The sequence below is a fragment of the Alosa sapidissima genome, chromosome 10, assembly GCF_018492685.1.
Source record: "Alosa sapidissima isolate fAloSap1 chromosome 10, fAloSap1.pri, whole genome shotgun sequence".
NCBI classification, from domain to species: Eukaryota; Metazoa; Chordata; class Actinopteri; order Clupeiformes; family Clupeidae; genus Alosa; species Alosa sapidissima.
The window spans coordinates 960275-1082170 of NC_055966.1; the positions used below are offsets into that span (position 1 = coordinate 960275).

General features: G+C 39.5%; 1 protein-coding gene and 2 long non-coding RNA genes across 7 annotated transcripts; 2 read left to right on the forward strand and 1 right to left on the reverse strand.

Annotated features, from left to right (window-relative positions):
* Positions 1 to 8817: 8817 nt before the first annotated feature.
* On the reverse strand, positions 8818 to 112134 carry mag (myelin associated glycoprotein). Of its 5 annotated transcripts, none has more exons than XM_042107508.1 (11): positions 112017 to 112134; positions 66031 to 66097; positions 61748 to 62116; positions 54141 to 54437; positions 51795 to 52052; positions 51117 to 51377; positions 46562 to 46870; positions 46233 to 46332; positions 31843 to 31945; positions 16164 to 16220; positions 8818 to 12066 (listed from the first exon to the last, which is right to left on the reverse strand). In XM_042107508.1, exons 2-11 carry the CDS (start codon positions 66074 to 66076, stop codon positions 11908 to 11910), a joined length of 1959 nt encoding a protein of 652 aa, XP_041963442.1. In that variant the 5' UTR covers positions 66077 to 66097; positions 112017 to 112134; the 3' UTR covers positions 8818 to 11907. The 5 variants fall into 5 exon arrangements, with proteins under 5 accessions (XP_041963442.1, XP_041963441.1, XP_041963443.1 ...); XM_042107507.1 differs by lacking the exon at positions 112017 to 112134 and adding an exon at positions 89305 to 89529; XM_042107509.1 differs by lacking the exons at positions 16164 to 16220; positions 112017 to 112134 and adding an exon at positions 89305 to 89529.
* Positions 26259 to 30990, forward strand: LOC121721009. Its single transcript, XR_006034724.1, has 2 exons — positions 26259 to 26421; positions 30861 to 30990. It is a non-coding gene; the product is annotated as an uncharacterized LOC121721009 (long non-coding RNA).
* LOC121721001 lies at positions 98151 to 113285 on the forward strand. The gene is made up of 5 exons (XR_006034716.1): positions 98151 to 98288; positions 101718 to 101727; positions 102016 to 102021; positions 108776 to 108781; positions 113272 to 113285. It is a non-coding gene; the product is annotated as an uncharacterized LOC121721001 (long non-coding RNA).
* The last annotated feature ends 8611 nt before the right edge of the window (positions 113286 to 121896 follow it).

A 121896-nucleotide genomic window follows, 5' to 3' on the forward strand; every position in this document is an offset into this window, starting at 1 on the left:
CACTGATGTGTGATACCAATAAAATGTATGACACAATACAAAGGTCACATCATGTTATTTTATTTCAAAAAATAGAAAAATAAATACATGTTTTCTATGTCATAAAACACATTACAGTATCTTATATAGCAAACCTCTTCCCTGATATTGTATTTCAGGTAAACTGTTATTACTTCACTTAAGTTGTAACAACAATATTCCTCCCTGACAAAACGGTCAATGACGCTGACTCAACATTTGTGCCATTTCTGTGTGATATGATGACCCCAATTCACACTAATTGCCAACATGCCTGCAGCTTCCTGCCACTGCTATGATTTTATGTGAGGGGATAATTACACATATTAAATTATTAATTGTCATTATCAAAGCATCTGCCTAACTTGTTTTGCTGTATTGTACAGTTCCTCTGATCTTTGGCAATCATTACTTATTAAAACACTGAATAAGATTGGCGGCAAGAGATAAACCAGTTATGCTTGAACTTTTCCCTGCTCTATGTAAGAATAACAAAAACTATTTAATGGCTGGTTGGAATCCAATTACCAAATAAGCCAATTACTTAAACTAGTATGTTGACTTAACTGTTTATTTATCTGAGTAGCAAATTTTCTTGGACCACATCTTTAATTGCTGTTTTTTCTCAAGGGTTCAGCCTAAACATGACCAATATATTCAAATATATATTCTGAAAATGCATTAATTTTAAAAACAAGACCAATTAATGAATTCAATTAAATATGTTCTGTAATAATCCAATTGAATCTAATATTATTATATAGTATGTTATAACTTGTTAAACTAAGCTTTTAATGATAATACACTTTAAACAACAGAGAGGTTCACTAAAGTATAACACAGAATGATACAAATGTACATTTTTAATTGAATGGATGGCATACAATGCAATTTAGAGAAGTCAAAATGATATATGTAAATGCCATAATTTGAGTCCAGCAAGAAACTTAATATAACAGGGTTAATATCAAGTTGCTGCAGGAGTATCTAAGCAATCTCAGTTAAACATACTGTAAGAAGGGTAAGGAAAATAAGGTAATAAGATATTTAAAACCATATGAGTCTTGGAATAAACTCTGTGGACTGTAGCACTCAGTTAGACAAATAGTTAAGTTAGACATACTAATCGGTTTTCTATAGTATTTTCAATGACAGCCATTTACCTCATATGTTCATGTCACATACAGCACATATCACATTACTTTGGAGAAACTGCCGAGGTTGTAGGCTTTTCACTCATTTTACTAATATGTTTTTAAACCCCAATGTACAGTAGGAACTACACAAAACTGGTGTGCTCTAATGCAGCCCCCTTTTTGTGTTTGCCAAGATTCATTTTATACTTGGGATACTTGTGAAGTTGTATTTTCAGAAATGTTGAAATTGTGGATAATTTGATAAAAAAATAAAAATTAACATGATCAGTAAATAAAGCATTCCAAAATACACATTTGTATGTTAGATCAAACCATTCTGAAATTGCAAATGAAAATGCTGAGACTATAAATATATTTGTATGATCACTGACCATTTACTATGACAAATACAATGTAATACACTGAAATGAAATTGATTGTTTGCCATTTCTGTTGACCAGTGGGCCAATTGCTATCCTCAGATATTTTTGCACATATACTGTAGACAAGAAAAAGCTACCACTTTTGTTATTCAAACTGTGATATTATCATGTTCAGTGACAGTGCCACACAGATTTTTGTACCTTACATACGTATGAAATCTGGCTACACACATAGAAACAATTAGACATAGAAATTCCTTTAAATTTTGTTTACATGCTAATCTTCAATCCCATATAATAAACAAGCTTTGAGGGTATTAAAAAAAATCTGGACTTTTCAGAAAATGGAAAATAAGTGATCTATGGCCTCTCAATGGATGGAATGAAAGAAGAATTTTGGCTCTAAACCACATGGTTTAGTTATAGCCTACAATGTAAATATGATTATTATAGCACCCCATAATGGTAGATAGATGGAATTACACATACAAAAATCATATACCAAGTTTAAACCAATTCAAGGGGTTTCCAACAACTTTCTGCTTGAACCTTTTTCCTACAATAATCATCTATAAATCTTATTTCATTTTCACGCTATTCTGCATTTAAAAAATACCATTCTGCCATGAAAAACATCCTTGTCAACAAGTCACTTTTGAGTCCCAGCATGTAAACCTATATATATATATATATATATATATATATATATATATATATATATATATATATATATATATATAAGGATAAGGCTAAGGAGAGGACTGTAAAGAGAACTGGCAAGGGACATGCTATCTACCCAACTAGCAAATTAGATTTTGATTTCAAAATGTTTTCACCTCTCACAGTTTTTACTGCTTTGTACTTGTGCTTTGTACCACCCATTGGCCTCATCTGCAAACTACACCACTCATTTTCTGAGACCATGAAATGTCTGATGAAATAATCATTTGTGCCAGGATGTGCACACCTCCTTTCTAACACACACACATGCAAACACACACACGCACACACAGACCCACACACACACACACACACACACACACACACACACACACACACTATCATATATGCTACCACACCCCCACCCCAGCACCTCACCTTGGGGACATATTGTCCCCTGTCACCAAAACCTCAGGGACAGAAGGCAGCATGGCGGGATGTCACAGCAGGAGTGCGCAGGGCTGATGAAACCCGGCAAAGCTAATGAAGGCAAGGCCTGTGGCTTCCATGGATAAGCCATATGCTTCTCCAAATGCAAATTACCACCAATTCAAACAAGTTTTTCATCTTGATATATGCAAATGTGTTTATAAATACTATCTTGTAAATATAGCATTACACTTGTAAAAGGAGGGCCTAAACTATTTTTACACACTATTTCTCTATCCATTTACTATACAGCAGAAATGTGAAAATACCCATCTAAACAACTTAAAGTATTTACATATGCCTTGTGGCATTAGACAATTTCTGTTTCATCATTTGCATTCCAGCTAGGGGGCTAAAGGCATTGTCAAAATCAATAGACTGCATATTCCAATGCTACTCCAGTTGTTGTTAGAACTATGTTTTTTTCTTTAGGAGAAGCATATATTCAGAGAGTTAGATTCCAATCAGACACACAAATGTATGTTTTTAAAAACAGTTCTTATGATGGTGAATGAAAAATAGTAATAATAATAATAATAATTATAGATGATGATCTGTGAGTTTCTTCAGTGAAATAATCTCAAAGTTGTGACATTTAGTATGTAACTGCTAGGGATGGAGAGCAAACAGCAACATAAAAGGCAACATACTTGTAAGGCCTTACTCTGAATGGCAAAATATATTGTGTACTTGAAATAATACACATAAATATAAATCTGAAGCTGGCTCTTAAATGCAACTGAACAAAATAATCAAATGCCAGTTTTCTGGAGTGTGAATTCATTATGAAATATATTTTTGTATCGCAGTCTGCATTCATGACAATAATTTAAGACTGGGGTGAAAACAGTTTATTTTACAGTGAAGCAGGAGCGTCACAATATCTTATACTACCTGATGGAACAACAGAGCAGGACAGAGCAACTTACGGAATACAGACATTATGTAAAAATCCATTTTTAAGCCTACATTAAGCCTAAAAGTTATAATAACAATATTATAACATAACTCTATAACAATCTGTAACAATACCAAATATCAGTTTGGAGTTTTATATTAATAAAACCATAAATATAAAAAAAATAATTAGGAAAGACAATACGCAAGACAACTTGCAAGATTTTTTATTTAAGTCATACATTCAACTGTTGTTCTTGGTTTGATTCATTATAGTAGAGCCGTACTGCATGTGGGAGACTGTCTTTGAAAATATTGATACCCTAAATAACACAAATGACAATTTTCATGTTCAATCTATTAAATCTCACATTTGGTCATGGAGACCATTTAGTTATTTAAGTGTACAGTGTACATGTAGATGTTTTTATAATTGTATATGTCACAAAAATGTATCCCCAACCTTACCCTAAAACAAAAGCCATGCATCTTGCAAAACATAGTCTTTTCTTTCTTACACATAGGACAGGCAGACATTATATGAACACACACACACATGCTCACACTTAGTCCTGATAGGTGGAGAACAGCAGTTATTGTAACCTAACATCTCACAGTCATCTCATTAGCCCTTGTGCTCCAGTGCTAATTTAGAGGGTTATGAACGGGATGTTAATTAATCACGCTGCTCTCAGAGTGTGGCAGCACATTGTGCATCTGTGAGCATGCATATCAACCAGGCTGCTACCAGCACCTCGCAGACAAACTGCATCTAAGCCATGTTTAGTGAAAAAAATACTAAAATGTCCTACCTTGTTCTAGGTTTAAATGTATCAGTATGTGTTTATATGTCTCTGCGTGTGTTGAATATACAACATTGTTCATACAACTTTGTATGTACATGTATACATATATGGATGTGTTACTACTGAGACATTATATTTTATAACCCAATGCTTTTCTACTCCATTATGTAGTTGTAAAGTCTGTGCTTTTAGTAGATTTTTATTTGTAGATGATTTGATACACATGAAATGTACGTCATGTGAGCATCTACCCATTTATGTAAGACTACGAGGCTAAATGAGAGATGCAAGTGCACCCCCAGCTGGCAGAAAAAGTGAGTAGACTTGGAACTAAAGCCATTCTAATGAAATATGACTGCACTGAATGTGTCTATGTCCAAATGAAGTTGTATTCATCAATAATGAGAAATAATTGCGATAACATTGTGTTTACAGATGACACAACCCTAATGCTGTCTCATTCAAATTTTAATTCTCTTATGAAGGAAGCTAGCTGCCTGTGTTACATGGTTTAGATTAAACAAAATATTGTTTAATATTAAAACAGATGATATTTATACTTTTATAATCTTAACTGGCCAAAACTTCCCAAAAGATATATCTAAAATCATAATTCTGTCTATTGAGATACCACTACTGGGAATTATTATTAATGAAAAAATTGGGTTGGAGAGAACAAACTGACTGTGTTTGTAGAAAAGTTAATAAATTGATTGGTATAATAATCTTGTCACCATAAATTACCTCCTTACTCTTTACTACAGTTTAATAATGTATCCTTATCTTTCATATTGTAATACAGGGAAGTACTTTCCCTACTACCTCTCTGGTCCTCCAGAAACGTTTTGTCAGAGTCACGACCCAATCAGAGTCAGATGCCCCATCTATTCCTTTGTTTAGAAAACTGCAGGTTCTTACTATTCATGGCATTAAGATTTTTCAAGCAAAAGGAATATTCCTGAGCAGTTTAAGAGCTATTTTATAGCTCAGCCATAGAATCATTCTAATTATGGAAAAACATTTCCCATCTAGAAAAACACTGTTCCCCTAAAAATCTATAAAAGACCATTTAACTAATGCTTTGTAACCAGTATTTTTAAAGCATTGTTGTCTATTTTATTTATATTCATGCATGTTCAGTTTTGTGTGAATATTGTGATTTAGTCACTGATGATTTGCTATTACTCCCATGGAGTCTAGTTATGCTATTTTAAATATGTTCATTTCAAAAATGTCATTTTATTTTATTAATGGTGGAGGCTCCAAATAAGCTTGTTGGGTTTTCCACCTCTTCCTGCACTGTATTGCTTATTTTGATCTTTTTAATCTAATGTATTCTACATTTGTGCAGAATAATAAAAACCTGAAAACCTTGACACAACTCACAATTTCTGACATCTGGGCTTCCAGTGTCTGAAGGGAAGAAACATATCTCAAAATGGAACAACAGTATACAGAGTATCTAGGGTCAGAACCTAATTCTAATCTAGTAATCTTAAATTTAACATTTAGCAAATTTATAACGTATGTTATGATAGTATTTGATCAGATAGAGCCCTCAGCTAGCAAAATAGCCAAAATTCTTAATGGGGGAAAGGTGGAGAATAAAGCATAGGGGCAAAATAAAACACAAATATATTGTATTGTATAGGCTACAGACCAGAAAAGCAAATCTGTGTTTTCTTTTTCAACATATTTTCCTGTTGAATGCAAACAAGTTGAATGCACACAGTTTAGGCGACTTTAAAAGAATACCCTGCAACAAATGCAAGGTGTGATTATTCAACAGCAGAAGCTGTTGTCACCAAAGCCCTAATGCTGATGATTATAATTTTAAAGACATTTAAGTCTAAGTGAAAGATATAAAGTAGGCTTGTCCAAATCTTCAGCTGCATCATGCAGCAAACATCTGTTCTCTGGGTTGCATTCCATCACAATGTAATATTATAATTCTAAAACTGACAGTTCCGGGCCTTGATCATGTTAGGCTGAATGGCATTCGATGCTGTTGTAAAATCCAACACAGACATACACATTGACTGCATTTTGTTCTATAGTACTGCACTACCACAACTTCATACAAAAGTTAAAGTAGCTGTGTCTTGACGTTGCTTGGCGACCATTCAGAATAAAAAAGAATTTCTTGGAAATTGATCTTAATGACAATTTACGGCCTGCAAACGTTTTTCTGTGCCACATATTGTCAGAAACAAACTATGACATATGTGGAGAACTGGCAGAGTGCTAATGGCTTGTCTTAATTGCCACTACGTTTATAGTAAAAGGAAGTAATGCTGCAGTTTAAAAAAGCGTAACCAGCTGACTGCAGCCATTTGAATGATAAGGTATTGGCCATTGTCTGTGTGTGTATGGCCCATTTGGTGTGAAGTGTCTCTTGCAGTATTGGATTGTGTATGTGAAAAGTATTTATTTATTTATTCGACTTTATACACTGTAACTCATCTGTGAGACTTATTCACTAACTTATTTATTGTAGAATTTCATCCACTGTTACCTACGTAGAACATTTGCTTGCCCTGATTGCCGACCAGTGTATTTATTGTGTCTGTCTAGTGTTTAATAAATGTATATTTTTTGATTACATCAGTTCCATTTCTGTTCCTTTATTGGACATAACCTGCCTAGATAGTTTGAGGGAGAGCTCTGTATGGCGTCCTAGCTAAGCTACACACACACACATACATATCCTATGATATTATGTTGTAGCCTATTATTATCCTACGTAGGCTACTAGGCTACTATTATTAGGGCCTACCATCAAGGACACGAATGAATTTATTGAGAAAAGGAAAATTTGCCAGGAACATGTTTATTCAAAGAAAGAGCTTTATTAGCACAGATACACAAATACAAGGTGAAATCTGCCCTCACAACAAATGGGAAGCTCACGAGAAGCCCAAAATCCTGCAGCACCGTGAAGTGGCTGTTCGCCGCCTTGGAGCAGTATGGTGCTGATGGTGTCCATTCTCCTGGCACGACAAGCAACCACTCGTCTGGCACTAGATGATCCAACGCTCACCATTCCTCCAAGCAAAGGGAAGTGCTCGTTTCAAGGTCCCTTCTTATAGAAGGAATCAGCGCCGACGATCGCGGGCGCGTTGTTTATGAACCACATTCTTACATCCAAGTAACGTGAAGTAGCCTAACCAAACTGTAGGCTAGCCTTTCGGCTCCCACACACAGTTGCATGCGATGCAGTGCTGGAGATGCATCCCGTCTACTTTACATGGGCTTACGTCATCCATTGCCGAACTGAATTGTGGGTCTGTTGCGTTGCGTTGCTCCCGTCGCTCGCGTCGAGAAGTTCGACTTCTGCTGCACCTACGAACAACAGACGGCACTAGCCAATCAAATTACGGTTATACTTCAAGTCACTTGTATAGCTACCGTTGGAAACACCCACTGGCATGTGTTGATGGAGCGCAATTGTGTGTGGGAGCCGTTTCTGTTTGAATTTGCCGCCGGTGCTGGGCAAGCCGCACACTGACTGTTGTTTATCCTATTAGCTGTTCTACTGACGGAAGCGCTACGGGCGGGTCTTCTACTGCTCACTAGAGGAATTGTCTCCCCTGCTGGCATGGGGGCGTAACGGTTGGACTTATTGAAGTGACGTCAATTGAACTGCATATATTTTTGTTGAATGAAAATAGTGATAAAGACAATCATTTATATATTTGCCTCTGAAATTCTCATTGTTTTGGTGTGAAGGGAAAATCCGAATCTAAACTTGAGTCTATTGACTGTTTTAAGTAATTTCTGCCTGTTGAGCGCATTGCTGGGAGTTGTGTGGTTAACACATCCACTGTTTAAGCAAGACCAAAGAAAAGGCCACAGTCATGGCACCATGCACAGTGCACTTCCCCTACTACCCTGATTTGTATTTGTATAGCTCCCCTAGAATTAGGAGGAGGGGGGTCATGGGGGGACGACTGCCAAACAAGGCCCACGCCAATTTCTGACAATTCACGGCAGTTTTCGGTGTTGCCTCAAATTGCCGTATACAGTCGTAAACCTGAACTTCCACGTCAATCTACAGTGCCGCTCACTTCAAGCAGTGTGAATGCCTAGATTTTCTGCTGCTGTCCTTTCGTTCACACCTTATTTTCAGTTTGCCAAACCCTATTTTTTTCCAAAGAGTTTTTTTTTTTATTGGGAACCGGGAAGAGTTAAAAGGCTAACACTAAAAAATACAAGCTTGACTTCCCCACTCTATAGGTTCTTGTTCAATGAGCTATTTGTTACTTTAGGCCTATCCTAAAATATCTTTATACTTGACTAAACTTGGTACCCCTGCATTGTATAGCCACTAAGCCATTGTCGATATTAGCTGGTTGAAGAATATCTTTAACTAAATGATGCAAAGCGTAGTTACTGGGGTAAATAAAATGATGCAAGCTCACAACAGCATTCATATTATATTGTCAATATTTAATAGCAACAGCTTTTACATTACAGAGTTGAGTTTGAAATGATCAAGTCACTGTACAAAAAGTTTACACTGATCATTGATAAAATCAATGTAATGTCAAACGTGTGCTGTATATCATACATGCAAAATAACAAAATGTATCCCCAAGTTTTACCAGTTTTCACAACAGGAGTGGTCACAATGGATTTCTGACATCCTTGAAATGAAGCCTGATTATTTGTTGATAATTTGATTATTTGGTATGTCATGCTCTGGATCTTCACTTAACTTCATATCCTTCCCTGCTGAACCTTGTCAGCTCTCATAAAAGTTAAACTTTTTAGTAATTTAATCCATTATTTTACTGTGTTGCCATGGTTTACATAAATATGCAATACATTAATACACAAACATTCAGAACTAATTACAGTAAGATCAATAGCCGTCAATAAATCATTAATAATTCACAGGTGTGTTTTCAAAGACTACCACCATTGCATCTTTCTGTTTTTCATTATCAGTGATCTCTCTATCACATTGTCTTAATAGGTCTGCGTCATATGAAGGACTCCAGCACTGTCAGTATCTTAACTCATCATGTTCCTTTGAAGTAGCAGAATCCTCCTTTACTGAGGGGGCATATATACCCTGTGTACACACAAAAAAATTTCTAAGCACTCTTCAATGCAAACAGTAAAAGATACCTGACAGGGAAAAATGCAAATGGCTGTGCATAGTATGAGATGGGATATGATAATAATGATGACAGAGGAACAAACCGTGATGAAAGAGGTTAAACGGTCTGTCTATCAGTCATTGCTGTCAGTAATCCTCACGCACATATTGTGTTGGCCTGTTGCTGCAGTAACTGAGCAGACATCATTCCGGGAAGGAATCACCCAGTCAAAGATATATTAAATACTAGAGAGTGCAATATTCAAATTTGTTTACTGCAATGTTAGGTCATGTTGAACACAGGCACTAAGGGAGGATGACCAGTTTTATAAATGAAAGAAAAACTTCTATTAAACCAATACCCAAATTATTTGACACTAAGGACTGCATGTGAATTAGACATGTTGTAGTGCAATGGCCTGGGGTTCATTTCTAGAAAAGCTACCTTATCCTTTGCTAAACCACCATGGTATGACACAACTCTCACTCAAATAATGACCTACTTAGAAATCTGTCTAGAAAGATCTGTTTGGTCGAAAATAGCAAGTTCCATCGTGCAAAACACAGACCAGTGTTAATGACGTCATACTACAAGTTGAGGGTTAAAAATGAGTCCTACACATTTACTAGAGCATCTATAGGGCTACATCATACATAACAATTATTGAGATTGCACAACCAACTAATAATGAATGTAAGAAATTGTTTGTCATGTCTCAATATTTTCTTAATTACAGCCAGATTTTGTTGGGCACAGTTGTGTCTAACCACCATCGTAATCTCCTTTGTTACACACCCTTGCACTCAAGATGAATAAATATAATTTTAAAATGTTATGATAAGTGAAATGTTCAGTTGGAGGTTGTTCAGGTACCTTAGTATGTAGAAGTTCAGTCTTGTCAAACTGCAATTAAAACGCAGACAACTGCAAATATCTACGAATGATGCTTCAACAACCCCTTTAAAGCTGCCAAGCACAACAAATTTCCGACCAAATTTGTGATTGTTGGTTGGAACTATCCTTTCTTGAAACACTTCATCCATGAACGACAGTTATAACTACCAAGCAAGTTAGCCAACGGCCCTTCCTAGAAACAAACCCCTGGATTATTCATTCTCTGCTAAAGTAGTATGTCGCAAATTGCAAAATGGAGACATGCATTATCTTTAAGAACAGAATATATAACTTTGAACACAAATTTGAACTACATGGCAGTGACCCCACAGCTAGAGCAATTCAAGTCCATCCATAGGCGTGACAAGGTTTATTGGGAAAATGCTACATACTAATTTAACCAATTTAATATGTGTCACAACTCATTTAAAGATAACTGTGAGAGTGGACATTAACAACACAATTGCCTCAGGTTCATATGAAGAGAACATGGTGATAATCTAACAAAAAACCCTCTGTACAAAATTGTGAGAATATGTGAATATATGATTCAGTGAGAAGTTGCACGCGACGATTGAATACATTCGTCCCTGGATGTGATATTGGTACAGAGACAGATGAACTACTGTTTTATGTCAGTGTAGTCATACAGTATATCAATCAAATCAATCTTGACAAATGAAAGGAGACTTAAAACAATGAATTTCATGAAATTTGGAATAATAGCTAAATAATATGCAATCACTGATGGCAAAGTTTTCGCATTATATTATTTCAGGGTTCCCAAAACAGAGGCAACTCTTCCCTGTCACTTTGGCAGTCACTGCATAGAGTGAGATAGAGCATGGCAAGGGTAAAAAGGACTCTAATTTGAAATTGCACTGTGCATACATGTGCTAATTTATTGACACATGGCTGGGTACAATCAAGAATAAATGGGTTGAGTAATTAGTAGAGCTTTTTAACATCTACATGACACAGGTTGACATTGGTCTGGTCCTCCTTGATTTTTAGAAGTTTCATGAAAATTGTGCAGGGTATATAAGAAACTCAATTACCGCACCCATGTTTGCGTGAAGTATTGTGCACATGGTATTAAATTAGCTAAATGGTTTTGCCTGTAATTGAATTAGCTTTAGTTCAAGCACGACAAACTAAGCGTACTGCCTACCTTGTTGCACATCACACAAATTAGAGCCCTGAAGGTGGAAAGTTTACTTTTTGGTAGCATATTTTTCTTTTTACATGATGGTTACTGAAAGACTGAGTAGGAACATATGGTCTGGGAATAATGTTGTGGAGAGGCTTTACTGTTGACAGAAACCACTTTTTGCCGTTGTTTGCAGTTGTTGTTTGACATACTGATTTGCACCAAACCTTAGCAAATATTACTTGATAAAATATGATCAATGCCATGGTGGTAGCTTGGAGGTGAAGTGGTGTTGAGTAGTGTGAGGGGAGAAGATGGTATCCAGATACTGTGTCCAATGCAGCAAATGTGTCAGAGAAGCACTGCGCTTCACTTGGATTTGATTTCAGTGTAGTCACTGGTGTCATCCCCTGTTCCTGCTTTCCCTTCCCTAGGCCTCCCTCTCATGAACTCCAAGGCAGCGTAGTTCAGCTCTGGCCTGTGTAAGCCTGCCACAGAGCCCACAGACTGATAATCCCCCTCTTCTCCCTGCAAGAGGGATGAAGCAAGTGACAAGTCAGCATACAACTTACGACATACAGTAAATGAGAGGCAGCATTATATTTTCATTTTCATTGCAAACTAAAAGCTGAACCACAAACACCAAAGTACTCAAAGTTTTCTCTTGAGCTTTTGAAACAACTTTTTCATGGCATCACGTATGTCTTACTTTTTGTAAGAGCCTTGCATTTTACCGTAACAAACAAAAATACATATTTGTGTGTGATTACATGTTAGGAGAAGCAATCATCAGGGTCAATCACTGCAAAAAGTGATATCTTACTAAGTGTTATATTCATGGTTCGAATTACGGGGGGTATTGGGGGGGGTCCGTATCCCCTAGATGAGACTTGGACCCTCCCAAAAGGGATGAAAATAATAGTTTGGGGGGTACTGACATTTTTTTATAAAATGTAATGTTATCCAATAATGCATGTAATTAAATGCAGTATTCCCATCACATACCAACAATTCAGGATATATTCTAATGAAATACGATCTATACCATTTCTCTAATATTTCACTGCCTTTGTAACATAGTGATAGCCAACCTTAGAAAAGCATTGAGTAGCAAGATCGCTATGGTTTAACCGGAGGTCTCCCTTCCACTCAGCGGCCACGACCATTGCTGCTGCTTAGCTTAAAAATCAGGCCTACAATCACACGCCATATGAGTTCCATAGATATACTGACACGGGGAGAGGTTTAATGAGGCGATTTATCATTTTGTGCAATTTCATTCTTAATGTCTTAACAAGAGGGAACTGCACTATTATTCAAGGAATTTCGCTTGTAAGTGGTTCTCAACCTTTTTTTAAGCAAATGCCCATAATTGCAACTTTACCTGCAGTTTGTTTGAAACGCTACGTGAACATATAATAATCAATTGGGCCTGCAATGTCTTTCCTCGTTGCCATTATTAGAGATCAGCCTTTCTTAAAAACGTATTGCTGCACAAACGTTTTGTAAAAAACACGGGGGGCACAATGCACTAGGCTGCATTATATGAAATGCCTAGGCTAAACAACGTGAAGATATTTTTTTTCCAACCGTGAACAAGTCATTTTTTATTTGCTTGATGTTTGGTAGGCTTAGGCTGTCCAAGAAAAACAAATTAAATGAACCAAAGGCAGGCCTTGTATTAGGCTAGGTGAACTTGGCTATTAAACCGGAGACTTGCTGTGGCCCATCTGTAAACAATTCTGGTTCTTAAATTTAAGTAGTATGTATGCCATTTCCGTGCTATTGGTCTATGCATTTCCAGGTTTGCATTGCACTGCTATACCAAAAAATATTTTTTGGCTGTGGCGCGCAATTTTACGCACAGGGCGCACCTTGAAACAGTGTTTACCCAAATTCAACCCTTCCCATAACGTGTATGGTATATTGTGCTTGCTAGTATGATTACAGTAGTTTCTTTTAACTTGTCGGCCAGCCAGCCACGGTCATATGACCTATATTTCGAAGGAAAGTTGACTGTGAAGCACAAGTATGAAATCATGTGTGTAAGCCTATATAAAATAGAGAGTGACGTCACCAGTCGAAATAGCTCTACCCCCGAGGCTCACGGGATAATTCGAACACTGCCCAAATTCAACGCTTCCCGTAACGTGCAAGGTATATTGTGCTTGCTAGTATGATGCAGTAGTTTCTTTTAACTTGTCGACCAGCCAGCCACGGTCATATGACCTATATTTCGAAGGAAATTTGACTATGAACCACGAGTGTGAAATCATGTGTAAGCCTATAATAAAATCGAGAGTGACGTCACCAGTCGAAATAGCTGTACCCCCCGAAGCTCACGGTATAATTCGATCACTGTTTATATTAAAGGTGCGATTTGTAGGATTGTTACCGAACGTTCTGCAGGCCAAAATCAAAACACTGGTGAACGTTCTCAAGACTACCAGACGCGAGCCTCTTCTGGGTTGCCAGATGTAATTAAGACTTAGCTAACGTTAGTTGACCTGCAGCTGCTTTAACGTTTCTCCAACCATGACCCAGCTACACATTACGGAAACAGTGAAAACAAAAAATACCTCTCTAACCAACGTAACATATTTATCTGAAGTTAGCGATGCAGATGAAGTTTAGCCTAGGCTACCTGTTGTGGAGAAATATGGCCAGCTCTGCGTCAGACTTGATATTCTTCGTTTGACGAAGACGTCACCATCTCAGGAAGCTCCTCCGATGTCCACTTAATTTGTTTCTTGTTTAAATTTTGGAAATTTGCCTGCCTCTCGTAGGCGTTCATGACTACAACTGACAGCTGTTGACAGTTGGCCTTTGCTAATTTGGCAACCCAAATAGGAGGACGCGCTAGCCCATTATTAATACGTTATTCTAGAATGAATCGTTCAAAACATAAACGAAAATTCCAAGACATTCCGCCCCGTAACTCATTTTTTTCATGGGTTTTACGGGTTAGAGTAATGTTGTCAAATAAGCCATTACTTCAATTCATCGTGTTTCCTTACTCTCTGACAACATATGGTGATCATTTTTGGAATGGTTACAGTTTATTTTCCATTATTTCCTACATACTGGACCTTTAAGATAAAACATCTAGTTGGTATTGTTTTTAGTATAAGGATATACTTACTTTAAGCTTTCTTGTAAGATTATTTGACTTAATTTAAGAAGATTTTGACTTATTTTAAGACAAAAAAAACAAGCAAATTTATCTGCCAATGGATTAAGATGCCAATTTGTCTTAAATCTTATCTTAAATTAAGGTACATTTTCTTATTCCACTGGCAGATAAATTTGCTTGTTTTTTGTGTCTTAATTTAAGAAGATTTCCACTTATTTTAAGTCAAATAATCTTACAAGAAAGCTCAAAGTAAGTATCTTTATACTAAAAACAATACTAACTAGATGTTTTATCTTAATATACTGTAAGGTTATAACACTTGGTAAGATATCACTTTTTGCAGTGTAAATTTGTGAAGTGCCTCATGTGGCCAAATTTTTAATAATTTGCTTGTTCACAAGGTTCACATGTACAACCCCAAATCAGAAAATGTTGAGACGTTATGTAAAATGCAAATAAAAACAGAATGTGATAATATACAAGTCTTGTAAACCCATATTTAGCAGCAAAAAGGACATAGTCAACATATCAAAATTAAAACTATTATTCACTACTAAGTCCTGCCTGGCTGTTTGGCAGCAATTTTGTTGAGCCAGCAATCTAAGATTTGTAAGCCAATGGTATTAATATATAATGATTAGATTTTATACTTATAAATTAGATTTTTAGGGCACCACATTTTATATTTGTTTAGCTTAAGTGGTTATTGTGATATTACATTGTTGAATTTTCACTAAATGTAATGTCCAAAGAAAGCGGTAGTGATTGTGTGTATCAAGTTTTGTTAAGTTTTGGCTTTTACATCACAATATACTTGCCAAAGTGTTATGGGTCACACCATCATGTATGTTTGAAGCTTAAAACTGGTTTGACAAATCAAAAATCCCTAAACAAATGTACTGTTTATTGTCTTTAGATGTTGATATATAAACATTTTGTGAAGATTGGATTAATTGGTGCATGGGAATGGGTCACCTATAGGTAATGTCTGAGGTTTCACTGAATCATTAGTTAGGGGCAAAATACTAAAATACAGAAGATACAAAGCAAAACATAAAGATACTTCAGTGTTTCCCATACATTGACTTAATTGTGGCGGCCCACCACAATATCAGCATTGACCACTACACAATGATTTTCTAGGTTGTTCTAAATTGTGCTTAAATCTGGTTAGCATCATAACCACACTGCGCTAATTTGTTAAAAACTGTTGCATTCAAGTTAATTCTGCAAACCTACCACCACAAATAGAATTAAATTCTGTGGGACACACTGTACTTATCATAGTGCCCCTTCAGGCAAGTGAATGTACAAGATAATTGTAAGAGTGGGGCCCCTAATTGGGAAATACGTTCAGAATTTCACATTATGGTTTGATTTCCCTGTAACATTTTGTCAAAGCTGTTATGCTTGGACCCCTAATTAAAGATGACACCTAAATTAAATGCCAGTGAATGAGTTATGCAGAAATGCTTTGATGTGTGGACCTTACCGTGGTATTCTCTTCTAGGATGGAGTTAAACTTTGAGCCCAGCAGCTCAGTCTTAAGCTGTTTAGTTAAAGGAAAGTAAACAGAGAGAGGCATAGAAGCCATGATGTTTTAGAAAACAGTGGATAAAAGATACTCCAACTAATGGTAAAAATGGGATTCCAGTAAAACCACAACTAACAGCAGGTCTACAACTGAGAGGTAATCAGCTGCTTAAGTATCACAAAGAAGCATTTTAATAAGTGGCTCATTAGCAAAGTAATAAGCAAGCAAGCACATATGACCACAACTGTGTAAACAAATATAAGGGTGTCCATTTTCATATAAAGGATAAATGGGAAATCAGTGGCACAACATTTTGTGACCATCAAGTGATTAAAAAGTTTTATCACAACTAGGCTGAGATTAGATGCAGTTCTGCAGTCACAAATACTACTACTACTACTACTGTTACTACTGATATCAACAACATCAACACCAAAAGCCATTAAATGATCATGCAATGTAGGAATTATGGGAAAGTGTTATGCAATTAACCTTTATAACTATTGCCCACACACATGTATTAGTCTCCTGCTTCTTTATTTAACCATGAAATTCCACTAAATTACTTTATTTAAATGAACAGCAACAGAAAAAGCCCTATCACCTTTAGTTTTTAGGGTTGCATTTGGGACTGATAGAAGATGTTGTGAGGAAGACCTCAGTGGCCTAGTGGACTTAAAAGGTCACAGATATGCTGTAGTGCCATTCAATTTAGGGCTTTGAAAACAAAAAGTAAAACTTTAAAATGAATTCTGTATTTGACAGGTAACCAATGGAATTGGGCCAGCACAGGACTTATGTGCATATGTTTCTTTGTTCCAGTAAGAAGCCTAGCTGCTGCATTTGGGACTAATTGGAGTGTAGCAAGAGTAGATTGGTTCAGACCTAAATACAGAGAGTTACAATAGTCCAGCCTAGATGTAACAAAAGCGTGGATTACAGTTTCTAAGTCAGTATATGAGAGCCAGGGCTTTAATTTAGCTATTTGTCTTAGTTGAAAAAAGCTTCCCTTAACCACACTACTGACTTGCTTATTGAAATTCAAAGAGGAATCTAGGAAAACACCTAGATTTCTGACCTCATTGTGGCAATTTACAGCCAGTCCAATCTCTGTCCACAGAGATTGCGTTTTTTTTTACAGTGTATTCAGGACACAGACAGCTAGCGGTTGGTTAGGTGCTGTTTGCAGTAAGTGACATAAAATGTTTTAGCCTAATATCTTTAATATCCAGCTACTCCAACACTGAAGTTATCATTTTAGGGGATTTTAATACTGTTTGGTCATCTTCTGCTTCAAGTTACATGAAAGAGGTCTCTGCTAGCCTTTATCTCACTCAACTAATCACTGAACCTACTAGACCCAATCTTTTAAACCCCTCTAAGTCAACCATCATTGATTTAATTTTTTCAAACAAACCAAATAAAATTACTGTCAGTGGAGTCTTTGACCACTGTCCTACTGCTTGTGTTAGGGACACTCATCTAAAGAAAGAACCCCCCCCCCCCCCCCCCGACTCCTGTAGCTTTCAAGACCCATTAGAAATTTGTTCCGCCTTTAACAAACACTTCGCTGTAGCCGGCCACATCTTTGAAGAGAATGTAAGCAAGTCTTACAATCTAAACCATAATCCTGACAACGCCACCCCTTTTAGTACAGGCCATACAGGCACTCCACCCCCTCCCCCCTTCTTTTTTCTCCTTAACACCCTTTATCTCTGTTGAAGTACTTAGGGCACTCAATGCTTTGAACCCTAGGAGCTTCACTGGTGAGGATAATTTAGATCCTTTTCTATTAAAGCTATCTGCTCCCCTCATCACTGAGCAGCTAACTCATATCTTTAACCTTTCTATTTCTACTAGTACATTTCCCTCAGTTTGGAAAATGGCCCATATAACACCTCTACATAAAAGTGGGGTCAAGGATGATCTAAATAATTACCGTCCAATCTCCAAATTACCCTGCTTATCAAAAATTATAGAGTCACTAGTTAACAACCAATTGAAATCATTCCTTTCAAAATACAGTTTATTAGACCCACATCAATCCGGTTTCAGAGCACAACATAGTACAATCACAGCTGCGACCCTGATCATCAATGAAATTATATCTGCTCTGGATAGTAGGAGGCACTGTGCTGCACTTTTTGTTGATCTTTCCAAAGCTTTTGATACTGTGGATCACAATTTACTCTTACAAAAATGAAATGCCATTGTGTTTGACTCTAATACCTGCAACTGGTTTCACAGTTACCTTAACAAGAGATTCCAATGTGTAAAGTCAGGAGTATATATATATATATATATATATATATATATATTTTTTTTTTAAATTGACGACATAGGCTAGTTAAGGCGGCAGGCGTGTGTTGCTAAGGCGGCCGCCTTAACTGCAAAGTTAAGGAAACCCTGAACTTTGACGCAACACAGACTAAAACACATGTTCCTTTCTCTGCCTTTACCTCATAGGTCTAATAAAAGATAGCCTACACTTACACAAAGATAATGACAAACTATTCTGGCAACATCTCGTTTCATAACTTAATTGCATTTTTGACTTTAATCACATTATTATGACCATTAAATGTAGGCTATGCTCTTTTGCAAGCTAAAATAGGATTCATCAAGTAAATACAATAACGAATGGAAACGTAAGTTGGATAATTATTTTCTAAGTTGTAATTTCCGTGTATGTCCTGCTGGTGACCTCTGTGAGAAGTACCTGTTAAGACGCTCTTAGCCAGTTACGAGAAATCTGGATCACTCGTACATCTACGAGTGTTTTCACGACGCTCTTAAGCTACAATGGTTTTGGGAAACAGTCGGCAAAGTGATCTCCCCCACTCGTCCGCTTGCACTTGACCTGCAGCGCTGTGTAGTTTACCAATGTAATAGGCCTGCAAAATGGAGCTTTCTGACGTGAGGAAAAAAATGATATCGGGTGAGGTAAGTTTGGCCAAATGTGAAGGGAAATCCAAAGTATGGAGCTACTTCATTAGTTGTCGACAGTGACAAAATGCGTGTCGGCTTTGTGGAGTGTTCTAAGTGCAGCTTGCTCCTAGCATACGACAGCAAAAAAACGGGGACCTCATCACTGAATAGGCATATGAAGAAGGCCTGTCTGCATGGTAAGAAAGATGAGAGTCAGCCTTTAATGTCCTTGTTCACTATTACCAAAAACATACCGCTGAGAACGAAGCAAGCTGTTACAGAAAAATGTGTAGAGTTTTGCTGCAGAGACATTAGGGCATTTCATGTCGTCAGCGGAGTGGGCTTTCAAGGCCTAGCTCAAGAACTTGTTGGTGCAGCTTTTATTGAGAATCTCAAAGATGCTTTAAAGAGTGGAGATGTTGGGATGAGCACGGACATGTGGACTGACGATTACAGAAAGCTCAGCTACATAGCCATTACGTGCCATTACAGGGACGCTGACTTCACATTAATTGACAAAACTCTCACCACAGCGGTCTTTCCGGTGGAGGAAGCTAAAACTGGAAAAAATATCAGACGCGAGATGTTGCGCCTGCTAGTGAGCAAAATTCGGCCTTGACCCCAGCTCCCTGAACCGTATAGTATGGGTGACAGATGAAGGCAGCAACATAATCAAAGCCCTGGAGTCTTACAGGAGGCCGTACTTCGGCATGGGCAGCCGTGGCCTACTGGTTAGCGTTTCGGACATGTAACCGGAGGGTTGCCGGTTCGAACCCCGACCAGTAGGAACGGCTGAAGTGCCCTTGAGCAAGGCACCTAACCCCTCACTGCACCCGAGCGCCGCTGTTGTAGCAGGCAGCTCACTGCGCCGGGATTAGTGTGTGCTTCAGCTCACTATGTGTTCACTGTGTGCTGAGTGTGTTTCACTAATTCACGCATTGGGATAAATGCAGAGGCTTTCCCTCACGGGATCAAAAGAGTATATACTGGTCTGCATCTAGACGTATTGGCCGAAAACGCTCCCGATATCGGAGACGTCATCTCTGCAGCTAAGGGGCTGGTGAGATATGTTAAACAATCAGGACTGGCTGCACAGCTATCGAAGACAGTTCTACAGATGGTGGAGACCATATTCAGCACAGTTTACCTGACACTCAAGTCAGTGCAGGACCTATCAGAGCTGCAAGAGAAGCTGGAGACCCGCGGTGAGAGAGAGCACATCATTGAGCCTGACATTTTGAGCTTCATGGTCACCTTTTTGGAGCCCTTTTACAACGCCCAGAGAGAACTGGAAGGGGACAAATATACCACCCTGAATTTGGTTTGTCTCTGGGTTGAGAGACTGAAGAGACACTGCCAGCCCTCTCCCACTAACTCTAGGCAGCAAGGACATACTGTTGGTCTTTTCCTATGGCCAAAATTCAACCAATTGAGAAAAATGTCACCTGAAGAGATTTCTGGTGTGCATGCCCATGTACGAAGCTTGCTGCCGTCTGAGGAAGAGGATGCAGAGACTGACAGCGCAGTGAGCGCTACAGGCTTCACACCACCAGCAGCCAAGCCTAGGAGAGACCCTGATTTTGCCGAGTGGGAAAACCAAGATAATGACAATAGACAAGATGAGGATGAAGTGACCATGTACATCTCACAGAGGCATGTCATGGAAGACAGAGATCTGCTGGGATGGTGGAAGGTTAACAGGTTGGTGTACCCAAAACTTGCAAAGTTGGCAAGATCCGTCCTCTGCATCCCAGCAAGTAGCAGCAGCAGCGAGCGGGTGTTCAGCGCAGCTGGCCGAACTATAGAGCGGAGAAGGACCGCTCTGAAACCAGCTACAGTGTACGCAAACTTTTATGGTTATGGTTTAGTCCACATCAACGGGACAGACCAACCTAGCCAACTTAGACCATGCCTAGGTTGGTTAAGGGTATTTGGATGTTTGTTGTGGTAATATGGTGGCAGCATGGGGCGTAAGCTAACTGGCTAATTTGTTTTGTGTTTGGGATGGGGCCTAAGCTAACTGGCTAATTTGTTTTGTGTTTGTGATGGGCTGTGCCTAGGTTGATGGTTGGTTGGCCAATGTTTTTTATGGTTATGGTTCAGTCCACATCAACGGGACGGACCAACCTAGCCAACCTTGACCATGCCTGGGCTGGTTAAGAGTATTTTGGCTATTGGATATTTCAATGTGGTAATATGGTGGCAGCATGGAGGGGAGTGTCTCCAGGACGCTGGTTTCACTGTTAAGCCTTCATGAGGTGTCGTGGGCCTAACTTAACGAAACATCGGTGAATGAGGGTGCCCACTTGATAACCCCAATGACATGCCACATACTATATAGGCTACTGTTGTTGGATGGGCCATTTGTATTGTGCTTGTGACCATTTGTTGGCGGATTTGTGGGTAGTGTGCTTTTTAAAGTTAAACTTGAGCAGGGGCTTCTGAATGTGTTTTTACCTTGGATTTTGGCACAAGGGATTTTAACATCTAATCCTGTGTATTAATGTAAAAGGCAGATGTCTGTCATCAGACCACTGTGGCATGGCGTCCACCTGTCTTTGAAAGTATCAGCTTACAAAACGTTGCCTCGTTCGTAAATAATTTTATGTTAATTAATAATGTTAACATTAATGCAAAATAAATATGTGCAATAGCATTATTCGTCTATAGAATATACTACCCTATAGGCTAACAGTTTGTTTGTTCAGAATTGTTTAGGCTTGGATCAGTGTTTGCACTGTCCGTGTTTTAATCATTTGGACTTGCATTCTTAATTAATTAACATGTTATCATTCTGAATAGATTTCTGTCTTTCAAACAACTTCGAATTATAGTTGATATGTTCAGTTTTAAAGTGTACATGTTTGGGGGGTGGTGGGGGTTGGGCCCGTCCATGCAAAACATTACAAATTGCACGATTACAATGGGAAACATAATTAGAATAAAGATATTACAAAGTATATCTCATGATGAGTAGTTATTCACCATCATTTGCAAATTGGTAATGATGGTTAAAAGTGATTAGGGGAGAGGCGATAGACACGTATGGAGCACAGCTGAAGACGCACTGTCACAAGATATAAGCAACTCCTCTCCTCTGCAGGATAAATGTTGTTTTATTGAGTCATTTTAACAATATTAGGGTAAGTGTTGCTTTTTCGAGACAACAAGATAATTGTGTGTGAGATTAGGTGCAGATCTATTTAAAATCAGCACATATGATAGGCACAACATATGATAGGTCTACAAATGTGCTGAATTCAATCAAAATCATATGTTGACTATTGATGAGATTTGTATCATATGTTTATGATCCTATTCACGACAAAAATAAATATTAATAAAACGATTTAAAAAAACTTGTTAACAATTGGAGGCGTTGGGGGTACTCCGGAAGATCATAATGTCTCAGGGGGGTACATGCCTGTTAAAAGTTTGGGAACCACTGGTTTAGTGGAATGACTATTCCATACGGTCTCGCAAGACTTTAAGACTTTCAAGACTTTCTCGTAGACTTTACTCAAGTACATTTGAGAGGCAAATATTGTACTCTTTACTCCACTACATTTCTATCCATAACCGTGAGTACCCGTTACTACTTCTAAAAAAAAGGGAAAAAGAAAAATCTCGGAAACCCTCAATTTGTTGTTTCCCTCTCAAACGTGATTGGATTGTGCAGGCGCCACTGATTGGGACAGCCTATCAGCAATCACCTTTCCGCCAAAGTCAACTCCATGGTCAGATTTAGATACGAGATGAAACCATGGACGAAACAATGGATGAAGACGCAGCAGGTCCATCGTGGGAATGTGCCAACCTGTTTCTGAACAAGTTAATGATAGTTTTCGCTTCAAGTGTTTCAATTACAAAATAGTATTTTGTATTTGAAATACGTATTTTAAATACATGTATTAGAAATACTGCCCATCCCTGGCAACATGGTAAAAAGATGAAAATGACTTGATTTTACTTTCAATTCCTTTTACATTCTCCAAGGTATTAACATTAACATTTTTCATAACTCCATGTAGGACGTTTCTGTAAATGTAAACTGTGGCAGTAGTAATGAATATTTAGAAAATGTAGGCTACTCTTATACTCTTGATACTCAAGTACTTTTAAAAACAAGTACTTCAGTACTTTTACTTAAGTAGACATCTGACTGTTGTACTTTTACTTGTACTTGAGTAAAATTTAGCAAAGGGTATCTGTACTTTTACTCAAGTAATGAAGCTCTATCCGCCTCTGGCAAATCCAATAGTGACCTCTCTCCAACACCAAACAGGAAGGGGCGACAGCTGTAGCCTATAATTATTTGTTATTCTTATAATATTTGTAATTTCTTATACATATTTAGTCGGCTCTTCCACGTGACAGAACAACTCTATATCGGTTAAGGATGTCACGCACGAAACAATGCTGCAGAAACACGAAAATACGACTTTGAGTTTAATAGGCTATAATTTTCAGTTCCTGTTTATCTATTGCACGATGGGTAATAATTTTAAGGAATCTTGTTGCAGTCTTGTAAATAGTGACCCTGCAAGATCCCTAGTCATTGCAAAATCATAGTCTGTGACTTAAAACTCTACTACTTTCCCATTCCTATTTCCCATTGCCAACCAACTAATGGCCTCCTTACACCAAACAACTTTGATGAGATTTGGGAAAGATTCTTGAAAGATTGTAGTCTTTTGAGTAAAGCATGAATGGGGGGCATTAGTTAAAAGACTCCAATCTTTCAAGAATCTTTCCCAAATCTCATCAAAGTTGTTTGGTGTAAGGAGCCCATATGTTGCTAACAGGTTAGCAACTATGGTTTTGGGAAATGCAACCCTGTCTGAGTGGACATTTAAATATTGCCATTGTCTTAAGGTTAAATTGTGTGTATGGTAAAATTATGATCGGACTGGTAGTCTAATTTAACACTACAAAACAGAAGCAGCAGCTGGCAATGGAAGTCCATAAATCATTTCCAGGTCACAGCAATCAGAAAAAATAAATATCAAAATCTGTTTCTGACCATGAAATCAAAAGTTTGAAAAATAAAGCATTATTTGTTTGTTTGTATCACAAATAATGAAATAACAAGTAATTTTTTTGATTTTTGATTCTCAAATGAGTGAATCATACACGGACCCATAACGGCATATGGTTAACACGTTATCATCAATTGGTTAGCATGATGGCCTAGTCCTGCAAGGGATATTAAGAACATATTTGATGTTTATTTGTTGATTATTTTGCAATACGAAGGAACAATCTCCGTTTCAAACCCCCGTACGCGTGGACATAGTTATTTAACAACATTGGATCAGTAAACTAACTGACTCCCCAAAATTTGATGCAGTAAGCCGGAGTTAATCGAGGTAAGTGGTCACATAAGAGCAACCAGGCAACCAGTCTATGGTCATCGAGAGCAGATGGAGAATTTTTTGACACAGGACCAAGTAAAGATGTCCACAGGACTTACTTGAACCATCTTCTGGCTCAGGTTAAAGGTTAAAAAGATGCTGTGGAATCCGGCAAGCCATCAGGACCCTGTCATTGATGCAATCAAAGACCTGCAGCTTTGCTCTGGAGCAGTCTCTCTAGCTGCATCTTCAGCTGACTGTTAGAAATAGACTTGTGAGTGGGGGATGTCGAGGGGGACTGTAGTGTTTCCAGATGTGAAAGGTGTTGATGGAGCTTTGTTATGCACAGTGTAACGCTGGAAGTATACTTCTGTGGAAGCAGTCTGACACAAATTTCGATGATTTTTAGTCATCGGAATAAAGGATTTTTTTTTTACTTATCACATGATCTTTTTCCTCTTTTTGATGACTTCAGTTATATTACCATTAAGATCACCTGTGATTCCTCTGTGTAAGACCATACCTGTCAACATTTAGCTTTCCAAAAACGGGAGATTTTTTTTCGGGGGGGGGGAGTGTTTATACTGGATCTGTGTTTGCATATTTAATACGTTTCATACACGTGTTTCATTTCGGTCGTTCCTTTTACCTTACCATTACCTTACGCATGCCAGTTATGTATCCACCAGCTGCCTGCCTGCAGCCTACTTCCAGAACTCCAAAGCTGCTTGCTGTCAGATTTGGTTCCGAGGGCACAAGTTCAGTGTATCAACAACACTCAATAACAGTTTATGTGATGTGTTAATTAATTAAATTCCCAACAATTTCACAACAGCTAGTTCTGGAGTAGGCCATTCAACTAGCCCGCTTGCTTACGACGAGATTCAGGCTGCGCAGTCGGCACCCGCTTCCTTGGTTTGGGGTTGCCAGGTTTCAGCCTATGACAAAACGGTTGAAATTGAAACTAAGTGATCGTGTATGTGTACGGTGTATTTCATACACAATCTGGCAACCTGAATGGATCAATGATTTTAAAATGAAGTTTGATGGCCATGCAAATTACGTGAGTTTTCCGGGAGAAATAACAAAACGGGAGAGTGCTGGGAGATGACCTTGAAATACGGGAGAAACCCGGGAAAAACAGGAGTGTTGACAGGTACTGTATGGTGTACAGCATCAAAATGGACTGTACAGCATCAAAATTTTAAATCTGTACAGACTGTGTGCATTGACTGCATGTACATGCAAGCTTTCAAGCCCTGACTTAGGGTCAAGACATGACAGAGTAACATTAGTAATGTGCCGAACTTGCATCGATGGGGTCTAAAACTTGAGATACACGAGTAAGCTTCACAACTCAAGTGCACAAGTGCGATTCAGTCAGCAGAGGGAGCATTCTGCATTCCACAACCAAGGTCAGCTAGCCTAGAAATCTAGACGCGCCCCTGCCAGGGCTAGTCTAGCAACTCTCCATTGGCTTGTGAGCTCCAGAAATCGAAATCGATAGAGTCTTTAGGTGGGCTTAACATAATGATTGATGGAGTTGCAACGGTTTGGCTTGAATTCCCTGCTACTTGAAAACAAATAAGATGGAATAAGAATAAGCTGTTGGCGAACAGTGTGACACGAGTTAAGCTTTTATTAAGTTGGCAAACGTTTGAACTAGCCAACTAGCTCCGCTGGTGGGAAACGCATGGGACTCATAGCGCTGCCGCTGTCCTATTGCGTGCAGAGGGAATTTGAAAGACAACTGATTATCCCGCCCCTCGGACTGAGCACTGCGAACGGTGAGTGCCCAGACCCTACATTTTAATGTGGGTCTGGCTCGTCAGGCTAAAGGTCAGCAGTGTTCACCTTTCACAACGGTGTGTAGATGCTAGCCGACTTTTGGGACGGAAGTGTAACGTAGCTTCACCAGTGACTTGCTCTGTCCGGTAAGTTTACAGTATGTATTAATGTGTAAAATGTTTATAGTATAGGTTGAACTAACAGCATTTGTGCAAAACTGCACATTCGGTTTCATTTCATCAACTTGCTAAGTGACCGACATACTGTATGAGCTAACAGTTAGCAGCTAACTGATATTCGAGCAGACCATGCAGAGCAGAAAATAAATATTCTAGGCATTTAAGCCCTTTGGTATTTTTTTGTTATCGAAGTTATGAGGAAGTGGTGGCATCTGGTGTCTAGGCTGTATAAATTTGCCAATAGCAGTTATCTTCGTGCCTTAATGAAGTTTAGTTGTAACGTTAGCCAAGAGAAAGCCCTTGCTAGCATGCTAAGTTAAAGATTAAACCATGTATGGTTTACATCGATATTCCTACTGTATTGCTAAAACAATTTGGATAATTGTACTTGTAACGTTACTGACTGAGAAAATTAGCCATTTTCGGTAACACTCCATAATAAATAGCAAACTAGTAATTACCTAACCCTTTGTTAATATGTGTTAATTGTTACTAACATATCTATTTGGCACAAGTTAATAGTTGTTTCATCATTTATTAAATATTAGTTGTTTGCATAAAATCTGTATGTTAATGTTTTAGCAAATCTATTAACTAATATTGTATTAATATGTGTTAATAGTTAACTAAATGTCTTTTTGGCACTAATTAACAGTTATTTCTTACATCATTTAAATGTTAAATGTTTATTTGCAAATTATATGTTAATAGAAAAGTTAATGACTTATTATTATTTATCTAATTGTTATTAAACTGTGCTTCTGCCTATCCCAATATGAACCACTCTCCATAGGACCCACAATAGATAGATAGATAGATAGATACTTTATCGATTCCCAAGGGCAAATTCAAGAAAAAAACACGACGCTACCTTGACATGCTGCCACTCTTGTCGGCGCCGGAACCGCTTGCAATAAAGTTGGTTAAGCTTAATTAATATATTAGTAGTATACAGCTATAAGTGTGGGGCCCCTAATAATAAAGTTGGTTGAGCTTAATTAATATATTAGTAATATATAACTATCAGTATGGGGGACCCTTATAATAAAGTTGGTTAAGCTTAATTAATATATTAGTAATATATAACTATCAGTATGGGGGACCCTTATAATAAAGTTGGTTAAGCTTAATTAGTAGGGGAGACCGGGGCTGGTTGGAACACTTTTCACTCTCGGCTATATTTCTCCGTCTTACAATGCGTTGAAATTGTCAAATTGTGATTAACTGAAAGCTTGGGATCTCAGCTACAAAATGTATACATTCAATGTCAACAAATTATCCCTTGTTTTGAGTTATATATGATTAAAGTGGTGTTGTGCACGAGTGCCAACCTGCCCCATGCACGGGGTCACAAAATGGCCATAGGGAATATATGTGCCAACCAACCCCAAAATCAGTGTGCCAACCTGCCCAGCCCACATTAGGTGAAACTTTTTTGCACAAATGCTGTTAGCCTGCTAATATCAGTCACCTCAGGTTTTCAAACTTCATTTTAAGATATAGATGAGTCCCCTAGCAATCAATTATAATGAATATTTTTTATATATCCCTAACTATTACCCTTCTAGGATGTATTTAGTGGGAGGTGCATATTCTAAGTTTTGACACTACAAAATTAAAATGTTGTTCTCACCTAAAGGGTTAAAGGGGTGGTTCAGGATTTTGGACATAGGACCTCATTTCCAAGTAAGCAAGTGTGATATTTATCAGTGGAGACCGTTTTCAACACGTTTCAGAGTTCGCAGGTGCTATGCTAGCGCAAGTCAACGGTATGTGCTAGCCTGCCACTAAAAACAGTCTTACCCACTCCAAAGTACACTCAAGGCATATAAATTATAACGCCAGACTATCGATGTAAATGTCTGTATTGATAGTTTTATTTCTAACATTATTCTATCCTTGCATTTCAACGATCGCATTACATTTTGAGGGACTAGTGTCTTAGCAGCGGCGGAATTATACTTGCTCCAGTTAGTAGTACTGCGCCAAAAAGTAAACAGTAAAGCGCACTCCAATGGGGATACCTAGTAGTAGCCTTGGTAATATCAGTCCGCCGCTGAGATGCAAAATGACTACTACCAACTTCAGGGAACAAAGTATAACTATTGCAACGCGATGCGAGGGTAGTTGTATTTCTTACACTATTCTATCAACACAGACATTTACATCGATTGTCTGGAATTTGCCTCGAGTGTCCTTTGGAGTAGGTAAGACTGTTTTTAGTGGCAGGCTAGCACATACCGTTGACTTGCGCTAGCCTAGCACCTGCGAACTCTGAAATTACAACGACTGGATGAAACGTGTTGAAAACGGTCTCCACTGATAAATATCACACTTGCTTACTTGGAAATGAGGTCCTATGTCCAAAATCCTGAACCACCCCTTTAATGACCTGGAGACCAGTTACATACGTGAGTTTACTCTACTCAATAAGGCCGTCAGTTTAGTGTTGGAATTTTGTTGCAGCTCCCTCTAGTAACCTGGATATTAACAGTGTTTCAACCTGCCCCTGTTCCAACCAGCCCCGGTCTCCCCTAATATATAACTAGTCAGACGGTGTAGGGACTGAGACCAAAACTGGCTTATCACATTTATTCCTTTAGGAAAAGTTAAAACAAAACAACAAGTAGTTGAATGGGCTATATTACAAGCATCATTCCTACACCATCACCGTCAGCCCAACTAGCAAGGGAGACATGCGACATGGAATGTTCAGGTGCACAGAACGAGTTTATTAATATTCTGAGACTCACTAAACACTCACAGACATAGACCATACGGAGGTAATGCATAAACATAATGCTAAACTAAATGTACATTCATTTCCTGCTAGACTGAATTGCACTTTCCATGCACACTAAGCTAAACTACACTGAATGCATGGAAAGTTGCTAGCGGAGTTTACAGGTAGTCACGTTAGACTCAATGTGTATGAACTCGTGGTCATAATGAAAACATTAATAAACGTTCTCTAAGTTGCTAGAATTGCACCCAGATCTTAACAATACATGTAAAGTAACATAATACAGGTGGTATATCGAAGTTTTCAACTTAAACAACATTTTACAGTTACAAAATTAAAACAAAGTGGGGAGTGCTTTATACAGTCAACCTACGCAATGCAATGCATACCGCTTCTGATCGGCTATGGCAACAATACAAGGACAAAACGCAGCAGAGCTGCAGTATAGTGTTTCTCCAAAGGGGGCTCCAAAACACCAATCTCAATAAAGCTGCTTAATTACGGCGAAAATCACATACAAACACTAAACTACATTTCTAACCCTGTTACACCCCCTCCCCTGAATTTCACCAAATTCAAGCAGCAACCAAATAGTACTTCCAAAGGCAAAGAGTACACTATTTTCAAAGACTAGACAGAGAGTCACCAATTACAGGACAGCAAACCACAAAAGTATCCAATAAGGATGAAGTGGAAGAAGAGGAGCGCAAACTCTCACACAACCAACCACTGGCAGTAGGGTGCCTTGTACACCCCACAAGACCATAAAGCCATAAACCATAAATTCCATAAATTCTCCACAAAGCTAATCAGAAAAGCTAGATAAATAATAATATGTCATTAACTTTTATATTAGCATTAGTTTGTAAATAAACATTTAATATTTAAATGATGTAAGAAATAACTGTTAATTAGTGCAAAAAAATATATGTAGTTAACTATTTACATATATTAATACAATATTAGTTAATAGATTTGCTAAAACATTAACATACAGATTTTATGCAAACAACTAATATTTAATTAATGATGAAAAAACTATTAACTTGTGCCAAATAGATATTTTAGTAACAATTAACAAATATTAACAAAGGATTAGGTAATTACTAGTTTGCTATTTATTATGGCACCTTATTATGGAGTGTTACCGCCATTGTCTTTTATCTAAAATCTTTCGTTGTGATTTAGCAAAAGGCTGCAGTGGAATTTGAACGATTTCAATTCTACGAACATGCCATTATTGAGGTGCAAAATGGCTCATATAATTCCAACGTAACTTAAATGGTGCACCTTACTTAAAGGCGATTGTTTTTAGCGTTAACATTTCAAGTCTAGAGCATTTTTGATGTCTGCATAGGCCTATTAATTCTGTAAAATGTCCATCTTATGTATGTCTTTTCTCAGTAGCTTTGGTGCATCGCTCACATCATTAGCCTGACATTTGCATAACCGTTAAGTACAAATGTAATGCACACGTGCAACTTTGCCAAATCGTGATATTTTTAGTTATAATTAAGTCTCTGGAGGAATAAGTTAAATTATCATTTAATGTGACAAACTTATGCCTCATTGCCTCTCAAATTCACTGATAACAGCTGTTTTAGTTAAACATGGCCAATAGATGCATATTGATAACAATTTTGCCCTCTTTCTCTTTTTGCAGTTGGAAAACTGAAAATGCAGAGCAATGGACTGGACATGTAAGTTGTGCTTGTTTGGATGTGAAGTCAGAGGTCAGCTGCTCAAACACTAGAGATTGAAACATGGAGGTTACACCAGAATACGACCGAAAAGCACTGCAGAGGGTGGTGAAAACTCCCCATCTCATCACCGGTTCCCTACTCCTCTCCATCGAGGCCATCCAGGGCAAGTGCTGCTTGCGTAAAACGCCCAACATTATCAAAGACTGTTCTCACCCCAACCACAGACTGTTCACCCCATTCCCCTCCGGGAGACGTTACAGGTCTCTTCTGCCTTCCGGGAGGCGTTTACACATCTATTCTGAAGCCTATACACAGACTCACACTGAAGGACATTACAGCAACTAAAAGGAATCAGTGAATTAAATGAGTGACCATTGTTTTCACATATTTTCAGAATCAAATTGAACGTGAATACTGTACCCTTTCTGCACAATAATTATTGAGATTATTTAATCATAGTCTTACAGGGATGCTGTAAAACCCCAAGGTATGCTACTAATAAAGCCCAAAAGTCCTGAAGGGAACAGAAGGAACCAGTAGGTCGACAATGACATCCATGTAGGCAATAAAATGATTAATAAATAATTTGATGGGGTTTCCATTGTAATTCATTATATTGTTATTTTCTCTATCTATGTTGCTGTTCCTAGCATGTTTTAGTATACCTTTTTCCTGCACATTTTTCATTTGTTATTGATACTTAAGGGATTAGGAATAGTATAATGTACTGTACACATGATGTGGCCCAGTTATTTATCACATGAAGAAAATCAATTAACTGCCAGTGAATAAAAAAATGACTCCAGTTGGCAGTAGAGAGGTGAAAATGGAATGCATGAACACCACATAAGTGAAGAAAAAGTCAATATTTAACACAAATGACTGTTATTACTTGTACTCATTCCATAGGCATCATCATAGTTGTTGCATAATATTTCTCACCACTTTCTTCCTGAGACTGTGTTTGTCCTTCTTGACTGCGCTGTAGAACATTGATGGATTCTCCAGTTTAGAAACCAGGTCCTGCCCAGGGTTGCCATTCTCTCTGGGGGACATGTGCCATATGGTCAGACACTGTTTCTTTGTGACTCTCTCTATGTCTAGGAACCACAATTAGCTTGATCATTTGTCATTTTAAAACAATATATTATATCACCAGTCTTACTACTGGGCCCCTTATTATTAATGGATATTGTTTTTGAATATAGAGAAAGCATAATCGATTTTCTTCAGGAAAACAAAATTACAAGGAGAGTGTTTAATGCACTCAGTGTTAACTGCCAGTTCACTTTAGAAGCCATATAATTTGTTCAGAATGTTTTTATCTTTATGTCTAGTATATGTGGCTTCCAATACTGCTAGATTAATAATACCTGAAATACATTAATACAGTCTATATGTACAGCCTTAATCATTACTGTAAATTTGTAACATCAATTTAATTATAAACGTAACTATTTACATTTCAGTAATAACCTCAAGAATTTTGAGAGATTATTCAAGTATTAATTCTAAACATTGCAGTGTACACATGAAATACACTGTAAAAAGCAGAGCTTTTAGTTATCCATCACAGTCATGTTCTTACCTGAAATCAATTAAATATTATGTCAAAAAGGAACACATTTGATATTGAATTGTCAGTTTAGGAAAAATTGCCAATCAGAAAATTACATTGGAATTTACATGTAGAGATTACTAGCCATGCACTTCTATAGTTTTATGTTCGTGTTGTCCAACTGTTGTTGGGGGCAGTCATGTTCTGAAGTGCTCTATCTTGATTTAACTAGCAGGAATGTTATTTTAACAGAATTCACGCCTTTTTCTCTACATAGGATCACAGTGCTTGCTAATTGGGGCGTGTCTATTTGGGGCTGTGTGGGCAGAGCACACCCAGAGACAAAATAAATCAACACATTTTACAAATGAGCAGATCATATACAGTATACTGTCACTGTGATAGTTAACTATGATGCTTATCAACTTGCTTCATGTAAGTTAGCCTACTACATTTACTTTTTAATAAAGAAGAACTGTAATGTGTGCCAATATGTCCTGAAACTAGTTCAGTTGTATTGCAGTTGTATGTCCCATCTTATTCAGCATCACATTTACAATACCAACAAAAGTCAAACCTTTGCAGTAATGTTCACATAAGTCAGTGTGATGGTTATGACTGAATACTGTCAGTGAGTGCTTTTTAGATTGGCACATAGATAGATAGATAGATAGATAGATAGATAGATAGATAGATAGATAGATAGATAGATAGATACTTTATTGTCACACAACAATGTTGGTGGTATTTTTTTGTTAAGCGCAATCCAGTGATGAAGAAAAGAAAGTAATACAAAATTTTTAAAAACGAATGAATGAATGAATGAATTAATTAATTAAAAACAAAATGGGAGGGGGAAAAGGGGAAAAGCTATCATGGAAATGTGTGGTCTTCTGTAGCATCTTTCAGAAGGGAGAGGCTGGAGGCTGGTGGTTTGGATGAGATGGACTTTTTATTATTTTGGAAGCGAAGTTTAGGGTGCACTTAGAGTACAGAGTGTGGACTGGAGGGAGGTCACAACCAATTGTATCAGTGGCTTTGGTGATAACTCTCTCATTTCAAAGCTATAGACAGCCAGCCTGGAGGCAGTCTATGAGATCTGTCAGTAAGGTTCTTGAATTTCCTAATGTGAAAACGTCATCACAGAGGTAAGTGGATCCAAAAAAGGCACTCACTTTTAGTGCACATGCAGCGAGGACAGGAAACCTCTCTCGCTCACTGTCCCTTAATCTAGCTTTCGGTTCCATGTAATTTTGAGAATCCATTTTCTCCATTTCAACTCCACTTAAGCAAATATGTGATGGAATTGGTCTGCTACCTATTCTATAGCAATGGGGTGAAATTGGTTTGAGACGAATACAGAAATATCTTCCATGGCGTCCAACTCATCAAAACGGCAACTGAACACTTGCAACTTTGCTCAGGTAAGCACATACTGCTCAGGCCTGTAATCTTTTTTTCAGGTTGGGAGTGTGCTTTCTGTTCTATAGATGTGGGGTCAAAACAAAAAGCTTGACCTTGAATGATTCTCTGTGTTTATCATGTCTGTCTGTCTGTCTTTTCCCTGGATCTCATCTTTTCTTCCCTGGATCTCAGTGTTGAGTGAAATCAGTTTTGCCAGTTTTGCCATTTGTCAGAAATCAGGTCAAATAATATGTTGAATAAATGATGTTGAAGAGCTTTTCTGCAAATTTACCAATTTGATCACTAGTCCTCTTTGTTGTGGAATCCTGGAAAGCCATTTGGACAACAAACTGAGCTGTGTCCATTACGCCCAGGAATTCATCCAAATAGTATAGAAAATATTCACAAAGTGACATGTCCTTTAGCACTTGTCGATCCATGTCCTTTGACAGTAATTCAGCTCTCTTCTTGTTACTGTTGAAGGTCCAAGCAGGACATTGCTAAGTGTTGTTCTGATGTCATCTTTGGAATTGAAGTCGTTGAAAACGGTGTCTGTTGTAATAACCATTGCCTCCTTGAATAACTTGTGATCTGTAAAAGGCTCTTTGTGTTTAGCCAAAAGGTGACTTACATGAAATGATGCCTCTGATGTTGCAGCATTATGTTAAGCAGCAGATTGAGTGAAAAGTGACTGATGGGCTTTCAATTCTGATTTCAGGTCAGACACTTTTCTAACATGGATTGTGCTCATTGGTGGATAGCTGTCTTTGAATTTCTGGTGGTTGGTGTTGTGGTGTCGCTCCAGATGTAGTCTCTTAGACAAAGCTGTCTGATGTTTGGTGCATAACATACATATACACTTGTCTTTTACTAAAGTAAAATATTTTTTCCCTATTCTGGGTGAATATTTTAAATTTTCGCCTTCTTTCGCAGAACCTATGCCATGATAGCTAGCTACCTAGCAAGCATAGCCCTTGCATGTGGATATCTGGTGATATCTGCAACAGCTGAGGAGAACTTTTCTTATCTCATTGGCCAATGGCTGTTCTCCCTACAGGATTCATGGTAGGCTATTTTGTAGCCCTGACTGGTAAGGTCTATCCAATTGAGTGCAGAGGCATTTTTCCCCCTGTATCATTTAAAAACGCACCCCTTATTCACACCCCAATCATGCAGTATCACACGCAAATTCTAAATAGAAATTCAGTATGGCTACATCAGGCGACAAGACATTAAGATAAACTCAGTGTAACCGGATGAAGTGTGTTAAGACTGACACCTAGGTAGGCTATCTATACCTACTCCCCTCCAACAGAGGGAGTCCGTTGTAGGCTAACCTCCTCTATTTGGTTTTCCACTCAGGTACTATAGGGCGTGGTTGGGACTAGGAAGTAGATAAGAAGCAGCGTGTAGAGTCATAGACATAATATACATAGACGCCGCATCGACCGCTGCTCCCTACTAGCGCTGACGAGATTTGGAGCCGCCATCTTGGACCGGTCATCCACTCCACTCAGTGTAATCTGTTTGGCCGGTGCAATGAGCTGTCAGCACACTTAATTAATCATATCTCACTGAATACCGAACAGATTTTCACGCGTTTTTTTTTGCTGCAAAGGTCATACATGTAGCTATGATACAGGCCACATTGTTCGAAAATACAAAATACAACCAATAGTACGGTAATGTTAAATCTTACTTGTGAAAAGTAAATCCCCCGAGTATGGTCCGCCGATTTGAGCAGGAACATGCTGCACAGTGCTGTCATCTTGTGTTTTCTGCTGCAACGCAATGAGGAGTATGACCGGTCCAAGATGGCGGCCGCATTTCTTGTTTCCAGCAGCCAATGCGGCGTCTATGTATATTATGTCTATGTGTAGAGTGGCTTAATTGTCAGTCTTAATTGTTTGGTTGGGCCAGTCAGCGTGCGTCAAGTGCGAGCTGGTAAAAGTTCATTTATACTGGAGTCAGAATCCTCGTTTTCGCGTCGAGCACGACTTGTTAAAAGTTGTACGAGAGTTCATTCATACTGGTCGCCGCATAGCCTTTGCTCTCAGCGTCAAGCACAACTTGTTAAAAGTTGCACGAGAGCAGTTCATTCATACTGGTCTGCGCATAGCCGTTGTTCTCAGCGTCAAGCACAACTTGTTAACTTGGACGAGAGTAGGCTAGTTCAGTCATACTGGTCGGCACATCGCCTTTGTTCTCAGCTGAAAGCAGAGACGTCGTGAGCTGGAGCAGCGAGAGTTTTTCCTTCACAACTGGCGAATTGCTGTAATGCTGTTAACCGGAATGGTAAGCATCTGTTTATGGACTGTTGCGTGCAACTTAAGAAGCCCGGTAACCAAGGCCGCACTTTAATAGAGCGGGGACCATTAGTGCAAAGTAGCAGTTCATTAATGTGGGATGTACTGTGCTGTTTGTTTGTGTTTTCCCTGCTTAAACATGTTGCACTATTGCTGTGGGTAAAAAAAAATAGATTCTATATATGTATTATGTGTGATATGTTGTAAGTGGGACATTATACCATGTGAACACTATTTTGTAACCCAGGGAAGGACAATACAAATAGAAAGAAACCTGTGCAGTTGGTTGTATGCTACCTGTGCTTATGGTATGCTTGTGATTTGTTGCAGACATCGAGTGCTCCTAGGTGTAATTGCCGCTTTCCCCTATCGTAATTTTAAGAATTGTACTGTACCTCCAAGACTCATTGTACATTGTGTATATTTGTTTTGTCTTTCTTTTATTCTTTTTTTTAAAGGGATGGTTGTTATTTTGAATGGTTTTACCAAAACAGTATTTTAACATCGCACAACACTTGTCCGCAGTCAGCCTCCAACATAGATGTGGTGTGGCTTCACATGTATAACCCAGTGTTGAGCTTGCATGCTTATACAGAGTTCTCCTATTGTGGTTGCAGTGCTAACTGAGATTGAGGTGTCCGATACATTGTGTTTTGTGTGGTAGTGAGGCCGTGCTGTTGGTCATTTGTGTGCCCTCGGGCTGTATTGGTTGCCAACCGTCAATATTTTAACCAAACCATTAGCAATAATAAATTGAGATTATTTTTGTACACCAGTCTCTTTTTCTCTCTTTGAATCCTTTAAGATACCTGGGGAAGGGAACTAGGCAATGCTATGGGACTAGTTTCATTATGTTACATCAGCAAATCCACAAATATAAAGAATTCACAACATTAAAGTCCATAAGCAAGTTATGTATAATTAAGTGAAATGAGACTTAGAAAAAGCAGAACACTAAAGCCTAAAGTATGGTCCCGCGTCTGCGTCCCGTGCACGCGGCACTGGTGAGCGCGTGACGAGAATTGCGTCATTTTTACAGCATGCGTCGCGTCTTTGAGTCGACCGAAATTTAAGACCGCGCGTCAAAGTGACGCGTAGACTGCGCATGTGTGAAACGGAACTGCTGTAAACACTCCCCTCCAGTAGGTGGACCACATAGAAGAACAACACTTAAACGTAGAAACAAACCTAGACAGAAGAAGACTTGTTTGGTTACCATAACGACGATGGAACAGAGCGCCTGTCCTCAGCTTGCCTGGCTTTGAGTTACGTGAGACACCACGACATGGAGTCAACTTCGACCGATGTAAAGCCACAATCCACAGATACATTCTTTAACATTATATTTAACGGTCACTTTACCATCTATGGTGTAGAACCCAAAGTATTTCAAGACACCACATTTTAGATGAGTTGGGGAAGTAATTATCTGTCTGCTGGCCGTTTTGTGCATTACCTTTGATTGTCGAAACAGGGTGGCTGCATGGGCTCATTGTGGCTACTGGCTATTATATTGGCTTGATTTGGTCATGAGCCCTGGATCATATAGCACTGAATGAGATGGTAAACAATAAAATAAAACTAATCATAGACAGTGACAGCCTTTACTCCGAGCCAATTAAAGGTATCTATCTACAACGCTCAGGCGAAACCCATGTAACACTTGCTGATCGAGATGCATTCTCGCCTGTTCCTTATATAATACGTTATCAATAGTGATTATAATAATAATAAAGGGAATGTAGCCTACCTCTCCCAGGTGCAATCATTATCACCTAGCCTACGCCTGAACAATGCTGAACTCAAATCTCGAAACTCGCCTGTCAACACCGGGAAATGCGCTACACAGCACTAAAAACCGAATAGTTTATTTATAGTTCGACTACGGATATTTCACGTCATGTTCGAATAAAAGTGACAGCCCTACTCCCTGCATAGAGAGCTGACATGACTTCGGATTAAATGCATCTTTTAAAAATGAACGTATGCTGAAATCAAATCGCAAAACCCAGAGCCAATTAAAGGTATCTATCTACAACGCTCAGGCGAAACCCATGTAACACTTGCTGATCGAGATGCATTCTCGCCTGTTCCTTATATAATGCGTTATCAATAGTGATTATAATAATAAAGGGAATGTAGCCTACCTCTCCCAGGTGCAATCATTATTACCTAGCCTACTCCTGAACAATGCTGAACTCAATCTCGAAACTCGCCTGTCAACACCGGATAATGTTATCATAATAATAATTGAAGGAATAACCTAGGCTACCGCTCGCTCTAAATACACCCATTATCACAGTGAGACATACATTATGAACACAAATAGTTACTTCAAAACTTTTATTGACACGTCATATTTACAGGTTTTTGGTTCATACTTTTTGGTATGAGGCAGGTGTGAAGACTCAATACAAATTTAATTGAGGACATCTGTACGCACAACTCTTTCTTACCATGACACTACTGCATGTGTTCAGAAAAATGTCTTTACTTTGTATCGCACCAATATTGCTGCCCTCGCAGCACCGAGTCACTTAGCTACATGAGTAGCCTAATAAGCAAGTAGGCTAAGCTAGTCTCTCAGCTATACCAACAGGTGTGCTGTGTGTGTTCTGGTGGATGATAAATGGAGCGATGCGATGGGCCAGCTTATCAAACTTCCCAGCAGACAGGCGAACGTACTCGTGGTGCTTTTTCCTTCATCAGCTCTTCCTTCGTTTAGTGCTCGCACATCCCAAGTTCTTCTTTTCTTCAGGCGTTTCAGGCTTCTTTGGTGGTTGTGTCCTACTTTCAGGCTCGACGTACCGCCCCCAGTTGGTGGGGCAGAGTATCACAGTTAATCCGTAGTGCGCAGGCGCTAACCTTAACAATTTAACGCGCATTCAGGACAGCAGAAATTGGAGTATGCTTCACGTCCACGGCAAAAATGACGCACGTCTTGGACACGCGCAAATGTGACGCAGGAGCATGCCAGAGCCTTAAGGCAGGGCTCTACAGTGCGCCCATTTCACTCGCACATGCGAGTAAAAATGATGTCGTGCGAGTGCAAAAAAATATTTAGGCACACTGGTGCGAATGACTTCTAACCATGTCAATGTTTGTCTACAAAATACACCGCAACATCGAGAAGCATTACTGGTGCAGACCATAGAATCACGTCGCGAATGCAGCATAAAAACTACACCTCCCATCAACGTTAGAAGTTTCGCTAGTAGTCGCTTCTATCAAATCCAAGAGTGCGCAGAAAAAGCGGAAAGTTAGACTAGCCAGCCAAGATGCAAAGATTGAAGAAATTAGTTCTTCTATCCACCGAATTCATTGGATATAGGAGGAACAGGATGAGATTCTGAGAATGCAGCGAGAGAAGGAAAGGTAACCTAACATGCCTTTTAAGCCCAGTTGACATATTGGCTGCAATATGCAAAATATAGCTGTAGCGAACCGGGACAAAAGTAGCCTCGCGTAATACTCCCATTTTATTCAAAGGTAGAACGCTACTGACAACTCCAGGCTTCCACGCATGCTTGTTTGTTTACACCGAGTGTGTGTAAGTGCAAAACGAAAGTAGGCCTAACGTTTGCCTACTGCCCCCATCAATGCAGATATTTCAAATAAAAACTGAAAGTATAAAACATATATCCTTGATTAGCCTATGTTGCGTTTTGTGGAAGAGAAAATGGACTGTTTTAGTAGTAGTATTATGCAGTCAGATAGGTCACCATGGGCATATTTGGATTAGCTACAGATGGATTCACAAATAAATAAATTAGCCTACATTTGGCAGGATACTTGATATACAGGCTAAATGCAAATATGGCAATGTATTATATTATTTTACATTAACAAAATGTAGGAAAATAGAACAGACTGAAAATAAAGTAGGCACTGATCTTTAAAATCCTGTTTCCTGTAGCCTAAATGTCAGTCATTCTTAATATTCGCAATTGGTGCACTGGCATGTTTAACTGTTAGCTGCAGTATAATGTTAGATTATGTGTAAATTAAGTACAGAACTGACTGTGCGCCCACATTTTTGTCTGTGCTCCTACATTTTTTAACTTGGGCGCACAAGTGCTCCTGGAAAAAAATGTTAGTGTAGAGCCCTGCACTAAGGCAAGGAAAGGCAAGGAACCAGCTGAAATCTGTAAATAGTTAGAAAGTATTTACAGATTGAGAGAGAAGAAACATCCCATGACGGGTAAAAGCAAAGAGCTCTCCCAAGATTTCCGCAACCTTATTGTTGCAAAACATATCAATGGAATTGGATACAGATGTATTTCAAAACTTGAGAATTTTCCAATAAGCACCATTAGGGCCATTATCTGCAAGTGGAAGGAACATCATTCCATCAGCAAACAGCCACGCCCAGGAACACCTTGCAAGATTTCTGACCAGGGAGTCAGAAGGAAGAGTAGCCCAAGAGCCAAAGACCACTCAGAAAAAGTCTCGGAAAGACTTGGAAGCAATTGGTACAGAGAAAATAATAGGCAATGCACTCCACTGCCACAACCTCTATGCATGCTCACCCTGCAAGACTCCATTACTAAAGAAAAGGCATGTCAAAGCGTGTTTAAAGTTTGCTACACAATATCTGGACAAGCCTATGAAATACTCAGAGAATCAGAGAATGTAGTCTGGTCAGACAAGAGCAAAATTTAACATTTTGGCGGTCATACAACACGCCATGTTTGGAGGAGAAATAGCATTGTACATCACACTTAAAATACTTGTATACCAACAGCGAAGTTTGGAGGTGGAAGCATCATGGTGTGGGGCTGTTTTTTAGCCCGCCTCCACAAACTGTGGAGGTATATTAGGTGCAAATCCTGCAGACACAATACAGTAGGTCCAACTTCACAAATCCTTCAGTACTGGTGCACAAACCCCATGGCACAGATTACAAATTAAAAACATCCTATGCTCACAATTTGGCTACAATCACCACAGTACAGTATATTTGGTGCAAAACACATTTGCTCACCTATACTTAAGGATTTGTGAAGTTGCAACTGCTGTGTTGTGTCTGCAGAATAGAAAAAAAATCTGTGACTTCAAATTTTGTGTCTTTTGGCTACAAGTACAAAATCTATTGTTCTTTTTTTTACTTTTTATTTGTTTATTTTAGGGCTGTCAATCGATTAATCTAATTAATTACATACTCTGTGATTAATTAATCTAAATTAATCGCATATATAATTTTTGCTGTGAAAGTATTTTAATTTTTTAAATTCAAATAAACCATTGAATAATCAGCATTAGTGACATTAAAGTTCAAAAACTCTTATTATTATTTTAATAATGGTCATAATAATCTATGATATGACCTAATATGCTGAGGAGATAAATTCAAAAGTGCTTCGTGAAGAAGTTGTTTTTCACAAACAAGGTATTTCAGGCCACAGATATAACCTAGGGGACACAATGAAAATAAATTAACACTTCCCTCAATGTCAACACTATTTCTTTGCATTGATGTGCGACTTTAGAGTTGATGAACTCCGGTGATATGCAAATTCCTTGCAAACATTGCAGAGGACTTTATTTTAATCAACACTGTATTTTTATCAACACCATCAGGCCGTTGTTTAAAAGTAAATGTTCCAATCAATGATCTAGTCAGCACATTTTCTTCTCTCTCCTTCATTTTACAGTCTAATGGTTACTGACTACAAAGGCTCGGGGTCAAAGGTCATACGGAATCGATTAAATCTGCGTTATTTTTTTTAATCAGTTATTTTTTCTCAAATTAATTAATCGAAATTAATCAGTTATTTTGACAGCCCTAGTTTATTTGTTTTGTTGTCTGTCTTGTATGTCTTGGTGTCACGGGTACGCTGGCGACTACGCCGCTCCGTCCGGCATTTTTTGTGTTTGTTATTTTTTAAATGTATTTGTCATGTCTTGATGTCATGGGCACGCTGGAGACTACACCGCTCCATCCGGCATCTTTTGTCTTTTTGTTATGCGTCTTGTTTGTGGAGCGCTTTGGGTTGCACTTTGTGCATGTTAAATGCGCTTTAAAAATAAAACTGACTTGACTTGACTTGACATGTGCTCAGGAGTTTTCCGCCAAATATACTTTAATACATGCCTGCTCTAAATTCTACCTTCGCTGGCCTTATGTTTGATTGCCAGCCGCATTCCCTTTATTCTGCTATCAGTTCTGCATACTTGAACCTATTCCTATTCCTATAAGAGTAGTTTGCTAAATGAAGTAGATAATACACTCACACTCACAATTTAAAACCTATCTAGTCTCAAAGCAATATACTATTACAGTTGCCTTCTGACATCTATCATGAATTTCCAATCCCATGTTTTGCCCCATCTTCCTGTATTGCATTATTGTATCCTGTTATCCTGTATTGTAGCGACCATGGAATAGGCTAGTTTTACAACCAGACAAAATATGCCTTAAAGAACCATGACCTATACATAGTTAACAACCTCCATCTTCACTAACCCATTAACTGGTGGCCCCTACAATGAATTTTATATGGTCAGCATCCACTGTTGATTGTTTAACTTGTTCTTCTTGTTTGATGACAATGCTTGTTTACCATCTGTCTATTCCCCTGTGTTGTCGACTTGCCCCATGCTTTCCATCTGGTACTCAGACCAAACTCTGCTCTTCCATTATGCACCTGCCCAACAATTTTCCTATGCTGCAGTGTGCCTTGAGCATGCTTAACAGCTTCCCGTGGATTCCACTTCCCACTTTCTCCCTGTTTTCACTACAGGGGCAATGTTCCTCAAACTGTGCAGGGTCATCTACAGTCTTTAAACTCCTCTACCAAGCTGGTCATTAGTAACTCCAACATTCCTTTACCATACAATGCTATAGTATTTAGAAACAAGGCACCCAAGGCCATTTCCTAACTTCATTATTAGCAATTCTCACAAATTTCTCTACCCCAGAAACAGCAAAAGCCATCTGATGCCTGACCAAAGCCCAAACGTTAAGCACCACAACCTAAGCTTACCAGCAAGATTATTCTATAGATGGAATGGATAGCTTCAACAATAGGCGGGTTTTCATTTGTGTAAATCTAAACTGTGCATGCAAAAAAGTTTTTACACTCACATGGGAAGGTTTTTCAGACTTATCGGAATAGCACTATTTTGCAAAAATGAAATGGAGTCACATGACACGAAACACATTAAAAAATGTGGTGTGTTGGACGTGTGTGTGTGTGTGTCATGTGGTCTAATGAAGAGACAGCATTATTTTTATAGTTGGTAGTGAGGACATTGGTGCAAGTCTACTCCAAGCGATAACAAAATGCAAGCATTTAATAATGTTAAATGTGGACTATGCCCACCCAGAATTGTCATATGTTGTTGCTGCCAAGTATAAGGGTTTAGCTTTTGATATTTTTCCATTCTGATGCCCTTAACTAGGCTACTATACTATGTTTTTTGGTGGTTGCAACTAAAGATAAACTGTCAAAATGTTTAATATTTTTGGAGATCTTTTGTCACATTTATCTGAAATGACTATTGCAAGATAAAACTGTAATGTAATCGCATTGCATCACTGGAAACACCGGCCATTCACAATTGTGACTTATTGAAATAATGGTTAAGTTTTACACAAAGCTGTAAAGGAAATCCAGCTAATGAATTCTCTAAGCTCCAAGACCCATTCTTTCTCACAAAATGTGAAATTGTACCACCTACCTAAACACTTCACTTGTTTTTTCTCCCCACATTATAACAACAAAACACTTAACTAGCTGGTTGTGATAACTGTACATGTTTAAACCTAGTTGACAGGCGATACAATAAAACCAAAGCTCACGATTTATGTGCTCACACTATATGGTCCGATGGTTAGCTACAACTTGACTACTCACACTATCCACAAGTTTCTGACATGAGGCCTTGCATCAAAAATGGGTGCAACTTCGACTTCTCAGTTCTTAGTAGCTCTCAAAGGAGAAAAAAGTATGGAGAGCCCTGCTGTAATATTTGGAATTTCTCCATTATATTGATTCTTCCACCAGTAATAAAAGAAAATAGACACATAGATACATGTAAATAAATAATGAGATAGGAACCACGGGTTGAGTTTGCACACCGATTTTATTGGTACCAATAGCATAATACTGATATCGATACCGATTCTTGATAATCTTATTGTTACTTCTCTCCATAAAAGTGAAGGAGGACTCTTTTGTCTAAAAGTTAGGACAAAGGGGCTAAAAAGAGGTTTAACCTTAATATACTTGTAACTCTATAATGTGACAATGTTTTCACTTTAGTGCAATTTATGCCAGTGCTTGTTAGAGATTTCATGATAACTGATTGCTTTTAAGGGGGAAATACTTTACATGAAAGAGTAGGCTATAGACATAATGTTACATAATAGCAGACTCAAAGCAGAAACTGTTTGTGTGCGCATGTGCAAGCTATAGGCAACTGTTGTTCACCATTGTGTTCGGAGCACAGAAGCAGTGCTACGTAAGACCATGGAGAATGCATTGTTTTTATCTGATAAACATTGTATGTAAGAGCTGTAGCAATTACGTCACAAAATTATGATTTAACCCCACTGGCGAAGAAACCGGCTATCTGATTGTTAGCCTGCTAGCCATCCAACCCCCAATGTCGGTGGATCCCCCCACCACCAAATATGTGAGTCACAAAATCCAAATGCATCTCATTAGCAAACAATGAAAAAACAAGAAAATTCATTAGGCTACATGTACATCCCAGGACCCTTATGTGTTGGTATTACTTTGTCCCAATGTATTTAGCTGTCAAATGTGTGCATTTCTAAAATGACATCATGTGCCAAAATACCAAATGCTACAACAGAGTTCTTAATAAGCCATTACAGCATTGCAAAGTCTGTAATGACACTAGCAACTCTGGCCTAATTTTATCTAAGGTTAACTAGTTTCTAGCCATGTCTAGCACACCCTAAACACATTCATTACTGAAGATGGATATAACAGTGTGATATGAGTATAATATTTAGTGGACCACAAGCTTTATCACTTGAATTGGTTAAATGCTGTGCCCATGTCAAACGTTACTTGATGTTTGGTTGTGCTACGTTCATGCTTGTGCCTGAAATCATCAATTTATTCTACAGTACTTATATTTGGTCATTGGGCTATACCTGATTTAAGCAGTGGATGTGGAAAATTCCAGACAAAAGCACAACATGCCCATGTCCCGTTTTAGAGGCTGTATGTGACAAATATTCTAATAAAATATAACAAATTGACCATAATCTTATGGACAAAGTATTGATCCCTATCAGCAAAAACACAGGGACACATTGTTTAAGTTTATATGGGCCATACATTTGGCTATACAAGATTTACTTTATTGTCCTACAGCATAGGTCAAGATGAATGGGTTTCCTGCTGTAATATGTGGTGGGGTGTTGATTACACTGAAAGCTAGGTTTGACATCTGTTGCTACCACAGGAGTTTTTTTTATCCCAAAATTAATTTGAAATCAGATTCAGCCAATCAGAGGCATGCGAGCGCTATTGTCACACGGAACAATGTTCTTCTCTCCAGCCTCCCTCCACAAACTATTTGAAAGTGTCTGAGCCATTAACACTCTGAAAAGTTACAGCAATGTTAGAATAAAATAACATTATGTAGATACTGATAACAGCACAGGTTGTCCCAGATCTTAGACATTTACATACTGAGAAAGTCACTAACCAGTAGCAACTTAGCACTGGTCCCTGATATTCATCCCTAATATTCAGTATCACTGACTTGTCATACACATTTTTTGCTAATTGAAAGTCAAATGTATGCATATTTTTTGAAAGTTCATAAAAAGCACTATATGCAAAGACTTGGGTTGGGTGACATACTGATTATTTGTCCCCTTTCGTTATTAATTAAGATGTGGTACCTATGAAAATATCAATTGAAAATTATAATGATTCACATGATTCACGTTGGTTTTAGAACTGTGATTCATTGTTTATATTTGACCGAATGATGGCAAAACATGACCAATTATATTTAAAAAGAGACAGCTATGCCTATGTAACTTGTGTAACTTTTGATCATCTCATAACACTTACTTCTTGTTGTTATGGCCAACATATCTCACTGCAGCAATGATGAAGGCAATGACTGCTACTCCTCCTATAGTTCCCACTATCACAGCCATCATATACTTTTCTGAAATACAAAGTGACTTCATTACAAAATAGTACATGTTAATGACCATCAGCACCATACATGTTTTTTTTAGAGAGAAAATAGTCAACCTACACACTCTTATCCAAGACAGCAAATATTTTGCCAACATTTTTCTCTGTATTCATATCATTCATATGCAGTGAATGCAGGTTATCAGGGAAATGTATATGATTATTTTTTGTGATTCATGTAAGAAAGTGTTACTTACTCTCCTGCTGCAGTTCCAGTTGGACGGTTTCGGTGCCATAAATGTTGGTGATGCTACAATGGACATGAATACCAGTCCCTCCATTGCCCATTTGTTCACCTTTGTCTCGCAGCTTGATCATTCCAGTTGATGTGTAGCCATCTGTGTGTGTGTAGTAGTTGAAGCGATTCTCTGTCTCATTTATGGTGATGTTGAGGTCAGGAAGGTAAAACTCAATAGCTGGCTCAGGGTTTCCTGTTGCCATGCAGACACACTGGACACCCTCACGGACTACTGTACATTTTGATTCATCCAGAAGAATAGGAGCAACTAGAAAGAGGAAGGGCATTGTTAGAGTTTAACTGAACACAAAATAATGATACAATACAAATGAGAGAGGTAAAAATGCTTTTACACTTGAGGCACCTGGCAAAAAAGGTTGGGAACCCCTGAACTATGTAAAGTGCTGCTTGAAAGTATATAAGCCCCTTGAACAATTTGGAGTTTTCTGTTATTTTATCATGATTTTTTAAATTTATCATTACAGTTTTTAAATATGAACTGTCAGATGTATATATTTATCAAATGCATTGACTTATTTAGAAAATGTATGTATAAAGGTAAGTGAACCCCCAGCTGCATTGGTAAAGTCAAGTAGGTAATTAGTGGGCTTGATCAAGCAAGCCCACTATTGTTCTTCTTAAGTTAAGTTTTGTACCGTCTACTGCTCCTAGAGCGTTTGAGCTATCGACACGTTTCCAACGCTAAAAAATCCGTCCCGAACCGGTGTAGCGTGCTTACATTTTTCGTATCACTGCCCCTTGTTGTTTTTGTGTTATTCCGCCCAAATGAATGGGCGGAATGCTCAGGATTTGAATTTCCATTATGACATCACAGCTCTCTAACTGCTAAAGCCTTGATTGTGATCACATGGAGTTCCAAAGGCCGGGACACGCCAACCCGACGGTCGGCAGAAAAGTCGGACTGATCAGTCGGCTCCCGTCTCCCCGAGTTGGCCAAAAAAGTGCCTTGGAACACACCGAAGCGACGCCGTGCGTACATACATTGAATCATTCTCATGATTTCCGGTTGCTGAGAGGACGCTGGCGTGTTTGTCGCCGCTTCTCGCATCCGACCTTTCCATCTCTCCTGGCTGTTCAAACTACTAACGTTATATTGGAATTCTCCTACCGTGGATGCTCCAACGTGGATGGCCTGGTCCCATCTCGGCTGGCTGCTGTACCGCTTGGACAAAGTACAAACATCTCGTCGGAGGGCTACAGCTGCGGCTCATTCACCGGCTTGTCAACTCGCCTGGAGCTATCACATACAGGAACTCAAAGCGTGTGTGTATACCTACGCTGGCTAACACCCTAGCTGCCAACCTCGCTATCCACCCCTCTAACCGCACTGCCGACGGCTTGGTGGAACACTATAACAGTGCCCTCGCCCTCAGCCTTGACTCTGTTGGTCCACTCACCACCAAACTGGTCTCCTACACCCGCCCCGCTCCCTGGTTTACCCCAGAGCTGCGGAGGCTTAAGTCCATGGGGCGCCGGCTTGAGAGGCTTCACAAAAGATCCGGCCTCACTGTCCACCTCGAAGCCTACAGAGACCACATCAAGTGCTACAAAGAGGCTCTCACCCAGGCAAAAACACTCCATTACTCCACACTTATAAACAGCCAACAAAATCCGAAAATGCTTTTCTCCACCATCCACCACCTTCTTGACCCTCCCGACGCTCCGCAACCCTCTGATGCCGCTGACCTCTGCTCCAGGTTCCTGGACTTTTTCCGCCAGAAAGTGGCCATCATCCACCGGCAGCTCCAGGCATCCACACCCTCCCCGCCGGCCACACTACCTCGGCAGGACATGTACCATCCTTCTGCCTGCCCACCACAGCGCCGCCTCTCCACCTTCTCCATGTTGGATGCTGATCAAGTCCTCGACCTCTTGACCAAAGCCGGGACTTCATTCTGCAGTCTGGATCCACTACCCACGACCCTTGTGAAGTCCTGTCTCCCCACAATTTGCCCCCCGGTGGTTGACATCATCAACGCCTCACTTGGCTCTGGTGTGGTACCCTCCAGCTTTAAGTTGGCGGCCGTGACCCCAACACTCAAAAAGACAGGCCTGGACCCAGATGACCCCAACAACTACCGTCCGATCTCCAACCTTTCGTTCCTGAGCAAGATCTTGGAAAGAGCAGTGGCTGCCCAGCTACAACATCCCATGTCCCACCATGAGCTCTTTGAACCTCTCCAATCGGGCTTCAGACCCCATCATAGCACCGAAACCGCCCTCATCAAAATAACAAACGACCTCCTGATTGCTGCAGACAACGGCCTTGTTTCCATCCTCATCCTCCTCGACCTCTCTGCTGCCTTCGATACCATTTCCCACTCCATCCTCCTCTCCTGTCTCTCTGAGCTCATCGGCCTTACCGACACTGCTCTCTCTTGGTTCCAGTCTTACCTCTCCAACCGTAAACAATACATCACTCTGCAAGGCTCCTACTCCACCACTGCAACAGTTAACCATGGCGTCCCCCAGGGATCTGTCCTTGGCCCCCTCCTCTTTACCATCTACTTGCTCCCCCTCGGTCAGATCATCCGCAACCATGGACTCGGTTTCTGACTCAGCTCACCGACTCAGTCACCGAAACTCTCATTCATGCATTTGTCACCTCCCGTCTGGACTACTGCAATGGTGTCCTGTCTGGGCTGCCCAACAAAGCCCTAGACAGATTGCAGTATGTCCAGAACTCAGCTGCCAGGGTGTTAACCCACACCAAGCCCTTAAGAAGCTCCACTGGCTGCCAATCAAACAACGCATCAGCTACAAAATCCTCCTCCTCACCTACAAATCACTTCACTCACTGGCACCCAAGTACATCACTGACCTCCTCCACCCGTACACCCAGTCACGGTCCCTGCGCTCCACCAGCAAGGACTTACTCTCCACTCCCCGCACCAGACTCAAGACCTTTGGTGGCAGGGCTTTCTGTGCAATTGCCCCTACCCTTTGGAACACCCTGCCCCCTCCTATCCGTTCCGCCACTTCTCTGACACAGTTCCAAAAGCACCTCAAAACACACCTCTTCTCTCTTGCCTACCCTCCCTAAACCCCTACCCTGCCCCTGCCCCCCTACTCCCACTCTTGTAAAGCGACCTTGGGTATCTTGAAAGGCGCTATATAAATTGAAGTTATTATTATTATTATTATTCTGTGCGTGTGCGAGACAATACATTCATTTTCCGACTTCTTTGATTAAGCAATAAGAAAATATAATATATATATATATATATATATATATATATATATATATAGTACTATTTATGCACTTAGTTCATTGAGCGCTTCTTATGCGTTATGGTTTATATAATATTGTTTTTATTTCATTAGGCTATGGATTGAATTGACATTGTTGTTTATTATTGCTATTCTCCTTATTATAGTCTGACCAACATTTTAATCTGTTCCCTGTTAAATTAAAATATTATATTGTTTTGTATTTGTATGTCACTTTGGACAGGCGTCTGCCAAATCCCATAACCCTTTTGTTGTGTACTATGTTGCTAGGTTACAGGGACGCTGGAGAGACTGACACCGCTCCGTCTAGCTTGTTTTTGTTTAATTTGAAACAAATTTCATGATTAATTGTAAATATTCATCAGATAAACTGGGAAGAGGTTGGTGTGGCTGTGCCGATAGAAGCTAGCTCAATCCAATCAAAAGGTCAATTTATGTTTAAACAGGTCATGTAAAAGCCAATTCATGTCAAACAAATATTTGTAGATCCACAGTAGACCATGCACATGACCTGTATACACGAAAGATGTGACTGTGCGAACCTGTATACACATGGCTTGGCTTTAACCGTAGCAACCAGCATAACAGCCACATTATTTAACATAGCAACCACCATATGTACCCTAGCAACGCCCAAGCAACCATCTTAATTACCCTAGCAACAACCTAGCAACCACCACTATAATGTGACCCTAGCAACCACCATAGCAACCAACATGATTACCCTAGCAATCAGCATAGAAACCACTTTATTTATGCATTTTGTCTTATTGGATGTTGCATTAATGCAGATAACTTTTGATCCATGTGCCTGATTTTCAAAAATGAGGTACTATTACAATCCTTTTTGGCAAACTGCACCTGATCAAGCCCCCTCGGAGATGCAATTCTAGTTGATTAATGTAAAACATATTTGGGTGCTGACATAATCAATTAAGCATACTAATCAAACAGACTTCATTTGGAAAGGGTTTGAGCAGCCATGATTAAAAAAAGAGAGGAAATCCACCAAACCACTGTAGTGCCAAGGCATACCCAAAGGGATCAACAATGCCAAGAAGAAAGGAGATGGTGGTAGGGAGGGAGTAGTGACAGCCCATCCAGACTGCATCACCCAAGCTACAATACCCTCTCTAAAAGATTCCAGCTCCATTTAACCACTGTCAGACAAATTATTTGCAAAAGGATGGCACACACATATTAATTCCATATTACAGAAATTACATTTAGTTAATGATATATTGGTAAGACTAATTACATACACTCCACTGTGATGTTAAGTGAGCTGGATGAACGCCCATGCTCATTCTCAGCCAAGCAACGATACTGGCCACCTTCTTGAGGTGTCAGCTCCACCAGTTCCAAGACAGAAAGCTCATCAGCTATAATGGTGCCCACCAGCTCCCCATCCTTTAGCCAAGTAAGAGTAGGCACTGGGCTGCCTTGTGTGTTGCAGTGGAGGTATATGGATGAACCCTCCAGCACTGTCAGAGAACTGTTCACCCAAGGATCACGGGGTGGATCTGCAAAAGCATGAGGAACATGAAATTGCATGAGATGAGAGGGAGACAGAGAGAGGTAGATGATAAAAGAAAGAAAACATATTTACAGTAGATGCATGATTGCCTCCATGTCATGCCATGACAGAATGTTTCAGTACATTTGCAATGAAATATAGTAAATGAGAGTCATGAAGACATGCTTTTTTAACTTGTCAATGCTCTATGACCATTTCCTTTATATGGCCATTACAGGCAGGGAAAGAAACAGTCAAATCGACTTTGTTGACTTTGTCAACATAAAAAAGTAGTTTTCTGCAGCATGATGCCTAAGCATTATCAAGGCAAGTCAAGCACCTGAAACATCATTAATTACCCCTAACAACAAGCTTGTTCATACTCAGGGAACCCCCAGGACGTTTAGGCATTGTGTAAACTCACACTTGACAGCCAGGTACATGGAGGTGTTCATAACACCATAGCCATTGTCACCAACACAGGTGTAGATACCCTCCTGGGTAGGATTCACGTCCTCTAGGTAGAGTGAGACATTTGAAGCTGTATCGGACAGAAGCTCTTCATCACCAAAGTGCCAAGAGATGCGGGACACTGGGTTACTGTCTACTTCACAGTGAAGCACCACTGAACTTCCTTCCATGACCTCTTGGGACACATTTACCCACACAGTTTGGGGAGCATCTGTCAATTGACAATGAAAATGATTCACACTCATAGTCTCTATACATTGAACATGACGTATAACATGACATAACAGATTTTACTATTTGAAAGTCTATTACAAAATGAAATACTATCATTACCATTAACGTCATTCCACATCAAGTGACCATTGGTTGGCAGGTCAAGTCAGGGATTAATGCAGCCTTTCAAAACTACAGCAGTTGAGCTGTTTTAATGACTGATTATAAATAAAATGCTTAATTGTTGCTGGATTGCCTTGCCTTTTACAATTGCATTTATAAAGTATTTCAAACCATTTCAGTATGATTTTTTCAGTACAATGGCTCTATGTCTCCTGTAATTGTATAACGCTTAAACAGTTTATTGACTGTCAAACAGACAAATCTTAGATCTTATTGCATTTGTTCTAGTGTACAGCGTAACCTCTGGTTACGCCTCTTTGAAATAGAAACTGATGGGTGTTAGCCTGGCTAATTAACCATTTGCTGTCACACCATAATCATACACATTTATTATTAAAAGTTACACAAATAAAGCTACTAAGTACTTAGTACTTAGTTTTGAGGTTTGTTGGCGATGAAGGGCAGGTGATGCAAAATGCAGCAGCTTTTAGAAAACTAAAAGAACTGTCCACATTACTCCAATACATAAGTCAAGGCACTAGGCTTCTAGTAAGTCACATAATTTACTTTAAAGCACTACTCCTTGTTTAAAAATCACTAAATAAATAAATCAGACATGCCTCATCAGTAAACACCGTCCAGCTCTCTCGAGTCTCAGGCATACCTGTCAACATTTAGCTTTCCAAAAACGGGAGATTTTTTTTCGGGGGGGTCAGTGTTTATACCGGATCTGTGTTTGCATATTTAATACGTTTCATACACGTGTTTCAACACTGCATTTCGGTCGTTGCTTTTACCTTACCATTACCATTACCTTACGCATGCCAGTTATGTATCCACCAGCTGCCTGCCTGCAGCCTACTTCCAAAACTCCAAAGCTCCTTGCTGTCAGATTTGGTTCCGAGGGAACAAGTTCAGTGTATCAACTATAAATAAATTCCCAAAAATTTCACAGCAGCTAGTTCTGGAGTAGGCCATTCATCTAGCCCGCTTGCTTACGACGAGACTCCGGCTGCGCAGTTGGCACCCGCTTCCTTATTTGGGTTTTGGGTTGCCAGCTTTGACAAAAAAAAAAAAAATAGCCTATGACAAAACGGTTGAAATTGAAACTAAGTGATCGTGTATGTGTAGGGTGTATATCATACACAATCTGGCAACCTGAATGCATCAATGATTTTAAAAGTAAGTTTAATGGCCATGCAAATTACGGGAGTTTTCCGGGAGAAATAACAAAACGGGAGGGTGTTGGGAGATGACCTTGAAATACGGGAGAAACCCGGGAAAAACAGGAGTGTTGACAGGTATGGTCTCAGGAGAACATTGAAAACAGGGGCGGAGCTACGTGGTGGCCAAGGGTGGCCACGGCCACCACTGGTCAAAGCCCGGCGACCCTGCTTGCCCCTCCCCCCAGCTCCGTTGAGTGAACAGTAAAAAAAAAAAAGTGATTGCTGCCGTTTTCGATAGGAAACTGACTGTTTTGGCACTTGTATACATTTTCAGAATGTGTCAGCAGCTTGCCCTTCACCTTCCAACACTTTGCAAAGCAGGGACTGAACCTCACTGCACTACACTCACTGATCTACAACCATTGGCCCAGTCAGGTAATGTAGTAGACTACGGCTCTGATCCAATCTTGAGAAGAGCAGTGCGTGCAGGCTGCAGCAGTAGCGGGACAATTCAAAGTGGCCATCGGTTAAAAGCACTTGACAGTAGACCACTACTTAAAGCTGCAGTTAGCAAGTCTGACAGATTGAGGGGCCAAAATGTTGAATGCTTACAACTCTCATGCCCCTCCCCCACTACCACCGAGCACCCTCTCATAGAGTTTGTGCTCATCAGGGCGCACCAGACTGGAACATACTGAATTACCCCTGTGTATGAAATGTGCTATATAAAAAGAAACTTGACTTGACTTGACTTGACTTGATGTTAAATGAAGCGGAAGCCATTTTACACAACTTACACTTTACATCCAATGAAATGAGATGTTCATACACAAAGGTGGTGTTTGGATAGTGAACTCGACAGCCAAGCAGTTGGCCATTGTGCATTGGTCTGGGGGTAAAAGTTAAAGTGCTGGATATCACAGCTGTGTTACTGTCTTCCAAGTAGTCTGCAGTGAAGAGTGGGTCTGGTAGATAATCTGTGTACATCCAGTGTATTTCAGGGCTCATATCAGGACAGTTGTCTGGAGCATAACATGTCAAATCAAGGCTGTCATCACTAACAATTTCCTCAGGTACATCAATGTTTGGTTGGTCTGAGGGAAAAAGGAAATGAGAAATTAGACAACAGAATTGTAAAATGAAAAGTGTAACAATGTGGGTTTATGGAACCCCCACATCACACTATAGTGATTTAATGGAGTAATAATTTATCTTAAATTTAGTATGAACTCTTATAATTGTACTGCTACTACACTGAATATAACTGTACATGTTGTTCATACATTGTTCAAACTACATAGCCATATTTATTTTGCTCTAATATAGGGGCAGCCGTGGCCTACTGGTTAGCACTTCGGACTTGTAACCGGAGGGACTTGTAACCGGAGGGTTGCCGATTCGAACCCGACTGCTCCCCGAGCGCCGCTTTTGATGCAGGCAGCTCACTGCACCGGGATTAGTGTGTGGTTCACCTCACTGTGTGCCGAGTGTGTTTCACTAAATCACAGATTGGGATAAATGCAGAGACCACATTTCCCTCACAGGATCAAAATAGTATATGGTTACTGCTAATACACTGCATATATATATATATATATATTTTTTTTTTTTTTTTTTTTTTTTTTTTATCACATTGCACTTTTCTGCTTTTTTTGCACTGCTTTTTTTGCAGACGCAAACTGCATTTCGTTGTCTTTGTACTTGTACTCTGCACAATATGACAGTTGAATCTAATCTAATCTAAACCATGTAATGATAGATTTTGGCTTTACATTTTTTGTCCGTCCTCAAGCTCGTTCAGAATAGCTAGATGGTTGGGCTGGTATAAGACATCTGAAGTTTGCCTACAAAAGGAACCAAAGCTGCCATCTTTGCCCATATAAGGAGATCCGGGTGTTAACTGAAGCTAACTACATTGCAAGTTAGCTCTGGGGTAGCAAAAATCACCGAATCACCGTAGATCACAATACCCACTCAAAGGCAGAGGACAAAAGTGTGTAGTGCTGAGGGACTGCATTTCAGATTTCTCCGTTCCTCTGAGAGTGAACAGGTGTGATAATTCAAAATCCCCATGTTATTTTCCCATAGGAAAAATCACAAGACACCAGATCTCCTTATATGGGCAAAGATGGTAGCTTCTGAGAACTTCAGAGGTCTATTGGCCTTCAGGTTGATGATTAATTATAACACCTGTCAGGGGGAGGAGCTTGTTGCAATTAGTGGAGGATTCTTAAGAGGACAGGAAGTTCATCAGAGAGGGAGACACACAGGAGATGAGAGAACAGCTGTGTCAGTGCTCTCAGATCTGTATTTTGGCACATTGAATTTTTCCAAATGTTTTCTTGTTTGCTGCTGCATTATATTCTGGACCCTGCTCTGGCTACATTCCCACAAGGACGGGGGAATGGCAAACAGCAGATGGTGTGTGCATTTCTAACACAGAGGGAGATAAACAGTAGGCCTACAACAAATTGTTCAGATCGTTGTTTTGTTCACACTTTGATTCAGTGGTTTCAGAGCAAATGATAACATCAGAAATATATACAGTATGTCTAAATTCATACTCATGACTGTAACCAGGGAGGCAATAAACAAAGGGTTTAGACACCCCCTTGTTTGGCTGGACCATCCATCTGGGTTGAGTTGAACTTTTAAAAGTAAGAGTGCTCATAGACCAGTTGCACATTTTGATTTTGTTATTTGTCATGTAGGGCGGCTAATTAAACATGATGCCTGGAATGTGTCAATAGAATGTGTTACGTTTTTATGTGTCAGATGGTGATGTGTCAGATGGTGGGGGTACGCGAGCCGAGTCAGGATATAGGTGGTGGTACACAGGAAAAAAAGTTTGGGATTGGGGGCCAAGCAGCGAAGCTGCGAGGCACCATTAGTGATTGTACCTTTTCCTATTATTATGCAACTTTCTTCTGCAATGGGAGTCTATGGCAGTCCATAGAACCGATTTTCATGAACCACCAACCAACCAATTGAAATTGCCGCCAAACAGGAAGTGAACTTACTCAGGACCAAATCCTGAGGATGTACAAAAAATATGTTGACCTGTGACCACTAAGGGGGTGCAAGAGTTAGGAAAATGTTAGGAAAACTCATTCTCAGCAAGGCTTTCACATATAAAAATGAAGCTAGGTATGTGTATGGAGGGGGGTGTGTGTGTGGGGGGGGGGGGGGGGGGGGGGTAATGGGGGCTAATGGGGTGTGTGGCGGAAAGGGTTTATCTGTGTGTGTGTGTGGGGTTTGGACTTTTTGATTATATTGCTAAATGTTGGGACTGATGGGCACTGAAATCTGTTTTTTTTTTTTGATGGTTCACTATTACGTTTCATGCAGTTGGAAAAATGCCAGGATTTACACCACTATTTATTGCGAGACAAGGCAGCGTTCATTGAACAGGGGCTGTGCTGTAATGGAAACCTTTTTGCGTAGCCAAGTAGCCTACATTGAGTTATTGTTTAATTATGCATGATTTAGGCCTACGTTTTATTAAATTTGTAGGCTGGAATGCCTTGAGTCGCGGCAACAATTGTAGTAGCCTATGCTTCAGCCTAAGCTCGAAGGGGGCAGCAAGCGAATGAGCTTGAGAGCGAGTCTTTGCTTCTTGCAGCTATATTTCTATATGAGATTGATTTAAAAATGTCGTAGTAATACTGACACCTACAGGTCGAACTGTTGAGTTGCATTTAATTGTAAATTGTGTGTGATCAGCCTAACTAGGGGTGCACAATGTGCATACAGTCTTTTGGTGCTACACTGTACACAGAGTTGGGTGTGCTAAAGAAAGAAATACAGTTAAGTGTTACAGCAACTCTGGTCGGAAGGCGCACACGGTATGTTGGTTTGCAGAGCCAGACAGTAACGGAGTACATTTACTTGAGTACAGTACTTGACTAATTTTGAGGGATCTGTACTTTACTCGAGTATCATTTTTGGGGAGTACTCATGACCAGTGTTGTAATGTAACGGAGTACAAATACTTCGTTACTGTACTTAAGTAGAAATTTAACGTATCTGTACTTTACTTCGCTATTTAAATTTATGTCAACTTTTACTTTTACTCCACTACATTTCCTAGATAAAATGTATACTTTTACTCCGTTATATTTCCACTAAGCATCTTCGTTACTCGTTACTAAAACATAAAATTAGAAGAAATGTGTGCGACTGCAATAAGGGAGGTTTGGCGAATCACTGCTCCTAGATTGCATTACGCACGCTCCGCACGCTCTATTTCAGCGCTTGTTTGTTGCTAAAGGAGGAGGACGCACAACTGAAACCCCCATGGAAGCACGGGCACCTACTGGAGGACCTCCCGTTATCATAGACGACCACCCTGACGATAGTGGTGAACTCGGTAAACAGGGTAGTGGTGAAGAGAACGTCATACACCCGTGGCCGTATTTGCAAGAAATGTTTCTCACTCCGCTACCTTGCCTCAGCGGCCTGTGAAAGCCTATTTAGCATCGCGACTTGTCTTCAGTCCAAGAACAGCAAGACTGAATCAGGCCTGGGGTGGGTAATCGGGAGAATTCCCGGTGGGCCGCTTCACTTTTGGGCCGGTCGAGGAAAAAAATATTGACATTTGTCACGTTAGTCTATCTTTTTTAAGTAGGACACGTTCCGCATTCTGTGCATGACACAAATGCAATGCCTCTGCATGGGTTGTAGCCTACGTGAGGGAGTTCTCCCCTCCCAAAAAGAGTTGGTTGGGTCCATATAGCCCGTCTTTTCCAAAAAGTTTTCTCAGGTACGGATAGCCAAGCCGGCCCTACAGTAGACACAAACGTCAGGAAGGATGGATGGTAGAAAGAGGCCAGGAGAGACTGAGCAGCAGATCAACCAGTCGACCACTGAAAATGATGAGCCCGAAATTAGTGATGAGGAGGCCATGACTACAGGGAGAGGATAATTTAAAGTTATTTAATGTAAGAAAGAGCAATTAGCCTACATGATAAACCTATATGCCTTGTTTGCTCAGAAGAGGGTGTAGTAAAAGAGTAGGCTAAATCACCAAACAACAATATAGCCTACCCATGCAAAAAACATGTAGCCTAAACATTAGTTCAATATGCCTCTTTGTGGAAGCGTGGGATAGGCTACATTTCAAAGGCATTCTTTCTTTCTTTCTGTTTTTGTTAACTTGTGGAATAGTGGAATCTTTTTTGTTAGGTTCTCAGTTGAAGTGAATTATTATATAACCTTTACACATTTGTTGAACCATGGTAATAATAAACACTACAGGATAGTAAGAGCTGAAATGTTGCTTCATTTATCCAATTTCCACCACTATGGAAAACGTGGGCCGGTCTTGGGCCTGAAACTCCCGGGCACTGAATTCTGGCAACTTTGAAAACCAGCTTCTTTTGAAGATGAACACCTTTTCAGTTTTAACTAATGACTGGCATATTAGTAGCTGGACATAGGTGTGTGTGTGAGAGAGTGAGATGGTGACCTGGGGAGTAAGCCCTAGAAATGCTCATACCACATGACCAAAATGTTCTCCCTACCAGCAAGTCATTTTTTTTTTAAAGAAATAAGTTATTTATTTTTCATTTTTACCTGAAGTTCATACAAAAGTGAAATTTCTGTTTCTGTTTTTTTCTTTGATAGAAGATATGGGAACCCTGAATATGCTTTATGCTTTACTATAAGAAAGCCAAAATAGGCCCCAGCTGTGGCGCGGCTGGCTGGGGCACCTGCACTGTGCGCCGGCGACCCAGGTTCGATTCCCGCCCCGTGGTCCTTTCCGGATCCCACCCCGACTCTCTCTCTCCCACTCACTTCCTGTCATTCTCCACTGTCCTGTCAAATCAAAGGCATAAAAAGACCCCCCCCCCAACAAAAAAAAAAAGAAAGACAAAATAAAAGTTTATATTAATAAATACAAGTTAAAAATAAAACCGCTTGCTTTTTACTTTTTACTTTTACTTCAAATACTTAAGTACATTAAATATCAGAAAATTACTTTTGATACTTAAGTACAGTATATATCAGATACTTTAATACTTTTACTTAAGTAATATTCTAAAAGGTAACTTTCACTTCTACCAAAGTCTTTTTCTAGTACGATACTTGTACTTTTACTCAAGTATTGCTTTCTAGGACTTTATACAACACTGCTCATGACTTTACTCAAGTGCATTTGAGAGGCAAATATTGTACTCTTTACTCCACTACATTTCTATCCATAACCGTGAGTACCCGTTACTTCTTCTAAAAAAAAGGAAAAAAGAAAAATCTCGGAAACCCTCAATTTGTTGTTTCCCTCTCAAACGTGATTGGATTGTGCAGGCACCACTGATTGGGACAGCCTATCAGCAATCACCTTTAGCTTTCCGCCAAAGTCAACTCCATGGTCAGATTTAGATAAGAGACGAAACCATGGACGAAACAATGGATGAAGACGCAGCAGGTCCATCCCGGGAATGTGCCAACCTGTGGCCCCACCTCGCCAGATTATTTCAATTTTCTGAACAAGTTAATGATTTAATTTAACTTGTTAATGAAAATAATTTAACTTGTTAATGACAAGTTTTTTGCTTCAAGTGTTTCAATTACAAAATAGTATTTTGTACATGTATTTGAAATATGTATTTTAAATAGATGTATTAGAAATACTGCCCATCCCTGGCAACATGGTAAAAAGATGACTTGATTTTACTTTTACATTCTCCAAGGTATTAACATTAACATTTTTCATAACTCCATGTAGGACGTTTCTGTACATAAATGTAGCACTGTGGCAGTAGTAATGCAATATTTAGAAAATGTAGGCTACTCTTGTACTCTTGATACTCAAGTACTTTTAAAAACAAGTACTTCAGTACCTATGTAGACATCTGACTGTTGTACTTTTACTTGTACTTGAGTAAAATTTAGCAAAGGGTATCTGTACTTTTACTGAAGTAATGAAGCTGTGTACTCTGTCCACCTCTGTTGGTTTGTGATGTGCAATTCATGTTTGTATTGTAATGTATAACAGTACAAATGTTTCTTAAGGTCATTAATGGTAGTTTAACACCTGAGCAAGATGCTATTGAATATCTATAGATGTTAAGGCCCCGTTTACACGAAGGGAAGGCGCAGTGATGATGACGTTCTGATGTCGTGTCAACTGAGAGAAACGGGGTTTTAGGTTCTCAAACGTCACATTACGCGCCAGAAAATCCTTAATGTCATGTGAGCGACTTATGTTTACAATTTGTTTGGCTACTGATCATCGATGCTATTAAGGTGGACCTCATTTTTACGTTTGTGCAACGAGAAATAGCAAACGAGATTTGTTGCTGTTGTTGCTATTTTTCGGGATTCTGATTGGCTAACGTGGGATTGAGCTTCTCCTTACACTGTCACCGACAGGTTTGGCATGCTCTTGACGGCATTTATACACGGGGAAACTTCTCTGAAAACTGACAGGTGTGCACGATGTTATTTTTGAAAACGGAGAGGGTGAAATGTCCGTTTATGAAAATAGCCGGCCATGTATAAACGTAGCCTAAGAACATGCTGATGTACAGTAATTATATACTTAATTTCAGTTTTTCACGGTGTTTGACGGTAATTGAATGTGCTTGAAGTTGTGTCGAATTGACGAACATTGACAAACATCAGTTAAAGCGTACGTTTTAGTCTGACCAGAAGAATAAGTTTGGGAGCAGCTACACCCTTTATTTTGGAATTGACTGTCTTTGTTAGTCAGAACATTCATGTATTTAGGTATGAAAGTATTGACCTAGTCTAGAAAGCATTGGCCTAGCCTAGAAAGCTAGAAGCACCCCTAGCGGCAGCAAATTATATTTGTTGCCAGGGCTAGTCTAGCAAATCTCCGTTGGCTTGTGAGATCCAGAAATTGAAACTCAATCAGGCCAATGAAATCGTGTGGGCTTAACATAATGATTGATGGCAGAGTTGCAACGGTTTGGCTTGAATTCCCTGCTACTTGAAAACAAATAAGATGTCCTTTGTCCGCTGTCCTATTGCATGCAGAGGGAATTTGAAAGACAACTGATTATCCCGCCCCTCGGACTGAGCACTGCGAACGGTGAGTGCCCAGACCCTACATTTTAATGTGGGTCTGGCTCGTCAGGCTAGCATTGACCATCTTGCCCTGGAAACAGATATATTTTGTAAGTGAAGCACATAACCCCTCTTCTACTGCACTTTTTACCCCCCCCCCCACTTTGCACAAATAGGCTGACACCAGACATAATTTCACTGCATTTCTTACTTCCAGTAACTATATGCATGTGACAATAAACTTCCTTGTATCAAATGTAATTAAGTAGAGGCAATACAATTATACATTTAACAAGACACAAGCCTAGTAATTAGGGCATAAGCTTAAACATTCATTCATGAGCATCATCATTAGCCACCACAAATGACTCACCCAGGACCTTTACTTCTGAAAAATCTGGGTATGTATAAATATTGGCTCCACCAAGGTCTGCACGAAAGTAGTATCTTCCAGAGTGCTCAGGACCGATGTTGCTGATCCTCAGTGTACAGTTCTTCTGGTGCAGGTCACCAAGTAGTTTAGTGCGGCCTTTGTAACTCTCGTGCACAATGTCTGTCCGAGATTTGAATACCACAGGAGGGAATAACTGTGGATATGGCTGACCAAAATACCATATTCCATGGACCCCACGATAAGGCCTGACTCCCGAAGGGTACATAAATGAACAGGGGATAACTACACATGAGTTGGTCATGGCTGAGATATCCCGTGGCATCCATACATTCCACTGTGTTTTGACAACTTAGAAAGTTGAGAGGGTAAGAAAAGGAAGAGGAAAATTGAGAGGGAAAAAAGAAAGGGTAACAGACCAGAAGAACTGAATCAGAGATGAGCAGGCATATTCACAAATTAACAATATATCTTAAGCATTTATTGTTTTTATATCACAAATCATCAGTTGTATATAAATATATATTTACCATAACATTAACTTACTTATTCTTACTTTACTACTACTGTAACATTATACAGTTACACTTTACTTGACAGTATCGACATAAGAGTGACATGACACTGTCATGACACATGAACCCTAACCCTAATCCTAATTTTTAACCCGAATTTAACCCGAATTTAAAAACTGAATGTCACTTACATGTAATAACAGAAGCTTTATGTCATAAACGTTTATGACTTGTTTATGACACGTTCATGACAGTGTCATGTCTCTCTTATGTCGATACTGTCAAGTAAAGTGTAACCCATTATTTTTAAAAGATAAGTGGTCATTTATCCACAAATCAAGTAACAATCTTATATGTTTGATAGTAAATCTTATGTAAGGGATAATGTATAGAACACCAGTCAATATTGGGAAAATAAGTCCCGACAGGGCGAACCGGACTTGCTTCACCCTGAAGGGACTTATTTTCCCAATAATGACCGGCGTTCTATACATTATCCCGCTTATTATATGGCCACTTGCCAAAAGGAAAAACTACACTCCACAATATGTCTCTTTTACATTTATTTGTTAACGTTTCATTGTGGCTTTTGCTGAGAAACAAATAGTTCGCAACACACGTTGAACTTCAACCAAATGTTCTTTAGAACACAGCTGATCAACCGTCTGCCTTCACTTTTGAATGAAAATGGGAGGTCCTTAGACGAAAATAATGACCGGTAGAACTTTGGGAAATCCCATTCAAATCAGTGGAGAGTTCTACTTGCATTGTGAAGAGCCGTATAATAAATGATTGTTATACATGTACCATGGTCTAGGTTGAAAAGAGTGTCGTTTAAAAAGTGATATACTACACCTATAAAATTATTATGACGTTGCTTGACAACGCCTGAGTTAGTCTGTTCAAATGTCCGATTAACATTACACAGCGTTGCAATAAACAGCTGAACGATTTTAGCTCTAAAACTCATTTATTAATAATTGATTTCATATTTATTTATTTCGTAAGTGACCATGGTATAAACGGGATAATGCCCTTCGATGCGTCCATTATCAGAAATAAATGGACTTCGCGGAAGCAACCGTCCGACGCAAACTCTGCGTTGTCCATTTATTTCTGATAATGGACACCTCGTCAGGCATTATCCCTTACATAATAAATGTTTTTGTCAAGATTACAATAATGACTGGACATTGAAAGTCCACACCTTCAACACTGTTGAGGATATAAAGATAATAACTTTCTAACTTCCAGCTATATTTTTCATCATGCACTCCACTTCAATTGAACATTGCACCCACAGGCATGTCAATTAAAAAAAATAGGTGTGGTCAGGCACATGATCCAAAAATCTATATCTCACACCTTCTAAAAATCATTAAGCCACTGACCAAGAAAAATCTGGTCTGAAGCGAAATGCGCATATAAAGCACAGCTGAAGATCTCACGAGATGTAAGCAGCCCTTAGCAACGTGTCTGCAGAATAAATATCCTTAGGATTTTTTTATTATTATTATTAACATTATTGGGGTGTTAAGTGTTTTTTTTTGTGTGTGTTTCTTTTTTTTTTTCAGGCTATGTTTTCTATGAGACCACGGTGAAGTTACTATATATATATATATAATTCTTTTTTTTTTTTTGGGGGGGGGGGGGGTAACTTCACCTTCAACTTCAACTTCACTTCACCTCATTTATAAATCGTGCACTGTCATTTTAAGAACATTGTGTGTACACGTTTAGTTCTCAATGATCTTTTGCCAGCTCTATGGCTAGTGCTGTGCCTATGGCTGTGCCCTCTTAAAGTTTATAAATGGTCAGTATTGGGGACTACTGTTGCTTTAATGATTTCCTTTTAAAATTTTCTTATAAAAAGGAGATATCAATTATCAACAATGACAAGCCAGCTGGAACCTGCAACTCTCTATCTTCCTCTTGTACGTGCTCAAAAGCGTTCCCAATTAAATGGAGTAGCATAATGTTCAAGTTAGATCTGATTTAACTGATGCAAAGACTGCCGTATGTAAAAGAGGAATTTTCATGCAATCTGAATGGTTTCTTTCAGAACTCAATGCACCACAGTTGTAGGAATTCCTTCCCCTGACAGTAGATATTGATATTGACATTGCAACTACCGGTATAGGCATCTACTGAGCTATTTAAAGAAAAGTTCCAATAACAGTAAACATATGCATGTGAATGTGAAAGCCGCAGTTGAATTTTTGATCTTGTTATTTCAGGTCACTGGTCACAGGACAATGACAAATATAGACACTGACAAAAATAAATGATGAAAGAATAGACTGTTACATGTTCAAAATGAAATGTATTTGAATTGAGATAACCTAGTTCTAAATGAGGGTTAGTCACCATACCAGTGATATTTTTCCTTTCAGTATCATAAATTTGTTTACAAAATGAGTGATTTACAGTCATCTGTGGTTTTCTTCAATTTGTCCGTTGATTCATGAATTAAGTTATTCCATCTCCCTCCCCCTTGAGGTATTACAAGTTTTTTAAAATCTTACACTATAATGGGTTTATACATAATAACTGTGCTATGGAAGTCATTAAAAACAGACAGAGAGATGGACAGATAGATAGATGGATAAAATAAATGTAAACAGGATCTATCTATTGTCTCTATAATGTGAGGATCGTTTATATGTTTGTCTGTCTGTTCTTTGCATATCTTTTGATCGTTGAACGTGTCCGTTAGGCCAACTTTACACTTAGCAGGAGTGTTACTAATTATACAAGTGAGTTCAGTGTCGAGTTGTTCGGATGAGAAATGCAAAAGGTATTTTTTTGCTTAAATTTTCGGTTAAAATTCGAGATTATTGGCGTGAACATTGCGTCACATCTGCGGACTGGCTCTGTTGTATGTTTATTTAAATTTTTCCGCCCACGATAACAGGTCAAAGCGGCCATACTGCCATGGGCGGATTATGAACTTTCAGGCCCCTGGGCCCAGATGTATTAAGGGCCCCCCACTAATTGTCGTATATGTGGGAGGGGGGGGTTTGGGGGTCCTCCCCCAGAATGTTTTTTATTCGTTTGATGTGATTTCCTGTATTCTGGTGCATTTTGGGGATGGCCAATACTAAATTCAATCAGATTCATAGCCTATATCCTGATTTGTTGATATTGAGGCAATGATTCCATGCAGTGGCTTGGGCTTCAGGGCCCCCTGACCTCTTGGGCCCCTGGGCCTGGGCCTGGTAGGCCCGTGCAGTAATCCATCCCTGCATACTGCCGTCATACACATGGCTCAAACCGCGCTGAAACAGGACTCAGCTAGGAAATAGAAGGGGCACCTATTTTTTTCCCACTTGACGTAAGCGGTTCTGTCTAGAAATACACTGAAAAGATTGGTCGATAAGTCATAAGCTTCTGGTAATTAATTGGCTTTCTGGTTTTCATTTCAGCACATTAATGTTATTCACTGTGGATTTATGACCATAATCAAAGGCAAACTCTATGTACGATAGTAGCAGCTCTGCGGCAGCACCACCTCTTCCTCTTAGTGTGAACACACACAGAACTCCACCTTGGCAACAACTCAACCCAGCCATTCCGCAAATGTGATGGAGGAAATATGTCCTGGCTCTTATAAAAGAAAATGGGTGGGAACCCTGAAAGGCATACATCTCTGCAATACTAGAACCACATTAACATAAAATGAATAGTGTATACACAGTGTTTGCCATACTGTTAAGCAAAACTAGAGGAGATGGAAGTACGACTTCATACCTTTGATTGCTATGAAAATGAGCAAAAGTAGCTCCCAGCACTTCATGGTCCTCTATGCCTCAGATATCTGGAGGTAGAAAGAAATTACATTTACAATATCAACTGAGGCTATAAGGACAGACACCTTGAACACCTAGGTTTAAATACTGATGAATGAAATAGGTTGAGAATGTGTTGTAATGTTTCACTGGCTTATCTCCTCCATTTCTATGTGTAAGGGTGGCAGTAGAATGCAGTGATGATATCAGCTTATATTAACCTAAAGCAGGGGCAGGGATCAGACCTTTCAAAAGCTGAATGCAGGTCAACAAAACCAGCCCAGACATACTGTATTCCACCCAAGGGGCACACTACAATTGGTTGAACATACTCACTAATCCTGGCAGTAGCTTACCTTTACATGTGCACAGGGGCGACACCAGGGGGCGCTATAGCTACCCCTGGATTATCCATAGCACCCCCAACAAAATAATGGTTTATATTTAATTTAAACATATTTAACCGCATCAAGACACATGTCCTTTTCCGTGTAGACAGACGCATGAATATACTGAACATGCAACAGTGCTCTGTTCCCAAAGCATGCTTTCTTTATATATGTTCTGCAGCGTTAGGGCCTCCTCGATGAGGAGACGAGCTGGTCCGCGGATAATTTGTGCCACAATTGAATTAGTGTTATTAAATAAAGAGAAACAAATTACAGGGTAGGGGGTATGAGCACTCAATCAATGTGTTCACTGCACAAGTGAAACTGAACCACTAGAGATAACGTGGATAGAAGCAAAAAACAACGTTATCTAAAACAACAAATGAAGCGGATTCTTGCCATTCCATGAAACCAGCATAGAAACGGGCTAGTCTAATCCAAAAGAATGGAAATAACAGGTCTTTGAATTGACACTAGTTAAGCTGGTATATGCAACACAAATATATTCCCTTTGTAATGCTGCTTTATTTTGAACAGACATGGGTCACACCTACTCAAAATTAGGCTGTTGTAAGTTAAAAGCCTGGCTAACATCAGACCTCATCTCATTGAGAAGGGGTCTGGGAACTAGACATTCATTTTCTCATATTTGAAACGTGTTTTACGAATGCCCAGAGCCGTTGACTGGGCGCTACGAATGTCTATCAAATGCGTCTGTACATAGCTTCGGTGTGTCGTCATCGTCTTGCTGCCCTCCCTCCGTTCTGTGATTGGTTCCTTCATTGAGGTGAAAACGAAGTCCATAGAATCCAGGCTGCTTAGCAGCGTGAATAAAATCGCGCGCATAAGGCAGCATGGGAAAACCCAGGCTAGCATAATATTGCTTTTAATGTCAAAGCAAATAGCCTATGGTGATGACTAGGGGCCCTATCATGACATTCTAAAGCGCATCATCACTCGTCAAAAGTTTATTCAAATTTAGTAGGATGTCCAGTTCACATTGGGAGGGGTTTCGTTATCAAACGTGGAGCGCATGGCGCAACAAGGTGTTCCTAGGTTTTTTAATCAGTCATATGGGTGTGTTTGGGGCGTAACATCATTTAAACCAATGAGAATGACATCTGTCATTCCCTTTAACGGCGCAAAGTGCAATGTCAAATAAATGCATCAGTATTTTGACATTCAACGGCGCATTTGAAGGAGGCTGCTTGCGAGACCGTATGGAATAGTCATTCCACTAAACCATCCTTTACTAAAACCTAGCATAGCCTTCACACATTTGCACTCGTCTATTATTTGAACTCATTGGCAAAGTGAAACTAACTTCACCAAGGTGTCAGTCAACGACAAGACAGTTATATGCAGTTACTTTCACTATTGACTGACAATGGGTTAAGTGTTGCTTTTTTCAGCCTATGTTACCCAAATATTGCTCAAATGACTGAACAAAACAACATTTATCCTGCAAAGGAGTTGATTATATCTCGTGACAGTGCATCTTCAGCTGTGCTACGTGTCTCTCGCCTCTCCCTTAATCACTTTTAACCGTCATTACCAATTTGCAAATGATGGTGAACAACTACTCATCATGAGATGTACAGTATTTCCTAATATCTTTATTCTAATTATGTTTCCCATTGTAATCGTGCAATTTGTAATGTTTTGCATGGATGTGCGCTGTGTTCGTTCATGAATGATAGAAGGATGGTGCGTGCACCTGCCAAATGACTGTTGACAATGCGCTCTTAAAATAACATATAAACAACTCGCCATAGACTTCTGACCAGGTGTACAATAGCGATTTTTAGACAATGCGCCAGGCCCCTCCCTAGGTTGGTAATTGCCACACCCCTGGGCGCATTGTTTAAAAAATAAACGTGCCGAATTAAAAAAAAAAAAAAAAAAATACCGAATTAAACTTTGTGCGGGTGGAAAACGAGTTTTACGCCATGCACCAGTGTGCAATTAATTGATGCAATGAATTACATTTAGACCAAAAAAAAATAAAGTTTGGGTACACAGATTATGTATCTGACAACGTGAAAATGAAATGAACAGCAGTCTGCAGTGTGCAAATTAGCGACATACCCACCCATGTCGAATTTCATGTGAGGTCATGATAAAGACCTAACGTCAAGTTTGAGGCATGTTTAGGTTGCTCGATGAATCGATTATGCTATTTGTAACATTTTCTTGTCTAAGTATAGGCCTAATCCCTCCCTCATAAACACGTCCCTGGTCCATAAGTTACAGTAGTAACTAGAAATGCAATTCCAAGGAATTACCAGTGCATGAAAATGCAAAAGTTGTGTAAATTTTAGTTGTGTATTATGTAAAATATCATGTATAGTTAAAATAGATAATACAGAGATGGTTACTATGGTGATGCTAGGACAGACGTGGTGGTTGCATAGCTTAATAAAAGTTGAGGCACCAACAAGGAGCACCCAAGAGCAACAGGGGCAAGGAAAAACTCCCTTACCAAGGAAGAAACCTTGGGGCAGATCCACGGCTCAAGGGGCTAACCCAACTGCCAGGGGTTTTGGTGTGTGTGTTGGGGGGATGACAAGGGAGATGAGAGAGTGTGCTGTGTATGTGGGGAGAGGGCAGTGTGCAATATGTGTGTTGGAGAAGCTTCCTCATGAGACAATGTGCTGTGTATTGGGGAGGGGGGGGGTGCAGTGTGCTGTAAGTATGTTGGGGATGTGTGTTGGAGAAGCTTCCTGATGAAATAATGTGCTGTGTATGTAGGGGAGAGGGGGGGGAGGCAGTGTACTGCAAGTATGGTGAAGGGACTTACTATTGCAAGCAGAGTACTGTATGTATGATGTATGTGAGAGATGACAGTGAAGATGTGTGTGTGGGCGGGAGGGGAGTGGAGCAGTGACTGTGTGTGTGTGTACAGTGGTAGGTGGGGGCAGTGTGCGGTAAGTATGTAGAGGATGTGTGTTGGAGAAGATCCTGAAGACAATGTGCTGTGTATGTAGGGGGGGGGGGGGGGCAGTGTGCAGCAAGTATGTAGAGGAGGCTTACTGTAGCAAGCAGTGTGCTGTATGTATGTGTGGTGATGACAGTGATTATGTAAGTGTGTGTGTGTTTTTTTGTGTGTGTGTGTTGGGGATGGGGGTGGGGGGGGGCAGAAAGGCTAGGCAATCAAGGACATGGGTAGATAGATGGAGGAGAAATCAAAAATAATAAATAAAAAGTTCTATGGAGATGTGCAAACGTTGGAGAAAGTCAGATGTGTGTGTATGTGTGTGTGTGTGTTTTGACGTGTGATGAAATAAGAAAATAAATAAAAGGTCTGTAGCATAGGGAGAGGGATGTAAAAGTGCTAAAAGTCATGTAGGTGTGTGTGTGTGGGGGGGGGGGGGTGTCATGAGTGCTGAGGAGTAAATGAGTGCAAAGTCAGTATAGTGTGAGTTCAGAGTTCGGATGGCCTGGGGATAAAAACTTCTCCTGAGTCTCTCAGTTCTGGCTTTGTGACTACATAGGCGTCTTCTTGATTTCAGCGGTAGGAATAATCCATTGTTAGGATGAGAAGAGTCCTTCAGGATCTTTTGGGCTCTTAGGAGTACTCTTCTGGAATAGATATCTTGTAGAGCAGGGAGTTGAGTTCTTATAGTACGTTCAGCTGAGCGCACTACTCTCTGCAGAGTACTACAATCTCTAACTGTGAAGTTCCCATTCCAGGTGATGATGCTGCCAGTTAATGTAGAACACTCTCAACCGCTGAAGTGTAGAAGGCCTTCATGATGGATGTAGAAACTTTGAATTTCCTTAGCTGACGAAGGAAGTAGAGTCGTTGTCTGGACTTCTTCAGAACATATTGAGTGTTAACAGTCCATGTTAAGTCTTCAGTAATGTGTACACCAAGGTATTTAAAACTTGTGACTCTCTCTACAGGTTGCCCGCTGATCATTAGTGGGGTGTAACTGTAGTTCTGCTGCTGCCTTCTGTAATCCACTAACATTTCCTTGGTTTTATTGATATTCAGTGTCAAGCTGTTAGATTGACACCACTGTGCCACCTCATCAACCTGATCCAAGTAGAGCTGTTCATTGTTGTTACTAATCAGGCCCAAGATCACTGTGTCATCTGCAAACTTGATGATGGAGGTATGACTACTGTTGGCTTTGCAGTCATGTGTGTAGATGTTGTACAGCAGTGGACTCAAAACACAGCCTTGGGGAGCACCAGTGCTGATGGTTAATGAGTCAGATGTCAGACCCCCCACTCTAACCACTTGTGAACGGTTGGTGAGGAAGTCAAATATCCAGTGACACAGGGTGGTGTTCAGTCCTAAGGCCTTCATCTTTGTGACCAAGGTGAGAGGTACTATCGTGTTGAATGCTGAACTAAAGTCAATGAACAGCATCCTCACATAATTCCCATTCCCCTCCTCCAATGTTAATTGTCTACAATGTTAACTATGTTAACAATTCTATCTAGCTACAGTGGGTAGGAGTGATGACAAGTGACAGTTACAATGGCTGAACAGTTAAAAAGTTCAGTAGTTTAAAGGGTTAAATTGTTTAACATTGAATTATTGTAGTGAGGACTTTTATTTTGAAACAGTTTTGGGAAGAGGAAACAGTTGAACAGGATGTGTAGTCTTAGGAGAGCCAGATTGTATGCTTAAAGCCTGAGACTGGCAGTTGCTGCAGGTGGCCTGAACACCTGGCATAGGATTCTAATTGCTTAATGGGCGTATTGTGATGTCACAATCACAATGTTAAGTCTATGGGGATTTTTAAAAAGTTTTAATTAATAGTTTAAAAAGTATATCGGAACTCCCCCCTATTACCGTCGGTCCCGTATTTCCGTCGTCTTGCGTGTATGTGTACTTAATATCCATTTCTATAGAAACCAAGACGGCGGATTCCTAAAGAAACGCAAGCACCCACATCACAGGTGTATTTAAGTTAGCTATGTACCAAAAATGTCCTTTTACCGTGACTCGAAGAGCTGTAAACAGTGTTGTAAGGCTGTGTGTACACATCCGCTTGGAGCTCCAGTGGAATTTTAATATTATGACGAGAAATGAAACGGCGTAAATAGGCGACCCATCAGGCCAGCACTATAACTCCGAGCGTGGTAAACAAAATCGGATATTTCAGGCAGTAAATGCTCCCGTTAAGAACCAAACCAGATTTTGTTCAAATCTACACACCTATGGCTACTGAAAAATGTAAGGTTCATTTAGCAAATGTTATTTTGAAGTGTTAAAAAACATTGTTGTTTTAGAATTTCCGAACAAAAGTGGTGATAATTGGGCGTGTTACGATAAAAGTTACAAAGTTGAAAAGACATAGCAACCTGGTCCGTTTGAAGACCTACGTTACAACGTTTGAACGAAGTTTCTAAGTTAAACTGTTCAAGAGAAATTGCGTACGGAAAAAGTGGTAAGTGGAATAATAATAAGAAGAAGTTGAAGTTGCCTAGGAAGAACAGTACAGTGCATTTTGATGCACTGTAATAATAACAAGAAGTTGCCTAGGAAGAACAGTACAGTGCATTTTCATGCACTGTAATAACATCAGTCAGTATGTAAACTGCCAGCAATCAACATAGAAAAGTGTTAGCCTACTTCACGTGTTAGGCTTATGTATAATATTATACAGGCAAGCGTTGAGTGTCCTAAAATGTCTTCCCCTTAGCTTATGCAGCATATACAGCATGTTGTGTTGCGCCGTCGCACTTGTCAAAGTTTAGACATCGACTGCAGCCTCATCTTTTTCCATGTGGGGAAACAAAAAAACGCAACCCATGGTTTTTAAAACTTTCCACAATCGTGTGACATACTGGAGCAGTTTTTCACACAGCAGTGTCTTCCAGGCATCTTAACCTCCTCTGCTTACAACACAAACAATGAACGCGTTCTGGCGGGTATCCTCCAAAATGACGGCTGTTGTGATCTTGGGGGAGGGGTGCTGTGTCGTGAAGACATATCCTCATTCTCAATACAGTCGGGGAGGCAAGTCGTATGCATATCATCTGCTTGAATTTAAAAACTCAGTGCTAGTAAAGATGGCATAAGGCATTTAGTGAGCAAAAAAGGCAAAACCAACTCCGTTGTCTGGGAACAGTTTGGCTTCGAGGAATCTGATGACGAGCAGAAACATGCTACAGTATGTGCAAGATTTGCTATATGGTAGTGGCTGTAGCGCACAGGAACACCACAAATTTGTTTAACCGCACTCCACAATCCCCTCAACATCCTCTGTAACCCAGACATCCATAACAGACACTCTATAGCCCAACTCCCTATCTATTGAATTAGGAATAGAAAGGCACAAAAAAATGATTGATTCCATTGCTTATCATTTAGCTAAAGACATGCGCCCCACTAGCATAGTTGACAACTCTGGATTCGAGAAAATGGTCAATACATTGGATAAGCATTACAGTATGCTTTGTCATCTCAACACCATTTCTCGAGAGTTGCTCTGTCAGATTTGTTGAACAAATGCCATGCAGAAGTGGCTAACAAGGTGACCAAAGCAGAATACTTCACAACCAAAACGGATTTATGGTATAGCCCAGTGGTTCTCAAATGGTGGTACGCGTACGTGAAGGCACTCCAGGGGGTAAGTGAGATTTTAAAATATACATATATTTAAAAAGTAGAATCCATGCAAAAATACTTATATATTTCAGGAAAATATAAGTTCATAAAATGAATTTTATATTTCAGTAGGCTATTCAATTTCATTATCCTAAAAACCCAGAGTCACCCCCATACCAGGATGGTTAATAAAATTATATTTCAGTAGGCTATTCAATTTCATTATCCTAGTCCCCCCCATTCAATTTCATTATCCGAGTCCCCCCCATACCAGGATGGTTCGACCCAACCTGTCACATGCCACCCGCCATCACCTGTCAATCATTGTCAAAACTCAAACGATGGAGTCGTGGTTGAAGCGTATGGCACAGTGCTCTGTTTTAAGTCTTTTTTCTCAACTAAAAATGTTTTGCGCTGGTTAGAGGGTACTTGGTATATGGCCGACCCATGGAGTCATATATTAGCCTCACAATCCACTATATTGATGCTGATTTCCGTTTGAATACCAAATGCCTCCAAACGGCGTTTATTCCTGAAGACTATACGGGCCAAAACATCGCCAGTGGACTGAGGGAAGCTTTGGCCGTCCTCAGGATGTGCTCCTAAGTCCATATACCAAGTTTAGTTTAAATCGGTGAAAGTGTTGATAATTATAGCACCCCTAGTGGTCAAAGGTCACCAAAATAATTGTGCAGTCAGGGTTATGACTCCACATACTAAGTTTAGTTTCAATCAGTGAAAGTGTTAATAAATATAGCACCCCTAGTGGTCAAAGCACACCAAATTAATTGTGCATCCTCAGGATGTAATCCCAAGTCCATATACCAAGTTCGGTTGCGATAGGTGAAAGTGTTGCTAATCATAGCGCCCCTAGTGGTTAAACGTCACCAAATTTATTGTGGGTCCTTAGGATGTGTTCACGAATCAACGTACCAAGTTTTGGTTTTCAGTACGTAAAGGCGTTGAGATATGAGCTAATTTCCTGTATCTCTAGCGCCCCTCCAATGATTGCAAATCAGTTAAATCAGCCCATTGTGATGTCATAGTGCCAATACAAAGTCTATGGCAAAAAAAGCTTGATTTACGTTAATATCTCAAAAAGTACAGTTTACAAAAACGAAAAATACATTGCTCAAGTGTCCATTTCAAGACCTACATTACAAAGTTTGAACAAATTTGAAGCTGAATTAGATGCAGAAATTTGGTGCGAAGAATAAGAAGAAGAAGAAGAAGAAGAAAAAGAAGAAGACTTCGGATAACAGAACAGTGCATTTTCATGCATGAGATTTGTGTGTTGTTTCAAGATGGTGCTGTCTGTATACAGTCATTTTTAACTATCTAACTATCTGTATGAATAATTGATGATCAATTATTTGCTATTGAGAAATTAGTCGACTGAATTCGCAACGAATAATCGTTAACTCATTGAATGCCAAGCTGTTTTCGGAAGCTTTGTCCTAGAGTGCCAGCAATCTAGACCATTGTTGATGATTTTTGTACAGCCACAGCATGTTCTGTGTTATAGCTATGAACACATACAATGGCTCGTTTAAAAGGTGAGACTTTAAGCTCTCAGTGGGTGCAAACCGTTGATTCCTACACGCCTCTGTTCCTGAGAAATCCCAAGCTAAACAGCGGCTAGTTTTCATCAAAATCGCTGTTTTTTTTCTAGAAATGGAGATACAGTATAACGTCTTTCATGAAATATGAAGTGTTGCCTGTAAAGTTTCCGAGAAGTGACCTGGCGAGACTGCCACCTAGTGATAGACCCACGAAAATGGCCTGGTTTTGAGCTGACGTGCATGCGTCACTGATTCGACCCAAAGCGGCAACCGAGTTGTAAAAATGTCCAGATAAAATGTACAGATTGTGCGTTTTCATGAGTTTTCGATCGTCATATATTTAATTTCCATTCAACACAGAGTTCCCAAAATCACATCTAAGGTGTGTTAGAGTGTCTAGTTTCGTAATTAAAAAAAAAAAAAGCTAAAAACTTAATATTACGTTTTTGGCACTCAACGCATGGGAAGGAAAAAGCACTCAATGAGTTAAGGTCTCACACATTTTTAGAATAGCACAAATTTTGTGTGCAGAAGTGGAGTTAGGCCTACCTATCTATATACAATCAATGAGAGTTACCTCAAAGATAACCCGTCTCCCCTGGATACAAATTCCACAGATTTGTGACCAACGCAACAAGATCCCCGATGTTTGCTAAATCGGCACGGCGCTATCTATAAGTGTAGGCTATATGTGAAGGCCTGCCCACAAACTCTGTCATCTGACCGAGTATTTTCAGCAGCCAGACTGACAGTAAACCGATTGCCACACACCTCACCCCAGTAGATGTGTTCATTTTTCTGAGTGAGAACATATATAGACATATAGACAACTCACCTGTAACCTTTTTTTATCTACACTTGTCCAGCTCCAGTACTTTTTTTGCGTAGAGCCAACCGCTTGCCAATAAAGAAGCTGCCGTGACTACACTTAAAAAACCTGAATGGAATATGGCATTAGGGCATGTTTTTATATTTTTCCCAACATTTCTTTTTCCTTCAGGTGTCCAGCCTATTTCAAAGTAGCCTAGGTCTATATTCCATTGTGCAGCATTAACCCACGTAAAAGTGGCAATGAATAAATTGCTGCGACTATCAAATAGCCTACAGTTCAAACAGTTGAATGTCAAATGGCACGGCATGTTTTCATTAATTATATTCATTTTTTTTTGTTTTCCTATACTGCCCTACAAAGGCAAAAGGCAGTAACTGCATTTTTGGTTGAAAATGAGTTATTGTCATTTTTGGGATATTAAAGACTTCCTTTATCATGTGGATAAATATCTATAATCAATTTGACTGTTTTTTTTTTTTAAAAAATAGAGGGGTTGTGTTCACCGTAACTCTCAAAACCATACAAGCAACCATGGCAGACAGCTGCAACTGCAGTTACTGTTCTTTGGCTTTGTTCTTCGACGCACAAGTCCAGTTACCATACTCTGCCTTTGGTAGCAAATATTTATTGATTATGTGTCAGTTACTGCCTTTTGCCTTTGCACGACTCCTTATTTTTAGTACATAATACAAAGGTAGAGTACAGTATCTGACAAATAAGGGTCAAATGTCAACTTTTAGCACAAGTTTTTTTTATATACACACATTTCTTCATAAGGGCAACAATTCACCAGATTTTCATTGCTCTACCTTGTGTAGACAAAACAAAAAAATTAGTCATTTTTCTCAGTTTGACACTCTGGTCAGTTACTGCCTTCTGCCTTTGTAGGGCAGTATAAGTGTCCTGACTATTTCTTTTTCAAGCCTATAAGCAACATGTTGTATTGCGCAGCCTTAAACCACGTAACATTATCAATAAATATGTTGCCGCGGCGATCATATTTTTCAATAGTCATTTATTGAGCAATGTATTAGGTATGCTGTATGTGTGTTATCATAATACATGTGATGGGGGCGGGTGGGTAAAGTCCGGGTTTAATGAATAATCGATTATTGTTCATTAACGTTAGTGAAAGTCGAAGAAAAATTCTGTATATTTGCAACCCTACTTGCGACTACTGGCCAGACAAGTTAGTTTGATCCGTCATTATTACAATTAGCCTGAATAATTTGGGTAAATGTGTACACTAGTTTTATGCCTATTTTTCACATCTTAATGGACACCACAATGATTTCCCTCGTGTGGTAATATTTTTCCTTGTAATTAAGTATAGTTTGCAAAAATGGGAACTGCTGTGTCCGTATAGATGAGAGAAGCTAAGTGTATATGCGTTGTGCACAAGCTGTATGGAAGCATATGGGTAGCTTTATTCAAATGAGAATGCAATCTGCAATATGCAATTCAAAAAGACATTACATTATGCAATTGCCAATTCATTATGCAATTTAATATTGCAATTTGCAATAATTTCCAACAAATTCTATTTTAATCTGCAAAGTGACAATGAAATCCTAAAATCAATTCCAATAATGTTGGTTAAAAAATAGAATAAACATGGATTGAATTGCATTCCATTTTGCCATGGTACTTCAGTCTCAAAATTCAAAAAGCAATTCATTTTGCATTTTAATTTTCAATATTCAGTTTCATCATTTAACTGTCAATTCGTTTTGCAATTTAATATTTAAAGTGCAAAGTAGGATTGCATTTTAAAAACATATTTGGCAAAACTGTCAATGCCAGCCTGAAAACATTTTGGATTATTTTGGGCAAAACGTTTTGCCATCGATTTGAGGCATTTTATTCAAATGGAAAAGAAATAGCGCCCCCCGTGATTGCATTGCAGACATAAAGTTAAGTTATGAAATCAAGCAGTATCTCAAAGCTAACATTAGAATACTGTTTGGATGTCGAATTTAGCATGCTTAGCCTACTTACAGCTGCTTGTGAATTTCGTTGAAGGGCTCATTTTATTGACTCTGACACTGAATGTTTGCAAAATCCCGATGTAAATGGAAAAGTGTTTTCCAAAATTCAAAAGTGCTTGTCCCAAGGAGAAGTACGAACCTTTATTTTGACTATGTAGAAAACGTTATGATTTGCATCCACACATCAGCAGCCTCTCAACTGTGTTACAATTGCAAGGGTTCCCTTAAACGTCTTAAAGTGACAGGCACTCAATTAGACCTATACACTACCAACAAGATCTTAATACTCCCCGATTGTCCAAGTCAGCTAGTGAACCTTTTAGAAGTCTTGTGGTATCTACAGAACTGAATTTCAGAAAGTGTATGTTTACAACTTGTTCAGCAAATTGACTTAAGCTACCGTCCCATTCAGATGACACTTTTACTACATGAAATCTTTTTAACAACCTTAATGGATATTTGTTCTTGAGCTAATCATTAGGTAATGCGTAACCTAGATTAAAAAGGGTTTATGTTAATTTGAATAAATAATAATAAAATATATGCAGACAAATTTCATAATATTCGGTATATTTCATAATATTAGTTCATAATTCAACCAGGTTAAATAACATTAAAATGAATATCCAAGTTACATATCCTAGTTTTGTCATGTAAGATACTGGAGTGCAACGCAAGAAGGAAGTTGTTGGCTAAACTGAGCCAGTGAGCAAAATGCGAGTAGCAGACAAGATGTGTTGTAAGATGTGTTATAAGTGTGAATGTTCAAATGCTTGAAGTGAGAAGATCCACGATTGACAATCACATTGCCTCCATGTGATTCACCTGCATGTTGTACAAGGACACCAACTCATTCATCCAGGATGCTGTAGGACTAGCCTGCAGCAATTCTTTGATGCGAGTATTTGTTGGACTTGGGATTTCGGCAAAAGTGGACTCACTTTAAACCAAATTGAGAATGTTGTGAATTATGAAACTGTGAATGTTATATTTGATTTGACATTCCTTGTGTTATTTTCCATCTAATAGTCTATGTTGCGCCGAAATGGCAAATGAGCAAAAAATATAAAAAGTTAGTTAAAATAAATTCAAATAAAATAAGTTAAAATAAAATCTTCAGTAGTTCACTGGCGTAACATGTTAATGGGAAAGTAAGAAAGATTCTAGAATAGCCCTAACTAAGTTGAACTAAGAACTTATGACCAAAGATTCTAGAGCGGAGCAAGATAGATCAGTTACGTCATAGGCATGAAGTACGCTCTGAGCCATTTTGGTATGCTTGGCGACCAAACAACGACAGTGTTATACCTGTTTCCAGAAAGCATCGTACCTGTGTTGCAATTCGCTACCTCCGGCGTTCAAACATCGTAGTTCCAACAACGTTGTTGATGATGCATCGATACATATCATTAGTGGAAACAGTGGCAACGTGTAATACCCCACCCCCTAGAAATTCTCTGCCACGGCCTATGTCGACATTTTTCTAATTTAAACCGAGTGATTAATGCTGGCATTGTCATTGCCATCTGCAAAAACCTAAACCTATTGCAAGTATATAAAACATGTTACTTAAGCCTACCAATATGTGTGGGAACAATATACAGCCTACACAAATCAGGGTATCGCAAATTGTATTAACTGTCTCGTGGCTTAACAGCAGAGCGCCGGTGCTCTGCACGCTCAGCCGGAGTTCGCATCCTATCTTTCCTTTTCATCTCTGAGTAAGAGTAGGCCTACAAGACACAACAATAGGTTTTGACCATACATATTTATGTATAGTTACTCTACATCAAGAGACCAATAGGTACAAGACATCAGTCAAAAACAATTTAATCTACGTGTCACACTAGTTCACCTGCAGGTAGCGAGAATTTAAATTTCAATTTAATTTCATTGTACTTATAGAGCGCCAAAACATTACACATGTCTCATGGCGCTTTACAGAGTATTAGACAATCAGAGAAAAGAAAAGAAAAGAAAAGAAGGCCCATGGGTAGGAAAAACTAGAATTGGAGATACATATAGGAAGAAACCTCGAGCAGATCCATGACTCAAGGGCCTGACCCATCTGCCTAGGGTCAGTTACAGGACAGTAAGGTCTGTATACATGACAAATGCACAAGTTAGTCAGGTGTAGAGAATAGAACATGGTGTTTAAAGCCACCTGAGGTGAATGTTACAAGAGGAGGGATGGTTACATATCCGGTATGATAATGCATTAATCCTAATTTAGTGTCAGAAAGTTCAAATAGTCCAGCATAGGAAATGGAATTGTCCAGGGGATTAGGAGTTGTCATAGGGCAAGTGGTGGGTCGCTAGGCAGTACGGGCCAGGAATCCGGGCAGAGTTGTCATAGGGCAGGTGGTGAGTCGCTAGGCTGTACGGGCCAGGAATCCAGGTAGGGGGGACAGTAATGGGCGATGATAGGGCAGTTGTAGGGATGGACTTCAGGTGAGATGAGTGAGATGAGGGCCAAACACACGGATGACTGATGGTATACCTCACAAGTGTGGTAAGGGGGAAGAAAGAGAGATGTAGAGTGGGTTAGTATTAGTAAAAATCAAAATGCTTAATATCAATAAGGGAATCAATGGTACTATTTATTGTTACAGTATACCATAGTGAGAATAGGCAAGAGAGGGAGAGTTGAGAGAGAGAGAGAAGGGGAGGGGGGGGTTGTACGGCATGACACATGAAAAGTCCATGACCGCACTATGCTATAGCAGCATAACTAAGGCATGGTGAGGGGTAGTTGACACCAGCGCAGGTATGGTCAGTGACCACCATCGCACGCGTGACTGGGGTGCCAGTCACACGAGGACACAGCAGGGTGGTCCATTGCAAAAATCCCTAAGGTGGGTGAAGTTCCACACCGCACCATACCTAACTATGGGAGGCAGTAAAGAGGTATGTTTTAAGTCTAGACTTAAAAATAGGGAGAAGCAAGAGGACAATCTCACATCATCAGAAAATCGAACATACAACACTGGGATAACAAGTCACCTGCTTTAGCCACTACACCATTTATCACTGTGCTGATTTTAAGAGTCTATGAAGATTATAATACTAGCTTAACAAAAAGCAAGGCAATACTCGAATTAACATAAATAGCAAGAATGAGCCAAGTAGGGGAGTCAATCTCTTAATCAAAATAAAGCTACAGGATAGATCAATCATTGAGTCACAAGATAAACATCCACTTCGCAATTTTTAGTTAGGCAGTTGTGATTTTTGGTTAGGCGCTCAGGACACCAACTGGAACTACCAAGGAACGACACAAGTGCGACTGCCCAGGGCCCAGTTCCCTAAAAGCATTGTAAGCCTAAGAGCGTTGTAAAAACACTAGTAGATCTACGAATGCTCCAGAGTTCTCGTTACCGGCTAAGAGCGTCTTAACAGGCACTTCTCACTGAAGGTCACCAACAGGACATACAGGAGAATTACAACTTATAATACATGGTAACACTTTATTTTAATGTGTCGCTGTTACAGTGTACCTACCTAATTAGGTACAGTGGTACAACCTGTGTAACAACATGTACTATCAGGTACTATCATTGTACTTGCATTATGTATTTGTGAGTACCTACATATAGTTGTTACATTGTAATACTGAGTGCTTTTACAAAACTTTGCCAATTTGCCTAAATTTTCATCAGAGGCAAAGAGCTGACCTGAGACCTGCTGGATGGGGTAAATCTGCCCATGATGGATTATATATACAAACCATTCTTGTTACTCTTTGATACAGTGGAATAAACCTATTAAGTGTACCAGTTAATTACTTACATGTGACATATGTTGTGTCTTCGATGTCTTGGAACAGGTCTACTAATTCACTACATAGTACATATATCAGCTGTGTTGGTACACACTTATTGCTCTTTGATACAGTGGCATAAACCCATTAAAATGAAGTGTACCAGTTAAGTACTTACAATTACATGTATGTTATGTCATTGGTGTCTTGGAACATGTCTGCCATTACCCTACTGTAGTACATGTATCAACTGTGTTGGTACACATTTATTACTCTTTTGATACAGTGGAATAAACCCATTAAAATAAAGTGTACCAGTTAAGTAGTGACATGTACATATTACAGTATATACATCCTGTCAATGATGTCATGCATCCTGTAATTGATGTGTTGAAACGTGTCTGCTGTTACACCACACAGTACATGTGAATTAGTAGACCTGTTCCAAGACGTCGAAGACATAACATACATGTCATATGTACATGTAAGTAATTAACTGGTACACTTAATAGGTTTATTCCACTGTATCAAAGAGTAACAAGGTTGCACAGCACAGCTGTTACATGTACACTGAAAATAATGAGGCCTTGACTGGAGCTAAGAATGCTTTGTATATCAAATCTATCATGGCCAGATTTACCCCATCCAGCAGGTCTCAGGTCAGCTCTTTGCCTCTGATGAAAATTTAGGCAAATTGGCAAAGTTTTGTAAAAGCACTCAGTATTACAATGTAACAACTATATGTAGGTACCCACAAATACATAATGCAAGTACAATGACAGTACCTGATAGTACATGTTGTTACACAGGTTGTACCACTGTACCTAATTAGGTAGGTACACTGTAATAGCGACACATTAAAATAAAGTGTTACCCAGCATACATTTAATGGTCATAATAATGTGATTAAAAACGGACAAAAATGCAATCAAGTTATGAAACGAGACGTTGCCAGAATAGTTTGCCATTATCTTTGCTAAGTGAAGGCTATACTTTATTAGGCCTATGAGGTAAAAACAGAGAAAGGAACATGTGGTTTAGTCTGTGCTGCGTCAAAATCTAAGCCTACTGTAGGCTTATATGTTATATAAGCCTTTTCCTCACTTTCTTAGCCTACTTGACCTCTTTCTTATCTTCAAACATCTTCTTAAGTGACACAGACATAAACGGTGCAACAATCTAATCTTAATAATTATTTATGTCTGTGTGTGATATATAGCCTACTTGGGATGCTTACATGCAGATGTCAAAGTTTTTCTATTTTCGTATTGATGTGAACTTTGATGTGAATTTGACAACACAAAGCCCATTGCTCTGATGTCCCGTTGGTTCGACTATATTGTTAGTTGGTCACACATGGTCGTCTCTGGCCAATAAACGCGAAATCATAGGCTTTCTGACAATATGACTGGTTAAAGGAGTTGTGGTGCCAATTTTTGAGAGTTGATGTCTCCTTCAGCTGTGGGGTATACTACGAAGCATGTTATACATATCTAGGCTATCTAGACATATCGAGGCTTCACAAAGCCTTGACTCAGGGGTATAAGTGATACTACGATAGCAGTTATGCTACCTATACTATTACCTCAACCTATTCTTGCACTGATATAGTTTTTATATTACCTTGTCTACATTATACACTACTCTCTTATTTGTCCATATTTATTTATGTTGGTCTCTAGACCTTATTCTTGCACTGTTCTATCCTTCACCATGACACTCACTCTCTTAGAGCACTTTACCATGCACACAGAATTACAGGCCCAGTCCCGGCCCTGTCACTGCAAGCGCCTCATGCTTGAGCGCATGCAATATCCAAAATGTTTGTAGAGGCAGAGCTCCACCTGTAAGATAAAAACTTTGTTTTTCAAGATAATTGATTGGTCAGTGGGCGGTAGTTTTACACGATTTGAGCTATAACTTAGCACATAACCTGCTCCCGACCAGGTTTGGTTGACAGCATAAGACACCATGGTGATACAGCGACGCTGAAACAGAGCTACTTTCGTGTCACAGCATACCCTGGCTTTGAGCGCAACATACCTCGCTAACCCACTAATCGAGATTCGTAGTATAGCCCACAGGAGGAGAAGCAGCGGGAAGCAGTGTCAACTCAAAACAGGCCAACCAAACATAATATCAAGATATTGCAAATGTTGTTGTATTCGGGTAAGGAGAAAATATTTATGAAATAATGAAGATAAGTTGAGTAGCACCAGAGAAAAAGAAATGCATGATTTAATGCATGAATGCTGGGCGTAGGGAGCTCTGAATATGCATTCAGGCATTTGTTTCCATGCTCTGAAGCCTACACAAAACATTCCTGTATTCATGACATTTTTTCCAACAGTCTCAAATTCCTCCACAGCCTTCTTCCTCTCCTCCCTGCTTTACCATTCCCTACACTTCTTGTTGGACAGTGTGCCTGATGGTGACGCAAGGCCAAAATACTTTTCAACACTTACATAGCTGTTACATCATTATCTTGTACAGCATACATATACGGAAAGCAAAGATAGATGCATGTGTCCTGTGTTTGTCACAGAAAGGGTGCCATCAATCACTCAACCAAATGTGAAGGAAGCAAGCTCTTATTAAAGTAGATTTACAATTGTAAGTGAATGACCAGTATAATCTGTTCTCAAATGCTTGGGGCAATTCAGTTTATCATATTTGTCAGACTTTTTACATGTTTTCAGGAATGTTTTTTAAACCTATACAATGTTATACTTATCTTTATACTTATACTTGTGTGTGCTCTTTGTTCTCCCTCATCCCTGCACTCTGTAAACGTGTTTCATCGCCTAAAACTGGCATCTACATCTTTAAAGATTTTAACAATGCATGTTTCCTGTTAGCCTGGCCACACCCACTTAGATCTCCTTTTCATTATTATGATTTCTTCTTGAAGTGATTTTATATCTGATTTTACGTTTTTTCCAGATTCCACAGATTTTGCCAAGTTATATTGACTACAAATGTTCAAACCAATCCCCATAGATGATTTTTAAAGTTACCTCACATTTCAGAAGCTGTTGAATAAAATGGGACATTAATTAATTGCTGCCACACCACTTGTCATCATTTACCATGAGGCTTGATCTTAGTGCTGGCATCACATTTCCATAGCAACTACTGTATGCCCTGCTGGTCTGCTTGGCCCCCTGATTGCTGCTGCACTTGTATGGCACTAAAACAGTGGTTCTCAAATGGGGGTACGTGAAGGCAGTCCAGGGGGTACGTGAGATTTTAAAATATACATATATTTAAAAAGTAGAATCCATACAAAAATACTTAAATATAAAAACAATTATTTAATAAATATTTCAGGAAAATATAAGTTGTAAAATAAAAGACTTATTGGTCTACCCTCTTATTCAAATAATTCCTGACTGTGACGTGAATGTGTAGCCTAATTGTCTTTTTGTAGCCTACATGTCTCGCAGGCCTATAGCCTACATTGGACGTAATAGGTAGCCTAATGTTTTAGCAGAAAATATAGATTTATTATTGTTAGGCTACGACTAGGACATTCTAGCGCTCAAATATTTTTGCAAGGCTACAGCGAGCGCCAAATGCGTCCTTCTCCTCTGTGTTAAAATAAACCATTTCTTTCGTTAATTATAGGAAGAACACGTAGGTTACAGAAGGTAGCCTATTCGTCTTTCACTGTAAGGCTTGTATTTCATGCATTTAGCAAAAGTCCCCGACAGCAGCGGAGTGGTAATCGGGATTCTTATTTGTAAAAGTGTTTTTACTTCGCCCTCCTATAGCCTGGACTGCGCGATCGCAGCCCTTTACTTTCGCTTCCCGCCGCCCTCATAGTCAGCATAGGCGGTAGCCTGATAACGTGGGATGCTGCATAGTACTAAGATTTTAAATGAGTGACCACGATAGTAGTCTTAAGTAGTTTTTTTGCTGGGCCCAGCGTAGGCTGGCAACGTGTAATATTCCGCTGGTTGGTGCACACGCAAGTGTTCAGATTGATCCGTTTTTCACAACAATTTTCTTCTTCCTGGTCAGTATGTCTCTCTTAGCTGTCCATTTAATTTTTTTATACATGTATTTCTGTACAGACATACCTATAGGCTAATTAATTAGTGTTTACCACACTAACCCCCCCCCCCCACGATATCATCGCCCATCACGATGTTTTACTGTAAACATCATCAAATGCCAATTTAGGCGACATCGCCCAACCCTAAATCACTGTCAAAACTCAAACGATGGAGTCGTGGTTGAAGCATATGGCACAGTGCTCTGTTTTAAGTCTTTTTTTCTCAACTAAAAATGCTTTGCGCTGGTGAGGGGGTACTTTGCTGAAAAAATATTTCACAGGGGGTAGCCTAGGCCACTGAAAAAAGGTTGAGAACCACTGCACTAAAATGTTAAACCTTTTAGAAAATGATATCCGAAATGATAGCACTAAAGCATTCAAGTTGTAGACATGATAAATGATGAAAAGTAAGTTTGCCAAATGTCAGTAGCATTTACCACGTTATTTATGTTTCTAGGGCCTACCATAGAATCCAATGGCAGAAGACGCATAATATCAATGATAATAAGTGAATGTAGCAACTTTCCTGCTTGCCCCTTATAGCTAAATTAGAGACAGAATGGGTGCCTATGCAACTTCTCTGCTAGGCCCTCATGAGAAAAGGTAGAGACACAATGGATGGCCCCCAACTATTGGTGGTATGCTACCAAAACATCGACCAAGATATTACAATATTGGGAAATTGTTACAGTATTTGGGTTCTGTAACAAACATTTTATTACATTATTGGTAAGATATTACATTATCAGCATGTATTACATTTTTGCTGAAAAGATTTTTCATAGTGGTGTAGTAGTTAAGTGTAGTAGTTAAGGAGCTGGGCTAGCATGCAGCTCCTGTTACATAAGTGGTTTCAATCTTAGTGTTCCATTTCCATGAAATGATGGGCAGCTATCATGGCCGTCATTAAAGTCACCTCAGTTGAAGTCATATCCTACATAAGGGATAATGGACAAGTGTGATACAGCCAAAAAAAAAAGCCAGTTACGATGGTGTAAGCTTAGGGTCCAAATTACCATGTAACGTTCTTTGGCAACAACACTAAGAAGTGTTTTGGGGCTAAACAATAGAAAACATATATTTGATGTTAAATAGATGACAATTATTTTGGGAGTAAAATTGTTTAACCCTTAGAACACCAGCGGCATGCCCCCGTCGAAGGGGGAGGGCTCAGGGATCACACTAAGCTAAGTGGTTTTCGGATCCATGAACCAACATTATTGTTATTTTAAAAACATGTAATTTTTCAAATCGATCGCGAACGTTCGCCTATGTTTGCGACTTTGAACGCACCAACTTGTCGACTTTAAACCTCGGTTGCTAGGTAACCAAACTATATACAAAGCTGGCATAATATCTTTACTACAAATAAGAAAGGTCTTTTAAGCGTATTAGTTATCTACTTCTTTGTCTTATACACCATTAACAAGCATTAACAAGCTGCTTGTTAACACTTACAAGCTGCACGTTAACTGTTAACAAATATGCTTGTAAGTAACTTAAAAGGCTGCTTATTAACACTTACAAGCTGCATGTTAACAGTTACTTAATGTTAACGAACTGTTAGTAATGAATTGTTAACTGCTTATTATGCACTGTTAATACCTAATAAGCAAATGTTATTCTAAAGCCTTACCGAGAAATTTCTAGCACTTCCTCATTCTAGCCCTCATTATTATTGGCCTGATTTCTGCCAAATTTTTAATTTCTGCCAAATTTCCACTGCTCTGGCCTCTGTTATCATCACTGCCCAAGTAGGTAACCTCAGCACTACCCTTGTCCTCACTGCAACAGTCAGACTGGACTTTATCCATTACAATCATGGCTTCCTCCTTGGCACAAAATATTCCCTTAAATGCAGTTATTTTAAATGCATCTCAATTATTGACCAACATTTTTAAATTCCTATTTTCAGATCCTTCGTATTAACAATTGATTACTTGAGTCAGATTTGACTCAGCTTGAAATGTTAGTTCAACATTATTTGAAACATTAGTTTAACTCAAAACCACACAAAAGATCACATAATTGAGAAGTCATAATTCTAGGATAAATATATCTGAAATTAATGTAAATTGTAAATTTAAATCAGGTTTCTCGGCCAAGTATACTTGCGTATACAAGGAATTTGGTCTCTGCATTTATCCCATCCATGAATTAGGGAACACACAGAGCACACAGTGAACACACAGTGAAGTGAAGCACAGACTAACCCGGAGCAGTGAGCTGCCTTGCTACAGCAGCGCTCGGGGAGCAGTGAGGGGTTAGGTGCCTTGCTCAAGGGCACTTCAGCCATTCCTACTGGTCGGGGATCGAACCAGCAACCCTCCGCTTACAAGCCCAGATCCCTAACCAGTAGGCCACGACTGTCCCAATTAGTATATAATAACCTACATATATGTAATTACTTAAATATTATAGTTATGTGATTACACTAATAGGTTTGAAACCCTGTAGATAAACACACATATCATATACATTACAAAACTGTCAAGTGGTCAAACTATGACACGTCTAAACTTCAGACATGACTGGACTAGTACAGGATGGTGGTAATGGCTGACATTGATATCACAGGTTGTTTTGGACTCAACATGTCACAACAAAATCTAACGAAATAACAATTATTAATGTATCCTAACCCTATATACTTAAAGTGTTATGAGAGCAAACAGTAGCCCCATTTGTATATAGATGGGGCTGGGTTCAAACTTGAAAATATTACCTAGACTAAATTGAGCGTTTTGACCAAGTAGCTCCACAGATTCATAACAGAAAAATAATTCCTCCTTCAGTGTAATTTTAAATAGTATAATGATTATAAATAATGCCTATTGGTAAGGAAAAAAAGTGTTAACGTCACAAAATATATGTTAATACATTTAATAATGTATACTTTTGTTGCCAAGTGAGAAGAACAGAATGGATTGTTTTTGCTTAAGAAAGAGCCCTTTGTGAGAGGCAAGAGCAGAATTTTTTCCGGAACAGACTCTCTCACAGCTTGTGTTGCTGTTTGCTTGTGACACGTGCTCTAGTAAACACACATACTTACACACAAGCAACACACATACACATAAACAACCAGATGGTCCACAGCCACTCAGGGTAGCCAACTGCACTGGGGTAGCCACACACTCACACAAAAATGTCTGTGCTAGTAGGGATCTCAACATATATATTGGGAACACAATGGTCTTGACAACCTGTTTATACAGGAGAAAAAACTTTCATTTTCTATTCCTTTACAAAATAAAATGGGTTTGATATTAAAAGTAAATAGGTAAGTATCGGGCTGAATAAACTTGCCATGCAGCAAGAGATATGGAGCTGAGAGGGAAAGTGCTCATGTATTTTTTGGGCTAACTCACTTATGTGATTGAAAACCACAGGATTCACAACCAAATCTGTCTCCAAACAGACAAGACCAGATACAGTGCAAGATACCTGTGTCACAACCCAGTGATGGCCATGCCAAAAGACTTAATACATAAATGATCTAGCTCATAAAAGATTTGAATTGGTCTCTAATTATTTCATGGTCATGGTATTTTGTCCAAAGCAACTTACAAACATACATGGCCATATAAAATTCAGGTTCCCTGAAGTGTTTCCAGAATCCCACAAAAACTCTGACAGTCCCCAGTTGCTTGCCACAACCTCAATGCTTTCGATGTCCTGTCCCCTTTGACAGGGTTTGGTTAAGCAAAAGACAATTGTTCTTTATTGGCAGAATATAGCCAGTGAAAACAATGTTTGCCATTTTAATTCAGCCATAACTTTATTTTCCTCATTCTCTACAGCATTGAAGGCCAACTACATTGAGAATTACAACAAATGAACTAATCACAAATGAATGTATATTATTGTTTAAAACTAACTAGAAACCTTTAAATTAAATTGATTACTGTAACTTGAAAAGATATTTTAATGTCATTGGTCTGTCTGCCAGCTCGACCAAAGTTGGACAAAGGGCATCAGTTATATGCTACAAGTTCAATTGGTACGTAACACAAAATAAATGGAAATATGGTGACATGTAAATATGTACATATGAAAATACATTAAAAGATTGGGACTTACCAGGGCGTCTGTATTAACAGGTTATCATAGGCCTTTCTATCTGATTCTTATCCTCATATGTCAGGGCAAATCCTTCACTCTCTCTGTACTGTGTCCAGTGAGGGTCAAGCGACCAGCCCTCCACCCATTCCTCTCCTGTTTTTACCACTCCACCCATCTTCTACTAAGAGCTTAGGCATTGTTCAATCCTTGCAGCCAGCCATTGATAAATTCATGACCTGCACTGTCTGCTCGACAAAGAATGTCACTGTCACCAGACACCAAATGGCAAGGCTGTCAGCAAACTGGCTCCTCTAAATGAGACAAATGTTATGATAGGAACAGGGTGTGCACATATGTGGAGGGAATATAGGCTACTTCATGGTAGTGTCTTTTATTTTATATATGTACAGTATGTGTCTCACTGTGCTTTTGAGGAATAAATTGTTTGATACACTAAGACTTAAAAGCACTGCCCTCTATATGCAGTGACTCTGGATTTTTCTCTCAATAAATGGTTAGAGCAATGTCACTGACACTATAAAGGCAAACATGTCTTCAATGATGTAAACAAAGTTTCTTCAAAACCAGGCAAAATGTCCTTATTCAATTGTAAACCCTCACAATGTGACATTTTCCATAATAGTAAATCCAAAAAATGATCACAGCTACCATAAATTGAGGGTGAGGGAATGTAATAATAATAAAACATGTTTGTTATTAGTGATCTGAAAAACAGACAATTGATTACATAAAAATTGCGCTGTTATTCAGTGATATAAAACAAAATGCAATGGTATTTGAACAGTTTTAAAAGGATGAAGAAATGTCCTATACATTTTCTTCAAGACTATCTAAATATTCGGAGTCACATAATCATTAACAGAACATGGGTCTCTTATTAAGCCATTTTTACTTTCACATATTCAAGGAGGTTATTCATTGTTTGAGTTATGTTTTCATAATGTCTATACACACCAATCTAGGTCCATCCCAATACAGCTTTGAAAGGCTAAACATAATTTCACACATGACATTATAGACACGTAATCTACTTGTAAAAAGACAGTTTTATCACATAGATGCACTGTTCCAAATGCTTTAAAAATATATAGTTTGCTTTCTTCCCTAATAAGTCTACATCTCTGCTATTCCAGCGTCTTTGCATGTCAACGATATATTTGGTAGAATCAACATTTTATGGGGGGAAAAACATCAAACAAATATTTAGCTTATTGATATATTCCTTGCATTGATTTATGTTGGCTTTTGCTGCTTTTCCTTCCCAATGAGGGATCTACATTAGGATTTATTATTAACTAACCCTCACTTCAGAGGGGTTTTTAATCATAAAGAGGTAATGTTATACCACGGTTGAGTTATAGTATCCTCCTTTTCCAGACAATATAGAAATACAGAATAGTATGTACTAAAACAGTAATAAATAATGTTATTAATAGCAGTGTAAATAATGTAAAAAAAAAAAAAAAAAAAATCAAATGTATTTAGTAATCATAAACATTTGATGGTTTTAATCCATGGAAAGTTGATTTGTAATTTGGTTGATTGGTCAAATAAGTAAATAAAATGCTGTGTGAGGACTCTGAAATGTGCTTAGGAAATCCACTCAAATGGCAGGAAAAGAATGCCATACTTGATCCATATTAATGTAACTGATGGTGGGTGCAAATGCTACTAGACGCTCTGAACTCAACTGCATGCATGCACTCACACACGCACATCACTACCCACATAGTCTCCGCACACAGAGGCCATTGTCACCAGTCTTCACTCGAGAACAAAACAGTGCGACTGGAGCCTGACACCGTTAAACACAGAGAAGTTGATGTACACAGCTAACTGTCATCTAAAGCAGAACAATCCTTCTTTCTTTCCTCCCAGTACTTGCAGCAAGCTCCCTCTTTCCATTATTGGATTTGTTAAGACTCTGCAGGATTAGCTCTACATTAATGCCTCATCCTTCTCTCCCCTCTCCTTTTAATTGAATGGTGTTTTTTTATAACAGTGTATTTTATACATCTTCATATTAATTCTGAGCTGGGGTAGTCAGCCTGCCCCTATAATGCCCTTACTTCCTGGAATAATCTTCAGTGCATCATATAAATTAACTCACTAACTTTCCTATGATCAAATCAGATCTGGTCCCCTCAGAACCCCCCCACCCCCCCTTATTTACTATGTGCCTTTCAATACAATATGTCATTTTATTTTATTGTGAATAATATTGGAAATGAGGGCCACGATTGAAATAAATGAATGAAAAAAACTTATCAAGGAAGAAATAAAGGTTAAATGAATACATTTGTTTTATTTTCTGTTCTAAATTATTTCCTATGGCGGTTACCATATTATTAAACAATATACATTGGGAAAACATTGGAAAACAAAACAATGGATATTATACTCACAGTTTGTTGTAATCACTATTTGTTGAAAATTGCTTTTTTATGTTCATGAGCAATGAGCGAAGAAACACAGAAACATCTTATGAGAAAGTCTTCTCAAGACTTCTCCAGCACTACCTACAGTATACAGTACCACTGTACTTTGAATGTATGATGTAAGTACAGTATACAATATCCCTCTATTTCTGCTTTCATTTAACTGAAAGGTGATCATGATATACAGACTCTGCTTTATGATATGACATGTTTTAAATAAAAAGTGAAAAATCTTAGGAAAGACTAAAACAAACTGGAAAAAGTGACAGAACAAAACAGAGCAGTACAAAGACAGGGTGCCAAAAACAATTGAGCAACTAACTGAAGAATATATTGGAGAGAGTTATTCACCATCATTTGCAAATTGGTAATGACGGTTAAAAGTGATTAGAGGAGAGGCGAGACACGTATGGAGCACAGCTGAAGATGCACTGTCACGAGATATAAGCAACTCCTCTGCAGGATAAATGTTGTTTTGTTCAGTCATTTGAGCAATATTTGGGTATGTGTTGCTTTTTTCAGCCTATGTTTTCGATGGTAACCCAGTCAGTCAATAGTGAAAGTAACTGCATATAACTGTCTTGTCGTTGACTGACACCTTGGTGAAGTTAGTTTCACTTTGCCAATTAGTTCAAATAATAGACGAGTGCAAATGCGTGAAGGCTATGCTAGGTTTTAGTAAACCATGGTTTAGTGGAATGCCAGCTCTAGCGCCTAGGCCCTTTGAGACAGAGACACCGTTCCAACTTTAAAATGTCCAGTCAGTACCGGTGTAAGTTGCTCGCGAAGATGACGTCAAGTGGGCGTGTCGTTAGTCTGCCATATTTGATTGAACAGAAAGCGAAACAAATTTGGTCTAAACGCCACGAAGCTTGAGGTACATACTAACTAGGTACATAACTAAAGTTACCAGAAGGATTTTTGATTTTTGAAAGCATTTGCCCGACACAGCCAAACGAAATCGGCGGCAAAGCTCCGAAACAGGAAGCCGTCCATATCTCAGGAACACTGTCACATATCGATACTAGGGGTGAACGATTTTTCTCATCACTATTGCGATTGCGATGTGATATGCGATTATTTTTAAGTTCTTTATCTTCTGTCTTATTCAACAAAGACAAGCAATATATTATTCTATAGTATGACCAACACAAAATTAGATAAGTTAAACATAAACTGTTCTTTCCGTCACAGTCAAACGAAATCGGCGGCGAAGCTCCGAAACAGGAAGTCATCCATATCTCAGGAACACTGTCACATATCAATACCAAATTTTGTATATGAACTCGGGACTCCAATGTGAGGGTGCTCAAGCTAAAAAAAGAAAACTTTCCACCCTGTGTATTTGGTATCTGTCATCCTTCACCTGTGTACACAGTGTCCAGCCTTGCCACACTCATCAATTCATTGCTCTGCCATGGGTGTTTATGGACTTACGAACTGAAATAGCAAGGAGAACATAAGCTATATATAGCTGACATAATACAGTTATTTTCACATTGATGGTATTCAAATCTAAATTTTCATTATTGATTATTGTTAAATGTCATGATGGGAGAGTATTATTAAACATTTTACAAGTATGCAAATTCATATGTTTACAGGCAATTAGGTTTTACTGTGTTGATTTGTTGTAAAGACATGCAAGGCATTCTGGGCCATGAAATAAACAGTGGTCGGCAGTGGTCGTTCCATACGTATTAATATGAATAGAAGTTTCTGTAAACCTAGGGACAATAAACAGCCATCTCTGTTACAAAAACGAGCTGGTAATCACTCACTGAAGAGGGAACTATGATAAAAAGATTGTTTTCCTCAAAGCATGGAGTTGACGACAGAACAAGCAGGACATGTAACGTTAATGTTAATATCTACATCTGAACGCTAGGTGGCAACGTTGTATTACATATCACACCTAAATACGGGGAAATCATTAGAATTATGTGAGCTTCACAAGTAAGGAAGGTGCAAATATTATGTAATTTATAATGGGAAATTATTGGAAATGTTATTTCTTGTTTATTCTAATTGCAAACCACATACATCCGTTCGTAATCACACGTAATACTGAAAGACTCTCATTTCGTTGATGTTGCCTAGCAACCCTGGGTGCAGTGGTGCAGCCTAGTTCACGTTTTGAGTTCGTGGCCAAACAAGTGCCCAAAATATTGGTTTCCATGTGTATGTGCTGGATGGTGTGCGTCCTTTATGAAAGTAAGTGTTTTAGAGTTACAGACATATGAGTCATGTTGTAGTGGTCAACATAAATGTGCCCCTAAGCGGAGATTTAGCATGCTAAGCAGAGATTCAGCATCATTAATTTCTAGTGTGGCTAGCTATGTAATAGGGAGGAGATGTGTGTTGCTATGTATGGGATTTATGTTGCTTAGCGTAATGCCATGGGGCCAGTTCCCCAAAACGTTCTTATCGCTAAGTAGTTCTTAACCTATTCCTTAACCTCTCTCTTAACGTTATGGCACGATTCCTGACACGTTCGTACGCTAAGTATATCTTCTGTAAGTCACACGTTCGTAAGGTTGGTCTGGACCAGCTCTTAGCGCTGTTTGAGCTCTCAAGACGCTAGTCGCCACCACTATGCAGCAGTCTTTAGAAATCACCGCAGCTCAGTACAAGTCAAACTATGGTAGGCCGACAGTATGTTGACAATGTTGTGGCTCAACAATGATTTTATGTTATGGACATTTTAAGACTATTTATGAAGTTTACTTTATTTGGTATCAGAACTAATATGGTGGTAATTAGCCTAGGTTATTTAGTAATGTCATTAAAGTGTTCAAATTGGCAATCACTTTAGATAATTAAAAGCTGGCAAAGAATTTGCCTCTAAATGGTTAAGATCTATAAATGGGTAAGCATGGTGGTGTCCAGTAAGCGACCAACTAGGCCTATGGCAGCGATCCAACGTGTCCTTGTATTGAATCAAAAACGCCGTGTAGTCCATGTAGCTCCTTAGCTCTTTTTTGTTGCTGTTGCACAAGTTATTCCGAAAGCTGGAAAACGGTGTCATCTTGTGCAAGCTCACCTCGTCCAGCAAAACTTCAAGTTCCTCTGACGAGAAGCTTGGTGCCCTTTTTTTACGTTGCTTCCCCACCATACTGTATCTAACTCTCTCTGTTCATTGTAGATAGGTTGCTTTTTATTGAAAACATTAACCAATGGCAATCATTTTTTTATTTGAACCTTAAATTTCCACTGGGGATCAATAAAGTATATATCTATCTATCTATCAATACCGCATTAAACAGAAGTAACTGCAGCTGCTTGCCAATCAATTATAATTGTAAGATACCTTACCATTAACATAAAAGTGTATTACATCATTTTAAGAAGTTGTTAAACCCATGTCAAGAAGCGGCACAAGTGGCACAACGGGATAAGGAGGGTGGATGATTAGCGAGGGATAGGCCTACCCGGTTAGTCTACCCGTCACAACATATCGTGTGAACATATTACTGACAATGATAATTTAGTTAATAGTTTATATTTTACTGATAACTTAAACTATCTTAAAATAAATGTTACTGGAATAATTTGAGAAATGTTTCATTTGCATAAAACGTGTTGTGTTTCTTAACGCCGTCATGCACCTTCACGTGAAGTAGAAAATCGATTCCTGAGCAATCGATGCCAACTAATTCAGCACCTTCACTTGGGACAGCGCCTTTGTAACGTCGAACGTAAGAGGCAGCGTGTTAAGAAGCTTCCTAAGGGACACTTCGGGGAACACACTTAGGAACATAAACAACTTTGGTAAGATATATCTTTTGAGTCTTCTTAGCGCGCTAAGAGTGAGCGTTATCGGGGAACCGGCCCCAGGTCATTTGATATGAGATGCTTGCACTCGTAACTTCGTCACTCGTAACTTAGGACTCCTATTTTTTTTTATTTTTTTTTTTACTAAGAGTAAGGTTAATTCATGAAGCATTTTAGCCCTAAAAGTAGCAACTAAGTCTGTGACAGCTTAAAAAAAGTCTCCTAACTCACTAAGACCTATTCACAAACTGCTTTTTCTGGCATTTCACGTTGCGTTGTTTTGAAATGCATCTACAGGAGCTTCCAATCGCGAGGGAACAATTTTGCATTGTAGGCATAACTAAGGGATGCAGTAGACTAACACCACCAACAACAACCAAAACTAGCCTAATCATTGTCAACATGTACATTAAATGTAAAGTTTCATTGTGAATCCAATTAAAATGTTCTCCTCTTTGCAAACATAGGCATATGGTGACAGATTCATTTAATAATGTTATGGTTATGGTTATGGTTATGGATTTAGCAGACGCCTTTGTCCAAAGCGACACATAAATACAAAACAACATAATAATATTTAAAATTGAACAGGGAACAGATTAAAATGTAGGTCAAATATAGTAAGGAGAATAGTTGTAGTACACATTAATATCAATTCAAGCAATAGCCTAATAAAAAGCAATGTAAAAAAGGGGAAAGGCAATAATAAAACAATAATGTCAATTCAATCAATAATATAAAAACAATGACATGCTAAGACTACATTAAGGAGAATATCAATAATAAACAATAATGTCAAATTAATTAACAGCCAATTAAAATAAAACAAGATTATATAAACCATAACACATAAGCGCTTAAACAACTAAGTATATGTTGAATAGGAATGTCTTTAGACCCCTCTTAAACGACCCAAAACTACCACAGGAACGGAGAGCACTGGGCAGTTCATTCCACCAACATGGAACCACTGCAGAAAAGAGTCTGGAATTAGACCCAGTTTTCATGACTGGTCGACACAACATACGCTCACCAGAAGACCGCAGTGGGCGGTTGGGGATGTAAGGCTTGATTATTGAATTAAAATAACTAGGAGCAGATCTAGTTAGTGTCCTATAGGCCAAAGTGAGAGATTTACATTTAATTCTGGCTACTATAGGGAGCCAATGGAGAGTAACTAGGAGAGGAGTTACATGTGTCCTCTTTGGCTGATTGAAGACCAGGCGTGCTCCAGCATTTTGAATCAGCTGTAATGATCTTGTTACACAAGCGGGTAAGCCAGCTAATAGTGAATTACAATAGTCCAGCTTAGAGATGACCATGGTCTGAACAAGAAGTTGTGTGGAATCTTGTGTCAGATAAGGTCTGATCTTCCTAATGTTGTAAAGCATAAACCGACATGATTTTGCAATAGAAGCTATATGCTCAGAGAAGTTAAGTCGGTCATCAATTACAATGCCCAAGTTTCGTGCCGATCTAGTTGGGGTCAGTGAAGTTGAGTCAAGCTGGATGTTAATCTGTTGGGGAATAGCTGTTTTAGCTGGAAACACCAAAAACTCTGTTTTTGAGAGATTAAGCTGAAGGTGCCGATCTTTCATCCAGGCTGAAATATCCTTAAGGCATGCAGAAATCCGGTGGGAAACACTAGAGTCATCAGGTGGGAAAGACAGGTAAAGTTGAGTGTCGTCTGCATAACAGTGATAGTCAAATCCATGGGAGCGAATGGTATCACCTAAGGAAGTGGTGTAAATAGAGAAAAGCAAGGGTCCTAATACTGATCCCTGAGGCACACCTGTGGTGAGGTCATGAGACTTAGATACCTGTCCCTGCCAAGACACGTTGAAAGAACGCCCTTTAAGGTAAGATTCAAACCAGTCAAGAGCTTTTCCAGAAATTCCCAGTTCAGATAGTATAGATAGGAGAATGTCATGGTTAACAGTATCAAAGGCTGCAGATAAATCTAGTAGAATTAATACTGATGACTGAGCAGAGGACTTTCAGACAGAAGATCAGTTTCAGTAGAATGACCACTCTTGAAACCAGACTGCATAGGGTCTAGTAGATTATTCTGATGAAGAAAGTCACAAACTTGCTTGAAGACCACTTTCTCCAAAACCTTTGACAAGAAAGGAAGAAGGGAGACAGGTCTGTAGTTCTTCACCTCAGTTGGATTAAGTGTACTTTTCTTTAGCAGAGGTGTAACCCTAGCCTGTTTAAAAGAATAAGGAACTATTCCAGAACTGAGTGAAGCATTAAATACATGTGTGACTGCTGGTAGAACAGCGGGTGAGATAGACTGTAGAAGAGTGGACGGGACAGGATCTAATGGGCATGTTGTTGGACGACATCGCTGAAGCAATTGAGAGACTGCTTCCTCATCAAGAGGAGAGAAAGAGTCAAATGATGCGGTCATACTAACACAAGGCAAAGCCCTCCTTATAGGAACATCAAACTGAGCACTTATTTTAGCAACTTTTTCAGTGAAAAATGTTGCAAAGTCATTTGCTGACAGTGAAGTAGTTGATGGTGGTGGTGGAGGATTGAGAAGAGATTTGAAAGTAGAAAAAAGTTTTCTACTGTCAGTGGCGCTCTCAATCTTGCTTTGATAGAATGCCTTTTTTGCAAGTGTAACAGTGGATGAAAAGGATGACAGCAAAGACTGGTAGTTACTAAGATCATTTCCATCTCTGGATTTACGCCATTTTCTCTCAGCAGCTCTAAGTTCCTTTCGTACTGAGACTATACTGTTTGTCAGCCATGGATGGCGAGGTTTAGAACGAGTAGGTCTTGAGGAAAGAGGACATGCTGCATTCAGACAAGATGCCAGTGTAGAGCAGAGAGTCTCTGTAGCGTCATTAACCTCAAGTGCCAAGAATGAGCTAGGAGTAGGTAAAGCAGATGTTACTAATGTTGCAAAATGGTCGCTTGAGAGGCTTCTGAGATTACGCCGGAACGAAATTATCGGAGGAGGAGCTGCTGGGTTATCCAGGAGACGCACAGAGAATCTGATAAAGTGATGATCCGATACATGTAATGGATTAACCAAAATGTTGTCTGTATTACAGTTACGTACCAGAATTAAATCAAGATCTTTACCAGCCTTGTGAGTAGGAGCACTGTGGACACGTGTGATATTAAATGAGGAGAGTAAGGACAGGAAGTCAATTGAAGACGAGTTATCCAAATGAATATTAAAATCGCCAAGGATTGCTGCGTGAATCACGGTAAGCGCGAATGAAGTGGCCACTTCTTAATGGGACCCACTGTATGGAAGTAGGCTAAGTAAAATAAAGATGTTTCAAATAAGATAAGGTTAATCAGAATTCTAGGATATGCCCGCTTGACAACGGCAGAGATAGAACTGGCCTTTGGCCATAGCAACCATCCATTTAGAACGACTGGCCTTCATAGCAACCAAAGATCTTAGCTGTAATGCATGCATGCAATGTGATGGAAAGTATAGAAAGGTGATGAAATATACAGCGACAGGTCAAGAAACATAGTGTAATGTAGACAGTAGTATGTAGGTCTTTGAGTAGCCTATGTCCTTGATTGCCTAGCCTTTCAAAAATAGAAATATAGGACATATATATATAAAAAAAAATAGAGGTAGTTGTGTTGTATATTTATATAGTCTTAACAGTTACATGAAGTTTAAACTTGTGTGACCTGTATATTTACATTGATATGCAGTATGCAGTAATTTCAAGTATATCAGGCTTGATGTGAAGCAGCAACACGTTAGGCTGCGCAGTCACAGTGCAGTTCCACAGGGCGGTGTTGGGGGTTAGGGTAGACAGGAAACTAGTTTCCTAGGTTCCTGGCTGGCTGGTGGGGGGGGGGGGGCTGTCAGTGATGGGAGAGTGTTCAGCATCCTGATTGCTTGGTGGATGAAGCTACTTGCAAGTCTGGTGGTGCGGGAGCGGAGGCTCCTGTACCTCTTTCCAGAGGGCAGGAGGCTGAACAGTTCGTGTGCAGGGTGGGTTGTATCCTTGACAATCATTAGTGCTTTGCGGGTGAGGCGGGTGGTGTAAATGTCCTGCAGGGAGGGGAGTGGTGCTCCAATGATCCTCTTAGCTGTGTTAACAATGCGCTTTGAATGAAGTGGTTTATAAAATATATATCCTCACCTTAACTAATCATTAGTGCATGTAACAACTGTTAAATAATGGAAATATTACTTCATCAACAAAATATTATTGCATAATTAAGTATTAACAATCATTTATAAACATATTTTATATATAGGCTTATTCACTATGCACAAACCATTTATAACTGTGTGTACTAATACTTTATTTATGAAAATTATCATAGGAGCAATGCTTTACACATGATGAACAAAGCATTTTGTAATAGTTTGCAACTGGTTTATAATGGGAAAATGATTTAATTTATAAGTGGTTGTTTCATTATTTATTAAGTATAAATCATGTACTTACAAACATATTTTCGGATAGGCTTAGGCCTAGTCCACACGTACAGTGGGCATCGCTTTCAAATGGCCACTTCAGTCGCGCATTACGAGGCGTGAAGCTGCGTTAAGCTTTAGTACCACTTTCAGCCACTGTGCGTGTGGCAAGTGACAGAACCACTGCTCTGCCTGCCGCCCCTTCTGAAAAAGCTCGATTTACCTCGATTTAGGCTACTTGGGTATGGCTTAAGGCTTGACTACTGGTAACGAAAATCGAAATTTGCTGTCTACATTATTGTCAGTGTTGGGGTAACGCAACTACGCAAATCAAAACAGTGGTGTGATAATTGAGCCAGTAGAGAAATAACTGTTCAGAATTAATCTATAGCCTTGGGTAGGCTTCTGCAACGTTTTTAACAGGCTACGCTATAGAGGCTTAGACAACTATGACCCACGTTTTGGTTTCGTAAATTAATTTGCCCTACTTCTTGACTGCAATGTAGTCAATTGACTGCTTGACATGTCATTTTTATTTTTCTGTACAATAAACAAATACATCTGCTTTATGCCGCAGAATTACATTCATATTTGGAACTTACATAGGCCTAGTCCAATGCATCGTTACACTATGTTAGTGTTTCCCAAAACCATAGTAGCAACGAACGTTCGCAACCACTATTGTAAAGTTGTGTAGTTACAACTACACCTCTCGACCTGTGGTAGAATGCTAGTAGAAGCATAGTTTCAGGGATCTTCATGTCAAAGACGTCACTGACGTCAGTTATTTGTTTGCAAATGAATAATTATAAATATATTTAGGTTTCTAATTGATATTTACACTTCTAACCACCATACATCCATATTTTAAAATGCCCAAGGCAGAAAATACATAAATTAAAAGTCAATTTGCAGTCATGTGCACGTAAGTAAAAGTCACACACCTGCAGATAATAATAAGGTGGTGCGCACTTTTTGACGAGTCAGCTGAGAATATGTAGCCTTTGATTTTCATGGAGGGGGGGGGGGGGGGGGTCCTTGTTAGTTTACGCAAACCAAGCCAAGAAGGCGGATTCTGATTTTGATAATATGATCTGCACAAAAGATAAACTTAGGTAAACAACGATGTCAATATTGCTGTCAAAATCTTAACCCAGATTCGAACTTGGACAGGGGACTGGTAACTGCTGTGCAACGGCGGCTGTCATTTGCCAGATTGTTTCGCCAAAAAAAAACTCTATTGCAGATATCAATGCGTCTTTGTTCATGGGTTTGGCCTCACAGCAGAGGCTTAGACAACTATGACCCACGTTTTGGTTTCGTAATTTGCCCTACTTATTGACTGTAATGTAGTCAATTGACTGCTTGACAGGTTATTTTTATTTTTCTGTACAATAAACAAATACATCTGCTTTATGCCGCAGAATTACGCACTTGGCCAGCCTATAGAATGGGCACATTTTGGAGAGAATAGAGAATGTACGCACGCAAGAATCTGTAGGCTATTTGTGGCTGGTTACCAGCAAACAATGTTTAATGCATTAACTCAGGACGTCGAACCTTTTCTAAACAATACAAACAGAAAGGATGCAGCAGGCAGCAAATATAGAAGAGTCATTTCCAGTGGAAGAACAAAATGTTGAATGAAGCCCAAAGATATGAAGGCATATCTGGCAAGTTGTTATTTTTTGAAGACGTAAATGGTTGGGCTATAGGCCTAGTTTGCAAGAAGGAGACATAAAGCGTGAGCATGCCACACTATCCACAGCTGTGGTAGCGGGGGGTAGGAGGATTACTGTTAGCACAGGATTTATATAAAATTCTTCAACAGAAGGCCTGACTCGAATGCAGGCTTGCCCAAAAAAAAGGCCTGTGGTTTGCGCCGCCTAAGTCAGTGAGTTAGGTGTCCTCTAGACTTCTTTTAAGCTGTCTCAGAGGTTGATAGTTGCGTTCGTTGGGGGCAGGGCCGGATTAACAATTCATAGACACTTGGGAACAAATGTCTGATGGCCCCCCCTGCCCCCCAGCCAACGTGAATCGGGCAGTCAGTTAATAGGCCTATCTGTGAGGCCAAGCCTCACCAAGTAGCCCGTTTGTTTACAACCAACATTACATTTAATTAAACTGCTTATAGGCTATGCCGAAATAGTTTTAACATTTTGAATATCAGTGTCGGGTGAATTAGGAAATGCCTTATGGCTGAATGCTGCTTGGGATCCCCCCTGTCAAGCAATAACCATACAAAAAGTTAAAAACAGATGACATGATGCGCATCACTGACATAATGCACAAATAATATAGCCTAGATATTCCAATATATTCGAATACATGTGTTTATTTTAGAGGGGATATTCGAACGTCACTTTTGAGCAATTTTGACAGCCCTAGTCCACTGTAGGCTACGCCAATCGTCTATTAACACCTTCCACCTAACCCCGGTGAGTGGGGGTCGCTGTAATGCGTGTGAAATAGCACCATTGAGTAGCCTATGCGAAATAGCCTTAAAATCGTTCCGGTGTTGTGTGCCTTCTGGTTTCTCCACCTACTGGTTTCCTTGCGCGTGCATGCGCTGCAGCAGTTGTCAGACATTCACAAACAAGTTGTTTTAGGTGGTTTGAAGTCGCTTTTCATACGCCATGAGCGCTCGGCTACATTACAGCCACTCAGACAAAAGACATGTAAAAAAATATAAGTTTTGAAAACTAGCATTAAACTGGATTCGATCCCGCAAAAGCAACACACGCGTGACTCTCTCCATCCTGACTCCCTACTCTTTGAGCCAACTAATATGTTACGCGAATCAATTAACTATTGTAGGCTTAACAAGGGGTTGCCTCTCATCTACAACAACTGGTTACCTTGGGCTGCTACAGTCGTCAGTGCACTGTGCACAGTAGGCCTATGCTACTCTTTTTGGTTGATCAACTAAAAATAAAAGATGTATTTGGTGATGACGTTATTGTAGGCCTAGTAGACCTAAATTCTGAGAAATGAAATGGTACGAGAAACGATCTACATAGCGCACAGTGTTGCGCGGTCTGCCCGAAATTAAGCGGTCGCCCGCGGGTTATGAGTCATAAACAAAACATTTTAACGATATTCGGGTCATTTGCGGGCGGGTCAGTTAAAATTAATTAAATATATATTTTCTACAAATAGGCCTACTTAAAATATCACGAGAAGGCTAGCATCAATACAGTAAAGCATCAATACAGTAAAGTCAACAGTAAAGAAGCTGAAGACGCGAGTTAAAATAATAAAGACACCCCTTCAAGAAAAGCGATATAGGCTATGGGAAATATTGGGAAAAGTTCTTAAAGAAGATGACAGTAGTACAAGTTATGGTCTATGTAGGCCTACTTCTTGCGAAGCCATTTAAAAGTATGACAGACAAAACGGGCAGCCTGCAGGAATAAATGTTATGGCACAGACTACACAGCCATATCTACCGGTATGTATAGGTTTGCGCATGCATAAAAGTTACCTTAGTTCATTGTGTTTGTGAGTTTAAACAGTGGATGTGCTTTAGTAAATGTGCTTTGTGCTTCATTCAGCATTATAAACCAGTTCTTACGCTAACGTTTTGACCAGCAATGTATCTCTCTTGCCAAAAGTATTGGCACCCATGCTAAAGTTGACTGAAAAGAGGAATATAAAATCATCTTTTGGAAATTGATCTTAATGCCTTAAGTGAAAAATGAGGAAATATCTAACCTTTAAGGACACCAATTTTCTTAGTGAATGAATAATGTATCATATCCATTCACGCATCCATTACAAACAAACATGCAATGTGAACGTCTGGGATTGGGGAGAGCACTAAATGCTCTTCTGAATAAGCACAAAGTCATGCCTTTAAATGAAAAACACTCTTTAAAATAAACACTAATTAAGTAAACTTGTGACCATCAAAAATCGTTTATCGCCTGTAACTCCGTGATAACAGGACGTAACAGGAAGGCATTTGGCTGAGCAATGGAGGTTAATATGCTCTACATTTTGTCCAAATGATGTCTGTCTATCATCGTTGCACTCGGAGAAAACCAGAATGTTTAATTTGTCCTGCGTTTCTTCTACGGCTTCCAAACGGATCAAACGTCCAAACGGATCAAACTCAACACGACTCAACACGTTACTTCATATCCCAGGCCTATAGGTGGCACTGTTTCTTTACAGTAATTGACCAAAACTTTCGCGCTGTAGGCTTTACAAACAGAATAGGCTACGACGAAATGGCTAGTGCAAGGAAACCAGAATTGTTTGTGTGGACTGATGGTGAACTGTCAACTGTAGTCAACTGTAAAACTAATAAACTTCATTTTTACGGTTTGTGAAGGGTGCAGTCCCATCCTTTATTTGGCTAACGCAGGTAGGCTACAAATAATCACCTTTACTTTCTTTGGTTGTAGGATAGTCCGCGATTCACATTAGTTTTGGCTATCACCGCAATTAGGCTACTAAACACAAGGCCTACCCAAGTTCTAGTATAGGCTATTCCGTCGCCACATTTATAATATTGCTATAAAACCTTCGTTAGTAACAGTCAATACTTTTGCCTGCATCAAATCGTGCATTCGCATTCAGTGCACTACCATCGGCTTAACATGAGTTCTAAGCGTCTTTGTATGCTCATATCTGATTTCACTAGACTGTGAATGCATGTATATATGTTGTAAGGCATGTAAAATAAAGGAATGACACTGGCACTACGCACAAATTAATGTAAACTTACACCGCACTTCCCTAATAACAGCAAGCAAAACCTCTGCGTTTAACCCAAAAAGCGTCTCTGTGTAGACGGGCCCTCATTTATTATGAACAAACCATTTATAACTGTGTGAACAAATGCTTTACTGATGATAAATTATGTATGAACAAGAAATTACTAATGATGAACAAACCATTAACTAATAAGAAACAAAGGCTTAATAAATGATAAATTGTGTGTCGTTTTTATAAAGTGTTACCCTACGTTGTTCAAACTCCTCTGTGTTTTTGCCCTTTTGTCTCTGGATGAATGTGCCATGATTTGAACTATGAAAACTTGCAGCCTGCACTCACTTCACAAAATTGTGGGCTTTCATTTTTGTACAATGAGCACACAATTAAGTAACTTTGTTACTGGCTCGTCGGGTCGAGTTTTGAATCTAGTTCAAAGATCATTCCGCAAATGTCCACAAAATTGGAAAATACGGACATGCCTGCAACTTTCAGGAATACATTGGACTTAATTGATGTAGCAGTCCTAACTGTCATTTACAATCAGTAGCCTTTATCTTGTACACTATCCTATTTTAATATTATTATGTATAATCCATTTATCATCATTGCATTATTTAACTGAATCATTGTTAACTACTGTTTTTAATCTTTTATCTCTTTTATTTATATTATTTTCAATTTTACAGTCATGGAGCTAACCAGGCTTACATTTCACTACCTGCTTTACATTGTTATAACTGTGATGTGACAAGTAAATCTATCTGAATCTGAATTGTATTTTTAAATTAACTATCAAGGTATAACAAAAAATGATGGACATCAAATAAACTCACTATCATTACAAATGGCAAAAACATCTTGCATTTTTAATTTCTTGTTTTATTGTTTAATTATTGTATGATGTTTGTTCATTTGCCTATTTTATCCCTATTTTAACTGACTTTATATTATGTCTCCCCTCCTCTCAATCCTTTTAATTTTGGGCTCCTTTTCCACTTATTTATTTACAGTTACTTACCTCTCTGCCTTACTTGTAAAGCACTGGGGGTCAACTCTTGTTGTTTCTAATGCAGCACTAAAATCAGTTTAAAGCAGTCTTAAGCAGTTTCCAAAATCATTTTGGTGGCATAAACTCGTAATAGGGTAAACAACACTTCTACCGCACTCTTAGAGGGGCCACATTGCTTATAAAAGGACTAAGTAAGTTGTTTGTACCACATAGGAATTTGATTTGATTTGATTTATTTAATTGTATCAAGAAATGCCTAACACATGCACAGACATCAGATACAATCGAGGATAAAAACACAATAAAGTCCAGGGCTTATTTCAATTGTGGTCCTCAACACATTACACCAGGACAGGACAAGACACTCACAGAGTGTGTGATAATCATTGACATAGCAAACACATTTTTCTTAAATAAATAAAAATGAGCTACAGTACAGCTACCCTCAGGCCTTGATTCTCTTTTTAAAAGAGTTCAGGCTGGAAATGACTTTAATTTGCTAACTTGTTCCACTGAACTACACCTATATAGGTAAAGGTTCCTTTCCCTAGCAATGTCTTAAATATATAAGGACACAGATCTGCTATGCTGCTACGAGTGCAAATATTGTGTGTGTCCTTTACCTTAGTAATAATCATGGTAAGCCTTGACATAACAAGACAAGACTCAACGGGGAGCCAGTTCTCTTATTCTGTGCTATTTGCAGTCTCCCTTTTAGTCTGTTTGTTAGGCCTTCAAACCAGGAAGTACATGCATATTCAAAATAATTTACAATTAAGGAACACACCCCTCCCACCTCTAGTAGGCTGGTACAGTAGGTGGAATTATCCAGCAAGCAATGTGTAAGTAAGCCTACAAATGCATAGAGTAAGCCTACAAATGATGTCAATAATCCCTGATCGTGAAAAGTTACCGATTCCTCAGTCTATGTTCGTAAGCCAAGTGATGTTGCTGTCTAAATAAAGTGACTTGCCTTAGTTATTAATTAATAATGATTAATGATGATTACATAGCCTAATCAGACCTACAAAGTCATATAGGAAATGGGCCAGAAAGGGCTACTGTGCACCATGTGACAGATGTCACAATTAAAGGAAAATTCCGGTACTTAGCACTTTGAGTCCCTTTTCTGGTTTGTTTTGGATGAACTAGAGTGGTGGACACCGGAATTTTGACGATTGCTCCTGTCTCGACTTTTCTGACTCGTTTTGAATCGCCTTTGACTACTTCAGTGAAGACCTCTCCTGGACCACCAACACTGCATCACTGGCGAAGAGAGCTCAGCGCCGCCTGTACTTCCTGCGGAAACTCAGGCGAGCAAGTGCTCCACCAGCCATCATGACCACATTCTACCGAGGCACCATTGAGAGCATCCTCTCCAGCTGTATCGCTGTGTGGGGCGGAAGCTGCACTGAATACAACAGGAAAGCCCTGCAGCGCATAGTGAACACAGCTGGAAGGATTATTGGTGCTTCACTCCCCTCCCTGAAGGACATTTACACCACCCACCTCACCCGCAAGGCGACCAAAATTGTGAGTGATGCAAGTCACCCCGCTCACAATCTGTTTGATCTACTGCCCTCTGGGAAGAGGTACAGAAGCCTGCGCTCCCGCACTACCAGACTCACCAACAGCTTCATACACCAAGCCGTAAGGATGCTGAACTCTCTCCCTCCTCTCCCCCCTCCACCCTCAGCTACATAACATCCTGGACATTGGACCCAAAATGGCCGCCTGCACTACTCCACTTGCACACTTGTACACTTTACAACTGGTGTTGTTGTCCTGAAAACACAACACTTCTGCTGCTCTTACATAACTTGCACCACTATGCCACTTTCTTCTTACTTAGGTCAAACAGAACTACCCAAGCCTTTTATTGGCCTGAATTTGCACTAGTATTTTTATTGACTGTCTATGCACAATTTCAACCACATTTTGCTGCTCTTATTTTTTCATTATTATATGTGCCCTCTTATTTACTTTTACTTACTTTTTTGTTTACTTGAATGTTATGTTTGTCTGTGGACCTAAATTGGTAAAATATGTCTTGTCTTCACCGTGGGATAGTGAGAAACGTAATTTCGATCTCTTTGTATGTCTGGAACATGTGAAGAAATTGACAATAAAGCTGACTTTGACTTTGACTTTGACTTTGACTTCAGAGTGGCTGCCTACTAGGGCTGGGCGATATGGACCAAAAGTCATATCCCGATATATTTAGGTTGAATATCGATACGATATATATCCCGATATTGTTTCCGCAAAGTTAGAGCTGTAAAATGAAATGTTCAGTCAAATATGAGTAGTTATTGAAAACTCACTACTCAAATAACAATAAAATGTAAACATAAAACTGGAGTGACTTTTTTTAAAATCAAAGCTCCGCAAGGTGCACATTTAAATAAAAAAATATCTTAATAAAAATAGCCTATAAAATAAAATAGGCCAATCTTTTTCTGAAATAAATATATTTGTATGAGAAAAGTAGCGTGCAGTTTCACAGCAGTGCAGAGAGGGGAGCAGTGTTCATCTTCATCTTCAGCCGACACTGGACATATGGCAGATAATAAAAACTTTGCTAAACCTGATGAATAAATAAGTTGTTAATATCTCCACAGTGGAGGGACAATAAATAATAGTTAAAAAGAGTCCAAGGTGTTAAAAGAGAGAGAAGACAGTTCAACCATTCAAAAGGCTAATGGATGCTGGGACAAAGCTTGACAGGGCTCTATTTGTCCTTAATGTAGGTGCTTCGTATCTGTGGCCTGAGGGTAGGAGGCAATACTGACTGTGTAGAGTGTGTGTGATGTCCAAAGTGATTTGTTTTGCTTTTTGCTTAGTCCTTTTGTTGTATATGCTGGTGAGTGATTCCTGCTGTTGTCCAGTTATTTTACTGCTCAGTTTGATGATTCTGTTTAGTGGGTTCCTATGGATGTTGGACAGTGCTCCAAACCAGGAAGTGATGTTGAAGGTGATTATGGATTCAATGAAACATCTGTAGAATGCTGTCAGAACGGATTGGTGGACCTGGAGTTTGCGGAGTTTACGTAGGAAAAAGAGACGCTGCTGACACTTGGAGTAAATGGTATCGGTATTTGTTTTGAAGTTGAGTTTGTGGTCGATTATTGTCCCAAGATATCTGTATGTGTCAACCCTCTCTATCGGCTGGTTGTTGACAGTCAGAGTGGGGATGGTGGAGGGGGGGGGGGCTTTCTGAAGTCTATTATTAGTTCTTTTGTTTTAGTGATATTGAGATCAAGGCAGTTCCGGCTGCACCAGTTTGAAAAAGTGGCCAGCTCAGCTCAGACTGTAGCTGATCGGATGAGTTTGTGGAGTCCATGATGACAGTGTCGTCAGAATACTTGATGTATGTAATGTCTGGGTTTGTGCTTCTGCAGTTGTTGGTGTAGAGAGTGTAAAGAACTGGTGAGATGACAGAGCCCTGTGGAGCACCTGTAGAGATCCTTCTGGATGAGCTGAGGTGGCCGTTAACTCTCACTCTCTGGTGTCTGTCTGTCAGGAATGAGAGCACCCAGATGAGGTGGGGATTGACTTCCATCTGAGGTGGGGATTGACCTCCATCTGGATAAGATGTTGTCCCATTAGATGGGGTTGCACAGTGTTAAAGGCACTCGAGAAGTCTATGAACACCAGCCATACAAAGGACTTGGGCTTCTCAAGGTGGGTATAGGCTCCATGCAGCAGCGTCAGTGTGGCGTCGTCTACCCCTCTGTGATGTTTCTACGCAAACTGAAGTGGGTCAACGTACTTACTGACCTCCGTCTGTAGTTGTGTGATCATTAGCCTCTCAAAGCCTTTCATGACCAGGGATGTTAAGGCCACGGGTCGGTAGTCATTGTCGCAGGTGGGGTTACTCTTTTTAGGCACAGGGCATATGATGGAAGATTTCCAGACTGAGGGGATAGAATGTTCAGCCAGTGAGCGGTTAAAGAGGTGGCAGTAGACACCAGCAAACTGGTTACTGCAGGCCTTCAGCAGGCGGCCACAGATCTGGTCTGGCCCTGGTGCTTTATTTGGCCTCGTCCTTCTCAACACCAGCTCAACCTCCGCCTGCTGCTGCGAGTAGTCCAATTTCTCGAACCTGCAGTGAAACTGGTTGAGGTTCTGGTCAATGCAGTCTTTTTCCCCGGTGGTGGATAGAGCTGAGTTGTTGTTGGGGAGGCCAGCTAGGGTTTTGACTCCTTGCCATGCATCTCTTGGCTTACCTTCCTGGAAGAGTTTCTCAACTCTCTCCTTATATTCCCTCTTTGCTTTAAATTGTTTCCCTCTTTGCTTTTAATTGTTTATTCAGTTTATTTTGAATGAGTTTGGACTCAATTTTATTTCCAGAGAAGAATGCAATTTTCTTTTCATTTAGAGTTGATTTCAGGGCTTTTGTTATCCAAGGCTTGTTGTTACAAAATACCGCATTTAAAATATCGCATTTTAAAATATATCGATATATCTTTTATATCGATATATCGCCCAGCCCTACTGCCTACAGGCATGCACAAACATGTCCTTAAAACAAGCCTTAACGTTCGTTTTCAAAACTGTGCAACTCACCGAGTGGTTAGTGGTGTTCGTTGATGTTCCAAAACAAGTAGCATAGCAAAATACAGTTTCTGTCGTGTTTTATTTGGAATTTTGTAAAATCCCATTGATTTCTGTTGGAAGACTCATTGCACGTTGATATTACTGCGCCACAGGGATGGATTACTGCACGGGCCTACCGGGCCCAGGGGCCCAAGGGGTCAGGGGGCCCTGAAGCCCAAGCCTTTGCATGGAATCATTGCCTCAATATTAACACATCAGGATGTAGGCTATGAATCTGATTGAATTTAGAATTGGCCATCCCCAAAATGTACCAGAATACAGGAAATCACATCAAACAGATTAAAATGTTTCTGGGGGAGGACCCCCAAACCCCCTCTCCGACATATGCAAAAATAACTCGGGGGCCCTTAATATATCTGGGCCCAGGGGCCCGAATGTTCATAATCCATCCATGCTGCGCCACCATCTATGCTTCAGGCTCTAATATTTAGCGGAAGTTTATACGCGGTTGTGAGGTGTAGAGTTCCACAATAGCAAATAAGACGGCTGGAAATCATACATTGCACCGATATATTTGATTTTAATAATCAACGAACACCACTAACCACTTGGTGAGTTGCACAGTTTTGAAAACGAACGTTAAGGGTTGTTTTAGGACATGTTTGAGTAGGCCTGTAGGCAGCCACTCTGAAGCAGTAAAGGCGATTCAAAACGAGTGAGAAAAGTCGAGACAGGACCAATTGTCAAAATTTCGGTGTCCACCACTCTAGTTCATCCAAAACAAAACAGAAAAGGGACTCAAAGTGCTAAATACCGGTATTTTCCTTTAAGAAAATATATAATATAGTATGGGCTTCTCCTTAAAGGTGCAATCAGGGATTGCACAGGAAGTTTGTGTTTATGTTTATATTTAAATTTATTAGCAGACGCTTTTGTGCAAAAAACATTCTTTTTTAACCAACCCCTACCTTCAGTATTCTGAGAGAAATTCCATGCATTTTTGTTTGGGGGACAGGCTGCCGCCACTTTGTTTGTATCCAGTTTTTGGAGCCTGGGCTGCCTATACACTTTTTTTTACAGTGTACACATGGAATGGGCAGCTATAGTTGTGAGGAGAGGATTGCTGAATGTGACAAAAATGTTATGGGCTTGAAATCGTGTAAAATCCCTGACTGCGCCTAATGTAGAGGCCAAAATGTATCAGCTGTACACTTGCTTCACCAACATACAGTAAACTATAGGACTATGAATATGTTATGGTGCACATATAGGCTAGTGCACAAAAGGCTCTCTGTGCCCTTGGTGGTTTCTGGTGGAGCCAGGTGTGTCTGAACCTGCCGCTATTGTTAATGTAATTAGTGTCTACACAGACCCAGTTGGGTGTACACTAAGGATTCAGCACTTTACAATAAAGAAGTATTTATGCATGTGTTAAAAGGAAGAACCTTTTGTGCACCTAGTCTATTAAAATAAAGCGACATCTATAGGATAAAGGGACATACACAAGGGGTTTAGGAACACTGTATACAAGGCCAGATTAGATGTCCAGGGGTGTGGAAAATGTTTACTTCATTGTCAAATTTCTACCATGATCAGCCGTTTTTTAGTACATAATGCACATATGGGTGGTAAAGATGTGCAATGTGCACATATGGTAAAGGTGTGCAATGTGAGCCATTCAATGTTACAGTAATAATAAAAAAAATAACTATTCATTTTAATACTTAAAAAGCACTGTTAAATGTTTTGCAAGTTATAATCATTTTGACAGTTTATATAAGATCAAAGAGCTTACCTTCTAATGATATTTCCCTGGTAGTCAAGCCTGAAATACAAGCAGCACCATATCATTGGCAGCCTTGTGCTATCCAATGGTTATTGCTTCTGTTCCCTCCTTTACAGGTCCAATATGTTCCATCACCCCTCCCCCCAACACACACACACCCTTATGCATTCTCTCTCTCTCCCAACCACAGATACACACACACAGACACACTCTCTCTCTCTCTTCTTCTGACCCACTGAGTCAAATACAATGCCTGAATAGTATAATGTTAGTACTGATTTGATGCCACTGGAAACTAGATCTACCGCAGAGCAGTTCAAAATATGACCGCCCCCCAGTCCAGCACATTTTTTCCAGAAAAATAAGTCACGCTTGTCAAATTGTGTTCATTTCCTACTTTGTTCCTTTTTGTGTGTGTTTGTAATTGAGTGTCTGCAGAGTGTGTGGTTGTTTTTGTGTATATGTGTTTTTTGTGTGTTTTTTTGTGTGTGAGTGTGTGCATGTGTTTGTGCATGTAGGTGTGTTTGTATGTGTGGGTGCATGTGTGTTTATGTGCATGTCGTGTGTGTGCATGTGTAGAGTGTGTGTGTGTGTGTTTTTGTGTATAATGTGTTTTGTGTGTGTGTTTTTGTGTGTCAGTGTGTGTGTTTGAGTATGTAGGTGTGTTTGTATGTGTTGGAGGGCTGGGACAACGCGTCGACGTAATCGATGACGTCGACGCAAAAAATACGTTGACGCAAAATATGCGCATCGATTTGTCAAGCATAACGTGTGCCACTAAATATTTTTAATTTTACACCTTTAGTGTTCCCATACGTTGACTAATCTGTGGCTGGGCGGCACGAAATCAAAACCAGCCACCACACATTGATGTTCTATGTTGATGTTAATGTACTATTTAAATTAAAGATAAGATAAAATCATTGAGCAGCACTTTTTTTACGCACACAGCCTTTCCTTGCCCCGCCCACTCTCTCCCGCTGCCCCTCCTCTGCATGTGCATTTAACAAAATATTCACGATTGTTGAAGGATTGCTGTTGCCACATAGAAGCATTGCAAAGAACACGGCGGGCTAAATTGCTATTCCGCTAATCCGCTTAGCATCATGACCATGCTGCGCAAATTTGTTCAAAACTGCTGTATTAAAGTTAACTCTGCTAAGGTCTTATCACAACATAGTACATTGAGGAGACTGAACTAAGTTAAGTTATACAATCAAGCAGTATCTCAAAGCTAACGTTAGAATACTGTTTGGATGTCAAGTTTAGCATGCTTACTTACAGTTGCTTGTCAATTTCGTTACTCATGCAGGGCTCATTTTATTGACTCTGACACTGAATGTTTGCAAAATCCTGATGTAAATGGAAAAGTGTTTTCCAAGACTCAAAAGTGCTTGTCCCAAGGAGAAGTACAAACCGTTATTTGAACTAACTACGTTATGAATTGCATCCACACATCAGCAGCCTTTTAACTGTGTTAATGTTACAATTGCAAGGATTCCCTCACAAACGTCTTAAAGTGACAGGCACTCAATTAGACCTATACACTACTGAACTTTGCTGAATGCTACCTCTGACTAAGAATGCATTACTTTGCACTTGCATAGTTTTTTATTTTGGAATTTTAAGAGCAATAAACATTTATTGCAATGTTAAGGAATTCATGTTTTTTCATTCAGATATGTAAATCCAACATGTATAAGTTGCTATTAGTCAATTAATGGGGAGATAATCAACAATCGAATCGAAATCGAATCGGACTGAAAAAATGAATCGTTAGATTAATCGATGCATCGAAAAAATAATCGCTAGATTAATCGTTTAAAAAATAATTGTTTATCCCAGCCCTAATGTGTTGCTGCATGTGTGTGTGTATGTGTGTTTATGTGTTTGTGTGCGTGTTTGTGCGTGTCGTGTGTGTACATGTGTAGTGTGTGTGTGTGTGTATGTGTGCGTATGTGTGTGTGTCTTTGGGCTGTATTTTGGGAACCAGCGCATGGCCTAAAGTTCGTTTCCCAAAGTTTAATTCGGTATTTTGCACGTTTATTTTTTAAACATTGCGCCCAGGGGTGTGGCAATTGACCGATCCCAAGCCCCGCCCCCTTTTACTATGTTACAATGAGGACTTCGGAGGACCTCGGTCAACCTCGGTCAATTTTGAATTTTCTAGTGTCCATTCTGTATGACAATACACCGGTTATGCGAATGCTATGATGCTTCTTTTGCGAGTAGCCTAACTAAATAACTAAAGAGCTCAAAAGGTTCAAATATATACCTGGGGTACTTGTAGAAGTGACATCCGATATCCTGACCGCGTGTGAAACGTTAACATACATAGGCCTAACTTTGCACAACTCTGCTACTTTTCAGTAAAGAAATCTGAGTGTGTACGAAAATGTTCCCTTTATTTGTGTTCATAACTACACACAAAAACATAACTAAACCTGGTTTCCACTGTTGAAACGACAACATAAGCCTACGCAAAAAATTATATCTACCGGTACCTTGCAGGAACTGAACTTGCACACTCATACGATTGGAAGACGTGCAAATAGGCTACACCTTCAATCACGTATCGCCTTACACACAACAAGAATACTTTCAGCTTTTAGGCACAGGCTACCTTTCCATGTTTAATTTGGGATAGAAGACTGTTCACAGAAATAAGCTAACAATTATTTTTTCAACAAACGCAATAATAGCCTACTGTGATGCATTTGATGGCTGAACGAGATAGCCAATGTCTTCTAAAGATCAAATAATGTGCCGATTCAAAACTATGCCTTGCTGTATAGGCTATGCAGTCTCGAAATCGCCAATATTAGGCCTGCTACATTGTCCACATTTAAATTAAGCATAGCCTAAGCGGGCACTGATGAAGTCTAGTACAAGACAAATCACGTCTGCAATTGCTCTTGATAGTGTCTGCCTGCCATGCAGATATGTCGTGCGTGGGGTTTAAACTCAGATAGATCTAGTGGTTTCTTTTCAATACACTTGTATCATGTTTATTTGAACTCTTCCTTCTAAAGCAGCCATTCAAAATAATAAGTAGGCTACAGGCCTACCGAAGCGAAGCTATCTCCACTCCCCAACATGAGCTGGCCTGAGCATGAGCACTCCCCAACAAAGGCTAGCCACTCTCCCAAGTAGTGTGGGAACTTTGGATCTGCACTTGGTCCCGTCTTCAATTAATCCTCGAAATATGGTTAGATTTTGTTATGGACACATCAACACCATATGTTTGCACAGACCTGTTTATTGAATCAGAGTCACATCTGCAGCAAATAAGGTAAACTACCTGCTCGTGATAACGTGCTTATCCCCAGTTAACATGCATCCCATTAAGATCCGTAACACCGGATTGGTTTCAATTTGTAGTGTTCCACCTCGTTGATAACAGTGGACATTGTGAATGTGTCCTTCCGCATACTGAAGGCCTTTCTGGCCTCTGTTTTTTGAATATATCAATATTACTTGACGCCCAGAAATCCAGCATACACTGTTGCACTTAGCTAAATGGGGGTGCTGCGTCCCCATGTTGAACACATGTTCTCGCACACTTTCCTGCAAACTTGTCCGACTTACGTAGCAACAGTAACTATAGGACTGACAATGGGAGGTGGGGCATGGGATCGGTCAGTTAACAACCTAGGGAGGGGCCTGGCGCGTTGTCTAAAAATCGCTATCGTACACCACCTAAACCTGGTCAAAGGTCAATGGCGAGTTGTTCATATGCTATTTTAAGAGAGCATGTCAACAGTCATATTGGCAGGTGCACGCACCATACTTCTATCATTCATGAACGCACACCAGCGCACGTCCATGCAAAGCATTACAAATTGCACGATTACAATGGGAAACATAATTAGAATAAAGATATTACGAAATACTGTACATCTCATGATGAGTAGTTATTCACCATCAAATTTTGCAAATTGGTAATGACGGATAAAAGTGATTAGGGGAGAGACGAGAGACACGTATGGAGCACAGCTGAAGACGCACTGTCACGAGATATAAGCAACTCCTCTGCAGGATAAATGTTGTTTTATTCAGTCATTTGAGCAATATTAGGGTAAATGTTGCTTTTTCCAGCCTATGTTTTCAATGGCATTGTCAGTCAATAGTGAAAGTAACTGCATATAACTGTCTTGTCATTGACTGACTCCTTGGTGAAGTTAGTTTCACTTTGCCAATGAGTTCAAATAATAGATGGTTGCAAATGCGTGAGGGCTATGCTAGGTTTTAGTAAAGTATGGATTAAGAATGACTATTCCATACGGTCTCGCAAGCAGCCTCCTTCAAATGCGCCATTGAATGCCAAAATACCGATGCATTTATTTGACATATCGCGCTTTGCGCTGTTAAAGGGAATGACAGATGTCATTCTCATTGGTTTAAAATGATGTTACGCCCCAAACCCACCCATATGACTGATTAAAAAACCTAGGAACACCTTGTTGCGCCATGCGCTCCACGTTTGATAACAAAACCCCTCCCAATGTGAACTGGACATCCTACTAAATTTGAATAGACTTTTGACAAGTGACGATGCACTTTAGAATGTCATGATAGGGCCCTATATGTATGTATACATAAATAAAGTATAAGTATAAGTATATATACTTTTTTGATCCCGTGAGGGAAATTTGGTCTCTGCATTTAACCCAATCGGTGAATTAGTGAAACACAAGCAAAATTAGTTAAAGCAAATCAGGTAGTTTTAAAATTAGTTAAAGCAAAATTAGTTAAAGTTTTAAATTAGTTAAAGCAAATTCATTAGTGAAAGCAAATCAGGGAACCACCTACTCTTTGCAATAAGTGCCATGGGATCTTTAACAACCATGGTGAGTCAGGACCTCCATTTAACATTCATGCAAAGGAAAACATCTCCTGCGGTACAGTGTCCCTGTCACTGCAATAGGACATTGGGATTGATATTTGTTTGGTGGCTTTTGGCCACAGGGAAGAGTGCCACCTACTGGCCAGCCACCAACACAACTTCCAGCAGGAACCTACTCTTCCAAGGAGGTCTCTTATCCAGCAGTGCAGTCCATATGGGCAGGTGGGGCAGCGAACTACTTGAAGCATCCTCCACAAAAAATAGTTCCTCAGTAAATCATTGCTCCAAGACTATTTTTAATAATGTGATTGTCACATTAATTATCTATAGTTTCTGTAGGCTTTCCAACTATTTTTGGTCTATTGACATCAACTTTTGGATGATGGTGGCGATTCTCGTTGAGTTTAATGTGTGTGTGTTAATGTGTGCAATGTTGGGGCAGGGCACCTCAACGATTGCATTCCTCCATATATTTATCGCATAACCCTGGCGGCTTTAATAAGGATTGCAATCCGTGCTAAAAGACACCTGTATGGTCGTAAAGTAGTCTGCCCCATGGTCATATTCTAGAATGGCTCAAATTATTCCGCCAGTAGGCCTATCGTTTAATTTCAAGATGCAGAAATGGCGAGTAGTGTTGCACCTGTTAACCATGTTGAGTTTCTGTTAAAAAAACAATTTGAGATATTGGAATTAGAAGATAAGTTAGCTAACCCTGGTGTCTTCATTGGTTTAGTAGCTAGTGGATTTAATAGCATCTTTGGACAGCGCAAAAGCAAAAACGAGAAGGCAACGGTGTTCAAAGGTATGGCCACATACTGTACTGCATTCAGAATGAGCTATATATAGCCTATAATATAGGCCTAGTTCTACAGTGAGTGGTCAGACAATTATCCATGACACCCAACTGTTTTGAGTTGCAGTTATACAGTAAAACCCAACTACTTAAAAATATTAGATAGTTAGCAGGCCAGACAGAACACAAAAAACTAGTTTTGCTTACCTATAGCAACAACGGTTGCTATGCTTTGCTTGTTTAATGTGATAAGAACGGTGCAAACTTAACTGATGGGTTACTGATCTACAATTTTAATCCACTTACATTTCTGACTGTGACATGATTTAAGCATACAGCAAAGTCCTGTAAAATATGTAATTTTAATGTAGCCCAAAATGATATGCTATTAAAAAAGTCAAACAAGGCTTTCTGCCCTACCAAAATGTATGGTCACCGCACACTACTGCTCTTTTCCATGTACTAACTAAGCCTGCTTAGCTTCAGTAATTCAGCAAAGTCAGGGTATCTGCTGGTCTGGCTGCTGGCTAAAAACAAAAGGTGAAAGGCATTATATGATTCTAACTGTCTCACTGAATTGCATTATGCACACTCACTTCTCACTGGTATGTACTAGACAACAAGTACCAAAACATGATTAGTTCATAGATGTCACATGTAAAATACATTTTATACAACCCCATCTCCATCTTGCCTGTTCATAATTCTTAAATTGTGTGCAATTCTTGAATTGTGTACGTGTTTATGTTTATGTGTGTGCGTGCATGTGCTTGTGTGTGTGCCTGTGTGTGTGCATGTGCATGCATGCGTACATGTCTACTGTGTGTTTATGTCTCATACGTATGATTAATGTGAATGTATGTGTGTGCGTGTGTATCTGTTTATGCACATGTGCGCATATGGAATGGGTTAACATGGCCCCTGGAGGCAAACATATTGTATGGCCCATGAACGAAAGTCCACGAAACTGGACGCATACATTCAGAGGATGTCATAATGATCCTACACAGGGGCGCCTGCAGGAATTAATGCTATGGTACGCACACCCATCACCCCCCAAAAAAAATCACGCGTGGACAATATTTGTTTGTTTCCCGATTTTAGCCCCGTGCATTGGTCAACAAAAAAAGTAGCCTACATAGCATAACAACATCCACATGCAATAATACAACAACAATGTCTACAATGATCTATTCATTTGGACAATTTGATACAGCCCTATACAGGCTAAAGTTACCTTGTTTTGTTCTAGCGTACCGTGACGTCTGGCTTTAAACAGCTGTAATGCAGTCTAACGTTCTGACAAGTACACCAATTGCCTACCTTGTTCTTGCCCATCTGGAATAACTCCTCTAGCTTTGCTGCCTCCATATTTTCTTTTTTTGTTGTTTAAACTTGTGATATCCATGATGAGTATTGAGTTAGTGAATTAGCTCAACATTGTGTGCTGATAACCATATATAGATAGCCGAGTAAAATAAAACAAGTAGCCTAGTTGCGTGCCTGCGTGCGTATTCTGTCTCCTGCTCAAACAAAATGTGTGCGTGTTAATTTTGATAACGTGTTCACTAAGTTACGTAATAGAAAATTGTAAATAGCCTGATGGCATGCAGCTAATGGGATACTGTGCATAGTTGGGAAGGTATGGTGGGCCAATTTGGTGTGAATACACATTACACACACACACAAGGGAAATTTTCTCTCGTTGAGTAGCCTGATTGTACGCACAGTGCGTACGGACGTACACCTGCAGGCGTGCCTGAACCACAGTACCTATGTATGATACTGTAAATGCAAACTACAGTAGTAATACCAGTGCTGTAATGTATACAGTATTGAATTGTCTACCGTATTTTTATCCACAGTACTTATGGATCATACTGTAACTTACAACGGAGTATTAGGGCCACACATGAAGAAAAAATATTTTTGACATGGCGATATATCTTGAGAACCGTAGGGCCTCCAGGGGTCATGTTAACCCATTCCATATGCACCCATGTGCATAAACAGATATTCACACACACACACATACATTCATAGTAATCATACGTATGACACATACACACACAGTAGACATATGTACGCATGCATGCACATGCACACACACAGGCACACCCACAAGCACATGCACGCACACACACACACACACAAACATAAACACGTACACACACACATGCACACAATTCAAGAATTTCTCAGAATTATGAACAGGCAAGATGGGGGTGGGGTTGTATAAAATGTATTTTACATGTGAAATCTACGAACTAATCATGTTTTGGTACTTGTTGTCTAGCAAATACCAGTGAGAATTGAGTGTGCATAATGCAATTCAGTGAGACAGTTAGAATCCTATATGCCTTTCACCTTTTGTTTTTAGAAAAGAAAAAAAAAACATCAACAAAAACAAAAAAAAATACTAACATTGTCTCTTGTCTTGTCTCGTCATCTCACTCCTAAACAGGTCTTGTCTACTTGTGTTTGTGTGTCATCTGAATAATATATATGTGCCCCATACATGGAATCAGAGTGCCTACTGTATGTAGTAAATGGAAAATCTCTACAGCAAAAGGCCAGTCTACCGCTAAATGCATTTGGTTTGTTTCTGCCATTTATTAGTAATGATTTACACAGTTTGTTCACTACTTACTATTTACCTGAGCATTCAGTATTGTGCAATATAGCATACAGAAGGTGAGGGACATTTTGCGGGGGGGAGAAGTGGTGCATTTTATCATTCAAACATGCAACTTTTCATGAAAATTCTATAATCCAAGATGGCCACCACCATATGACGTCATAATAAGCAAATTAGATATAAACATTTAATCTCTACATAAACTTTGGGTCATCCTTAATATTTCTCTAATTTACAGAAAGTCTATCTCTTATCACTTTTAAGATATAGCCTTTTGAAATGAAGATGTCAAAATTGATCGTTTCGGAAAAAAACCTCTGGCGCCTAAAGGGTTAACGTTAGATAAATAAATTCTTGCTTACCATTAAGGTGGAGCGGCGAACTTGACAGAGAGCTGAACACCATTGGTCTGACTGAACTGTTGCTCAAAATTATCTCCCGCCGGACCGTTTAAACGTCGTCGCGCGGTCCACTACTTTTCAATCACCACGTCAAGATTTCCCAGTAAACCATAAATCTGTGACTTTTCAATATCTTTTCAAAATGATGATTTGGATGGAAAATCAACATACTGTATCAATGTCACCTTGCTCTCTGGGAGCTTAACTTTGTATTTATGTGCAAAAAAAAACAAAAAAAAAACAGAAAACCTCAACTGATTTTCTGCCATGTTGGATTTTTCAAAAAGCTGACAAGTGAGGGAGGAGTCAGATTTATATTACTGTGTAATACAGCAAAAAGTTAAGACCCAGAAGACCCATCCCCCTCTACATGAGCAGCCCCTGTGCCTCTCTGCCGACAGCGTGAAGAGGACACTTGCTGCTATCAACACCCGTAAGGCAACAGGTCCAGACAACATCCCAGGTCGTGCGCTGAAGGACTGCGCAGGGGAGCTTAAGGATGTCTTCACAGACATCTTTAACACTTCCCTGAAGCAAGCCATCGTCCCATCATGTTTCAAAGCTGCCACCATCATACCTGTGCCGAAGAAAACTGCTCCATCCTGCTTCAATGACTACCGCCCTGTGGCACTGACACCCATCATCATGAAGTGCTTTGAGCGGCTTGTCATGTCACATATCAAATCCATTCTCCCCCCCACCCTGGACCCCTTCCAATTTGCATACCGAGCCAAGCGGTCTACAGAGGATGCAATCTGCTCTGCCCTCCACCCAGCCCTCACCCACCTGGAAAAAAGAGACTCATATGTGAGATTGCTGTTTATAGACTTCAGTTCTGCATTCAACACCATAATACCACAACAACTCATCTGCAAACTTGACAAACTGGGACTCAGTACCTACCTCTGCAACTGGCTACTGGACTTCCTCTGTCAGAGGCCTCAAGTAGTACGTGTTGGCAACAATACCTCAAGCAGCATCACACTGAGCACAGGGGCCCCCCAAGGCTGCGTGCTCAGTCCGCTGCTCTTCTCCCTGCTGACGCATGACTGCACTGCAACCTACAGCAACAATCACATAGTGAAATTTGCTGACGACACAACTCTGGTGGGTCTCATCACCAAGGGCGACGAGACTCAATACAGGTTGGAGGTCGACCATCGACCATCTGACCACGTGGTGCAGAGACAACAACCTCCTGCTGAACG

Coding starts and splice junctions, on each gene's coding strand:
- mag (XM_042107508.1), bottom strand. CDS start 66,076: ATGAAGTGCTGGGAGCTACTTTTGCTCATTTTCATAGCAATCAAAG. Junction 52,053..54,140: donor CATTTCATTGGATGTAAAGT/GTAAGTTGTGTA, acceptor GTCAATTGACAG/ATGCTCCCCAAACTGTGTGG. Junction 51,378..51,794: donor CATGTACCTGGCTGTCAAGT/GTGAGTTTACAC, acceptor ATGCTTTTGCAG/ATCCACCCCGTGATCCTTGG.